The 144,179-nt window shown below is 44.5% G+C and overlaps 1 protein-coding gene across 1 annotated transcript; it reads left to right on the forward strand.

Annotated features, from left to right (window-relative positions):
- Positions 1-9,162: 9,162 nt before the first annotated feature.
- TMEM170B (transmembrane protein 170B) lies at positions 9,163-72,107 on the forward strand. The gene is made up of 3 exons (XM_077269891.1): positions 9,163-9,722; positions 17,136-17,306; positions 71,085-72,107. The coding sequence occupies exons 1-3, from the start codon at positions 9,626-9,628 to the stop codon at positions 71,213-71,215; spliced, it is 399 nt and encodes a 132-aa protein (XP_077126006.1). The 5' UTR covers positions 9,163-9,625; the 3' UTR covers positions 71,216-72,107.
- Positions 72,108-144,179: the final 72,072 nt, after the last annotated feature.

A 144,179-nucleotide genomic window follows, 5' to 3' on the forward strand; every position in this document is an offset into this window, starting at 1 on the left:
ATAATTTAAATTTTTGATGATATTCTAATTTTGTAGAAGCAACTGTATTCTTCACTAAAACCACAAATTTTATGTAAAAATAAAAAAAATCTATACATAATTGATATTGCCGCTTCTAGGACAACTCAAGCTATAAACAATATCACACATATATAAACATAGAAAACACCATAAACAAGACAAAAAAAAGAAAAACGCTAAATCGTACCTTCTTCATGATACTGAGAGACACAAAAATGGAATAAAAAGCAATGAAAACGTCATGTGTAAAAAGCAATCATACAGCTCTGTTGGAGTAAAAAATGTTCATCTCCCAGAATATGGCGATGTAAAAACATGTTAAATATTGTTTTTTAGTGTACAAAAGTAGCAAAGTACGAAAACCTATATACATCTGGTATTGCTATAAATGTATTGACCGAAAGAATAAAGCTGTCATATTACTTTTACCGCATTGTAAATGGCCCAAAAAATAAATAAATTACTTTCTGCTTTTTTCATTCTGCGGACAAAACATTTTAATCCAAAGCTATCAAAAAATATTTACCTTAAAATACTACCATTAAAACATCAACTCCTCCTGCAAAAAATAAGCCCTTATAAAGCTCTGATTGACATAAAATAAAAGTTTTACCTCTCAGAATAAGGGGACAAAAATATTTTAATTAAAAAAAATTGTTTAGTGTGTAAAAGTTGCTAAATATAAATCTATAAAAAACAAGAAAATAAAAACAATTCTTGAGCTGCTGTTGATTTATGGATTATGCATTTCAAAAATCACTCTAAGAGTATGTGCACACAATGTCTTTTTCAGGTAGGCACACTCCATATCCCACCGGAGAAAGCACTCAGTAAATATATTAAAAAAAATTAACTTTGTAATGTAATTTAAAACGACTCGTTGTCTATATGTTCAGTTGTTTCACTTACATTGGGGTTTTCATACAAATCCCCCAAAAATGTGATTCAGATGAAACCTCTGACAGAAACAATCTTTTAAATGAGACACATGGAGTCACTACAGACCCTGTCTGGCCTCTATTATGAGGGTGACCAATGTGTTAGGTATACTTTAGCACACAAAAGGCTGACCAGAGTTTTGAGCAAGCTAAAAAGACAGACACTGCCGAAACAGAGGCCAGAGTCCACAATGACTTCATAATAATCAGTGGTTCCATTTTCGGTTTCGTCTGAGTCACATTTTATGGAGATTTACATGGAAACCCCGATGTAAGTTCTCAGCATATAGACTCAGATAAATGACAGCTTAGCCTTATACTAAAAGCGATCAAGTAATCTTATGTACCCCAAAATGTTACCTATAAAAACTTCAATTTATCCAGCAAAAAAACAAATATCCAAACAGGTCCATCATCCATCAATGGAGAGATAATGGTTTTAACATTATTGGTAGAACAAAGGCTCTCCGCAAAGAAAAATTCAGTGAAATACGTAGCCGGGGTAGAACCAAGAGTAACATCGAAAGTACAGAATCAGCAGATGAATATCAAATGGGAAACAGACCGGGTCATACACAGAGCAATCGTACAGAAGCAGGCAATATGCACAGGTATACAAGGGTCAGCTACTCAGCCAGGAACGGCCATATCACTGACAACAAGCATAGCACCAGTGCGGTTACTTATAGCCCTCCCCAAACCAAAGAGAGGCCACATAGGATTAACCCTAGAAGGACCGTAACGGAAACTCCAGGCAGATCATGACACCAATGGTATAAAATTCTGTGACACTCCCGTGGTGTTAATATGATCACTTCACCCCTAGATTCATTGAGAGGTGTCATTTATAAAATGGTGTCACTTGTGGGGGTTTCTGCTGTTCTGGCAACTCAGGTGCTCTCCCAGTGGGTTATATCACCCCCAAAGGACAAAAGTAAAATTTGCACTACAGCATGGCGCTCCTTCCCTTCTGAGCTTTGTACTGTGCCTGAAGAATATTTCGCGATTACATGTAGGGTATTGGCACACTCAGGCAAAAATGGACCTCAGTTTGATGGAAAAAATGTTCCTATTAGTCCTTAGAAAAATGAAAAACTTGGGGCTAAAACATAATTTTAGTGGTAAAAATGTAATTTATTCTTTCTTCACCGCTCAATGGTATAAAATTCTGTGGGGAACAAGTGGTGTCAATATGATTACTGCACCCTTATATGAATTCATTGAGGAGTGTAGTTTGTAAAATGAGTTCAAGCATGGGGGATTTCTGTTGTTCTGGCAAATTAAGGGCTCTTCCAATGTGACATGGCACCCTAAAACCATTACAGCAAAATCTGAACTCCAATATGGCGCTTCTATCCTTCTGAGGTTTGCATCGTGCCTCAAAAAAAGGATTCCCCCACGTATGGGGGATTGACGTACTCAGGAGAAATTGCACAACAAATTGTATGGTGCAAATTCTCCTGGTACTCTTATGAAAATGCAAAATTCGGGGCTAAAGAACATATTTGTGGGGAATATGTGATTTTTTTATTTTCACAGCTTGTTATAAATTGTGAAGCAGCTGGGGGTTCAATGTGCTCACCATAAATCTAGATAAGTTCCCTGAGGGGTCTAGTTTCCAAAATGGTGTTACTTGTGGGGGATTTTTACTGTTTAGGCACATCAGGGGCTCTCCAAATGCAATATGGCATTTGATAATAAAGCTGCTGTCACACTAGCAGTATTTGGTCAGTATTTTACATCAGTATTTGTAAGCCAAAACCAGGAGTGGGTGATAAATGCAGAAGTGGTGCATATGTTTCTATTATACTTTTCCTCTAATTGTTCCACTTCTGGTTTTGGCTTACAAATACTGATGTAAAATACTGACCAAATACTGCTAGTGTGACGGCAGCCTAATTGTTCCAGGAAATTTTGCATTCAAAAAGTCAAGTAGCGCTCCTTCCCTTCCGGGCTCTGCCATGTGCCCACACAGTGTTTTTTCCCGACATATGGGGTATAGGCATGCTCAGGAGAAATTGCACAATAAATTATGGGGTACATTTTTTCCTATTACCCTTGTGAAAATAAAAAAAAAATTGGGTCTAAATTAAATTTTTTATGAAAAAAAGATAAATATTCATTTTTTTTCCACATTCCAAAAATTGCTGTGAAGCACCTGAACTGTTGATAAACTTCCTAAATGTGGTTTTCAGTACCTTGAAGGGGTGCAGTTTTTAGAATGGCATCGCGTTTGGGTATTTTCTATCATATAGACCCCTCAAAGTAATTTAAAATGTGAGGTGGTCCCTAAAAAAATAATTTGTAAAGTTTGTTGTAAAAATGAGAAATCGTAGATCAACTTTTTACCCTTATAACTTCCTAATAAAAAAAAATGTTTAAAAAATTGTGCTGATGTAAAGTAGACATGTGGGAAATGTTATTTATTAAATATTTTGTGTAACATATCTCTCTAATTGGAAACCGGCTGTGTTTAGGGGATACTGGCTATACGGGGAGTAGGAGCTGTTGGTATGGGCATACTGGCTGATATAGGGTATACCGGCTGTGCGGGGAGTTGGAGCTGCTGTTATAGGGGACACTGGCTATATGGGGACTAGGAGCTCCTGCGGGCTGTGCACGGGAGATACCCCTGTTATAGGGGATACCGGCTGTGCGGGTAGTATGAGTAGTAGCTGCTGTTATAGGGGATACCGGCTGTGCGGAGAGTAAGAGCTGCTGGCATAGGGGATACCGGCTGTGCAGGGAGTAGGAGTGAGAGCTGCTGTTATAGGGGATACCGGCTGTGCGGGGAGTAGGAGTAGGAGCTGCTGTTATAGGAGATACCGGCTGTGTGGGGAGTAGGAGCTGCTGTTATTGTAGATACCGGCTGTACAGGGAGCAGGAGCTGTTGTTATAGGGGATACCGGCTGTGTTTAGGGGATACTGACTGTACCGAGAGCAGGAGTTGCTGTTACAGAGGATACCGGCTGTGTTTAGGGGATACTGGCTATGCGGGGAGGAGGAGCTGTTGGTATGGGCATACTGGCTCTTATAGGGTATACTGGCTGTGCGGGGAGCTGGAGCTGCTGTTATAGGGGATACCGGCTGTTTAGGGGATACCGGCTGTGCAGGGTGTAGGAGCTGCTGTTATAGGGGACACTGGCTATATGGGGACTAGGAGCTCCTGCGGGCTGTGCACGGAGGATACCCGTTATATGGGACACCGGCTGTGCGGGAAGTATGAGTAGTAGCTGCTGTTAAAGGGGATACCGGCTGTGCGGGGAGTAGGAGCAGCTGTTATAGGGGATACCGGCTGTGCGGGGAGTAGGAGTAGGAGCCGCTGTTATAGGGGATACCAGCTGTGCGGGGAGTAGGAGCTGCTGTTATAGGGGATACCGGCTGTGTGGGTAGTAGGAGTAGGAGCTGCTGTTATAGGGGATACCAGCTGTGCGGGGAGTAGGAGCTGCTGTTACAGGGGATACCGGCTGTGCGGGGAGTAGGAGCTGCTGTTATAGGGGATACCGGCTGTGTGGGTAGTAGGAGTAGGAGCTGCTGTTATAGGGGATACCGGCTGTGCGGAGAGTAGGAGCAGCTGTTATAGGGGATACCGGCTGTGTGGGTAGTAGGAGTAGGAGCTGCTGTTATAGGGGATACCAACTGTGCGGGGAGTAGGAGCTGCTGTTATAGGGGATACCGGCTGTGGGGGGAGTAGGAGCTGCTGTTATAGGGGATACCGGCTGTGGGGGGAGTAGGAGCTGCTGTTATAGGGGATACCGGCTGTGTGGGGAGTAGGAGCTGCTGTTATAGGGGATACCGGCTGTGCGGGGAGTAGGAGCTGCTGTTATAGGGGATACCGGCTGTGTGGGGAGTAGGAGTAGGAGCTGCTGTTATAGGGGATACCGGCTGTGTGGGGAGTAGGAGTAGGAGCTGCTGTTATAGGGGATACCGGCTGTGCGGGAATAGGAGTAGGACCTGCTGTTATAGGGGATACCGGCTGTGCGGGGAGTAGGAGCTGCTGTTATAGGGGTTACCGGCTGTGTGGGGAGTAGGAGCTGCTGTTATAGGGGATACCGGCTGTGTGGGGAGTAGGAGCTGCTGTTATAGGGGATACCGGCTGTGCGGGAGTAGGAGCTGCTGTTATAGGGGATACCGGCTGTGCGGGGAGTAGGACCTGCTGTTATAGGGGTTACCGGCTGTGCGGGGAGTAGGACCTGCTGTTATAGGGGATACCAGCTGTGCGGGGAGTAGGAGCTGCTGTTATAGGGGATACCGGCTGTGCGGGGAGTAGGAGCTGCTGTTATAGGGGATACCGGTTGTGCGGGGAGTAGGACCTGCTGTTATAGGGGATACCGGCTGTGCGGGAGTAGGAGCTGCTGTTATAGGGGATACCGGCTGTGTGGGGAGTAGGAGCTGCTGTTATAGGGGATACCGGCTGTGCGGGGAGTAGGACCTGCTGTTATAGGGGATACCGGCTGTGCGGGGAGTAGGACCTGCTGTTATAGGGGATACCGGCTGTGCGGGGAGTAGGACCTGCTGTTATAGGGGATACCGGCTGTGCGGGGAGTAGGAGCTGCTGTTATAGTGGATACCGGCTGTGCGGGGAGTAGGAGCTGCTGTTATAGGGGATACCAGCTGTGCGGGGAGTAGGAGCTGCTGTTATAGGGGATACCGGCTGTGCGGGGAGTAGGAGCTGCTGTTATAGGGGATACCGGTTGTGCGGGGAGTAGGACCTGCTGTTATAGGGGATACCGGCTGTGCGGGGAGTAGGAGCTGCTGTTATAGGGGATACCGGCTGTGCGGGGAGTAGGAGCTGCTGTTATAGGGGATACCGGCTGTGCGGGGAGTAGGACCTGCTGTTATAGGGGATACCGGCTGTGCAGGGAGTAGGACCTGCTGTTATAGGGGATACCGGCTGTGCGGGGAGTAGGAGCTGCTGTTATAGGGGATACCGGCTGTGCGGGGAGTAGGAGCTGCTGTTATAGGGGATACCGGCTGTGTGGGGAGTAGGAGCTGCTGTTATAGGGGATACCGGCTGTGCGGGGAGTAGGACCTGCTGTTATAGGGGATACCGGCTGTGCGGGGAGTAGGAGCTGCTGTTATAGGGGATACCGGCTGTGGGGGGAGTAGGAGCTGCTGTTATAGGGGATACCAGCTGTGTGGGGAGTAGGAGCTGCTGTTATAGTGGATACCGGCTGTGCGGGGAGTAGGAGCTGCTGTTATAGGGGATACCGGCTGTGCGGGGAGTAGGACCTGCTGTTATAGGGGATACCGGCTGTGCGGGGAGTAGGAGCTGCTGTTATAGTGGATACCGGCTGTGCGGGGAGTAGGAGCTGCTGTTATAGTGGATACCGGCTGTGCGGGGAGTAGGAGCTGCTGTTATAGGGGATACCAGCTGTGCGGGGAGTAGGAGCTGCTGTTATAGGGGATACCAGCTGTGCGGGGAGTAGGAGCTGCTGTTATAGGGGATACCGGCTGTGTGGGGAGTAGGAGCTGCTGTTATAGGGGATACCGGCTGTGCGGGGAGTAGGACCTGCTGTTATAGGGGATACCGGCTGTGCGGGGAGTAGGAGCTGCTGTTACAGGGGATACCGGCTGTGCGGGGAGTAGGAGCTGCTGTTATAGGGGATACCGGCTGTGTGGGTAGTAGGAGTAGGAGCTGCTGTTATAGGGGATACCGGCTGTGCGGAGAGTAGGAGCAGCTGTTATAGGGGATACCGGCTGTGTGGGTAGTAGGAGTAGGAGCTGCTGTTATAGGGGATACCAACTGTGCGGGGAGTAGGAGCTGCTGTTATAGGGGATACCGGCTGTGGGGGGAGTAGGAGCTGCTGTTATAGGGGATACCGGCTGTGGGGGGAGTAGGAGCTGCTGTTACAGGGGATACCGGCTGTGCGGGGAGTAGGAGCTGCTGTTATAGGGGATACCGGCTGTGTGGGTAGTAGGAGTAGGAGCTGCTGTTATAGGGGATACCGGCTGTGCGGAGAGTAGGAGCAGCTGTTATAGGGGATACCGGCTGTGTGGGTAGTAGGAGTAGGAGCTGCTGTTATAGGGGATACCAACTGTGCGGGGAGTAGGAGCTGCTGTTATAGGGGATACCGGCTGTGGGGGGAGTAGGAGCTGCTGTTATAGGGGATACCGGCTGTGGGGGGAGTAGGAGCTGCTGTTATAGGGGATACCGGCTGTGTGGGGAGTAGGAGCTGCTGTTATAGGGGATACCGGCTGTGCGGGGAGTAGGAGCTGCTGTTATAGGGGATACCGGCTGTGTGGGGAGTAGGAGTAGGAGCTGCTGTTATAGGGGATACCGACTGTGTGGGGAGTAGGAGTAGGAGCTGCTGTTATAGGGGATACCGGCTGTGCGGGAATAGGAGTAGGACCTGCTGTTATAGGGGATACCGGCTGTGCGGGGAGTAGGAGCTGCTATTATAGGGGTTACCGGCTGTGTGGGGAGTAGGAGCTGCTGTTATAGGGGATACCGGCTGTGTGGGGAGTAGGAGCTGCTGTTATAGGGGATACCGGCTGTGCGGGAGTAGGAGCTGCTGTTATAGGGGATACCGGCTGTGCGGGGAGTAGGACCTGCTGTTATAGGGGATACCGGCTGTGCGGGGAGTAGGACCTGCTGTTATAGGGGATACCGGCTGTGCGGGGAGTAGGACCTGCTGTTATAGGGGATACCGGCTGTGCGGGGAGTAGGACCTGCTGTTATAGGGGATACCGGCTGTGCGGGGAGTAGGACCTGCTGTTATAGGGGATACCGGCTGTGCGGGGAGTAGGACCTGCTGTTATAGGGGATACCGGCTGTGCGGGGAGTAGGACCTGCTGTTATAGGGGATACCGGCTGTGCGGGGAGTAGGAGCTGCTGTTATAGTGGATACCGGCTGTGCGGGGAGTAGGAGCTGCTGTTATAGGGGATACCAGCTGTGCGGGGAGTAGGAGCTGCTGTTATAGGGGATACCGGCTGTGCGGGGAGTAGGAGCTGCTGTTATAGGGGATACCGGTTGTGCGGGGAGTAGGACCTGCTGCTATAGGGGATACCGGCTGTGCGGGGAGTAGGAGCTGCTGTTATAGGGGATACCGGCTGTGCGGGGAGTAGGAGCTGCTGTTATAGGGGATACCGGCTGTGCGGGGAGTAGGAGCTGCTGTTATAGGGGATACCGGCTGTGCGGGGAGTAGGACCTGCTGTTATAGGGGATACCGGCTGTGCGGGGAGTAGGACCTGCTGTTATAGGGGATACCGGCTGTGCGGGGAGTAGGAGCTGCTGTTATAGGGGATACCGGCTGTGCGGGGAGTAGGAGCTGCTGTTATAGGGGATATCGGCTGTGTGGGGAGTAGGAGCTGCTGTTATAGGGGATACCGGCTGTGCGGGGAGTAGGACCTGCTGTTATAGGGGATACCGGCTGTGCGGGGAGTAGGAGCTGCTGTTATAGGGGATACCGGCTGTGGGGGGAGTAGGAGCTGCTGTTATAGGGGATACCAGCTGTGTGGGGAGTAGGAGCTGCTGTTATAGTGGATACCGGCTGTGCGGGGAGTAGGAGCTGCTGTTATAGGGGATACCGGCTGTGCGGGGAGTAGGACCTGCTGTTATAGGGGATACCGGCTGTGCGGGGAGTAGGAGCTGCTGTTATAGTGGATACCGGCTGTGCGGGGAGTAGGAGCTGCTGTTATAGTGGATACCGGCTGTGCGGGGAGTAGGAGCTGCTGTTATAGGGGATACCAGCTGTGCGGGGAGTAGGAGCTGCTGTTATAGGGGATACCAGCTGTGCGGGGAGTAGGAGCTGCTGTTATAGGGGATACCGGCTGTGTGGGGAGTAGGAGCTGCTGTTATAGGGGATACCGGCTGTGCGGGGAGTAGGACCTGCTGTTATAGGGGATACCGGCTGTGCGGGGAGTTGGACCTGCTGTTATAGGGGATACCGGCTGTGCGGGGAGTAGGAGCTGCTGTTATAGGGGATACCGGCTGTGCGGGGAGTAGGACCTGCTGTTATAGGGGATACCGGCTGTGCGAGGAGTAGGACCTGCTGTTATAGGGGATACCGGCTGTGTGAGGAGTAGGACCTGCTGTTATAGGGGATACCGGCTGTGTGGGGAGTAGGAGCTGCTCTTATAGGGGATACCGGCTGTGCGGGTAGTAGGAGCTGCTGACAGGGTACCCCTTTACCCGATGCCCACTGGACAGAAGTGGCCCATACATACTACATGCCCACAGCTGTAGCAGAAAGCATGGCACATGATGCCTCCCCCAGTGTAGTGCCACCTCCCCGCCGCACAGCCTCCTCCTCCAGGATGATGATGGTGACTGGGGTGATGATGACGGGAAGGAGGAGACATCTGCTGGGGATGATGGTTCCGGAGGATGCAGGTTGGCTGCTGGGCTCCGTGCAGCACACACACAGCAGTGCAGGGCTGGTGGCAGCTCGTTGCCCACAGCGGTAGCACCTCACTGGCTGCCAGGCAGAGCTAGTCGGGCCGGCCAGGCAGCAGCAGCCCTCTTCCTCAATGTCTCCCCTGCGAGGCTGCTTCTCCTCCCCGCTCCAGCTGCGCCCTCCGCTCATCCCCCGGCCGTCGTTGCTTGGCCTCTTGCTGCTTGAGCTCCTTGTGCTGCTCCTGGAGGAGGAGGAGCAGCTGTCCGGGAGCCCCACGACTCGCTCGTCCCCATCTTCCCCGAGCACCGTGCCGGCGGAGGAGCACAATGAAGGCGGAGAAGGAGGACCTGTCAATGATCAACCTGTCTGTGCAGCAAGTGCTGAGCCTGTGGGCACACGGCACGGTGCTGAGGACTCTGACCGGTGAGTGGCACATGTCAGGGCACATCAGGGAACCCACTTATGGGGGCACCAGCGTACTGAGGAGAGGGGAACCGACGTCATCCATTGCCACATACAAAGCTACTAGTCCAGAATGAAGGCTGGTAGCCAGAGCTGTCCCATGTGACTCACACACGTCATCGGCTGTCAGAAATGGCCTTAGGCTGCCGTCACGCTATCAGTATTCGGTCAGTATTTTACATCAGTATTTGTAAGCCAAAACCAGGAGTGGAACAATTAGGCTGTGTGCACACGTTCAGGAATTTTCACGTTTTTTTTGCGTTTTTTGCTTTAAAAACACAATAAAACCGCGAAAAAAACGTATACATTAAGCATCCTATTATTAGAATGCAATCCACATTTTTGTACACATGTTGCGTTTTTTCCGCGGCGGAATTGCATTCTGGAAAAAAACGCAGCATGTTCATTCATTCATTCCCGCGATTCCGCACACATAGGAGTGCATTGATCCGCTTACTTTCCGCATGGGGCTATGCCCACCATGAGGGAAGTAAGCGGATCATGTGCGGATGGTACCCAGGGTGGAGGAGAGGAGACTCTCCTCCAGGCCCTGGTAGACATATAATTGTTAAAAAAAAAAAAAAATTAAAATAAAAAATCGTGATATTCTCACCTTCCGGCGTCCCCCGCAGTCTTCCCGCTCCTCGCGATGCTCCGGTCCCAGGGATGCTTTGCGGCAATGACTTGCGATGACGTGCGTCATCTGGGGTCATTGCCGCTGGGCATTACTGGGAACGCGAGCATCGCGAGGAGCGGGAAGACTGCGGGGGACGCCGGAAGGTGAGAATATCACGATTTTTTATTTTTTTTATTATTTTAACGTTAGATCTTTTTACTATTGATGCTGCATAGGCAGCATCAATAGTAAAAAGTTGGTAACACTTGTCAAACACTATGTTTGACAAGTGTGACCAACCTGTCAATCATGTGGGAAAACGCATGCCAATTCCGCATGTGTTTTTCCCGCGGCAGGGAGTTCCGGAATTGCCGCGGAAATTTCCACGGCAATTCCGGACGTGTGCACATAGCCTTAGAGGTGAAGTATAACAGAAACATATGCACCACTTCTGCGTTTATCACCCACTCCTGGTTTTGGCTTACAAATACTGATGTAAAATACTCACCAAATCCTGAGCGTGTGACGGCAGCCTTACACTGTATTCCTGGGATCGCTTCAGTAGCCAGTCAGACTACTTTAGTGGCCATACATTGATCTGTTAGTGGATAACTGCCTGCGTGCTGTGCTGCCCGGTATGAGGGGGCTTCTGTGTCAGAGCCGGGCACCCAGGCTAAGGACATGTAGATGGAGAGCAGGCAGCCCACATACTCATGGGCTGCCCTCATCCTATACAGAGGTGGTCCTTAACCGTTCATAACTTTAACCTCTTCATGACGGAGCCCTTTTTCGCTCCCCTTCTTCCCAGAGCCATAACTTTTTTGTTTTTCTATCAATATAGCCATGTGAGGGCTTGTTTTTTGCGGGACGAGTTGTACTTTCCAACTACACCATTGGTTTTACCATATCGTGTACTCGAAAACAGGAAAAAAAATTCCAAGTGCAGTGAAACTGCAAAAAAAGTGCAATTCCATAACTGTTTTTTGGATTTTTTTTACCATGTTCACCAAATGATAAAACTGGCCTTCCATTTTGATTCTCCAGGTCATTACGAGTTCATAGACACAAAACGTGTAGTTTCTTTTTTATTTAAGCAGTGAAAAAAAAATCCAATCAAATCAAATCAAATCAAAGTTTGTTAAAAAAAATGTTTTTAAATTTGCGTCATTTTCCGAGACCCGTAGTGGCTCCATTTTTCAGGATTTGATGCCGGGCGAAGGCTTGTTTTTTGCGTGCCGAGCTGACGTTTTTAATTATGCCATTTTTGGTGTATACGATCTTTTGATCGCCCGTTATTGCATTTTAATGCAATGTTGCGGCAACCAAAAAACGTAATTTTGGGGTTTTGACTTTTTTCTTTCGCTACGCCGTTTACTGATCTGATTAATTCTTTTTATAGCTTGTTAGATTGGGTGATTCTGAATGCAACGATATCAAATATGTGTATGTTTGATTTTTTTAAATTTAATTTTAAATGAGGCAGAGACTAGGATAGTCTAGACTAGGAAGCTGCTGTTGTCCGATCGTCTCTGCTACACACAGGCGTGATCAGATCGCCTGTGTGTATCAGAAATTGTCACTGGCTATGAGCGCCCACTATCGGGCGGCGCTCATAGCAATCCGGCAATGACAACCATAGAGGTCTGCTAGAGACCTTTGATTGTCATTCCAATCCATCGGTGACCCGCGATCACGTGATGGGGGTCACCGATGGGCGGGATTTCCAGCGTGCTGTCAGATTGACAGCGGCATTTAACAGGCTAACAGCCGCAGGTGGATCATGATTCCACCCATGGCTGTTAGGGGTACATGTGATCTGTTCAAAACAGCTGACATGTGCCAGAAGAGATGTGGGCTTAGCGCCACATCATGGTTTTTGGATGTGTGGTCCATGTCTTCTTCTATAGCATTGGCATATCAGTGATAGTGCTGTCTCCATCCAAAAACTAAAGACCCCATGGCATTTTGATGTCCCAACCACTGGCTCTAGAACTGCCACTTTGCTCTTGGTATTTGGGGCTGACAAGGTCAAATTGTCTTTACTAGCAATGTCTGTGTATACAATGATATTCGGTTCATGTATGTTTGGATTGTAGCATATAAACACAGCAGCCCTCATAAATACATTGAACCCATAACTACAAATCTGCTGTACTCCATGTTGTTCACTGTTCTCCATGTTGTCCTTTGTTCTCCATGTTGTCCTTTGTACTCCATGTTGCCCGCTGTTCTCCATGTTGTCCGCTGTTCTCATGTTGTCCGCTGTTTTTCATGTTGGATGCTATTAGTCAAACAACTTTATATTTTTATTTGTTTGTGTGGTAAATGATGAACGTGTTAAAAATCCCTATAGCATACTGCCCTGAAATAGAGCAATAGGCAAATACTGAACAAACCATGTAATCACCAAGTGTAGAAATGGAGATTGCATTGTGGTGGTCACATAGATATGCAGTGTAGCTCACCAGTAATAGGCAGAATGACTTTTATGCTTTCATGTTAGTTTTGCATCTTTTGTGCAGTTAAAAACTTTAGGCTAAGTTTCCACTGAGTTTTTGGTGAGTTTTTGACCCTGTTTCCCGTGAGTGCTTCTCATGCACCAATGGTTGCCCCGTGGTGGCTCGGTATGATGCCCCCACAAGGTCTAAAAGCAACATAAATTCCAAAGGTTCCGAGGCACCAGAGAGTTTGCATGGGGATAAAATTTAGTCATGGCTGAATTTTTCTTATTTGTATTTCTGTCTTGATAAAGGACTATTATGGCCGAAACGTCGCATCATCTACATCATTTTTGTATCTTAGTTATGTGATTTTAAGGATGGAATAAAAAATACGTTTTATCTCTATACAAACTCTCTGGTGCATCAGAATTTGGGGAATTTACAGTTTTTGACACTTTTCACTGAGCATAAAACACAGCATCTTACAGTTTAAGCAAAGTGGATGGGATTTATAGAGATCTCATGCCCACTGTGCTTCTTTTTAGCCCTGCGTAAACTGACCTGCGATGCGTTTTTCAAATCCGCAGCATGTAAATTTCTCTTGCAGGTACGCTGAGTTTTCTGTGCAGATTTTCCCCATAGACTTGCATTAAATGCGGAAAATCTGCAATTTAAAAATGCATGTAGTCCACAAATGCCTGAATAAATAAAGATTTCTCAAAGCCAGATACCAGGAAGTATCAAAAACAAAGCAGCTTTATTTAAGGCGTGACACACCAAAAAGAGAGACAAAATGTTGCTATAAAAATGAGATGGAAATGCATCTAAAAAACGCAAAGAAAAAAGAGCACGTAACTAATTTACTGAGTAGGTGCAGAAAATCTGCAACTTCAAAAATTCATCAGATACTCATTGTTGGAACTTAGCCTTAAAACACCACTCCAGTGTTTCTTTTAATTGTAAGTTCCCTGCTCCGTCTGATACTTTCCAGCATTTCCATCAGTTTTCGCTGCCGTTCTCGTCAGTCTCCTACGAAAAGTGACCTGTCGACAGCTCCAGAACCGCGCGGAGCTCACTTTACAATGTACCGTATATACTCGAGTATAAGCCGACCCGAGTATAAGCCGACCCCCCTAATTTTGCCACAAAAAACTGGGAAAACTTATTGACTCGAGTATAAGCCTAGGGTGGGAAATGCAGCAGCTACCGGTTAACGTCAAAATTAAAAATAGATACCAATAAAAGTAAAATTAATTGAGACATCAGTAGGTTAAGTGTTTTTGAATATCCATATTGAATCAGGAGCCCCATATAATGCTCCATACAGTTCATGATGGGCCCCATAAGATGCTCCATATTAAAATATACCCCATATAATGCTGCACAAAGGTTAATAATGGCCCCATAAGATGCTCCATAGAAACATTTGCCCCATACAATGCTGCATAAAGGTTGATGGCCCCATAAGATGCTCCGCACATTATGGCCCCATGAGATGCTCCATACATTATGGCCCCATGAGATGCTCCACACATTATGGCCCCATACGATAGTCCATACATTGTGGCCCCATGAGATGCTCCACACATTATGGCCCCATAAGATGCTCCACACATTATGGCCCCATGAGATGCTCCACACATTATGGCCCCATACGATGCTCCATACATTGTGGCCCCATGAGATGCTCCACACATTATGGCCCCATAAGATGCTCCACACATTATGCCCCATAAGATGCTCCTCATATATGCCCCATAAGATGCTCCTCATATATGCCCCATAAGATGCTCCTCATATATGCCCCATAAGATGCTCCATACATTTGCCCCATTTACTGTTGCTGCCATTAAAATAAAAAAAAATCACATACTCGCCTCTCTTCGCTCAGGCACCCGGCACTTGCGATAGTCACCTTCCACGTTCCATCGCTGAGCGCTGCCCTGTCTTCCATCCTCCGCACTGACTGTTCAGGCAGAGGGCGGCGCGCACACTAATCGCGTCATCGCGCCCTCTGACCTGTACAGTCACAGCCAGAGGACGGAAGACAAAGCGGCCCGCAGCGATGGAACGAGGAAGGCGACTATGCTCCCCCTCCCCTGGGAGCATAGTCACTCCCCCTCCCCTGATATACTCACCTGCTCCCGGCGCGGTCCCTGGCAGCGTCTCACTGTCAGATGGTCTCCGGGAGCCGGCGGCATCTTCCTGTGTTCAGCGGTCACATACCGCTCATTAGAGTAATATGCGTGCATATTCATTACTTTAATGAGCGGTACCACGTGACCGCTGAACACAGGAAGCGCTGCCCGGAGACCATGGGACATGCAGGGACAGCGCCAGGAGCAGGTAAGTATATCACAGCCGCCGCTCCCCCTCACCCGCCGACCCCACACCGACACTGACTCGAGTATAAGCCGAGAGGGTCACTTTCAGCCCAAAAAAGTGGGCTGAAAATCTCGGCTTATACTCGAGTATAGACGGTAAGTCTATGAGAGCCTCGTTCTCGCATCGTTCTTGCTCTCACAAACTTGCATTGCGCTCTTGTGATGCAGCTTCCGAGTTCCGGCCAGTCAGGAGCTGCGCTCACAAGATGGCGCAGGGGGACCCGGCTGGCACCGAAAAAACTGAAGACACCGTAGGGTGAGTATATGACCGGGGGCAGGGGACTTAGACTTAAAGCTCTACTACAGCTGTGGAAAAAAAACAATGGAGTGGTACTTTATACGGAACCTGTCAGGTCAGATAACACTATTAATCTGCAGATATGCAAAATCTACAGTGGAATGGTTCACAAATAAACGTATCCAGACTGTTAGAATGGCCAAGTCAAAGTCCAGACCTCAATCCAATCGAGAATCTGTGGAAAGAGCTGAAAACTGCTGTTCACAAACGATCTCCATCAAACCTCACTGAGCTCGAGCTGTTTGCCAGGGAAGAATGGGCAAGAATTTCAGTCTCTCGATGTACAAAACTGATAGAGACATACCCCAAGCGACAGGCAGCTGTAATCGCAGCTAAAGGTGGCGCAACAAAGTATTAAGTTAAAGGGCCCGAATAATATTGCACGCCCCACTTTTCAGTTTTTGAATTTCCACAAAAATTTAAAATAACCAATACATTTCGTTCAACTTCACAATTGTGTTCCACTTGTTGTTGATTCTTTGCCAAAAATTTGCATTTGGTATCTTTATGTTTGAAGCATGATATGTGGGAAAAGGTTGAAAAGTTCCAGGGAGCCGGATACTTTCGCAAGGCACTGTAGGTTTAATTTGCAGGTTAATAGCATTAGAAAGGTATCCAGCCGCTGTACTGAAAGTGCGGCACCCGGGAGAAAATGATTTTTATATTTCCCTGGAAATACCAGCTTTCAGTAATTCAGACATGTTGGCACGGCTATGAACATCGCTTACTGTACTGTGAGCAGCGGCTGAAAACAATCCCGATACACTGACTGACAGCCAGCTCATCAATGAATAATGCCGTGCTGGCTTGCCTGTATGACTGAAAGCCGGCGTCTTCTGAGAGGACTAAAGTTCATTTTCTGCAGGATGACGCTCTTCCAGTATGGCGGTTGAGCTCCTTCATAATGCTATTAACGTACAGTTTAACCCCATATTTCAGGTATTAGTGTTATCCCACCTGACAGGTTTCCTTTTTATTATGCTAGGCACTCAACAGATGTAGTTCAAACACATGTTAACCAAAGACGGACAAGGGGAAAGTACAAGTTGTTTTCTTTCTCCTCTCAAGTTCTTGAGATATTTTGGGTCTGAATTCTGCTAACTCAAGTAGAAGACTTTTTGACCTTTCTTACAGACGTTCTTTCCTTTTTGTTTCTTCCTTTTCTTTCTTACTTTCTACAAACTGGGGCAACAATTGTCTTTTTCCTGTTTATATCCAACAGATCCCCAGATACTGTTGTGGTGCATTTTTATTAGCTTCTGTAGGACACAAAATAAACCACAGCTCCAAGAATTCCAAAGTTTTTTTTCATCCATTTTCTTTTCTTTTGTTCATTTTTGCTTCACCTGGTGATAGCTGATTTCTCACCTACGTACAGTAGCAGAAACCATGGCAAATATGTGTAGAGTAGGCAGAATTTCATGACTCAAGATGAGTCACTTGCATGAAATAATACTTCTCTGCTACTGTATATTCTCTATGTGATTTTAATAACAGCTATTTTTTGGTGGTAGATTGTAGTTTATAGGTATTTAAATTCTGTCCTCATTTTCTTACTCCTGCTGAAAACAGAGAATGTCTTCAAAAAAAGACTTTCTTTGTCTCTTGCTGAATGACTTCTTGCTTTTCTTTCAGAGATGTGGTATTGGGTATTCCTATGGGCCCTCTTCTCTTCTCTCTTTGTCCATGGAGCAGCGGGCGTGCTGATGTTTGTCATGCTACAGAGGCACAAACAGGGGAGGCTGATATGTGTGGTCCTGGTCAGCATTGGGTTCCTAGCTTCTGTCATCGGAGCAATGATAACTAGTAAGTGCTATATTGTGGACACTGACCTGTATAGGATACATATTGGGAATTTTTTTACGTATTGTATTTTCTTACGGTCTTGTAGGTTTAAAAAGAAACATATCCATCAAGTTCCGGCTTTCTCACCTGGGTAAAGGCTTAGCAAGATTGTCTAGCCTATTTCTTTTGAAGGGATTTTGAACAGTCCATTTCACTTAGATCTTTAGGAGATAAACTGATCATGGAACCTCCTATTGCTGGAACCCTATATGATCAGTTACAATCTGTAGGGAAACCTTCAATAATTGTTCAAATCAAAATCAGTCAGGATAAGGCTGCTTTCACCCATCAGTTTTTTGCCGTCAGTCACAATCCGGCAAATTCTGAAAAAAACGGATCCGGCAAAAGTTGCCGCTGGATCCGTTTTTTTCTCATAGACTTGTATTGGTGACAGATTGCGACGGATGGTCTTGTGTTTCATCCGTTTTTTGCCGTATTCGTCGAAAATTGGTTTTCCAGTGACCGAAAAAAAACCAACATAGTAAAGTTTTTTGTGTCCATCGAAAAAACGGACAGCGACGATCCGTCGCCGTCCGTCGTTTGCTGCAATGGAACCCTATGGCGCCGGATCTGTCAAATGACGGAATCCGGCGACGGATTCCATTTTTTATTAACTGAGCATGCTCCTTTTTTTAGGATCCAATTAGCTGGATCAGCTAGTCGGATCCGTCGAAAAAGCAGATTAGTCGTATCAGTTTTTCACAGTCTGCAACGGATCCGTTTTTTTCAACATTCGACGGATTGTGACTGATGGCAAAAAACTGATGTGTGAAAGCAGCCTAAGACGGCTTGATATTCATGCAGTTTGTGGACTCAGTACTTATTATTAAAGGAGTTGTCCAGGTCTTTAATATTGATGGCCTATCGTTTGGATAGGCCATCAATGTCCGATCGGCAGACGTTCAACAGTTGGCACCCCACCTGTTTCTGGTGTCGTCAGTGGCTGGAACAGATCAGTTGTAAACTTTCACAGCTTAGTCAACTGTATAGTGGCTGCGGACGGGTAATGCACATCCGCCACCTATTCAAACTAATAGTAATTCAGGCCGACATCGGAAATGACTAATCGACAGGGGTGCCGAGTGTTGCACGCCCATCGATCGGACATTGATGACCTATTCTAAGTTGAGGCCATCAGTGTTAAAGTCCCAGAAAACCTCTTTAGTGGAGAAGTAGCTCTTCTTACTGACTTCTTTCAATATCAGCTAGAATTATGCAAACCGTCCACTGAAAGCACTTGTGCCACTTCAGCAATGAAACCTACTGTTTTCCAAAATTGGGGTGATTTCTGCTGCTAGAGCAGTTTGAAAACGATCTGTCTGTTTTGTAAAATATCTTATTGGAATTTCATAAATGGTGAAAGATAAAGATAGGTTGAGTGATTATAAGTTACAGTTGTGTGAAAAAGTGTTTGCCTCCTTCCTGATTTCCTATTTTTTTGCATGTTTATTACACCTAAATGTTTCAGATCACCAAACAAATGTAAATATTAGACAAAGATAAGGCTGGTTTCACATTTGCGGTTGAGTCCGCAGCGTTTTTGACGCATGCATCCGCATGCGTCTTGATTTCCTATCTTTAACATTGTAGACTCAGGTGCATGCGTTCTCCTGCGTTTGCTTACGCATGCGTCTTTTCACGTTGTGAGGCGAGGAGCGGCTAAAGCATCATGTTGCAATTTTTAAGCTGGCAAATTTCCGTCAAATATGCGCAGGCGTGCCCATGCGGATGAGTGCATTAAAAAAGGCATTACTGTCTATGGGAACGCATGCGTACGCATGTCTTTGCGTACACATGGGTTTGATGCGCTTGCGTACTTCGGACTGCGCATGTCCAGGAACTGATTGTGACACTCCTTCCTGGAAATATCGAACGCATGCCCATAAAAAGCACAAACGCATGCAAAAATGCATGCAAACGCAGCTTTTTTTGCCATCATGCCTAAGCTGATGTGGATAAAAATGCTGAGTTATCATGCGGTTGCGGACCATACGCTGCGGACTCAACTGCAAATGTGAACCTAGCCTAACACAAGTAAACACAGAATGCAGTTTTTTAAATGAAGGTTTTTATTATTGAGAGAAAAAGAAATCAAAACCTACAGGGCAGGGCCGGTTTTAGGCAAAGTGGGGCCCTAGGCAAAAGTTTAAAATGGGGCCCCAAATGCTAACATATTGCACCAACAGAAACATTTTGGTTGTAGCTACATGCGCTGATTTCAGGCCACTAAACGAGCGTGATCAACAATATTGAAGTCATTCGCCACTTGTTTCCAGCCTCTTTACACTGGCTGGGGACAGAATGATCACTAGTAAATCAATCTGTCCCCATACAGTATCATCTTAGCAGAATATCTGCAGTTTTAACTGGGCGATGTGCTGATGAGAACAATGATTTTTGTTCCGGCATATACTGTACATACATACACCGTACATACACACAGATATACATACCGTACATACACAGACAGACATACACATTACATGCATACACACAGAGTTATATACACATATAGTATACACATACCGTACATACATATACCATACATACACACAAATACACATACATACACCGTACGTACACACAGATACACATACAAATACAGTATATGCAAACACATACATATACCATACATACACACAGATACACATACATATACCATCATACATACACATACCGTACATACACACATGCATATACCGTACATTCACACAAATGCCGTACACACATATACCGAACATACACACAGATACACACACATATACCGTACATACACAGATACAGTTATATACATATAGTACACACATACCGTACATACATATAAAATACACCCAAATGCACATACCGTACATACATACATATACCCTACATGCATACACACACATATACCGAACATATACACATACACGTACTGTACATACACACATACAGTATATACACATACCGTACACACATATACATACACATATACTGTATGTACATGCACATAAACATACATATATACCATATATCCATACAAATTTATTGCACATACACAGATACACACATACTGTACATGCATACACACACAGCCATACAACTATACCATACATACACACATATACTGTACATACACAGATACACACACACACACACACACACAGATAGAAACATACACATAGATACACACAGATGCACACATACATATACAAGCATATACATACATACATACATACTAATCTTGTATAGGTGATCAGATGAGCCCTGCAGGTCAGTTCAGCTGGAGAGGGCTGCAGACCCCACTGTGGGGGATGGGGCACAGAGCAGGCAGTACTGATATCGGCCCCCTGCTGCTGCCGTGCAGTGAGCTCCTCCCCCATCTCTGCTCTGTGAGGAGACGCTGCAGCCTGCTCTGAACAGAACAGTGGAGGGAGCAGAAGACCCCCTGTAAGTCCTGCTCTTCCTCCACTGCTGTCCCTATGTGCTGTGCTGCCCTGGGGCCCCTGACTGTAGGCGAGTACTCACCATTGGGACGCTCCATGCAGGGGGACAGACGGCAGCCAGTGAGCGCTCTCCTCAGTCTAGTCACTGTGAGGTAAGGAAAGCGTTCATTGGCCAGCATCTCTCCCTGCATGACACGCCCCCTTTTTGATCTCCTGCACTTCGCGCCCCGCTCTCTTCCCCGGCACCCGATGTTAGGCTACGTTCACATTAGCGGCGCCCGCCGCAGCGGCGGGCGCCGCAGCGGCGCCGCATGCATCATGCGCCCCTATATTTAACATGGGGGCGCATGGACATGCGGTGCACTTGCTTTTTGCGCCGCATGCGTCCCTGCGGCGCCCGCGTCGGGTCGCGGAGGACGCAGCAAGTTGCATTTTTGCTGCGTCCAAAATCAATGAAAAAAAGGACGCATGCGGCGCAAAAAGCTGCGTTGTGCATGTGTTCACATTTGCGCTGTGCGTTGCGGCGGCGACGCTGCGGCGCACACCGCAAATGTGAACGTAGCCTAACATGATTACAGGAGGGAGTGAGAGGGGCCCGATCCTGCATGATACCGGGCCTACCTGCAGGGGCCCCCTCCACCTCTGGGCCCTGGAGCAGTGCCATCAACAGTATGTCTGCCCCTGGCTGGGGGCCCCTAGGGCAGTGGGGGCCCCAGGCAGCTGCCTAGTCTGCCTGCCCCTAACGCCGGCCCTGCTACAGGGCCCTGTGTGAAAAAGTGATTGATCCCCCTTAAAACAAATTAGCTGTGGTTTATCACATGCTTGGGAAACTGAGTTCAAATTTTGTAGCCACACCCAGGCCTGATTACTGCCACACCTGTTCTCAATCAAGAAATCACTTAAATGAAACCTGCCTGACAAAGTGGAGTAGACCAAAAGATCCTCAAAAGCTAGACATCATGCAGAAATCCAGAGAAATTCTGGCACGAATGAGAAACAAAGTACTGTATATACTCGCGTATAAGTCAACCCAAGTATAAGCCAAGGCACCTAATTTTGCCTCAGAAAACTGGGAAAACGTATTGACTCGAGTATAAGCCGGGTATGCATTGTCCCCTAATCCCTATTCTGGTATGTATGGTTCCTCATCCCCATCCTTTTATGCATGGCTCCTTATTCCCATCCTTTTGTGCATGGCTCCTTATTCCCATCCTTGTATGTATGGCTTCTTATCCCCATCCTTGTATGCATGGCTCCTTATTCCCATCCTTGTATGCATGGCTCCTTAGTCCCATCCTTGTATGCATGGCTCCTTATTCCCATCCTTGTCTGCATGGCTCCTTATCCCAATCCTTGTATGTATGGCCCCCATGAGAAAAGCATAAAAAACTCCAAAACATCCTACTTACCTTCTCTGCGCGCCCTCGCAGCACCTCCTTCAGGCTTCCAGCAGCTCCTGCGGCCGGGCGATGAGCGGTGGCTCATTAAGATAATGAATATTCACCTCTCGACTCCCATAGGCGTGGAGTGGAATGAAAATTCATTCCCTTAATGAGCAGTGACACGTGATCGCCCAGCCGCCGGAGCTGCATGGAGCCGGAACGAGATGTTGCGAGGGCGTGCAGGGAAGGTAAGTAGGATTTTTTTTTAATACTGGAAGCCTGCGGCTGCGGATGTAACTGCGTGCTATAAGAGAAATGAATATTCATTGCCAGTGCAATGAATATTCATTTCTCTTTAGCAGCAGGCATAGGCTTTAGCCGCAGCCGCCGGGTCCTGCCGCTCCTCCTCCCCTACCGTAAACTGGGACAGTGACTCGTGTATAAACCGAGGGGGGCATTTTCAGCGCAAAAAATGTGCTGAAAAACTCAGTTTATACATGAGTATATAAGGTAATAGAGATATATCAGTCTGGAAAAAGTTATTAAGTCATTTTTTAAGCTTTGGGACTCCATTGAGAGCCATTATCCACAAATGGCGAAAACATGGAACAATGGTGAACCTTCGCAGGAGTGACCGGCCAACCAAAATTACCCCACTAGCGCAGTGATGGCTCATCAAAAAGGTCACAAAAGACCCCACAATGATATCCAAAGAACTGTAGGCCTCACTTGCCTCAGCTAAGGTCAGTGATCATGACTCCACCATAAGAAAGAGACTGGGTAAAAATGGCCTGCATGGCAGAGTTCCAAGATGACAATAACTGCTGAGCAATAAGAACATACCGTATATACTCGAGTATAAGCCGACCCGAGTATAAGCCGACCCCCCTAATTTTGCCACAAAAAACTGGGAAAACTTATTGACTCGAGTATAAGCCTAGGGTGGAAAATGCAGCAGGTACCGGTGAATTTCAAAACTAAAAATAGATACTCCATACCGTTCATTATGGCCCCATAGATGCTCCACATAAAGCTGTGCCACATATAATGCTCTGCACCGTTCATTATGGCCCCATAGATGCTCCACATAAAGCTGTGCCATATATACAATGCTCTGCACCGTTGCCCCATAGCTGTGCCATATATATATAATGCTCTGCACCGTTGCCCCATAGCTGTGCCATATATATAGTGCTCTGCACCGTTGCCCCATAGCTGTGCCATATATATAGTGCTCTGCACCGTTGCACCATAGATAGCTGTGCCATATAGTGCTCTGCACCGTTGCCCCATAGATGTGCCATATAGTGCTCTGCACCGTTGCCCCATAGCTGTGCCATATAGTACTCTGCACCGTTGCCCCATAGCTGTGCCATATAATGCTCTGCACCGTTGCCCCATAGCTGTGCCATATAGTGCTCTGCACCGTTGCCCCATAGCTGTGCCATATAGTGCTCTGCACCGTTGCCCCATAGCTGTGCCATATAGTGCTCTGCACCGTTGCCCCATAGCTGTGCCATATAGTGCTCTGCGCCGTCCATTATTGCCCCATAGCTGTGCTGCTGCTGCAATAAAATAATAAAACACATACTCACCTCTCTTGCTTGCAGCTCCTCGGCGCCATCTTCCCGGCGTCTCTCCGCACTGACTGATCAGGCAGAGGGCGGCGCGGACACTATATGCGTCATCGTGCCCTCTGACCTGCACAGTCAGTGCGGAGAGACGCCAGGAAGATGGCGCGACGCCCGGCGTGTGGAACGAGGACAGGTGAATATGCGATACTTACCTGCTCCCGGCGTCCCGCTCCTTCCCCCGGACAGCTGGTCTTCGGTGCCGCAGCCTCTTTCTCTGTCAGCGGTCACCGGCACCACTGATTAGAGAAATGAATTATGCGGCTCCGCCCCTATGGGAGGTGGAGCAGCCTATTCATTTCTCTAATGAGCGGTCCCACGTGACCGCTGAACAGGGGAAGAGGCTGCTGCACCGAAGACAGTGGGACGGGCAGGGGGAGCGTCAGGATCACCGGGACTAGGTAAGTATGCCTCAGCGCCCTCTCCCCCTCACCCGCCGACCGTGACTCGAGTATAAGCCGAGGGGGCACTTTCAGCCCAAAAATCTGGGCTGAAAATCTCGGCTTATACTCGAGTATATACGGTAAATAATCTTCTCAGTTTTGCCAGAAAGCATCTTGATGATCCCCAAGACTTTTGGGAGAATACTCTGCGGACTGAAGAGTCAAAAGTTTAATTGTTTGGAAGGTGTATGTCCATCACATCTGGCACATAAGTAACACAGCATTTCAGAAAAGGAACATCATGCCAACAGTAAAATATGGTGGTGGTAATGTGATGGTAGGGATGACCCAACTAGTTATTATGTTTAGGGGACAATCACTTTTTCACACAGGGCCCTGTAGGTTTGGATTTATTTTTTCCTTTATTAATAAAGACGTTCATTTAAAAACTGCATTTTGTGTTTACTTGTGTTATCTTTGTCTAATATTTAAATGTGTTTGGTGATCTGAAGCATTTACAGTAAGTGTGACAAACAAAAAAGAACAGGAAATCAGGAAGGGGAAACCACTTTTTCACTCTACTGTATATTGGTTTGGTTACTGTGTAAGATTTAACCCTTAATGACCGCCAATACGTCTTTTAACTGACCTGAGATATAAGAGCCTAGCATCCCCATGCAGGTGACAATCCAGCAGCTGTCTGATGCACACTATAGCTGACAACTTGCTGTATCAGCCACGATCAGTGTTGTCACCGTTCATATCTGTTTAACCCTTTAGATGCTGCTGTTAATAGTGAGAGTACATCATATAAATGGTTAACTGAGTGTTGGGGCTTCCTCTTTGTCCCAATTGGTGCCCTCAGATCATCATTTTGTGGTCCTGATGTTTGCCATGGCAATTCATGACCAAATAGCAGCCTCAGCGTCTGATGGCTGTTGTAACCTGTTCAGAAGTTAGCGGCATTTAGGTGGTAAAAATACACATTTTCATTTCTGTCATGCCACTTTGTATTAATTCCTGAAAATCACCTGAAGGGTTAATAAACTACAGACAGCAGTTTTCAATATGTCAGGGGTTGCTGTTTTTAAAATGGTATAAGTTTTGGGGGTTTTCCAATATATGGGACCCCTAAAGGCACTTCAAACATGGATAGGTCCCTAAAAAAATAAATTTTGTAAATTTCCTTGAAAAAATGAAAAATCACTACTACATTTTTAAACCTCCTAAAATGCTAGCAAAATAAAATAACTTTTTACAAAAGGTGCTGATGTAAAGCAGACATGAGAGAAATGTTATTTATTAATGTTTTGCTGTAGTATGATTATCTGGATTAAAGGGATAATCATTAAAAATTTGAAAATTGCTAATTTTTTTACATTTTTCGCAAATTTCTGATACTTTTTAGAAAAAAACACAAAACATATCAACCTAAATGTATAATTATCATAAAGTATAATGTGCCACGAAAAAACGTTCTCAAAATCACTGGGATTTGTTGAAGCGTTCCAGAGTTATTACCACATAAAGTGAAACTGGTCAGATTTAAAAAATTTGGCTCTGTCACTAAGGGGTTAAGACAAGGTACATATTATTTCATCTTTTTCTGTGAAATTACCCTTTAGCTAAAGAGATTGTAAGTCTCACAAAGACAATTGTCTGCTGTGACCAGTCACTGAGCAGTCTCATGTCAGTGTTTGAACATCAAGATTGGAGCAGTTATTCTGGATGGGCACCTGGGAAACCTTTTAAGCTGTCATGATCGTGGTTTGTGGAACCACTGTGCCACGGACCGCGGAGAGCCTGGAAGGGCTTGACTAAGCGATCACCTGACAATTCACTAGAGCCTCTGATGGTGAAACTAGACTTAGCTCCTGATGAACACCAGGTTACAATCCAGGACAGACCCAACGATCGTGCAGCAGCAGGACCTGAAGGACTGACTGGATAAAGCAGCAGGCAGAACTTGTATCAGAGTGCAGCTGACCAAGTTCATATCAGAGTGCAGCCAACAGAGTTTGTGTCAGAGACAGAGTTTGTGTCAGAGTGCAGCAGGCAGGATTTGCTTCAGAGTGCAGCAGGCAGGATTTGCTTCAGAGTGCTGCAGGCAGGATTTGCTTCAGAGTGCGGCAAGCAGGATTTCTACTTAGAGTACAGCAGATGAACAACTAGAGAACATGGAGTATAAAAAACACCAATCAATTGAAAAGATAAAAAACAATTCTTTATTGATACATTTAAAATCTATAACACAAGCCCAATCATGGGGCAAAAATACAAAAGAGGAAAAAATCCAAGGAACCTGCTAGTACAGCAGGTAAACAGGACCAGTAATGTGTCATTAATACGAATGAGTATGGCGAGACCTAGACCAAAGAGAGGGGGGGAGGGAAACAAGGATAACCCTAAATGCTCCAACATCCGGGTTCTATACAAAGGACTCCTACAGACGCTGCCAAAAACAATGGGATCCCAAAACCCCCCCTAAAACGATCCCAGTGGAAGGCCATCACTCACCCATGATAACCGGTAATCAAGGTCCTCCTGCTGACCCCTTGACGCGCGTTTCGCGTGAGTGCTTCTTCAAGAAGGGGAGTAGCGTATGTTGTGTCCCCTGAGTTTAAATAGCGATGACCCCAGATGCCAACAATTGCGGCGCACGCGCCTCGATCACTGCAGACTGGAAGTACGTATCTCATCCAGGAGCCGTCAGTACGGTCTGCGCATGCGGCAAAAACTTTCCAGATGACGTCACAAGGCATGCGCAGATCGTCACAGGAGATAGCCGCTGGAATAGATGTGCGGTGCGCAGGTAAAGCAGCGCGTGCGCACTGTGGCGTCCATACAGAGGGGAACCCGGACAGCGGCCATGTTGGTGAAGAGCAGTGAGTGAAGGACAATGTAGGTGTGGAAAACAAAAAACATAAAACATCACTAAGTGATGACACAATCATACCTACCAGTGGGGACATGTAACGCCGACCAATAAGACAGGAAAACCTCCCCATGTGTCGGCCATCCAAATTAGTTCATGCCAAAAATTAATTGTGACTTTAATTAAATAAGTGAATGGGTATAACTATCCCAATAAAAAAGAGGCAAATTACTAATATATCAGGGCCTACAGAATTCACCAAAACATCCATATGTAACCTAAGTGAAGATAAAGTGACATAGTGCATAACACAATACTGTATTAATATAATATAACAGAGAAACAACACAACACACAACGGCCATATATCTAACAAAAACGGAATGTCCACTCAGCATGAAAAAATCCTGGGCTGTTATGCAGAATCGATACATCTTCAGTAAATCCATATAGATATATAGGATGTCACCGTTTTGATGCGTTTTGGATGAGTAGAATAATGGTGAATGGTACAAGCATATCGAAGGGCAAACGCCAGGCATCTGGGGTAGGAGGTAAAGTAAACACCAAAGGCTAAAAACAAAACACACAACACAATTAATTAATAAAACGCTAAAAAATAGGGTGAAAAAAATGAATGAAAGGAAACTATAATACAACAAGAACTCTGCTACACAGTGACCATGGACAAAGGTGGATACTGAGATATCAAGAGAATACAAAGGATCAAAATGACGACATTACAGGAAGGGGGCAAATGACAACTTCTCATTTAGACCCTTCGGGGCCATGGTGTCCAAGGTGGCAATCCACCGACATTCATGTTGTGCTAAGATCTGACACACATTGCCACCCCTGATTCCACTATGAATTTTATCAATGCCCCGCACCTTCAAACCGCTAGGATCAGATCCGTGAAAAGATCTAAAATGTTTGGGGAGTGTCTTAAGGGATGCCAAGGCCTCGGCATCTACAATATCTTTGGCTGCCCTAATGTCCCGTACGTGTTCACGTGTCCTGACTTTAAGTTCCCTCGAAGTCAGGCCAATATAAATGAGGGAGCAGGGGCAGGTAGCGTAGTAGATTACATGTGTGGTGTTACATGATATGTAATCCCGGATCTTATACTCCCTGCTCCCATCCGATGACTGAAACGTGCCACATCGCAGGACATTAGGGCAGGCAACGCAAGACCCACAAGGGAAACAACCAACTCGCCTAGTAGCCGAGCCAAACAATGTTGGCTGCTTGGTGACATAATGGCTTTTAACAAGGTAGTCCCTCAGGTTTTTCCCCCTGCGTTGAGTCATCAAAGGACCAGATGATACATGTGTTAAAAGAGCACTGTCGGTACACAGAACCGACCAGTGTTTGGACAAGATCCCACGGATCCAATCCCAGCGGCAGTTAGAAGTAGAGATAAACCTGATCTTATTAGATGTTTCTCGGGGCGCCACTTTTGGCATCAAGAGCTCCTCCCTATTCATGCGTCTCGCTCGCCTATACCCTCTCTTGATACAACGGCTACTATATCCCCTAGCTTTAAAGCGGTCACTGAGTATGGCTGATTGTTTTTCAAAGCGTGCCTCCGTGGAGCACACCCGCCTGTTCCTCAGGAATTGACCAACCGGGATGGCCTTAATGGTGGAATAATTGTGTGCGGAGGAAGCATGTAACAGGGAATTAACCGCAGTGTCCTTGCGGTACAGATCAGTCTCAATATTCCCATCATCCCCCACACACAAAGTAATATCAAGAAAATCAATATAACGTGCATGGAATTTATATGTAAATTTTAAATTGAAAGAGTTGTTATTAAGGGATTGCATAAAGTTGGAAAGGCTGGCTCCGTCACCCCTCCAAATCATGAGGACATCATCGATGTAACGAAACCAGCCCACCACTGGGTCTGCGGCGTGCGATCCGTCGCCCTGAAAAAGCTGTCGCTCCCAAAAACCGAGGAACAGGTTTGCATATGACGGAGCGCACGCCGCACCCATGGCCGTACCTTGAATTTGTAAATAAAACCGGTCTTTAAAAACAAAAAAATTATGTGTCAAAATAAACTCTAATAAATCCAAAATAAATTCCGAAAAATGGCCATCCCAGTTGGTCGTCCCGAGGAAGAAGCGGGCCGCCCGGAGACCGTCGCTATGCCTGATGGAAGTATAAAGTGACTCTATGTCAATAGTGACTAGGAGCATATCTTCCTCAAGGGAGAGCCCATTCACCCGGGTCAGTACGTCCATTGTGTCTCTGACGTAGGAAGGCAACGTCTCCACTAAAGGTTTTAGATAATGGTCAATATATTTACACACATTGTCACATAGCCCTCCCATGCCAGAGACTATGGGCCGACCCGGGGGATTGCAAAGATCTTTGTGCACTTTAGGCAATAAATAAAAAGTTGGTACTTTGGGGTATTTAGGGAGTAAACCATTCAGGACCTTTCTAGGGGCCAGGCCTAGTTCATCAGCATTGGGGATGATATTACCAAGTTGGCCAGAGAAGATTTCCAGAGGGTTACTTGATAATGGACGATAGGTATTTTTGTCTCTTAATTGGCGAAAGGCCTCCCTTTCGTACTGTTCAACTGGCCATACGACCACATTCCCCCCCTTGTCTGCTGGTTTAAAAACCACAGTGTCAAGTGTTTGCAATTCCCTCAGAGCCTGTCTCTGTGCCTTCGACAAATTGTCATTGCACACATAACCCGGGATGCTTTTTAGATCTTGGGTAACTAGTTTGCAAAAAATCTCGACCTGTGGACAGACAGACAGGGGGGGGAAGGTCGAAGACTTGGGCATAATTGAGTGCGGCACAATACCTACATCTCCAATGTCCTGTTCACCCAAAAGGTCCTCCAAGTCGGTAAGTGTCCGTTGTTCCACCAAATCGGTGGTATCCATGCCGGAATCGGCCTGTTGATGTAGCCTCTTAAGGACAAGCTTACGGCAGAAGAGGTGCAGGTCTTTTAGTACTGTGAAATAATCAAATCCATTACTAGGTACAAAGTTGAGGCCTAGACCCAACAATTCCAACTGTGTGTCAGATAATGAAATGGAAGAGAGATTAATTACCTGCAACCCTGTATTTCTAGACTTGCGGTCATATGTGGGTGAAGGGGTTAGCCTCCTTTTGTGATTGCGTCGACTTCTCGTATTTTTAGATGGGGGCATATTCCTACCACCATCACTTCCTAAAATCCTAGTTTGATCGGATTTTACACTGGTTCCATCAATAGACGTAAGGGAGGAGACTGAGCCAGATAATGAAGGAGGTGCAGGGCGAGACCTATTCTGCTTGTTTCTCCATTTGTAAATCCGATTCTCTAGAGCATCAGAGTGATCCCTTTGGAGTTTTTTGGTTTTAATGGCACCAATCTCCTGCTCCCACTTAGTGAGATCCCTTTCTAAGTCCCCATTCAATTTCTCCAACGCCTCACTCGTAAGAGTCTCTTTAAGGTTACCCTGTACTTCATCAATTTCCTTCTCCAGATCCCCTAATTTTGTTTCGTCTAATTTCAGGAGAAGTTGCATGAAGCCCCGTGAGCACCCAGTAGCAAGATCCTCCCATTCCTTTTTAAAAGAATCATCTTCCACAGTGAAAGCAGGGAAGATTTGTACACGTAGGCCCCTGGGAATAAGGCCCCGGACCAAATACTGTCCCAATGATGCTCTGTTCCACCAGAGCCTGGTTCGCCTGTGCAGCAGAGTTCTAAGTTTCGCAATTTTTTCTCTAGTGTCACCACCACTATTGCTTAAAATACCAGCAGGATCCTCTTTAAAGGGAACCTGTCACCACGTTTTTGGAAGATGGGATAAAAATAGCGTTAAATAGGGGCAGAGGTGGGCGTTACATTAGTGTGTGTGTTATGCGTTTATTACCCACCTAAGTTGCCGAAATAACTTTGCAAAGTCTCCGTTTTCGCCTGTCAATCAGGCTGGTCAGGTCGCATGGGCGTTGTCTTCCCCCAGATTTGGCGTAGTTTTCCGTTGGTGGCGTAGTGGTGTGCGCATGCCCAAAGTCCGGAATCCTCTTCCAGGGGATTTAAAATAGCGCGGTGTTCGTTATTGCATTGGTGATCGGTGGGCGCGGCCATCTTCCTTTGGCCGCGCGTGCGCAGAAGCGGCGCTCTGCTGGCCGCGGCTTCAGGAAAATGGCCGCCGCGATATCCATCTGCGCACGCGCGGCATCCCGCGGCCATTTTCCTGAAGCCGCGGCCAGCAGAGCGCCGCTTCTGCGCACGCGCGGCCAAAGGAAGATGGCCGCGCCCACCGATCACCAATGCAATAACGAACACCGCGCTATTTTAAATCCCCTGGCAGAGGATTCCGGACTTTGGGCATGCGCACACCACTACGCCACCAACGGAAAACTACGCCAAATCTGGGTGAAGACACCACGCCCATGTGACCTGACCAGCCTGATTGACAGGCGAAAACGGAGACTTTGCAAAGTTATTTCGGCAACTTAGGTGGGTAATAAACGCATAACACACACACTAATGTAACGCCCACCTCTGCCCCTATTTAACGCTATTTTTATCCCATCTTCCAAAAACGTGGTGACAGGTTTCCTTTAAACACCTCCTGTAGTTGGGACAACCAAGTTTTGTCTCTGGCACGGTAGTCCATTTGTTTATGACTAGTGGCTGTGAAAAACACAGAAAACAAACTTAGAACAAAAATCAAAACAAATATAACAAAATATCCAGGCCGAGAGGGACTAAATCCCTGCTCCCTACGTAAATACATGTATACGGCCAAAAAAGACCGTGGGTGTTAAACTCCCAGAATAAATGAACAACTAGAGAACATGGAGTATAAAAAACACCAATCAATTGAAAAGATAAAAAACAATTCTTTATTGATACATTTAAAATCTATAACACAAGCCCAATCATGGGGCAAAAATACAAAAGAGGAAAAAATCAAAGGACTCCTACAGACGCTGCCAAAAACAATGGGAGTCCTTTGTATAGAACCCGGATGTTGGAGCATTTAGGGTTATCCTTGTTTCCCTCCCCCCCTCTCTTTGGTCTAGGTCTCGCCATACTCATTCGTATTAATGACACATTACTGGTCCTGTTTACCTGCTGTACTAGCAGGTTCCTTGGATTTTTTCCTCTTTTGTATTTTTGCCCCATGATTGGGCTTGTGTTATAGATTTTAAATGTATCAATAAAGAATTGTTTTTTATCTTTTCAATTGATTGGTGTTTTTTATACTCCATGTTCTCTAGTTGTTCATTTATTCTGGGAGTTTAACACCCACGGTCTTTTTTGGCCGTATACATGTATTTACGTAGGGAGCAGGGATTTAGTCCCTCTCGGCCTGGATATTTTGTTATATTTGTTTTGATTTTTGTTCTAAGTTTGTATTCTGTGTTTTTCACAGCCACTAGTCATAAACAAATGGACTACCGTGCCAGAGACAAAACTTGGTTGTCCCAACTACAGGAGGTGTTTAAAGAGGATCCTGCTGGTATTTTAAGCAATAGTGGTGGTGACACTAGAGAAAAAATTGCGAAACTTAGAACTCTGCTGCACAGGCGAACCAGGCTCTGGTGGAACAGAGCATCATTGGGACAGTATTTGGTCCGGGGCCTTATCCCCAGGGGCCTACGTGTACAAATCTTCCCTGCTTTCACTGTGGAAGATGATTCTTTTAAAAAGGAATTGGAGGATCTTGCTACTGGGTGCTCACGGGGCTTCATGCAACTTCTCCTGAAATTAGACGAAACAAAATTAGGGGATCTGGAGAAGGAAATTGATGAAGTACAGGGTAACCTTAAAGAGACTCTTACGAGTGAGGCGTTGGAGAAATTGAATGGGGACTTAGAAAGGGATCTCACTAAGTGGGAGCAGGAGATTGGTGCCATTAAAACCAAAAAACTCCAAAGGGATCACTCTGATGCTCTAGAGAATCGGATTTACAAATGGAGAAACAAGCAGAATAGGTCTCGCCCTGCACCTCCTTCATTATCTGGCTCAGTCTCCTCCCTTACGTCTATTGATGGAACCAGTGTAAAATCCGATCAAACTAGGATTTTAGGAAGTGATGGTGGTAGGAATATGCCCCCATCTAAAAATACGAGAAGTCGACGCAATCACAAAAGGAGGCTAACCCCTTCACCCACATATGACCGCAAGTCTAGAAATACGGGGTTGCAGGTAATTAATCTCTCTTCCATTTCATTATCTGACACACAGTTGGAATTGTTGGGTCTAGCCCTCAACTTTGTACCTAGTAATGGATTTGATTATTTCACAGTACTAAAAGACCTGCACCTCTTCTGCCGTAAGCTTGTCCTTAAGAGGCTACATCAACAGGCCGATTCCGGCATGGATACCACCGATTTGGTGGAACAACGGACACTTACCGACTTGGAGGACCTTTTGGGTGAACAGGACATTGGAGATGTAGGTATTGTGCCGCACTCAATTATGCCCAAGTCTTCGACCTTCCCCCCCCTGTCTGTCTGTCCACAGGTCGAGATTTTTTGCAAACTAGTTACCCAAGATCTAAAAAGCATCCCGGGTTATGTGTGCAATGACAATTTGTCGAAGGCACAGAGACAGGCTCTGAGGGAATTGCAAACACTTGACACTGTGGTTTTTAAACCAGCAGACAAGGGGGGGAATGTGGTCGTATGGCCAGTTGAACAGTACGAAAGGGAGGCCTTTCGCCAATTAAGAGACAAAAATACCTATCGTCCATTATCAAGTAACCCTCTGGAAATCTTCTCTGGCCAACTTGGTAATATCATCTCCAATGCTGATGAACTAGGCCTGGCCCCTAGAAAGGTCCTGAATGGTTTACTCCCTAAATACCCCAAAGTACCAACTTTTTATTTATTGCCTAAAGTGCACAAAGATCTTTGCAATCCCCCGGGTCGGCCCATAGTCTCTGGCATGGGAGGGCTATGTGACAATGTGTGTAAATATATTGACCATTATCTAAAACCTTTAGTGGAGACTTTGCCTTCCTACGTCAGAGACACAATGGACGTACTGACCCGGGTGAATGGGCTCTCCCTTGAGGAAGATATGCTCCTAGTCACTATTGACATAGAGTCACTTTATACTTCCATCAGGCATAGCGACGGTCTCCGGGCGGCCCGCTTCTTCCTCGGGACGACCAACTGGGATGGCCATTTTTCGGAATTTATTTTGGATTTATTAGAGTTTATTTTGACACATAATTTTTTTGTTTTTAAAGACCGGTTTTATTTACAAATTCAAGGTACGGCCATGGGTGCGGCGTGCGCTCCGTCATATGCAAACCTGTTCCTCGGTTTTTGGGAGCGACAGCTTTTTCAGGGCGACGGATCGCACGCCGCAGACCCAGTGGTGGGCTGGTTTCGTTACATCGATGATGTCCTCATGATTTGGAGGGGTGACGGAGCCAGCCTTTCCAACTTTATGCAATCCCTTAATAACAACTCTTTCAATTTAAAATTTACATATAAATTCCATGCACGTTATATTGATTTTCTTGATATTACTTTGTGTGTGGGGGATGATGGGAATATTGAGACTGATCTGTACCGCAAGGACACTGCGGTTAATTCCCTGTTACATGCTTCCTCCGCACACAATTATTCCACCATTAAGGCCATCCCGGTTGGTCAATTCCTGAGGAACAGGCGGGTGTGCTCCACGGAGGCACGCTTTGAAAAACAATCAGCCATACTCAGTGACCGCTTTAAAGCTAGGGGATATAGTAGCCGTTGTATCAAGAGAGGGTATAGGCGAGCGAGACGCATGAATAGGGAGGAGCTCTTGATGCCAAAAGTGGCGCCCCGAGAAACATCTAATAAGATCAGGTTTATCTCTACTTCTAACTGCCGCTGGGATTGGATCCGTGGGATCTTGTCCAAACACTGGTCGGTTCTGTGTACCGACAGTGCTCTTTTAACACATGTATCATCTGGTCCTTTGATGACTCAACGCAGGGGGAAAAACCTGAGGGACTACCTTGTTAAAAGCCATTATGTCACCAAGCAGCCAACATTGTTTGGCTCGGCTACTAGGCGAGTTGGTTGTTTCCCTTGTGGGTCTTGCGTTGCCTGCCCTAATGTCCTGCGATGTGGCACGTTTCAGTCATCGGATGGGAGCAGGGAGTATAAGATCCGGGATTACATATCATGTAACACCACACATGTAATCTACTACGCTACCTGCCCCTGCTCCCTCATTTATATTGGCCTGACTTCGAGGGAACTTAAAGTCAGGACACGTGAACACGTACGGGACATTAGGGCAGCCAAAGATATTGTAGATGCCGAGGCCTTGGCATCCCTTAAGACACTCCCCAAACATTTTAGATCTTTTCACGGATCTGATCCTAGCGGTTTGAAGGTGCGGGGCATTGATAAAATTCATAGTGGAATCAGGGGTGGCAATGTGTGTCAGATCTTAGCACAACATGAATGTCGGTGGATTGCCACCTTGGACACCATGGCCCCGAAGGGTCTAAATGAGAAGTTGTCATTTGCCCCCTTCCTGTAATGTCGTCATTTTGATCCTTTGTATTCTCTTGATATCTCAGTATCCACCTTTGTCCATGGACACTGTGTAGCAGAGTTCTTGTTGTATTATAGTTTTCTTTCATTCATTTTTTTCACCCTATTTTTTAGCGTTTTATTAATTAATTGTGTTGTGTGTTTTGTTTTTAGCCTTTGGTGTTTACTTTACCTCCTACCCCAGATGCCTGGCGTTTGCCCTTCGATATGCTTGTACCATTCACAATTATTCTACTCATCCAAAACGCATCAAAACGGTGACATCCTATATATCTATATGGATTTACTGAAGATGTATCGATTCTGCATAACAGCCCAGGATTTTTTCATGCTGAGTGGACATTCCGTTTTTGTTAGATATATGGCCGTTGTGTGTTGTGTTGTTTCTCTGTTATATTATATTAATACAGTATTGTGTTATGCACTATGTCACTTTATCTTCACTTAGGTTACATATGGATGTTTTGGTGAATTCTGTAGGCCCTGATATATTAGTAATTTGCCTCTTTTTTATTGGGATAGTTATACCCATTCACTTATTTAATTAAAGTCACAATTAATTTTTGGCATGAACTAATTTGGATGGCCGACACATGGGGAGGTTTTCCTGTCTTATTGGTCGGCGTTACATGTCCCCACTGGTAGGTATGATTGTGTCATCACTTAGTGATGTTTTATGTTTTTTGTTTTCCACACCTACATTGTCCTTCACTCACTGCTCTTAACCAACATGGCCGCTGTCCGGGTTCCCCTCTGTATGGACGCCACAGTGCGCACGCGCTGCTTTACCTGCGCACCGCACATCTATTCCAGCGGCTATCTCCTGTGACGATCTGCGCATGCCTTGTGACGTCATCTGGCAAGTTTTTGCCGCATGCGCAGACCGTACTGACGGCTCCTGGATGAGATACGTACTTCCGGTCTGCAGTGATCGAGGCGCGTGCGCCGCAATTGTTGGCATCTGGGGTCATCGCTATTTAAACTCAGGGGACACAACATACGCTACTCCCCTTCTTGAAGAAGCACTCACGCGAAACGCGCGTCAAGGGGTCAGCAGGAGGACCTTGATTACCGGTTATCATGGGTGAGTGATGGCCTTCCACTGGGATCGTTTTAGGGGGGGTTTTGGGATCCCATTGTTTTTGGCAGCGTCTGTAGGAGTCCTTTGTATAGAACCCGGATGTTGGAGCATTTAGGGTTATCCTTGTTTCCCTCCCCCCCCTCTCTTTGGTCTAGGTCTCGCCATACTCATTCGTATTAATGACACATTACTGGTCCTGTTTACCTGCTGTACTAGCAGGTTCCTTGGATTTTTTCCTCTTTTGTATTTTTGCCCCATGATTGGGCTTGTGTTATAGATTTTAAATGTATCAATAAAGAATTGTTTTTTATCTTTTCAATTGATTGGTGTTTTTTATACTCCATGTTCTCTAGTTGTTCATTTATTCTGGGAGTTTAACACCCACGGTCTTTTTTGGTCGTATACATGTATTTACGTAGGGAGCAGGGATTTAGTCCCTCTCGGCCTGGATATTTTGTTATATTTGTTTTGATTTTTGTTCTTAGAGTACAGCAGGCAGGATTTGTACTTGGAGTACAGCAGGCAGGATTTGTACTTGGAGTACAACAGGCAGGATTTGTACTTGGAGTACAGCAGGCAGGATTTGTACTTGGAGTACAACAGGCAGGATTTGTACTTGGAGTACAACAGGCAGGATTTGTACTTGGAGTACAACAGGCAGGATTTGCACTTAGTGTACAGCAGGCAGGACTTGCACCGGTATGTGACCTTACAAAACATAGACTGAAACAGGAAAGATGCTCAGGCACCTCCCCAGTGGGGAGGAAGCAATATATATATAGTGTTTCATAGCCATTGGCTGGGGAGAAAATAGCAAGTGCATGCGCTGGCCCTTTAAGAGGGCAGGAGCGCACACATGTGAGACCTAAGGACATGGCTAGAGGGTCGGCTGGAAGCATGCTGAGCATTACATGGGGAAGAAAAGAACCGTCTGCAGCATGGGTGAGTGAAGAGACACACCGCCAGCCCTGCCTGTCAGAGCAGGGATCCAGCTTGGTGCTAGCAGAAGCAGAGTGGCATGGTTTCAGTGAGGAGAGTATAGCTTCTTTTGTTATTTTAGAACATTGCAAGCTGTTTTCAAAATGTTTTTTTCTTGGCACTAAAACCCCTTTATCCCTTAAAATAGTGTATTTTCAGAATAAATTAAACCTCTTGCTGAAAGAACTAATATAAGAAGTGCTCAAAGCTTGTATTGTCACTACAGTGAGTGATTAAGAATGTAGGCCAAACGTAATTGTAGGCTTGCTTGGTGGTGACAAGCGACAAGCTAAGCATACTTTTTCAGTGATTATCACTTTCTGTATCTATATTCAGTGTACATAACAAAAATATCTAAAAAAAGGTTTATTGGGTATATTTATGTTAATAGTTACTATAACAATTAATATTAATATTGTAATAATGTAATATTAAATATCAAATGCTCTCAAAGTGTATTAACAGTTTTAGTAGGACATCAATAAAATGTGATTGCAATGTTGGAAGAAATAGAAGTAAAAAGAAACCTCATGAACATAGAGAAAACATGGAAACTTCTACTAAATGTTGCCCCATTTACATCCTCTTGGCTACAGCACCACTAGGCAGCATATCTTGGCATTCATGGTGCCTTGATTGTATCAACTTTAGACAACCTCTTCTGAAGTATTGGGTCTTACTGTAGACAGCTCCCACATACATGTCCTGATACTAAAAAAACTATCTCCCCATCCCTTCATATAATAAAAGTAAAAAACATCTAAAAATAAACACTATGTTGGTATATGAATTTATCAGACAAAAGACTTCATCCACTATAAGTTTATTCTTAAAACTGACTTTACTACCATCATCACCTCACTATCCAATAATCTAAAATAACTCTGACATTTTGAATTCCCTCTTCATTCCTAAAGTGCAGGTCTCTATCACTAGTCTCAGAGTGGACGAGCTGTTCACTTATTTCAAAGAAAAAGTGATGGGCATGGGAATTGTCTCCCATACCCATCATAGCAAGGATTCCCTTCCATCCTGCACTTCACCTTGTTCACTGTCTGACTTTGAACCAGTCACAGAACAAGAAATTACCAAATGCCTCTCTTCTCATCCTACTATCTGGAACAGTCATCCTATTCCCTCACAATTCCTACAGCTCCAGTAACTTAAAGCACCATTCCAGCGTATTTTTGTTATTTCACTGCTAGAGTGGTGCTTAACCCCTTCATGCCACAGCCAATTTCTGTTTTTGCATTTCCATTTTTTACACCGCTTCTTCCCAGAGCTATAAGTTTTATTTTCATGTACACATTGACATGTGAGGGCTTGTTTTCTGAATCTCACTAATCATTTTATCACATAGTGTACTGGAAATCAGGAGAATAATTCATTCCAAGTGCAGTGAAATTTTGAAAAAACACAATTCTGACATTTTTTGGGGGGAATTGTTTTTGCGGTGTGCACTTTGTGGTAAAAATGACCATGCAATATGATTCTCCTCATGAATACGATTATGGCGATACCAAACATGTCCAGTTGATTTATTATTTTGGTGGCAAAAAGAGAAGTTTCCAAAAGAACATTTGGGGGGTTCTGTCGCCATTTTCCATGACCAGTAAGATTTTTATTTTTCAGCTGTGAAGGCTTATTTTTTGCGGGGTGAGATGATGTTTTTATTAGTACAATTTTGGGATAGATATGACATGCTAACACTACAAACAAAATACACGGCATTTGAAATGTAGACATCCCATAACGTTCTCGCTACACAGGATCTACAGAATATTGTACAAGATCTAAGCAATACGATTGCATAGCAGTCTGAGCAGATCCCTCAATTACAAGATCAACCTATAGCTCCAGCTCCTTCACCCACCCTTCCACTCTCATCTTTCAGGTTCGGACAAATTTTGTAGATTCATCAACCAGTGCAGATTGTACTTTGGTGCACACCCTGCACTCTATTGCAGAGCACGTCACAGAATGCAGGCGGTGGGTGATTGATACTGAGTGGAATAATGCTGTACAATTATCTTTTTTAAGAACAGACTGTCCAGCGCACTCAAAGATGAGCTAGCCCTGGCCGATGCTCCCACAAATTTTGATGACTTTATTCACCACTGTATTAGAATAGACACACAGTTATCAGAGAAGTTGGAAAAGTGGAATTCAAACTGGTCCCGCAACAGTAACAGTTATCCACCTGCTTCAACCACCACCACCAGTCACAGAGACTTTGAGATAAAGACTCCTCACTTATCTGAAGTTGAATCCATGCAGGTTGACAGCCAAATAAAACATGAAAGTGCTGAGAAAAAAGAACAGAGTGTTTTCATTTTGGCAAGTCTAACCACTTTCTCATCAGTTGTCCTTCTCGACTACAGTGGAAGTGGTAGAGGATCCCAACTTTTCTGATGAATAATTAGTCTTGTCTGAACCAGAGCCTCCAATAAATGCCGTCATGCATTTAGTTTCCACGATTGCACCCAACATTTAAAAAAAAGACAAGAATGCTCATTGCTTAATTTCTATCAAGTTTTCAGTAAATTATCAGTGGATTTCCACATCTACAATGGTTGATTCAGAGTCAATTGAACTTTTATGGACATCTCTTTTGAAAAAGAACACAGGGTAAAAATTCAAAATATACTTTCATCTATTATTATGGAAACTGTTGATGGCTCTCCACTAAATTTATGACCAGTGAATCAAGAGACTGAACCATTAGAGATAGTTATAGAACCTGATCACCATAAGGTTTTATCCTTCTTACTAATCTCATCTCCACTGTTTCCAATAATTCTGGGGTTACCATGACTACAGACTAAAAATCCCACAATCAACTGGAAAACTAAAGAAGTGTTTTTTTTCATCTGCTGTCTACTCCCCACATGCCTCTCCAAATGAAGAGGTTCCAAAGGATCCTGAACAATCTTCTAAACTACCATCTATACATAAGAAATTTGCTGATGTATGCGACAAAAAAAATGCGGACAAACTCCCTCCTCATCGGTCGTATGATTGTCCAAGTGATCTATTGCTTGGAGCAGCAATACCCTTTGGAAGCATTTATCCCCTGGCAGAGCAGGAATTAAAAACACTCAAGGAATACATTGATGAAAATTTAGCTAAAGAGTTTATTCGTCCATCTTCATCAACAGCAGATTCACCTATATTTTATGTAAAAAAGAAAGATGGTTCCTTAAAACCTTGCACTGATTACAGAGAATTTTACAAAATTACTGTAAAGATTCGTTACCCTCTGTCTTTGATCCCGGAGTTGCTCGACAGAGTTCGTCATGCAAAGTTGTTCACAAAACTATATCTTCGAGGGGCGTATAACTTGGTTCATGTTAGACTTGGTGATGAATGGAAAACGGCATTTAGATCACGTTATGGACACTATGAGAACTTGGTCATGTTGTTTGAATTTGCAATTCTCCTGCAACATTTCAGCATTTCATTAATGACATTTTCAGAGACTTGCTTGATCAATTTGTAGTAATTTATCTGGATTGCTAATCTTTTCTGACTCTGCAGAAGAACACCAGAATTGTAAAAACTGTTCTAGAGTGTCTACCAACCAACCAACTGTATCTATATTAAGCTGGAGAAAAATGAATTCCATCAAACAGATATCCAGTTCTTGGGCTATATAATCTCTACTCAATGATTGCAAATGGACTCTAGCAAGATTCACGCTATCATTAAGTGGCCAACTCCAAAAAAGCATTAAAGAAGTACAATGATTTGTAGGCTTTTCCAATTTTTACATTGCATTTCATTACGAATTTTTCAGGTATAATTACACCAATCACCAAATTAACAAAGAAAGGCAAATCTTTTGTTTGGTTTCCTCAAGCACAAGATACTTTTTCTTGCCTGAAGATAAAGTTCTCCACAGCTCCTCTACGGATTCATCCCAATCCTGAGCCCGCCATTTTTGTAGAAGTGGATGCTCCAGACTGTGCAGTTGGGGCCATTCATATCACAAAAGAATAGGAACAAACGTTTTGCTACATCCTTGTGCCTTTCTGTTATTGATAATAACAATGGAAGCTGGAGCGGCAGATGGGAGTATTCATTAGCCGGCACCTGCGCTGTAGATAAATTATTTTAAAAAACAGCGTGGGTTCCCCTGTATTTTGTATAACCAGCCAGGCAAAACTGGGAGCTGCAACCCTCTGCTGTCAGCTTCAGCAAGGCTGGTTGTCAAGAATAGAGGAGTCCGCATGCCGAATTTTTAAATTATTTAAATAAATAATTTTAAAAAATCTGCGTGGTTCCTGTTATGATCCGGTGGTAGGACCTCAAAACTGACCTGACACATATGACCAGAATATAGGACAAGTTCTGGGGATGTGGCAGCTATACTGACCGCAATCCTGATCCTATCCACACACACTAAAGGCAGCTGTGGAGCGTTCCTAAAATCCTAGACGCCACGTTCACAGCCTGAGAAACTGACTACCCCTAGAGAGAAAGCAAAGACCTCACTAGCCTCAGAGAAATAACCCCAAAGTTATAGATAGCCCCCACAAATAATAACGGTAAGTTAAGGGGAAAAGACAAACGTAGAAATGAAACAGGTTAAGCAAATGAGGCCCGCTAATACTAGATAGACAGAAAATAGATAGGAGTCTGTGCGGTCAGTACAAAAACTATCAAAAATAAACCACGCAGAGAATGCAAGAACCCCCACACCGACTCACGATGTGAGGGGCGCACTCTGCACCCCAGAACTAACCAGCAAGCAAAAATCACATAAAAGCAAGCTGGACTGAACTCATAATATACTGAGAAACGTTTTCAAGGAAATAATGAGCAAACAAACTTAGCTTCTCCAGCAGGAGACTGGTCACAAGGAATATTCAGGAGAACTCAGAAACAGGACTGAATACACCGACAGCAGGCAACAAATGAAGGGCCAGGTGAATTAAATAGGCCCAGCATAGCAGGAAATGAATCAGCAGAGCCCAGCCAAGACCAGCCATATCGCTAAAGGCCACCAGAGGGAGCCCTAGAACAAACTCACACAGTACCGCTCACGACCACAGGAGGGAGCCCGAGAACGGAATTCACAACAGTACCCCCCCCCCTTGAGAAGGGGTCACCGAACCCTCACCAGAGCTCCCAGGCCGATCAGGACGAGCCGAATGAAAGGCACGAACCAAATCCCAAGTACTGAAGCTTCCGTCTCGAAACACGAGAATCCATGATCTTCTCCACCACGTACTCCAACTCCCCCTCAACCAAGACCGGCGCAGGAGGATCAACAGAAGGGACCACAGGCACCACGTATCTCCGCCACAATCACCTATGGAACACAATATGAATGGCAAACGATGTTGGGAGGTCCAAACGAAATGACACAGGGTTGAGGATTTCCAAAATCTTATAAGGACCGATAAAACGAGGCTTGAACTTAGGAGAGGAAACCTTCATCGGAACAAAACAAGAAGACAACCATACCAAATCCCCCACGCGAAGTCGGGGACCCACACAGCGACGGCGGTTAGCAAAGCGCTGAGCCTTCTCCTGTGACAACGTCAAATTGTCCACCACGTGGTTCCAAATCTGCTGCAACCTATCCACCACAGAATCCACCCCAGGACAGTCAGAGGGCTCAACCTGACCCGAGGAAAAACGAGGATGAAAACCAGAATTGCAAAAGAACGGAGAAACCAAAGTAGCAGAACTAGCCCGATTATTGAGGGCGAACTCAGCCAATGGCAAAAAAGTCACCCAATCATCCTGATCAGCAGAAACAAAACATCTCAAATAAGTTTCCAAGGTCTGATTAGTTCGTTCGGTTTGGCCATTCGTCTGAGGATGGAAGGCCGACGAAAAAGACAATTCAATGCCCATCTTAGCACAAAAGGACCGCCAAAATCTGGACACAAACTGGGATCCTCTGTCAGACACAATGTTCTCCGGAATACCATGTAAACTAACCACATTCTGAAAAAACAGTGGCACCAAATCGGAAGAGGAAGGCAGCTTAGGCAAGGGTACCAAATGGACCATTTTAGAAAAACGATCACAAACCACCCAGATGACAGACATCCTCTGAGAGACAGGGAGATCCGAAATAAAATCCATGGAAATATGCATCCAAGGCCTCTTCGGGACAGGCAAGGGCAAAAGCAATCCACTGGCACGAGAACAGCAAGGCTTGGCCCGAGCACAAATCCCACAGGATTGCACAAAGGAACGCACATCCCGCGACAAGGAAGGCCACCAAAAGGACCTCGCCACCAAATCCCTGGTACCAAAAATCCCAGGATGACCTGCCAACACCGAAGAATGAACCTCGGAAATAACTCTACTGGTCCATCTGTCCGGGACAAACAATCTTTCCGGTGGACAACGGTCAGGTCTATTGGCCTGAAACTCCTGCAACACCCGTCGCAGATCAGGAGAGATGGCAGACAAAATCACCCCCTCTTTGAGAACACCAGTAGGTTCAGAAACTTCCGGGGAGTCAGGCACAAAACTCCTAGAAAGGGCATCAGCCTTCACATTTTTCGAACCCGGAAGATAAGAAACCACGAAATCTAAACGAGAGAAAAACAGCGACCATCGAGCCTGTCTCGGATTCAACCGTTTGGCAGACTCGAGATAAGTCAAATTCTTGTGATCCGTCAAGACCACCACACGATGCTTGGCTCCTTCAAGCCAATGTCGCCACTCCTCAAATGCCCACTTCATTGCCAACAACTCACGATTACCAACATCATAATTCCGCTCGGCAGGCGAAAACTTTCTTGAAAAGAAAGCACATGGTCTCATCACAGAGCCATCAGAACTTCTCTGCGACAAGACAGCCCCTGCTCCAATCTCAGAAGCATCAACCTCGACCTGAAAGGGAAGAGAGACATCGGGCTGGCGCAAGACAGGAGCCGAAGAAAACCGACGTTTCAGCTCCTGAAAGGCCTCCACGGCCGCAGGAGACCAATTCGTCACATCAGAACCCTTCTTGGTCAAATCCGTCAAAGGCTTAACCACGCTAGAAAAATTAGTGATGAAGCGACGGTAAAAATTAGCAAAACCCAAGAACTTCTGAAGACTCTTCACAGATGTAGGTTGAGTCCAGTCATGAATAGCCTGGACCTTGACTGGATCCATCTCAATAGTAGAAGGAGAAAAAATAAAGCCCAAAAAGGAAATCTTCTGGACTCCGAAGAGACATTTAGAGCCCTTCACAAACAAGGCATTGGCGCGCAGGACCTGAAATACCATCCTGACCTGCTTCACATGAGACTCCCAATCATCAGAAAAGACCAAAATATCATCCAGGTACACAATCATAAATCTATCCAGATACTTTCGGAAGATGACGTGCATGAAGGACTGAAACACAGAGGGGGCATTAGAAAGCCCAAAAGGCATCACCAGGTACTCAAAATGGCCTTCGGGCGTATTAAATGCGGTTTTCCATTCATCGCCCTGCTTTATGCGCACAAGATTATACGCTCCACGAAGATCTATCTTGGTGAACCAACTGGCCCCCCTAATCCGGGCAAACAGATCGGACAACAGTGGCAAGGGGTACTGAAATTTGACCGTGATGTTATTTAGAAGGCGATAATCTATACAGGGTCTCAGAGAACCATCCTTCTTGGCCACAAAAAAGAACCCCGCACGCAAAGGGGACAAGGACGGGCGAATGTGCCCCTTCTCCAAGGACTCCTTTATATAACTCCGCATAGCGGCATGTTCAGGTACAGATAAATTAAAAAGTCGTCCCTTAGGGAACTTACTACCAGGAATCAGATTTATGGCACAATCACAATCCCTATGAGGAGGTAGGGCACTGGATTTGGGCTCATCAAATACATCCTGGTAGTCCGACAAAAATTCAGGGACTTCAGAAGGAGTAGAAGAAGCAATTGACACCAAAGGGGCATCGCCATGAATTCCCTGGCAACCCCAACTTGACACAGACATTGCTTTCCAATCCAGGACTGGATTATGAGCCTGCAGCCATGGCAGACCCAACACGACAACATCATGCAAATTATGTAGCACAAGAAAGCGAATCACCTCCTGATGTGCAGGAGCCATGCACATGGTCACTTGAGTCCAGTACTGAGGTTTATTCTTGGCCAATGGCGTAGCATCAATTCCCTTTAGTGGAATAGGAAATTGTAAAGGCTCCAAGATAAAACCACAGCGCCTGGCAAATGACAAATCCATCAAATTCAGGGCGGCACCTGAATCCACAAAAGCCATAACTGAGTAGGATGACACTGAGCAAATCAAAGTAACAGACAAAATGAATTTAGGTTGTACAGTACCAATGGTGACAGACTTGGTGAACCTTTTTGTGCGCTTAGAACACTCTGAGATAACATGAGCAGAATCACCACAGTAAAAGCACAACCCATTCTGACGTCTGTGGTTTTGCCGTTCAACTCTGGTCAGAATCCTGTCGCATTGCATAGGCTCAGGTTTCTGCTCAGAAAATTCCGCCAGATGGTGCACAGGTTTGCGTTCCTGCAAACGCCGATCAATCTGAATGGCCAAAGACATTGACTCATTCAGACCCGCAGGCGTGGGGAACCCCACCATAACATCTTTAAGGGCTTCAGACAGACCCTTTCTGAAAATCGCCGTCAGGGCGCACTCATTCCATTGAGTGAGCACAGACCACTTCCTAAACTTCTGACAGTAAACCTCTGCTTCATCTTGACCCTCAGAGAGAGCCAGCAAAACCTTCTCTGCTTGGTCTACCAGATTTGGTTCCTCATAAAGCACTCCAAGCGCCAGAAAAAACGCATCCACATTTAGCAATGCAGGATCTCCTGGCGCCAGAGAGAATGCCCAATCTTGAGGGTCGCCACGTAACAAAGAGATAATAATTTTAACTTGCTGAACAGAATCACCAGAGGAGCGAGGTCTCAGAGAAAGGAATAACTTACAATTATTCTTAAAGTTCAAAAACCTAGATCTGTCTCCGGAGAACAGTTCAGGAATTGGTATTTTAGGCTCTGACATAGGACTGCGGACTACATAATCCTGAATGCCCTGCACACTTGCAGTGAGATGATCCACACTAGAAGACAGACTCTGAATGTCCATATCTGCAGCTGAATTCAGAACCACCCAGAGATTAAGGGGAGGAGAGAGACTAAACACAGTGCAGAGAGAAAAAAAAAAAAAATGACTTCAGGATTTCTCTTCTCCCTCTTCTGCTGCATTAACACTTTGTGGCCTGCTGTACTGTTATGATCCGGTGGTAGGACCTCAAAACTGACCGGACACATATGACCAGAATATAGGACAAGTTCTGGGGATGTGGCAGCTATACTGACCGCAATCCTGATCCTATCCACACACACTAAAGGCAGCCGTGGAGCGTTCCTAAAATCCTAGACGCCACGTTCACAGCCTGAGAAACTGACTACCCCTAGAGAGAAAGCAAAGACCTCACTAGCCTCAGAGAAATAACCCCAAAGTTATAGATAGCCCCCACAAATAATAACGGTGAGTTAAGGGGAAAAGACAAATGTAGAAATGAAACAGGTTAAGCAAATGAGGCCCGCTAATACTAGATAGACAGAAAATAGATAGGAGTCTGTGCGGTCAGTACAAAAACTATCAAAAATAAACCACGCAGAGAATGCAAGAACCCCCACACCGACTCACGATGTGAGGGGCGCACTCTGCACCCCAGAACTAACCAGCAAGCAAAAATCACATAAAAGCAAGCTGGACTGAACTCATAATATACTGAGAAACGTTTTCAAGGAAATAATGAGCAAACAAACTTAGCTTCTCCAGCAGGAGACTGGTAACAAGGAATATTCAGGAGAACTCAGAAACAGGACTGAATACACCGACAGCAGGCAACAAATGAAGGGCCAGGTGAATTAAATAGGCCCAGCATAGCAGGAAATGAATCAGCAGAGCCCAGCCAAGACCAGCCATATCGCTAAAGGCCACCAGAGGGAGCCCTAGAACAAACTCACACAGTACCGCTCACGACCACAGGAGGGAGCCCGAGAACGGAATTCACAACAGGTTCCCCCCTATTTTTGACAACCAATATGCGACCGTCCAGGCTGAGAACCACTGGGGAATGAGCTGCTGCGAGCGCTGCGATCCCAGATGGGCAAATGAACTGGAGTGACCTCCCTCCGGTGAGATCACCACCAGCACAGTGAGAAAGTCTCATGGTGCAGAGGCGAGCTCACTGCAGTTCACCGGGAGAATTTCACTGCCGTGAATTTGAACTGCGGTGAACTTGCCTCTGCTCCGTGAGACTTTTTCTCACTGTGCTAGCGGGGATCTCACTGAGGTCATCGTAGTTCAGCCCGGCTGGTAACACAGTCTCAGTGACTGGCAGTTACCTCGATGACGTCACTGCTAGTCACTGATGCTGCGCATGCAGTAGCTAATTCACCAGTGGTTCTCAGCCTGGACGGTTGTATCTTGGCACCGTCCTGATTGAAAACGGTTTATTCTCCAGACATGGGACATAACGACGGACAGGTGAAGGATATTGTTGTTTTTTTTATTTTTGTTTTATTACAGGAGAATGAGGGCTTTGGTGGAATAGGCGTTAGGTGAGTGTAACTGTGTTTGTTATTTAAAAAAAAAAACGTAAAAGTGTTTTGTTTCATTTCAAATGAAAGACTTTATTCTGGCTGTGTCTTTATTTACAATACAACTGTAGGATTAGTAATGGATAGATGTCTTGTAGAGCTCCCTCTATTAGTAATCTGTGTGAACCCCACTTGCCACCGCTACTGGACAAGTGGCTAGAGCCAGGCAAAATGCCAGAATTGGTGCATCTAATAGATGTGCCTTCTCTCGGTAGCTGCAGGCTGCTATTTTCAGGCTGGGGGGGGCGATATCCATGGCCCCTTACCAGCCTGAGAATACCAGCCCCCAACTCTCTGCTTTAGCTTGGCTAGTTGTCAAAAAAGGGGGGGACCTCACACGTTTTTTTTATTATCTGAGGTCCCTTGTAGAAGGAAGGGTACGGTCATGGGTTTACGGTGACAAAGAGGAGCCAGAAGACGGCAATGTCTGATTTCTGTTACTCCTGCACTTCGCCTTCATATGAAATGGTCCAGGTTTCTTTTAGCAGTGGAGGGATTAATCTGTTCAGTTGAGAGCTCTTGGAAGCTTTCTTGCTTTAAGGTTCTCAGCTGTTCACTGTCAGCCACTCCCATCTCCTATATAATCTATGCCCTGGCAAGCACTCATTGCCAGAGCTAACTTCTTGGTTGGAGATGGTTTGTGGTTGTGTTTTTTTTAACCTTTTTGTACTTTTGTTTTCAGTGTTTTAACTAACTGGATAATTAATTTGTGTACTGGTAAAGTGTTTATTTTTCCATGTAAGGGTACTGTCACACTCTGCAACTTTCCAACGATCACGACCAGCGATACAACCTGGCCGTGAGTCGTTGTGTGGTCGCTGGGGACCTGTCACACAGACAGCTCTCCAGCGACCAACGATGCCGAAGGCCCCGGGTAACCAGGGTAAACATCGGGTTACTAAGCGCAGGTCCGTGCTTAGTAACCCGATGTTTACCGTGGTTACCAGCGTAAAAGTAAAAAAAAAAAACAGTACATACTCACATTCCGGTGTCCTTCAGGTCCCTTGCCGTCTGCTTCCCGCACTGACAGCCGGCCGTAAAGTGAAAGCAGAGCACAGCGGTGCCACTGCCTTACGGCCGGCAGTCAGTCAGTGCGGGAAGCAGTGCGCTTAGTAACCCGATGTTTACCCTGGTTACAAGCGAACGCATCGCTGGATCGCTGTCACACACAACGATCCAGCGATGACAGCGGGAGAGCCAGCGACGAAATAAAGTTCAAAACGATCTGCTACGACGTACGATTCTCAGCAGGGTCCCTGATCGCTGCTGCGTGTCAGACAGAGCGATATCGTATGGATATTGCTGGAACGTCACGGATCGTACCGTCGTAGCGATCAAAGTGCCACTGTGAGACAGTACCCTAACTGTTGATTTTTATCATGAAAACAATTTTTAGGGATTAGAACGATTTTATACATTGGTCACTGAATTTGTGTTCTTTATTCATTTTCTCTGGAGGAAATCAAATAATAGTTATGTAATTCTCTATTTTCTTTTGTATATTTAATATTACAATTATAGTTGGAGAACTGTACCCACAAAGCTCTTTTTACCATCTGTACAGTTGAAATCTTCAATTTGAGATCAGTGACTCACAGCTAAAAAAAATTCCCCTTTCCCCAGTACAATTCTAAAAATAAGTTTTCAGCATTAATGATTTCCTGATTGTTTTCTGACCTTTTAAAAAGTTTGAAATGTCACAATTCACACACTGAAATTATTCATAAAATTAATGACTTTAAATAATAAATGACTACACAATATATGTATAGATGTGGTTAGCCTAATTGTAATAAATGTAAGGATTCAAAAGTCAGTCTAACAAGCTAAGAAACCCTCCTTATTAAAAGACAATACAATACTTTAAAAGTTGTGAAGTGAGAGGAATACGGTATATATACTAGATGGTGGCCCGATTCTAACGCATCGGGTATTCTAGAATATGTACCAGTATGTTTGTATGTACGTCGCGCTGTGAGTGGGGGTTAAATTCCGCTCCAATATCGCTGATTGGTCGTGCCCGGCTGGCCGATCAGCGAAGCGTGGTTTAAATCTGGCACTGCGCCAGTCGCTGATTGGTTGCGGGCGGCCGGGCACGACCAATGACCGAAGCAGTGTTTAAATACCACCCCAATATCGCTGATTGGTCATGGCCGGCCGTGAGCTACCAATCACGGAAGCGGTGTTTAAATCCCGCTCCAATATCGCTGATTGGTCGCGGCCGGCCGGGCACGACCAATGACCGAAGTGGTGTTTAAATCCCGTGCCAATATCGCTGATTGGTCGCGGCCGGCCGAGCGTGACCAATCAGCGAAGCATGGTTTAAATCCCGCGTCAATTCGTGGCTAGATTGCGTCTTTCGCTGATTGGTCGCAGGATGATGGAGGTTCGGGGCGCTGGATGTCGGGGGTTCGGGGTGCAGGATATAGTACAGCCACGTAGTATATAACACAGCCACGCAGTATATAGCACAGCCACGTAGTATGTAGTATATAGCACAGCCACGTAGTATATAGCACAGCCACGTAGTATATAGCACATCCACGTAGTATGTAGCAGCCACGTAGTATATAGCACAGCCCGAAGTATATAGCACAGCCACGTAGTATATAGCACAGCCATGTAGCATATAGCACAGCCATGTAGTATATAGCAGTCACGTAGTATATAGCAGCCATGTAGTATATAGCACAGCCACATAGTATATAGCACAGCCACATAGTACATAGCACAGCCATGTGGTATATAGCACAGCCACATAGTATATAGCACAGCCATGTAGTATATAACACAGCCCAAGTACTATATAACACAGACAGCCACGTAGTATATAGCAGAGCCACGTAGTATATAGCACATCCACGTAGTATATAACACAGCCACGTAGTATATAGCACAGCCATGTAGTATATAGCACAGCCATGTGGTATATAGCACTGCCACGTAGTATATAGCACAACCACGTAGTAAATAACACAGCCCACGTACTATATAACACAGACAGCCACGTAGTATATAGCAGAGCCATGTAGTATATAGCCCAGCAACATAGTATATAGCACAACCACGTAGTATATAGCAGCCACATAGTATGTAGCAGCCACATAGTATATAGCAGCCACATAGTATATGGCACAGCCACATAGTATATAGCAGACACATAGTATATAGCACAGGCACGTGGTATATAGCAGCCACGTAGTATATAGCAGCCACATAGTATATAGCAGCCGCGTAGTATATAACACAGCCCATGCAGTAAATAACACAGCCCACACAGTATATAACACTGCCCATGTAGTATATATCAGTCACGCAGTATATAACACAGCCCACTTAGTATACAGCAGTGTGGGCACCATATCTGTTTAAAAAAAGAATTACCGGTAATATAAAAAATAGTTATATACTCACCCTCCGGCGTCCACCGAAGTTGTCCTGATGCGTGCGAGGCTGCCGCCAGCTTCCGTTCCCAGTGATGCATTGCGAAATTACCCAGATGACTTAGCGGTCTCGCGATACCGCTAAGTCATCTGGGTAATTTCACAATGCATCTCTGGGAATGGAAGCTGGCGGCAACCTCGCCGCTCACGCGCATTGGTGGACGGCGGAAGGTGAGAATAGCACCATTTTTTATTTATTTTTATTTTTAACATTATATCGTTTTACTATTGATGCTGCATAGGCAGCATCAATAATAAAAAGTTCGTCACACAGTGTTAATAGCAGCGTTAACAGACTGCGTTGCACCGCGTTATGCCCTGTCCCTGCCCCTGAAGACAGCATCGTATTGTAAGAGTAGTGTTGTGCGGTTTTACTGCATTTGTTTGTGCCATGTAAAATGTGAACTGTGTCATTTGGTTTTTAGTAATGTAAGGTAACGAATGTACAGTGTTGTAAGGTACCAATGCTGCTGTGTAAATACTGTACAGGTTATGCCTATTGTGAGTAACACGCACTCATCTCAGATGCAGAGAAAGTATAGGATAAAGTTTAGAGTTTAGGGCAAAGAGCAGATTAGACAGTTATAGGCATTGGAGGTGTAACATGCTTACTGCAGACTGTTAGAGGATAGTGACTACAGTTAAGTAGGTGACCGTTTAAGTTTGGCCAGCAACAAGACGGCTGGGGCAGAAGACGGAGTAAGCGTAAGTTCCACAGGGCGTTTTTGCTGCATTTTTTTGCTGTGATTTTTTATGCTAATTTTGACCTGCTTTTTACAGTACCAGCAAAGCCTATGAGATTTCAGAAATCTCATGCACACACATAAGTTTTTCGTGTCATCAATATTTTGTGCTTTGCTTCATTTTTTGGACATAGAGCATGTCACTTCTTTCAGCGTTTTTCCAGCGTTTTTGCAGCATTTTCCACCCACTGACTTGAATGGATGGTGAAAAAGCGCTGCAAATACGCAGGTTGACTTTTCTTGCAGCTTATTTGTGCAGAAAAGTGAAGGACAGCCGGATGTGACGTCACACTCGGCTCTGCTACCTCTAGATGGCAGGCTGCATGATGCGTCCATGCAGCCTGTCATCCAGCAGAGCAGAACCGAACCCCATTCACTTGAATGGGGGGCTTAACATTACAGTGTTTGACACGCTGTCATGTGCATGACAGCGCGGCAAACACTGTTATGATTTTCCCAATGGCAGGGAAATCAAAATAACCACGGACTAGCTCTCGGGTGATGGGAACTAAAGTGACCGTGACCTGAACCTGACACGACACTGGAAGTAGCCGGGGAGTGTTTCCTACGATGCCCTAGACACCACGCGCCAGCCGGAGATCTAACTACCCCTATCAGAGGAATATACAGGCCTGCTTTACCTCCAGAGATGAACCCCAAAAGGAGATAGCAGCCCCCCACAGATATTGACGGTGAGTCAAGAGGAAAAGACATACGTAGGATGAACAGCAGATTTAGCACAGTGAGGTCCGCTTACTAGATAGCAGAAGTACAGGAAAGAGTCACTTCACGGTCAACTTCAAAACACTACTCAAAAACACCATCCTGAAATTACTTTAAAACTCCAGTGACAACTCATGCCACTGGAGTGGCAATTTCAGTCCTCGAGAGCTTCCAGCTACAGAGAATCACATTGCAAATAGCTGGACAAAAATAGCATAAACTAGAAACAAAATTCAACTTAGCTGAACAGGATCTTGAGGCAGGAGAATGCAACAGAATGCTACTGATACATTGTTGGCCGGCATCAGACCAGCAGCCAAGCAGCCTTAAATAGGAAACTCCCCTAATGGGTGTCAACAGGTGATCAAGGATAGAAGAAGGCAAGTAAGTGACACTACCATAAAACACCACCGGGGGAGCCCACAAACAGAATTCACAACAGTACCCCCCCCTTAAGGAGGGGGCACCGAACCCTCACCAGAACCACCAGGGCGATCTGGATGAGCACTATGAAATGCACGAACCAAATCAGGAGCATGAACATCAGATGCTGTCACCCAAGAATTATCCTCCTGACCATAGCCTTTCCACTTAACCAGATACTGAAGTTTCCGTCTGGAAACACGGGAGTCCAAGATCTTTTCCACCACATACTCCAACTCACCCTCAACCAGCACAGGAGCAGGAGGATCAGCAGACGGAACAACCGGCACCTCATACCTCCGCAACAATGACCGATGAAAAACATTATGAATAGTAAAAGATGCTGGGAGGTCCAAACGAAAGGACACAGGATTGAGAACCTCCAGAATCCTATAAGGGCCGATAAACCGAGGCTTAAACTTAGGAGACGAGACCTTCATAGGAACAAATCGAGAAGACAACCAAACCAGGTCCCCAACACAAAGACGAGGACCGACACGCCGATGACGATTAGTGAACTGTTGAGTCTTCTCCTGGGACAACTTCAGATTGTCCACAACCTGTCCCCAAATCTGATGCATTCTATCAACCACAGCATCTACTCCAGGACAATCCGAAGACTCCAATTGACCGGACGAAAAGCGAGGGTGAAACCCTGAATTACAAAAAAATGGAGAAACCAAAGTGGCAGAACTGGCCCGATTGTTAAGGGCAAACTCTGCCAATGGCAAAAAATCAAGCCAATCGTCCTGATCAGCGGACACAAAACACCTCAAGTAAGTCTCCAAGGTCTGATTAGTACGCTCAGTCTGGCCATTAGTCTGAGGATGGAATGCAGACGAAAAAGACAAGTCGATGCCCATCCTGGCACAGAACGCCCGCCAAAATCTAGACACAAACTGAGTACCCCTGTCAGACACTATATTCTCAGGAATACCATGCAAACGCACAACATTCTGAAAAAATAGAGGGACCAGCTCAGAGGAGGAGGGCAATTTGGGCAAAGGTACCAAGTGAACCATCTTGGAAAAACGGTCACACACCACCCAGATGACGGACATCCTACGAGAAACAGGAAGGTCAGAAATAAAGTCCATAGAGATGTGCGTCCAAGGCCTCTTAGGAATAGGCAAGGGCAACAACAACCCGCTGGCCCGGGAACAGCAGGGCTTAGCCCGAGCACAAACATCACAAGACTGCACAAAAATACGTACATCTCGAGACAAGGAAGGCCAGCCAAACTGTTATGATTTTCCCAATGGCAGGGAAATCAAAATAACCACGGACTAGCTCTCGGGTGATGGGAACTAAAGTGACCGTGACCTGAACCTGACACGACACTGGAAGTAGCCGGGGAGTGTTTCCTACGATGCCCTAGACACCACGCGCCAGCCGGAGATCTAACTACCCCTATCAGAGGAATATACAGGCCTGCCTTACCTCCAGAGATGAACCCCAAAAGGAGATAGCAGCCCCCCACAGATATTAACGGTGAGTCAAGAGGAAAAGACATACGTAGGATGAACAGCAGATTTAGCACAGTGAGGTCCGCTTACTAGATAGCAGAAGTACAGGAAAGAGTCACTTCACGGTCAACTTCAAAACACTACTCAAAAACACCATCCTGAAATTACTTTAAAACTCCAGTGACAACTCATGCCACTGGAGTGGCAATTTCAGTCCTCGAGAGCTTCCAGCTACAGAGAATCACATTGCAAATAGCTGGACAAAAATAGCATAAACTAGAAACAAAATTCAACTTAGCTGAACAGGATCTTGAGGCAGGAGAATGCAACAGAATGCTACTGATACATTGTTGGCCGGCATCAGACCAGCAGCCAAGCAGCCTTAAATAGGAAACTCCCCTAATGGGTGTCAACAGGTGATCAAGGATAGAAGAAGGCAAATAAGTGACACTACCATAAAACACCACCGGGGGAGCCCACAAACAGAATTCACAACAAAACACCACTTCTGATCGGCGAGGAAATCATCCCCGCCGGTCAGAGAGCCGCAGTTCCCACGCTGTCAGAAGACAGCGGGAGCACTCAGCTGTGATCGGAGGTATAAAGTTATCCTCTGGTCACTGGTGTCAGCTGATGGGACTACTGATACATCATCTGACACCTGCTAATTACAGTGAGAACATGATCGGCGGATGGGAGTTTACATTTTCCGCTCCTGCGCTATGAATAAATAATTTAGAAAAAAACAGCGTGGGTTCCCCCTTATTTTTGATAGCCAGGCAGACAAAACTCACAGCTGGGGGCTGCAACCCCCAACTGTCAGCTTCAGCAAGGCTAGTTATCAAGAATAGAGGGGTCCTCTCGCTTTTTTTTACAATTATTTAACTAAATTCACGAATAAAATACCAGTAGTATAATGCCATATACCCATATACAAGGCCACTCGCTATACTATAAACAATCACTGAGAAAATCGAGTTTACATAGCCAATAAAATTAGATCAAAGTTTATTTATACAAAAATCAACGCCAATACATAACAGATTAACCATACATATGCAATGGTACAATATATGGGTTTAAAGAATCAGTAGATGATTAGATCCACAGGTGTGAAAAACTGAGGCCGAAGAAAGGTCAGGACATATACAGTATATGTAAGGGGTGCAGCTGCCAAATATATAATATGTCACCATGGACTGCAGCACATCATATCCATATACCTAAATGTACTAAAGCTGACCGCCATGACACATGATACAATGATCACCACTGCTACCCACAGAGTCAATATACAAACATATTTAAGTAAAGCAATAATTACCCATAGTGGTAGTTTGTCCTGGCTTGCCCTCGGCCACGTACCCCATACGGGCAAGGCAGGACAAACTACCACTCTGGGTAATTATTGCTTTACTTAACCCCTTTCTGACATCTGACGTACTATCCCGTCGAGGTGGGGTGGGCCCGTATGACCACCGACGGGATAGTACGTCATACGCGATCGGCCGCGCTCACGGGGGGAGCGCGGCCGATCGCGGCCGGGTGTCAGCTGCATATCGCAGCTGACATCCGGCACTATGTGCCAGGAGCGGTCACGGACCGCCCCCGGCACATTAACCCCCGGCACACCGCGATCAAACATGATCGCGGTGTATCGGCGGTATAGGGAAGCATCGTGCAGGGAGGGGGCTCCCTGCAGGCTTCCCTGAGACCCCCGCAGCAACGCGATGTGATCGCGTTGCTCCGAGGGTCTCCTACCTCCCTCTTCGCCGCAGGTCCCGGATCCAAGATGGCCGCGGCATCCGGGTCCTGCAGGGAGGGAGGTGGCTTACCGAGTGCCTGCTCAGAGCAGGCGCTGGTAAGCCTGCAGCCCTGCACAGCAGATCGCAGATCTGACAGAGTGCTGTGCACACTGTCAGATCACCAATCTGTGATGTCCCCCCCTGGGACAAAGTAAAAATGTAAAAAAAAAAAATTTCCACATGTGTAAAAAAATAAATAAAAAATAAATTCCTAAATAAAGAAAAAAAAAATATTATTCCCATAAATACATTTCTTTATCTAAATAAAAAAAACAAAATAAAACTACACATATTTAGTATCGCCGCGTCCGTAACGACCCAACCTATAAAACTATATCACTAGTTAACCCCTTCAGTAAACACCGTGAGAAAAAAAAAAAAAAGAGGCAAAAAACGACGCTTTATTACCATACCGCCGAACAAAAAGTGGAATAACACGCGATCAAAAAGACAGATATAAATAACCATGGTACCACTGAAAACGTCATCTTGTCCCGCAAAAAACGAGCCACCATACAGCATCATCAGAAAAAAAATAAAAAAGTTATAGTCCTGAGAATAAAGCGATACCAAAATAATTATTTTTTCTATAAAATAGCTTTTATCTTATAAAAGTGCCAAAACATAAAAAAATGATATAAATGAGATATCGCTGTAATCGTACTGACCCAAAGAATAAAACTGCTTTATCAATTTTACCAAACGCGGAACGGTATAAACGCCTCCCCCAAAAGAAATTCATGAATAGCTGGTTTTTGGTCATTCTGCCTCACAAAAATCGGAATAAAAAGTGATCAAAAAATGTCATGTGCCCGAAAATGTTACCAATAAAAACGACAACTCGTCCCGCAAAAAAAAAGACCTCACATGACTCTGTGGACTCAAATATGGAAAAATTATAGCTCTCAAAATGTGGTAACGCAAAAAATATTTTTTGCAATAAAAAGCGTCTTTCAGTGTGTGACGGCTGCCAATCATAAAAATCTGCTAAATAACCCGCTATAAAAGTAAATCAAACCCCCCTTCATCACCCCCTTAGTTAGGGAAAAATAAAAAAATAAAAAAATGTATTTATTTCCATTTTCCCATTAGGGCTAGGGTTAGGGCTAGGGTTAAGGCTACAGTTAGGGTTGGGGCTAAAGTTAGGGTTAGAATTACATTTACGGTTGGGAATAGGGTTGGGATTAGGGTTAGGGGTGTGTCAGGGTTAGGGGTGTGGTTAGGGTTACCATTGGGATTAGGGTAAGGGGTGTGTTTGGATTAGGGTTTCAGTTATAATTGGGGGGTTTCCACTGTTTAGGCACATCAGGGGCTCTCCAAACGGGACATGGCATCCGATCTCAATTCCAGACAATTCTGCGTTGAAAAAGTAAAACAGTGCTCCTTCCCTTCAGAGCTCTCCCGTGTACCCAAACAGGGGTTTACACCAACATATGGGGTATCAGCGTACTCAGGACAAATTGGACAACATCTTTTGGGGTCCAATTTCTCCTGTTACCCTTGTGAAAATTCAAAACGGGGGGCTAAAAAATCATTTTTGTGAAAAAAAAAATAATTTTTATTTTCACGGCTCTGCGTTATAAACTGTAGTGAAACACTTGGGGGTTCAAAGTTCTCACAACACATCTAGATAAGTTCCTTGGGAGGTCTAGTTTCCAATTTGGGGTCACTTGTGGGGGGTTTCTACTGTTTGGGTACATCAGGGGCTCTGCAAATGCAACGTGACGCCTGCAGACCAATCCATTTAAGTCTGCATTCCAAACGGCGCTCCTTCCCTTCCGAGCTCTGCCATGTGCCCAAACAGTGGTTTACCCCCACATATGGGGTATCAGCGTACACAGGACAAATTGGACAACAACTTTTGGGGTCCAATTTATCCTGTTACCCTTGTGAAAATACAAAACAGGGGGCTAAAAAATCATTTTTGTGAAAAAAAAAAAAATGTATTTTCACGGCTCTGCGTTATAAACTGTAGTGAAACACTTGGAGGTTCAAAGTTCTCACAACACATCTAGATAAGTTCCTTGGGAGGTCTAGTTTCCAATTTGGGGTCACTTGTGGGGGGTTTCTACTGTTTGGGTACATCAGGGGCTCTGCAACTGCAACGTGACGCCTGCAGACCAATCCATTTAAGTCTGCATTCCAAATGGCGCTTCTTCCCTTCCGAGCTCTGCCATGCGCCCAAACAGTGGTTCCCCCCCACATATAGGGTATCAGCGTACTCAGGACAAATTGGACAACAACTTTTGGGGTCCAATTTATTATGTTACCCTTATAAAAATACAAAGCTGGGGGCTAAAAAATCATCTCTGTGAAAAAAAAGAGGAATTTTTATTTTCACGGCTCTGCGTTATAAACTGTAGTGAAACACTTGGGGGTTCAAAGTTCTCACAACACATCTAGATAAGTTCCTTAGGGGGTCTACTTTCCAAAATGGTGTCACTTGTGGGGGGTTTTAATGTTTAGGCACATCAGGGGCTCTCCAAACGCAATATGGCGTCCCATCTTAATTCCAGTCAATTTTGCATTGAAAAGTAAAATAGCGCTCCTTCCCTTCCGAGCTCTGCTATGCGCCCAAACAGTGGTTTACCCCCACATATGGGGTATCGTCGTACTCAGGACAAATTGCACAACAACTTTTGTGGTCTAATTTCTTTTCTTACCCTTGGGAAAATAAAAAAATGGGGGCGAAAAGATCATTTTTGTGAAAAAATATGATTTTTTATTTTTACGGCTCTGCATTATAAACTTCTGTGAAGCACTTGTTGGGTCAAAGTGCTCACCACACATCTAGATAAGTTCCTTAGGGGGTCTACTTTCCAAAATGGTGTCACTTGTGGGGGGTTTCAATGTTTAGGCACATCAGGGGCTCTCCAAACGCAACATGGCGTCCCATGTCAATTCCAGTCAATTTTGCATTGAAAAGTCAAATGGCGCTCCTTTCCTTCTGAGCTCTGCCATGCGCCCAAACAGTGGTTTACCCCCACATATGGGGTATCAGCGTACTCAGGACAAATTGTACAACAACTTTTGGGGTCCATTTTCTCCTGTTACCCTTGGTAAAATAAAACAAATTGGAGCTGAAATAAATTTTGTGTGAAAAAAAGTTAAATGTTCATTTTTATTTAAACATTCCAAAAATTCCTGTGAAACACCTGAAGGGTTAATAAATTTCTTGAATGTGGTTTTGAGCACCTTGAGGGGTGCAGTTTTTAGAATGGTGTCACATTTGGGTATTTTCTGTCATATAGACCCCTCAAAATGACTTCAAATGAGATGTGGTCCCTAAAAAAAAATGGTGTTGTAAAAATGAGAAATTTCTGGTCAACTTTTAACCCTTATAACTCCCTAACAAAAAAAAATTTGGTTCCAAAAGTGTGCTAATGTAAAGTAGACGTGTGGGAAATGTTACTTATTAAGTATTTTGCGTGACATATGTCTGTGATTTAAGGGCATAAAAATTCAAAGTTGGAAAATTGTGAAATTTTCAAAATTTTCGCCAAATATCCATTTTTTTCACAAATAAACGCAAGTTATATCGAAGAAATTTTACCACTATCATGAAGTACAATATGTCACGAGAAAACAATGTCAGAATTGCCAAGATCCGTTGAAGAGTTCCAGAGTTATAACCTCATAAAGGGACAGTGGTCTGAATTGTAAAAATTGGCCTGGTCATTAATTTGCAAACCACCCTTGGGGGTGAAGGGGTTAAATATGTTTGAATATTGACTCTGTGGGTAGCAGTGGTGATCATTGTATCCAGTGTCATGGCGGTCAGCTTTAGTACATTTAGGTATATGGATATGATGTGCTGCAGTCCATGGTGACATATTTTATATTTGGCAGCTGTACCCCTTACATATGTCCTGACCTTTCTTCGGCCTCAGTTTTTCACACCTGGGGATCTAATCACCTATTGATTCTTTAAACCCATATTTTGTACCATTGCATATGTATGGTTAATCTGTTATGTATTGGCATTGATTTTTGTATAAATAAACTTTGATCTAATTTCATTGGATATGTAAACTCGATTTTCTCCGTGATTAATTATTTAACTAAGTACTAAAAACAACGGCGTGGAGTCCCCCCAATTTTTGACAACTGGCTGGTATTCTCAGGCTGGTACAATATCATTAAATTACCATTAAAATATCCCCCAGCTTAAAACTAACAGCCCACAGCTGCCCAGAAAAGGCGCATCTATTAGATGTGTTAATTCTGGTGCTTTGCCAGACTCTTCCCACTTGCCCTGTAGCGGTGGCAAGCGGGGTAATGAGGGGTTAATGTCACCTTCCTATTGTAAGGTGACATTAAGCCGGCTTAGTAATGGAGAGGTGTCAATAAGACACCTCTCCATTACTAATCCTATAGTAGTTAAAGGGTTAAATAAACACACACACACAGTAAAAAAAAGTCTTATAATGAAATAAAACACCACACAGTTTTGCCATCTTTATTAGTCTGCCATTCCAAGCAAAGCCCCCGATCTCCTGAAATAATAATAATAAACCAACACAAATACTCCCTGTTCCGACGCAGTCCAATATAATGAGTGTCCCACGCAGTAATCCATATGTGGGGGAGATAAAGTTTACAAGCGGGAGCACTGCTAATGCGACTGCTCCCGGCTGTAAACTACTGGGGAATGAGGAGATGCTTCCGGCGCTTGCTTCAGTGACCGGGGGGTGATGTCACTGAGCATGTGCTCCCTCACAGCCTGACCTGAGGTAATCTCTGGACCGTGGGAAAATGCCAGTGAAGAGGTTACCACAGTCAATCTATTCATTCTATCTATTCATTCTATCTGCAGGAAGTTTTTTTTTCTCTGTGTGCACTCAAACTTTATTGGCATGCACAAAGAGAAAAAAAATGCAACGAAAAATGCACCGAAAAACGCACCTAAACCTGCGTTTTTGGTGCAGCTTCTTTCCTGCCAAGAAGATCAGGTTTTACAGCAGAAAAAAAGCATCAAAAACGCCCTGTGTGAACTTACCCTAAAGAGACAGTAAATGATTGTTTCAACCCAAAGTGAGAGGGCTTAGGCTAGTAAAAGGCAACCACGTCATAGTTTTAGTCAGTTGGTGAGGGAGCTCGTTGGTGACAGTTGCTAGAGTTATTTCAAGGTGCAGTGGGCCACTAGGAGAAGCAAGTACATGTGGTGCTGAGCAGTGTGAGGCATTACCAAACTCCCTGCAGGTATTCCTGACACATTCTGAGCTTGAGGCTCGAGTCGGTGGCTATGAAAAGCACTGACACCCCTTCCATATGGAACGTGGGACGTGGAACCACCAGAGGGAAAGGTAATGGATTTCGGCAATACTGCAGAGCTGGACAGAAAATCTCTGGGGCTGAAAGGAAATGTTACAGCAGTGATAGTCCAGGCGGAAAGAAAAGTAAGGTGGGACATGTGCTGTGCTACTGAAACGAGAAACGGAGGATGCTGTGCCAGAGACTGTGTGATACAATCTGATGTACTTTAACTGTCAAGTAAACTGTTAAATGTTGAAATGAACCTGGTGTCCCCTGAGTTGTGTGCGGCTGTTCCAGAGTATGCAGACCTGAAGACAGCGGAGGCCTACAGCCGGCAAGTGAGTGTAAAGCACCCTACACGAGATGGCATCCTGGAACTGGGACACTGCTTATTTGTGGGGTGCCAAAGCTTGGAAACGCATCCCCTCAGTCATGACTACCACCCTGCTCACCTCACATGTGTGTATGAATGCATCCTGTTCAGATGCTATGGTTTTAGATGCATATGCAAAATTTGCAGGTGGCTATCACTAAATGGAGTTGACTTAACTGCATTGTAAGATAATTGGAGAAATATATGTACTTTCCTTCAAGGTGAGGATTTTCAACCCAAAGGTACTACACAGAATGTGACAACATTAGGTTGTCATATTGAATATGTCGTCATTAGTGTTGAGTGTAAGTGCTCGCTACCTGAGTTTACATCGGGTGCTCTGGTATGCACCGAGTATCACGGATGCTCAAGCGTCATGCTCGAATCCCCATCCTGCATGTTTAGCGGCTGTTAGACACAAAAAAAACATGCTGGAATTGCCCGTGTATGGCAGGCAATCCCCGCATGTTTTTTGGCTAACAGTTGCGAAACATGCAGGACGGAGACTCGAGCATGTCACTCGAGCATCCATAATACTTGTTGCAAACCCGAGCACCCCGATGCAAACTCAGGTAGCGAGCACTTTCACTCAACACTAGTCGTCATATTGTCATCAGTATTTTTTTAAACTTTTGAAAAAAAAAAACCAATTCTAACCTTCATTCCTAACCCCAAGCCTCACCCTAATGGCAAAGAATGAAAAAAAGAAAAATTCTAAAATAAAAAAAAAAATAATCTGACTAAGGCTAGTTTCACACTAGCGTTTACCTGATCTGCGGCGGGCTGCGGACTTCCTCCGTGAAGCCCCGCCGCACCTCCGCCGCTAGCTCCGCCTACTTCTGCATGCGGCCTGTGTACCTATATTTAACATTAGGTACGCAGGTCGTGCCGCAGTATGCGGATGGTGCCGCATGCGTCGTTTTGACGATGCGGAAAAGAAAAATGCTACATGGCTGCGTCTACGATGGTCGCCGCATCGTCAAAACGACGCATGCGGCACCATCCGCATACTGCGGCACGACCTGCGTACCTAATGGTAAATATAGGTACACAGGCCGCATGCAGAAGTAGGCGGAGCTAGCGGCGGAGGTGCGGCGGGGGGCGGGGCTTCACGGAGGAAGTCCGCAGCCCGCCGCAGATCAGGTAAACGCTAGTGTGAAACTAGCCTAAGGGGATGACACTTGATTACTAATCATTGGCTTTTGATCACTGTGATAGGGTCCATCACAGTGATCAAAATGAACCACTCGGAAAAATCCCATCGGTTGCTGGGCCCCAGCTGATAGATCTTGGCGGGCACACTGCGCATGCGCCTGCCATTTTTTTTTCAGGAAGCAGAGTAAGGGCGGGGGAATGGAGCAGGGGAAACCGAGGGATGGCAGAGGTAAATAATTTTAGTAGCAGGCACACTTTTTTTAACGTGATCAGGGAACTGAAAGTCCGGCCTTGATTGTGTTCTTCAGGGTCTCAGCTACCCTCGGTATCAGAGACCCCCAAAATTTTCAGATTCTGAGGGGTGCTATACCCTTATACACGATCGCCATTTTAAAACCCTGATGAGGGAATAAAGATCCTTAGCGGCCGATGTTTTAATGCATATCAGCTGTCTTTAAGGGGTTAATGAGGTTTTCTTCACTTGTTAGACTGACATAAGGTAACATATAGATGTAACTGTATTGGAGATCATATTAATCTTATTTTGTAAACTGATACATCAATTATATCCAAAATATTAAAAAGGTACCTAAAAAAATGGTGGTTATATTATAAGCCCAGCCAGTTTTAGCTTTTACGGCAGACCATTTTTTGCACTTATCATGTTAGAGCAGCCATAACTTTTTCATATTTTATTGACATAGTCATAGGATGTTATATTTGTCACTGGCATAATTTTGGGGTAATGTAGTAAGAAACTATTAACTATTAGAAAGAACATAAAGAAAACAACTGATCTGTCACTGGTTTTTGTACATTTTAAAATTTATACTGAATAAATAAAGTGTTGCCTCTGTAGGTTAGTATAAAATGTATGTACGGTAGTTTTATTTATGTTTTGTTAACTAAAAAAAAAAAAATTGTTTTTGGGGTTGCCATATTTTGAGTGCCAGAAGTTTCACAAATTTCTGTCATTGGAGCTGTATGAGGACTTATTTATTGTGTGACATTCTATAGTTTTAATTTGTGCCAGTTTGTTGTACATGTGACTTTCTGAACATTCTGTATTCTGTTTTTGTGGGGTTTTTTAAACACATCATTCAACATTAGGTACAATTGTCATGTTATCTTTATTCTATGGTTTGATATGATCACAATAGCAAATTTACAGAATATAGGGTTTTTTAAAGCTTTGCTATTTGTGCCCCCAAAAAATAATTTTTAAAGAATATTTTCTTGGTCACCATATTTTGATACTCATATCTTTTTTTTTATCATGTGTAAATGGAGCTATATGAGGGCTATTTTACAGAACAAGCTGTAGTTTTTACTGGAAACCATTTTTGGGTACATACAAATTTTTTTTAAACTTTTTTACGTGTTAAACTTATTCTGTGAGTTGATATGATTAGGTTGATATCCATTAAAAACCTTTTTAATGTTGTACTACTTTTTCACGAGAAAGATCACTTTAAAAAAAAAAAAATACTGCTTTTTTAAGGTCATAATATTTTATGAGCCCTAACTTTTCCAGTTTTCTGTTTACTGAATTGTATGAAATCAATGATACCAATTTGTAATACATCATTTTTTATTTTATTTTATTTTTAAATTCTGTTTATTAAATTTAATATAACAGTACATATAAACAGTACATTTAAGCAAATTATATAGCAATACGAATCCCCAAGTACCCTAACCCTCCCCAATCCCACCCTACCCTTCTCTGCGTGCAAATATTATTTGAGTTGTACTATGGAATTGGCATGACCATCTATTCACTGCATTAGGTACCACTGGGTATTCTCAAATTGAGCTCGTAGTTTTTCTTTGATCCCTGAAGGGATCAGCCAATCCATTTTGAAAAGGAACATAATCTTAGTGTGTATAACTCCACAAATGATGGTATATATCGGTGTTTCGTGTTTTGCATTTAGAGCATGAATAAAGAGTTGAAGAAGACATTTTAAATTGGATATATGGGGTTATGTAGGCTCTGTGTAATACCAATAGAGCCATATCCATATAGCTACTATACGCCAAGATCTTTCTCTGTGCTGCAGTGGCATCAAGGAAGTCACCCGTCTCAAAGCCTGGAATGTCCCTTGACCATTTCGTTAATTCCGTATCTCTCCCTTCCCATGACCACTTTTTTCATAGTAAAGAGTAAATGCTACTTGTGGATGCCGATTGTAATCTCGCATTCCTGAGAAAACCATCCATACTATACCTCCCAACCCCCACACCTTCACTTGACAAGCATTTTTGTAGCAAACTATGTACCTGAAGGAAGAGAAAAGCATTGTTATTAAACAGCATGAAGCGTTGTGATGCTATATCAAAAGAGATCATGGAAAATCTAAGGTCCATCAAATCTATTGCTTGTGTGCATCCCTAATCTGCGAGAAGTTTATAAGACGATGGTGGAATGCCTTTTAAGAAGCCAGGATTACCTATAAATGGTTGGAATGGGGATAGCCTGATATGTAGTTTGCAAAGCCTTCTACACAGCCTCCAAGTCAATATTGTTTGCCACATTGTTAGGTGCTCCTGGACCGCAGCCGGAAGTTCCTCACCTCCCAAATGCAATATAGCCGACAGTGAAATACGTGAACATAGTTGTTGTTCTATGCTTACATTAGGGAAATGAGAGACTCCCCGTATCCAATCTATGGTGTACCTAAAATTAGCTGCCAAGTTATACCTGCCTATATCTGGGAAGTTAATTCCTCCCTCTGCCCTTGGTGCCTGCAATTTTAATAGTCCTATGCGTGTCCTACCCATATCACTCCAGATAAATTTCCGTAAAGCTGTGTTTAACAGTTTGAGATCTGCTCGGGATAGTAGTAGCGGAAGAGTCTGAAAAGCGTACATCAATTTAGGAAATGCTATCATTTTAATAAGATGTATTTTCACAGAAATTAGAATATAAGTGGCAAAAAAATGCAAATTTTTTACCGACGTTAAGCACTATATACACGGATTAGACTAAATATACCAATAAAACTTAACATTTAATAGACTTCTTATTTAAAATGACAACCACATAACACATACGACCTTTAGACCATGCCTGTTGTTTGGCTGAAAGATACAGGGTGCACAGTATCCCTAGTAAACAATCTATCTGTGCCCTACCTTGTCGCAGAGGTTGGCACCCTAGGTCCTGCGCAGTGTCGCCCCCGCTCAACGTAGGCTTTCCCTAATTCACCCTAATGGGCCCTGTTGTGTAGGAAAAGACAGCAACTCAAACAGCAGACCATACAATTCAGACAGACACAAAAAAAGAGATTATCATCAATATTAAATTTTGCGCTCAGATATATTGCACACTGCCCAGCCCCGCACTATGTGTTATGCATTATGCACAGTGCGGGGCGGGGATTCCAAAGGTGGCTGGCCGCAATGCCCGCGCAGGCGCAGTGTGCAAGCCTGGCTGGAACGTCAGACGGCCAGAGCTTACTGCGTCTGCGCAGCACAGCAGTACACTGCGCAGGCGCCGGTTTTGAACCGATAACAGCGCTGAGGGGGCGGCGCCGAAAGCGCAGGAAGATTGGAGTGACGGCAGAGGAGCTGGTCAAGCTGGGGAGTGAGGACCCGCCTACGTGGCTAGAGACAGGAATTGTGGCTAAGTATAAAAACGCTTTATTTGGGGTAAACTTGAACCTAAAACTAAAAGAGCCACCTTGTTAGAATGCAGCATTACTGCTGTACAAGGTGGCTCTTTTAGTTTATAACGGCTGGAGGGGGGTGACAGTGGCCCTTTAATAATTGAGATGAATATGCCTACCAATTATGCTAATTAAGATATATTATATTACAAGGGAGAATTGTCATTAATATGATTAACTGAATATTTTGCACTGTGAACCTGGGGGCATCTACCCCTACCACTATAAGAAACGGCATACCGTTCCTATATCTTTAATGTCCCCCCTAGATAAATATTGGTAGGGAATACAAGGGGCAGACGACGATGAGCAGGGGCGCCAAATGCGCAGGAATATAGGGTGCCAACCTCCGCAGGTAGGTAGGATGAATCTAGGTACAATGTATTTTTACTCCCCAGCATTTATTAGCATACCGGCCTATGGAAGTAGGTGCAATAATGTTAAGTGTGCATTGCAACTTGACACACAATATTGCACTGGGCAGTGTACAATATATCTGAGCGCACAATTTAATATTGATGATAATCTCTTTTTTTGTGTCTGTCTGAATTGTATGGTCTGCTGTTTGATTTGCTGTCTTTTCCTACACGACAGGGCCCATTAGGGCGAATTAGGGAAAGCCTACGTTAAGCGGGGGCACCATTGCGCAGGACCTAGGGTGCCAACCTCTGCGACAAGGTAGGGCACAGATAGTTTGTTTACTAGGGATACTGTGCACCCTGTATCTTTCACCCAAACAACAGGCATTGTCTAAAGGTCGTATGTGTTATGTGGTTGTCATTTTAAATAAGTCTATTAAATGTTAAGTTTTATTGCTATATTTAGTCTAATCCGTGTACATAGCATTTTAATAAGGTGTCAGCAACCTGAAAAGGATAATGTGAAATGCTTCCACGAGTTTAGGAGACTGATTATTGATAATATTAGTGGTCTATAATTGATTCTATATAAAATGGACGGGTCTGCTGGGATGTGTATACATGTGTATACAGTATTTAATAGACTCTTGTCTCCAATGAAATGGTTATAAGGGATCACACAACCTCCCCGATCTAAAGAGTGCTAAGGCCTCAGATTTGTTGTAATTCATTTTGAAGCCTGAGCACTTGCCAAAATCTTTCAGGACCTCCATTATATCTGGAATTGCCTGGGCTGGGTTAGCGATGAATAAAAATATGTCATCAGCAAAAGCTGAAATTTTTATTGAGGTAGTTCCAAACTTTATGCCTTCGAATGCCGACACATTCTGGAGACTTGTCAGGAGTGGGTCCAACACTGAATCAAACAATAGAGGAGACAATGGCAGCCCTGACGTGTACTTCGTTGAATTTCAAAAGGCCTCGACATGGTATTATTTACGGACAGCCTGGAAACCGGGTCCTTATAAATTGCTTTAACAGCATTACAAAACCATGGGCCAAAATTTCTGAAAGTTAGTAAATCATGCAGATAGTCCCAGGCCACCCTATCGAATGCCTTATCGGCATCCGGGCTGACCGCAATAGTCTTCATATATCTATGCAATCTACTGTAAGATATGGCTCCCAATGCTGTTCTAATGTTATATGTAATAGATTTACCATGTACAAATCCAGTTTGTTGGGGTGTAATCAGATTTGGAATTATTTTTTGGATTATAGCAGCCAAAATTTTTGTGAAAATCTTGAAATCAGAATTAAGAAGTGAAATTGGTCTGTATCCCTCAACTTGCATATGGTCTTTGCCTGGTTTTGGAAGAACAATGATAACAGCTTCGTTAAACCGATCCGGGAGACACCCACTCTTGACTATATTATTACACAACTCACTTAGATGGGATGCTATAGGGGTTTCCAAAATTTTATAATGTTCATTACTGAACCCATCCGGGCCAAGGGCTTTCGATAATTTCAGTGTGTTAATAACCTGAATGATTTTATGTGGGAGTAATAGGGGAGTTATTAGCCTTCCTTTTGTCCTCGGTGAGTGTCAGCGCTAAATTATTTTTTAGAAATTTCTTGTTTTCACCACCATCCTTTGGCTCTGATTTATATAACTCACCAAAGAATGACTTAAATTCATTCACTATCTCCTCATTTTTTATTAAGATGGGACCGTTTCGTTGCTGCATTTTATATATTCTCGTGGCCATCCTATATGGTCTCGTGAGAGATGCGAGTACCCTCCCTGGTTTGTTATCCCACTTGAAGTGTTTATGTTTCTGGTAGTCCAAATTGTACATGGCCAATTCATGTGCCAATGCATCTGCTTTCTCTTTGGCCTCTAAAAATTTCTGTTTTGTTAGTGGTGTATTGTTTAATTTAAATTCTTTATATGCTTAGGTTAGTGACTTTTGTGTTTCTAATGTTCGTTCCATTAATCTTTTCTTTTTATGACTGACGTAGGAAATAATCTGCCCCTCATCACAGCTTTAGAGGCCATCCAAAATAAATGTGCCTCTTCGCAATGATTACGATTGTCATTCTTGTATACCTCCCATGAGAATTGTAGGTACTTTTTGAAGTCGTCCGACTAGTAGAAATATGAGGGGAACCGCCACCTTCTTTCTCGATGTATTGGGTTTGTTAAACTAGATTTAAATGTTACTGGAGCGTGATGTGATATGTGAATGTTTAGAATATCCGCCTGCAATACTAATGGTAATAGTGATGAATGCAATAGCCAACAGTCTATCCTAGCGTGCGAGTCATGTACATGAGAGTAATCTCTCTCTATCCGGTGCTGTATTCTCCAAATGTCCACCAAATCCTAGTGGTCTGACAGTGATTGTATACAACTCCCCTGTACTGTTTGTTGCGATGTCCGAGGAATACATCTTTTTTTATTTTTCTTACAGCCGAGATTAATAAAATAACAGTTATTAGCTAGTTTTTCATATTTTTTGTTTGCCTGCGTTCACCGTATGCCATGAAAGATAATATACTTTTATAGTATGGGTCATTATGATAACATGTCGTTTTTGCAGTTTTTTTATTTTAACAAACCTTTTTTTTTTAGATTCTGTGAGTTTGTTTTTTATTTTTATATTATTCTAATAGCACTTAACTTTTTTTCTTCTTAAATAACATTAGTCTCACAAGGGGACTTTTGAGACTAGTAAGACTTTTTGTTAGTGATACCAATTTGAGATGCATATGAGGTTTTGATAATTTTTATTGCACTTATAGAATATACTGAAACATCACAGAATTGCAGTATACAGTAAAAATCACTGTCTGCTATGAAGCTCGGCCTATGGCAGGAGTACCAAGGAGGTGCACCACAAGAGCACCAAGATGGCAGTGACTTGGGCCTTCGGTAGGCCTCTGACTGTCATGGTAATCTATTAGTAACCCTCAATCATGTTATAGGGCTGAGGTATGTGTGCACACTAGGTACCACTCCATTTAAATGCCGCTGTCAGAGCTTGACGTTTGTCATGTACCATACTTCATTTTGTGCTAAGGTTTTAAACTAGTGCAACAGTTAGACCTTGTATTAAAGTTAGTGGAGGAAAACCCTTATGTAAAGTGGTCTACTTTCATAAGTCCTCCTAGGCCATGTGCACACGTTAAGTATTTGGTGAGTTTTTTTACCTCAGTATCTGTAAGCCAAAGCCAGTAGTGGAACAATCAGGAAAAGTATAATAGAAACACATCACCACTTCTGTATTTATCACACACTCTTGGTTTTGGCTTACAAGTAATGAGGTAAAACCTCACCACGTGGCCTTAGTTGGCCCTTCTGACAAGTGAGGGAGATACTGTTTCGCTGTCTGATTTGTTGTTAACATGTAATCTTCATCTTTTTACAGGTGCAGCAGTTGCGGGAATTTATCAAGTTGCAGGAAAGAACATGGCACCTCTACAAGCTTTGGTGTTTGGAGCTGGGCAGACAGTGTTGACTATAATAATTTCTTTTTCACGTGTCCTTGCCACGCTATGAGACATTCTGAGTGAAAATACATGAAGGAATTGTTCAAAATGGATCTGTTCAGAAGGAAAGTAAATGCACATATTTTATTACATACATAACGTTGTAGTGTGGACCACTATCCATTGTGTAGTAATGAAGAACGATATCTTGAAGAGTGACCCTCAGCGAAACTTCACATTTCAAAGGAAGATGATCTCTTCAGAAGAAGTGGCTTCCGATTGCTAAGCTGTTGCACTAATAAATTGTCTAGCACCTCATGTGCCTCAGTCACAGGCAAGGAGCAGTACATTTCCTACAGCGCGGTAGGAAGGAGCGCCTGGTCTGGCCATCTAGTCCTCTAGTGATGTCAGCATGGCAGTGGTGTACAGTGTTGTTCTAACGATTTCATTATATCACACCAGATGAGATTTTTGATCAGGATACCAAAAAGTAACAGAATTTTTATGGGGAATAATTTGATAATCAAATACTCAGTACATGAGGGTCTTCCAAGGTGGTGGACACTGATATTGCTGACCCCAGAACACTGTACCACTGCTGTGGATAAAAGGCAATGGTGGAAAGTTTATATGTGCCAAATAGTTTTTGTGTAATTTTTTATGATTTTAGTCTTAGCTGATGACATGCTGAATATTGGTGATGTATATATTTAGGAGTGTTTCACATTTCGCTACGAACCTTGAAACTTGTATACCGGCAAGTAAGTACAAATGTTTCACAGCTTGGGCTATAACGGTCTAATAAGGTATTTATTTTAGCCGATGAGTACTGCCATCTAAGGCTCTGTTCACTGTCCACCCAAGATGTGTGTCTGGAAAATTTCCCAATGTATATCATGATGCGATGCTGAACGTAAGCCAATGTATAGTCCTATTTTTAATAAAATGTATACCTTGCAGTATACATGCGTATGTCACTCCACTGTAAGTGAAGTCTACTACAAAAAAAGAAAAAAGTACAGTCCCAACAGTGTGAGAATAGCCTCTTGGCAAGTGTATAGGCCATAATATGTACTGTGTATTGTAAGCTGAGCAGTCCTGGCACAGTTATAAGCAGACATGATAGGAGCCGTCACTGCTGGATTTTGGTGCATTCTTCGGTGTAATGCACAATATAGAACCTGTACAGAAGCACTGCAGAGAGTCAGTCATGTTATCATCATACAAAGGCATTCTTATCTAGAAGATACGCTCCTAAGGAGAATTTCTCCATAACATAATCTGGTGAACCAAGGCACAACTATTTTTCTACTGGATTTTGTACGAGCTACAGAGAAAGAACTCTTCTTGAGATTGAAAGCATATGGTGGTACAGTATTAGCCCATACACTTCTGAGGGTGCCATATTATATGCAGTGTACTACAACTGTAGAAGAAAAGACGTGAACCCCACATCTAGAACTTAACATTTTGAGCAAACAGTATGAAGCTCACTGCCAGGCTACGGTGAACCTCTTCCATAACGAAGGTGTGGCGAACAGAAGGAGGAACGTCCCAGGTGCCCTACAGCACCAATGCTGCAGGGAAAGACCCTACAGCCACAGGTCATAACACCCCACAGAGACAACAAAGGATCCCTCTCAGCTCAGCTTTCACTAGGTGTTGGTGCTGTGTGGTGGCTATTACTGTGGTGCTGTATCTGTGTTATGGTGTCACCTGAAGCCGTTGAAGGTTTTGCTTTGCGGTATGGGTGTTGTGAGGCTTTTGGGTCACTCCCTCTATTGATGCGGTATCAATTTAACCCTGGTCGCTGCACCATTAAATTTAAGGACCCCACTAAGAGGTGATGTGGCAGTGGGCTTCATACAGTCTGAGCAGTATGCTAAGAACTTTGATTTTGTTCATTTTTGCTTAGCTGCAGTAGATTAATGAATGAGTTTTGGATGTGCGGTCTAAGACCACGTTCACTCTATCAGTATTTGGTCAGTATTTTACCTCAGTATTTGTAAGCCAAAATGAGGAGCAGAAACACGTCACCACGTCTGTATTAATCACCCACTCCTTGTCTTGGCTTACAAATACTAATGTAGAATACTGACCAAATACTGAACATGTGAACGTGGCCCAAGTCATTTTCTACATTTGTAGCTTGTTACAGTATATACACTGATTACAGTAAGGGAACATATACACTGTGTTCCAAATTATTATGCAAATAATATTTCCTCATATTTTCTCTAAATTACCTATCTGAATTGCAGTCATTGTTATTTTCCAGTCATCTACTATTCTAGTATGATTGCAATGTTTTGGACCAAACTGCCTATGAAAACAGTATCTTTTTTTAAAAAATAAACACACAAAATGCATGTTCCAAATTATTATGCACAGCAGAGTTTTCAACCTTTTTTTTTATTTTGAATAATAAAATGGTCAATTGTGAAGTTATAAGCATTATCAGCTTATTACAAAATGAAATCAAACAGTTTTCAAGTGAGAACTTTATTCTAGGTGATGTTACATTTGCACATAGGACCCCTTGTTCGAAAGAAGCTTCTGAACTCTCTCGTCCATTGAATTTGTCAGTTTTTGGATGGTTTCTGCTTCAATTGTTTTGCATGTGGACAGAATACCCTCCCAGAGCTGTTACTTAGATGTGAACTGCCTCCCGCCATCATAGACACTCCTTTTGATGATGCTCCAGAGGTTCTCAATGGGGTTGAGGTCATGGGAAGATGGTGGCCACACCATAACTTTGTCCTCTTTTATGCCCATAGCAGCCAGAGATGCAGATATGTTTTTTGCAGCATGAGATGGTGCATTATCATGCATGAAAATGATCTTGCTGCGGAAAGCACGGTTCTTCCTCTTGAACCATGGCTGGAAGTGTTGTTTTAGAAACTCCACATAGATTATGGAGGTCATCTTTACCCCTTCAGGGATCATAAAGGGGCCGACAATCTCTCTCCCCATGATTCCAGCCCAAAACATTACTCCACCTCCTCCTTGTTGGCGCCTTAGCCGTGTTTTGATGGGGTGTCCATCAACCAGCCATCCTCCACTTCATCCATCTGGACCATCGAGTGTTGCACGGCACTCATCGGTGAACAAAACAGTTTGGAAGTCAGTCTTCATGTATCGTTTGGCCCACTGGAGCCATTTCTGCTTGTGTGCAGTGGATAGAGGTGGTCGACAGGATGGCTTACGCACAGCTGCAAACCTCTGAAGGACCCTGCATCTTGTTCTGGGGACGTTGGAGGCACCAGCAGCTTCAAAAACTTGTCTGCTGCTATGACAAGGCATTTTTGCAGCTGCTCTTTTAACCTTACGCATTTGCCTGTTGGAAAGAGTCCTCAATTTTTCCTTATCAGCACGCACACGTGTGTGCTGGGAATCAGCTACATACTTCTTGATTGTGCGATGGTCACGATGAAGTGTCTTGGCAATGTTGATTGTAGTCATGCCTTGACCTAAATACTCCACAATTTGTTGCTTCTCAGCAGCCGACACATCCTTTTTCTTTCCCATTTTGGCAAAAAATGTAGGCTGCTTAATAATGTGGAACAGCCTTCATAAGTAGTCTTGCCTTTATTTGGACACACCTGCCAAACTAATTTGCACAGGTATCTGCAATTGCTTTCAGTGATATAAAGAGCCCTGACACACATCACCATCAATGAGTTTAAATGACAAACAAAAAAATTCTAACCTTATCACTACTAAACTCTTTGTGCATGATAATTTGGAACACAGTGTACAGAGCCATAATAGCGCAGTTACTTTGACCCCTTATCCTGCGTTATCTGGTATGGTATATCATAAATAATATAGATGCAGCAGAGCTGAGTCTCATCAAAAATGAACTTTACATGAAAAATATGGCTCTTTGACGTCTATATATCAACATAAAACTTTCAGTTTGCTCTGTTCTTAGCAAGCAACAATATATGATGATTATAAATAAGAACAGTAGAATCAAGGCTTTGGCTCATAAAAGCATGACTATGGTTTAGACTTTCTTTACGTTCTTTATTGGTATAAAAGGCTGAAAACAATCATTGGTTGGACATTTGTTTTCTTTTGGTGAGATGATATCTCCAGCTATGCCTCTACCAGGAGCAATAATATAGATGCAGCTAATGAATTAGGAACATAAGGAAAAATTGCTGGTGAGCATTGTGCACTATTAATATATCACAATGATATTTGCCGTTCTTACTACCGTATATATCCTCTCTGAGGTTCTCTAAATGCTTGTTAAAATATTGTTAAAAAAATATCTGTTGTCTATGCCAATACTTCTAGTATTTAATTATTCAATCCAAAATAATATGACCTGAATATAAAAGGGGTACATTACATATTGTTGTAAAGTGTATGTTCACATATAAACGTGGATTCACTATTGACATATAATGCCATTTAAAGCATGTAACGTTTTCTGAATTGCATGGCATCTACTGATCCTGACTTATAAGCTCTTCTTATTATAGACCAGAGTAATTCCCCAGGCCTTAGGCCGAAAATGTTTCACTATTCTTTCCTTGGTATGGCTTGGTTTGCTATCTGATGAAGTTAATAATTTAACCCCATATAGAAAACAAATGCAGGAGCTCGCTGTCCCGCTGCAGTGTAGAGAATCAGCTTAACTCTTTGTTGGCAGTTTCTAAAAGCAAAGTGTAGGTTAGAACAGATAGGCAATAAATCTATTGTTAGTGTATCTCTGCAGTGTGTATTATACACACACAGCTCTGCAACATATGCACATATACATACACACAGTTCTGCTACATGTGCGTACTGCTCTGGCAAAAACTATGAGACCACCACATCAAAACCCTGTCATGGGCAGCCCATTCTCCAGACCTGAACCCCATTGGAAACCTCTGGAATGTAATCAAGAGGATGATGGATAGTCACAAGCCATCAAACAAAGAAGGACTGCTTACATTTTTGTGCCAGAATCAGTGTGAAAGATGGGTGGAAATCATGCCAAGATGCATGAAAGCTGTGATTAAAAATCATGGTTATTCCACACAATAGTGATTTCTGAACTCTTCCAGAGTTAAACCATTAGTATTGTTGTTTCTAAATGATTATGAACGTGTTTTCTCTGCATTATTTGAGGTCTGAAAGCACTGTTTGTTTTTTTTAATTTGGACCATTTCTCCTTTTTAGAAAAAAACAACAAAATGTATTGCTTGGAAATTCGGAGACATGTTCTCAGTTTATAGACTAAAAGAACAATTTACATTTTACTTAAAAATATACCTAAAAAGAGAAAAATCAGACACACTGAACATTTTGCAGTGGTCTCTTAATTTTTACCAGAGCTGTTACATATACACATAGAAACACACAGCTCTGCTACATATGCATATATGCACACAGCTCTGCTACATGCACATATAGACACAGCTCTGATACATGTGCACATATACATACACACAGCTCTGCTACATATGCATACTGTATATACATAGACAGCTTTACTAAATATGCACTTACAGACACACAGCTCTGCTATATATGCATATATAAACATACTCAGCTCTGTTACATGCACATGTAGACACACAGCACAGCTACGTATGCATGTATAAACACACAATTCTGCTACAGGCACTTCCACACGAACATATTATACATTACAAAAATAATAAATCAGGCTTCAAGGTGACCAGGTCTGCACTACGGCTCCCTCCTGTTTAGTTCCCACAGAACTGTCTTATTTCACAGTCCAACCGACTCAGACCCAGATATAGCTTTGCCAGGATTTGATCTCAGCACCATTCACCCCTCCCTGGTTTTCTTCAGGCTAACATTACTTTTACAGTGACCACTGATTCTCCAAAAGCCAACCTAGCCCAGTAATCACAGTAATACAGCCTGTACTGCTTAAGTGGAGACCCGCACTGTAGTATAAGTGGTACTCTATTAGCTCATCATCTGCATCTATAAGCTCTCCTTATTTTACTTAGGGAAGCAAAGTACTACCCTTTCAGAGACTCGACCAAAAATGCCAAATGTCTGTCCATTCTATACCTTAGAACAAAAGTCAAAATAAGCACAGAGTAATGCCAAGGCCGAATGAGGCAGGAGCCTCGCCCCCTAAATATATGCATAAATGCACAAAGGTACATCAATTAGTGTACTACTCCTAACATAGTATGAACAAAGACCACCACGGAGTAGAGCAAACACCAGACGGTAAAATAAAAACTAAAAAATCATTTATTAAGTCAGAAATACGTACAGATACTATTTAGCCAAAACATTTGGGAAAATAAGTACAAGGATGTGCTGGTATAGCGGGCTGACCAAATAGTGAAGATAGTAGTAGCGCCAAAGATGAGTAAACAAAAAGACCTAAATACATTGAGTATATACACCAATATCTCAGTAATAATAGGTACATGCAAGAGGGGGGCTGCTAATCAGTATCATAGGGCACATCCCACGTAACAGACCGCCCAAAGTAAATCACAAGTACCCAGGAAATGTTTATAACTCACCCATAATAGCTGGTATAAAATATAGGTCAGCCTGCTGAAACCCCTTGACGCGCAATTCGCGTATATGCTTCTTCTTGAAAAAGCATATTTGTGAAACGCGCGTCAAGGGGTTTCAGCAGGCTGACCTATATTTTATACCAGCTATTATGGGTGAGTTATAAACACAGATTTAAAAAATAAATAAAAAAACCTCATGAAATAGGCCTGGACAGAAATGATGCTACCCCTGAAAATAATGTGACAAATGGGACATGTTAAACCCAGGTGTGTCCACTAACTAGCATCACAGGTGTCTACAATCTTGGAACCAGTGAGTGGGCCTGTATATAGGGCTACAGATACTCACTGTGCTGTTTGGTGACGGTGTGTATCACACTCAACATGGACCAGAGGACGCGAAGGAAAGAGTTGTCTCAGGAGATTAGCAAGAAAATTATAGACAAACATGTTAAAGATGAAATAAGACCATCTCCAAGCAGCTTGATGTTCATGTGACTACAGTTGCAAAAATTATTCAGAAATTTAAGATCCATGGGACTGTAGCCAACCTCCCTGGACATGGCCGCAGGAGGAAAATTGATGACAAATCAAAGAGACGGATAATGCAAATGGTAAAAAAAGAGCCCAGAAAAACTTCTAAACAGATTAAAGGTGAATTTCAAGCTCAAGGAACAGCAGTGTCAGATTGCACCATTCTTCATTGTCTTAGCCAAAGGGACTTCATGGGAGACGACCAAGGAGGACACCATTGTTGAAAAAAGCCATAAAACAGCCAGACTGGAATTTGCCAAATTACATGTTGACAAGCCACAAAGCTTCTGGGAGAATGTCCTATGGACAGATGAGACAAAAATGTAACTTTTTGGCAAGACACATCAGCTCTATGTTCACAGATGGAAAAATGAAGCATATCAAGAAAAGAACACTGAGACCTGGCCTAAATCCTGCTGAGCATCTTTGGAAAGAGCTGAAACATGCTGTCTGGAAAAGGCAACCTTCAAACACGAGACGACTGGTCAGTTTGCTCTTGTGGAGTTGGCCAAAATACCTATGGACAGGTGCAGAAGTCTCATTGTCAGTTACAGGAATCGTTTGATTGCAGTGATTGCCTCAAAAGGTTGTGCAACAAAATATTAAGTTAACCCTGCTGTTCTGTTTAGATTTCACATACACTTGTACTGTAAAATTGTACCAAATAAAGTAAACAAAAATTAAAAAAAAAAAAAAATCCCACAGAGAGTACCCCCCTAATGACGAAAAGTCAGGGAGCCTCAAGTCTCAGAATCACACGCTGAATTTTTATAACATTATAGAATTTCAAAAACGGTCATTTTTGACCTAACAGAACAGCAGGGGTACCATTATTTCTGTCCAGGCCTATTTCATGAGTTTTATTTTTTTTAAATTCTGTGGAAGCATGGTTGAAAAGCAATGTCTGACTTTCATTTGTTCATTTTCATAGATTTCTAATTTATTATTACTTTTGTCAGATTCAAGTTATTTCTGTGGCCATTGTGGGTTTTTCTGTCATTAAACGAGGGGTACCAACAATTTTGACCACGTGTGTATAGTACATAGTTTATTATTCTCCTGTGAACTATTAATTTACAAGAAAAATAAATTAAAACAATGGTTATGCTTTAAGGTACTTTTTATACAGTTGATAGGTGGTTGTGAAGTCACTAACCATGCCTGATGGTATCTGACAAACCTCTGAAACATTTCAGAAGGTTAAAATTGAAGGATAGCTATTTTTCTTATTTTTTTTTATATAGTTCACTTTTCCTATTGTCAACCAACGTCCTTTTGACTTACTATAATTACTTGAGGTAGTTCTAGCACCTTGTACTATTATACTAAAGCGATCCTTGCTAATGTGATGCTGTTTGTATTTATCAATTTCCCATAACCTGATAAGGAGTATAGAGAATGAAACTTGCTATATTTACTTGATATATTTGCTTGATATATTTTTTTCTGTTTTATGAATATTAAAAACCATCAAAGGCTGATTTATATGTTACAATTAATATGAAAGGTACAACTTGTGAAGCAATAATGAAAAAATGAATAATGCTAAAATGGCGTGATATTTAAAAAAAAAAGGTAATTAATTGCAGAACATCCATTTTCTAAAACGAAATTGCAAAATAAAGCGGCTGTATGCGATCATGCAGCTAGCGGAGCAGGAAACCCGTTGCTAGACACAGCCGAGCCGAGTTTAGCACCGTCTGTGCTTTCTCTATCGCTATATATACAGTGCTGAAAAAGCATGATGTATTCGGTAATAGGAAGTGCTTCCTCCTCCGTACACAACCGGCATGAGATCACCGGGTGGAGAGGAGAGAATCGGCTCCACTATATGGCCAGCATTTCTGCTGTAACTAGGCTCATATACCAGCTCCAGTTACAGGGGAAATCAGACTAAAAACGTAATTAAATGTTGAAGTGCTAAATAAAAAGCGTGTAAAAAAATTGTTGTTACTAATAGTATAGGAAAAAAAAAGATGTCCGATGTATAAAAATAGTTGTTAAAGGGGAATGAGCAAGAAAGAAGGAAACTTAAAACTATTTAAGCTGCAAGTACAAAAACTCTCTCGAAAATGTGCCTGGTTAGGATAGGGCAAATGGCCCGGTCCTGAACTGGTTAACACTATAATAACTAGTAATTGTCACCAGAGGTGCCCAAGCTTTTTCATGCCACTGTATGCCATTTTGTGTTGTGGGATATAAGAAAACATAACCAGAGGGAGATTGTTAGCTAACAGCACACTGTTATACATTGATATAAATGATAAGGCAGTGAGCACTAAGCTCCCATGATTACTGTACTGATGGCAGCAGGTACTAACATCTTACAGTTAAATGTCTATGCTGGAGATTTGAAACTCTATGTATCTGAAAAACAAAAATCTAGATATGTTAAATATATATGAAGATTATTGACACATCATTTTGGCCCTAAAAGCATCACGATGGTTATAGACATCACTTTAAGGGTAGATTCATATGAACGTATAAAACATCGTGGGCTAAAAAAAAAGTGGGATAATCCTTTTTTAACAGGAGCAGCTATTAATCATTTCCAGTTCCCTATGCTTTTCTTAGTTTTAATTGTAATATGAGACAATAAATAGAATTATAAAAAGAGCACGATTGAGGGAACAATTGCTGGGATATTTTTTTGTGTGTGCACTTTCTGTATTTCTTTAAATGTCACTTGAAGGAAATCTGACAGCAAGATTTATCCCTATTTAGAGATCCCTTTATTATCACTAAGCACTGCTTTAGTATGCTTAAAAATTATGTTAAATGCCAGTGCTTAGGTACCAAGACTAGTCTAGAACTGCTGTCAATGATACTTTATGGAGGAGGATGGAAGAGAGAGGAGCATGGTTAGGAAACAGGCAGAGAGAGACACAGAAAGATAGTGCTGAGCTTTCTGACAAGTCTTTTACCTTACCCCAAAGCTTGATTCACATCCAGACAATTCTAGACTGTTGTATAATTTCCTCTATGCTGTTGTTGCTTGTCTCTGTTTGCTAAATGTGGAAAGAAGAGCAGAAATCCCTCTCTGCTGTTTATGGAAGAAATCACAGCAGATAATCTTTTTGCCACGTGCTGAGCTTTCTAACAAGTCTTTTACCTTACCCCAAAGCTTGATTCACATCGGACAATTCTAGACTGTTGTATAATTTCATCTATGCTGTTGTTGCTCGTCTCTGTTTGCTAAATATGGAAAGAATAGCAGAAATCCCACTTTGTGTGCTGTTTATGGAAGAAATCACAGCAGATAGTCTTTTTCCCACCGGCTGAGAGGTGATTGCATATTAGAGATAGAGCTTGCAGTGCTGAAAATTGGTAAACATGCAGGCTGTATTGGCCAGAAATTGTGTTATTCCTTATGTAAGCATACAGGGCAGCATATTTTGGAAAATTACTTGAAAGTATAGATACTCTTTCAGTTGGAGATAGGCAAAACAGATACCCCGATGTCTGCTATCTGCATGGCACGCTTGAATTTGCTTCAAAGCTGCATCAAGCAGCAGGAATCAGTATAGTCAGATGATTTGGTTTGCTTGGATGTATTCAGCTATCCTTATCATAAGCATGCTGTTACTTGATTCTCTATGACCTTACGAACATTATAAAAGGACATAGATCGAAAGGGATTGTCCATAGACAGGAGTTTGTTTTTGCAAATATTTTCTGTGAATTTCTTGAATGTGCAATGTGTTGTGTGAATAAGAATGCAGAGGTTCCGGTATTGTACAAACCATATTCCTCATGGTGTCCAGTGAGTTGTTATGACTAAATGAGGATATTATCAGTGGCGCTAGCTGCTGTGTAGTGTTAATATGACTTCCTAACTGATGACTGTGGCTTGTTTGTGTCGTAGTGATGGTCATATGAACAATAATTGAGTAACACGGTCACCTTTTTATTTATCCTAGTAATATTGAATGTTCACTTGATAGCTTTTGTCTTTCTATAAGGGAGTTGTTTGCGGCTTTGTGTACACTTATACTTCTCTATATTCTTTGTGCCATTTCTGGAGAGTTCCTCCACTTAGTAAGTTAGAAAGCGGAGCTTCTTACTCTGGCAGACTCATGGACAGGATTTTTTGACTATCCGACAAGTAGTATTGCATTATCGTCTTAGAATCCATTGACAAGGAATACCTAGGAAGTGAAATGACTAAAAGTAGCACAAGCTATATACGTCCTCTACCTGTGTAAATGGCTACTGTATGATATGCCACTGACAATCTAGAGGGGGTTGACTACTTTTTAGTGATGTTTGCTTTAAATGTTATTTTAACTCTCTTTTACATTTATAGCTAGTAGTACTACTACTTTTTTGTAGGTATCATTTACTATGGCACTTATACCCAATATGTAACCATTATGGCTGCATGTATTTAAAAAACAACTTTTTCACTGCATTACCAGTCAATATTAATCTGTGTTACAAGAAAACTGATTTAAAGAAGAGCGATTAAATTGATACAGGTGCCAAACCTCCATTGCTAATAAAAATGTTGTGATGGAGTCTATATATTAAAGGGAACTTGTCACGTTGCACAGCAGTGTCCCAGCAACAGCATGGGGTAGGGAAGGAGAAGCTGAGCAGAATGATACATATATAGGTTTATTGGAAAAGATTCAGTATAACTTGTCTCTCTAGTGTTTATATGCACATGAGTCCAGTGGGCGGTCCTACTCTATGATTGACAGCTATCTCTGCATGTAGTCATAAAGGGAAGACTGGCAGTCACTGAATAGGACCGCCCACTGGACCAGGGATTTCACAAAGTTTTACTGAAACTTATCCCACAAAAATGTATATCAATCTGAGCATCTCTTCTTGACCTATAACTTCCTGCCTGCAGATCAGGTACCATTTTTAACGTGGCAGGTTCCCTTTGAAATTTCTCCATTGGTATATTCTCATTTCGTAGATGGAATACAATATTAATAAAAATAAAATGGCTTATGATTTTTCCTTTTTGTGGGAAAGGCTTAATAGGAATGTAAATATTACCAGAAGCTTCAACTAGTAGATCCTCCTGCATATACAGACTTGTTGAGTTTAACAAGATAGCAAATCTGAATTTGTAATTTAGCACACTCATGGTAATATGACAATGTAATTGTTCTATAAGACCTCAAGAAAATACTGTGAATTATCATATTTGCAACGCTTTGAATGGAAAACGATTATGTGACAAATTAAAATCTCTTCCTTCCTGATTCATTACTTTAAAGGACTCTGTAACTAGGTTTTTGATACCCCATTTGTGAGCAGCATAATGTAGGGACAGAGGCTCTGATTCCAGTGTTGTATCACTTAGTTTACTGGGTGTGATACATTGTTTTCTGCATATCTACTAGTTCTCTGAATGCTGAGCTTAGTATACCCCCACCCACACCACTGATTGGCCGCTATCAGTGGTGAGGGCGTGGTTATACCATGTAGTTGACTAGGAGGAATGTGACACCTAGTCCTGGAGTCATAATCTGCTGATAAAACGCTAATTGTATAGAAACAGCACACAGCCAAGTAAGTGACATATCACTGGAATCTAGGTCCCTACCTCTACATCATGCTGCTCTCAGACAACATAGCAAAGACATGCTGACAGATTCCCTTTAAAGCCCATGTCTGCTATTGCATCTGATTTTCTTATTTATCCTAATGTAGATGAAAAGAGCTAAGCAATTTTGCTAATGTTCTCAAATAAAAATGTCCTTCCATCATGTGTCTGCAGTTCTAAAGCAGATTTATGTATCTCCATGGTAACAGAATACAAATGGAACCTGTGGAGCGTTAAACACAAAGCGATAGCAATTGTGTTGTTTGCCATTTTTTTTCATTGAAACAAAAAAAGTAACCTTTTTTACAACGGTGGACATAGTCTTCAAAGAAACTCTAAGGCTGCCGTCACACTATCAGTATTTGGTCAGTATTTTACATCAGTATTTGTAAGCCAAAACCAGGAGTGGAACAATCAGAGGAAAAGTATAATAGAAACATATGCACCACTTCTGGATTTATCACCCACTCCTGGTTTTGGCTTACTGATGTAAAATACTGACCAAACACTGCTAGTGTGACGGCAGCCTTAAACTTTCCATTTCTGATAGTTGTTTTGAGTTGTCCCTCGTGGTGATGGCAAATGTTGCTGTTACATATATCTCTAGTTATATTTTGAATAAATAAGTTCACTTTGACTAATATTGCATGCAATCTGCAGAATTTGATCACTATAATCACTGTAAATAATCTAAATTATTGAGAACTAAATATACATTTGTAAATATTGTACATTATTAATTTTTAATTTTATAAGATTTTTTATTTTTCGCATTAGTGTACAAAAATCATCACCGAAATGGAAATAAATAAAATGTTTTGTTTCAAGTATTAGCTTGTGAATTGTGTAAGTTCTGTTCCTCATAATAAGATATGTATTTACCGTTATTCTGGTAACAATACATTCACTTGCCTGTTGGCAAATTAAGGGTGGGTAACAAAGCTGACCTCATTCACCTTTGTATCTGGCAAATATTTAACTCTTCCTTTATAAACTTGCTGTAGTCTCAAGAAACAGTGCTCATAGTAATTATACACAATGTAAGGCCTCATTCAGACGTGCCTGTTCCACGTACATATTCTGTCCATGTTTTTCATCAATACAATACGTTTATTGGGCTGTCTACATGTCCATATTTTTCCACGGACCATGTGACTGTGTAAGAGCCTTTTTTTGCTTGGTATCATGGATGAAATGGGCCAATACAAGTCCATGAAAAAAATGTAGAGCACACGAATGGCATGCGTATGTCATCCATGTTCTGTCCGTATTCAATATTGCAAAGGATAGGAGAAGCTTTCTAATTGATTTCTTAATTTATCCATCTGTGAAAAACACTGATGGTAAAAACATACACTGATCCAAAACACAGATGACACATGTACCATTTTTTCACGTACGGGTTTAAACAATGACCTGTGAATGAGGCCTAAGTATATATTTCATTACTCTACTTAACATGACTCTGTCGGACAAAATAATGGAAACATTTATAGCTCTCAAAATGGTGATGGAAAAACTATTTTTCGCATTAAAAAGCGTCTTTTAGTTTGTGATAGCAGCCAAACATAAAAAAGTACTGCAGTGCGCAGGCGCCTGGAAAGGTTAGAGAGGCCCGGCGCCTGCGCACTGCAGTACTTTGCTCTGCCGTCAACATGGCAGACAAAGTACGCCTGCGCCGGAGCCGCAGTGTGAATACAAGAAGAGGACATCATCGTAAGAAGATGGGAGGCCCCGGACCGGACCACGACAGCCATCGGACCAGAACCTGACCGGGATCGTCACTGGGTGAGTATAATCTAACCTCTTTTACTCATCTTTCAGGATACATCGGGGGCTTATCTACAGCATTCCAGAATGCTGTAGATAAGCCTCTGATGCTGGTGGCTTAGCTCACCTTCGATTTTGGGGGTGACAGGTTCCCTTTAAACACACGTCAAAATCCACAATACCTGAAAAGTCCAAAGCTGAAGGTCTTACCATGGCCCTCATAGTCTCCTGATCTGAACATAATTGAAAATCTGTGGCTAGACCTCAAAATAGCAGCGCATGCAAGACGACTCAGGAATCTCATAGAACTGGAAGAGTTTTACAGGAAAAAAATGGATGAAAATCCCTAAAACAAGAATTGAAACCTCTTGTAACCATGCTAGTAAGTAAATGTGCTAGTTTTTCTACATATAGCAATAGACTTAGTTTCCCAATAAAAAGTTTCATTAATTGTAACACACATAATGTCATATATTTAATAGAATGTACTGTTTGTAAAATGCAATATGTGGGTTGTACCACTGGCCCTCTTAAAAAACGCATTAGAACACATGTCATATGTCACATATGCGGCCAATTTGACAGCGGTTAACATTTCAACAGTATCTACAGGTGCTTCTCAGAAAATTGGAATATCATCAAAAAGATTATTTTATTTAAGTTTTTCAATACAAAAAGTGAAACTCATATGCAATTGTGCTCAAAAGTTTGCATACCCCTGCAGAATTTTTGCTTTCTTGACCTTTTTTCATAGAATATGAATAATAACACTAATTTTTTTCTCAAGTCATGGTTAGTGGTTGGGTGAAGCCATTTATTGTCAAACTACTGTGTTTTCCCCATTTCTTAATACTGTGTATTGCCACCTTTAACATCAAAGACAGCTTGAAGTCTTTTGTGGTAGTTGTGGATGAGGTTCTTTATTTTCTCAGATGGTAAAGCTGCCCACTCTTCTTGGCAAAAAGCCTCAATTTCCTGTAAATTAGGGACTGTCTAGCATGAACTGCGCACTTGAGATCTCCCCAGAGTGGCTCAATGATGTTGAGGTCAGGAGACTGAGTTGGCCACTTCAGAACCTTCACTTTGTTCTGCTGTAGCCAATGACAGATCAACCGATGAGTGGACATTACTGGGGTGCAAATCAGGCAGACTAATCATGGATGGAGATGATGATTCTGTGTTGGATAAAACCTGGGACCCAGACATGGGTGGCGAGAAATTAATGCTATCAGGGGAAAAGGTTATTGGCATCGGTGATACCTAGAACTTGTTATGTGCATCAATAACACCCACTGCAGCCAAATTCAGCTTTTTTTCAGTCAGCTCTGAGGCAAGTAATGCTGCACTTGTTGTTGGTGGAGATGGTTCTTCAGCAATTTGAAAGGTCCCGTAGCAATGATGGCAAGTCATACAGTTAGGTCCATATATATTTGGACAGAGACAACATTTTTCTCATTTTGGTTATAGACATTACCACAATGAATTTTAAACAAAACAATTCAGATGCAGTTGAAGTTCAGACTTTCAGCTTTCATTTGAGGGTATCCACATTAAAATTGGATGAAGGGTTTAGGAGTTTCAGCTCCTTAACATGTGCCACCCTGTTTTTAAAGGGACCAAAAGTAATTGAACAGATTCAATAATTTTAAATAAAATGTTCATTTCTAGTACTTGGTTGAAAACCCTTTGTTGGCAATGACTGCCTGAAGTCTTGAACTCATGGACATCACCAGACGCTGTGTTTCCTCCTTTTTGATGCTCTGCCAGGCCTTCACTGCGGTGGTTTTCAGTTGCTGTTTGTGGGCCTTTCTGTCTGAAGTTTAGTCTTTAACAAGTGAAATGCATGCTCAATTGGGTTGAGATCAGGTGACTGACTTGGCCATTCAAGAATATTCCACTTCTTTGCTTTAATAGACTCCTGGGTTGCTTTGGCTTCATGTTTTGGGTCATTGTCCATCTGTAGTATGAAACGACGACCAATCAGTTTTGCTGCATTTGGCTGGATCTGAGCACACAGTATGGCTCTGAATACCTCAGAATTTATTTGGCTGCTTCTGTCCTGTGTCACATCATCAATAAACACTAGTGACCCAGTGCCACTGGCAGCCATGCATGCCCAAGCCATCACACTGCCTCCGCCGTGTTTTACAGATGATGTGGTATGCTTTGGATCATGAGCTGTACCACGCCTTCGCCATACTTTTCTCTTTCCATCATTCTGGTAGAGGTTGATCTTGGTTTCATCTGTCCAAAGAATGTTCTTCCAGAACTGTGCTGGCTTTTTTAGATATTTTTTAGCAAAGTCCAGTCTAGCCTTTTTATTCTTGATTCTTATGAGTGGCTTGCACCGTGCAGTGAACCCTCTGTATTTACTTTCATGCAGTCTTCTCTTTATGATAGATTTGGATATTGATACGCCGACCTCCGGGAGAGTGTTGGTCACTTGGTTGGCTGTTGTGAAGGGGTTTCTCTTCACCATGGAGATTATTCTGCGATCACCCACCACTGTTGTCTTCCGTGGACGCCCAGGTCTTTTTGCATTGATGAGATCACCAGTGCTTTCTTTCCTTCTCAGGATGTACCAAACTGTACATTTTGCCACTCCTAATATTGCAGCAATTTCTCGGATGGGATTTTTCTCTGTTTTCACAGCTTAAGAATGGCTTGTTTCACCTTCATGGAGAGCACTTTTGACCGCATGTTTACTTCATAGGAAAACCTTCCAAATGCAAGCACCACACCTCAAATCAACTCCAGGCCTTTTATCTGTTTAGTTGAGAATGACATAATGAAGGGATTGCCCACACCTGTCCATGAAATAGCCTTGGAGTCAATTGTCCAATTACTTTTGGTCGCTTTAAAAAACAGGGTGGCACAGGTTAAGGAGCTGAAACTCCTAAACTCTTCATCCAATTTTAATATGGATACCCCCAAATGAAAGCTAAAAGTCTGAACTTCAACTGCATCTGAATTGTTTTGTTTAAAATTAAATTGTGGTAATGTCTATAACCAAAATGAGAAAAATGTTGTCTCTGTCCAAATATATATGGACCTAACTGTATATGTGAGCATTTATTACTGGAGGAGCAATCTATTTAATTGCGCAGGCTGTTCTGTTAGAAAATAAGCCAGGTACATCCTGGCACACTTCAAATAGGAACTACATCACTCTATCAGCACATGGAATGGCAACACCTGCTCATGTGGAGAAATCAAACTACTACAAACTAACTAGCAAGATGAGCAAGGTTCAAGCTGTCCTCCTTCATCTCATGATCATATTTCTGGTAACCAATCTGCACCTGCAAGTGGTGCCTTCAGGGTCCTACATAGAAATTCTGGGGCCCCATAGCAGAAGTTCTAATACCCTCCACAAAAAAAAATTGGGGTTACAGAAGAGCATATCTCACAAGTAAGCATCCTTTACAAAGTTATTTTCCTCCTACTGAAGCCCTAGATTCCCCTATTATTGCACCCATAAAGTATGATGCCAAAAGTGCCCAACAAACACTGTATTGTACCCCCACAGTGAATTCCTCTACTGTACCTTTCACACACACAGTATGATGACCCTACTGTACTCCACCTCAACTCCCTCTGCAAAGTATGGTTACTCCAATGCAGTATAATCCCCAACTGAGACCCCCACACAGCCCTCCATGCATACATGCATTACAGTATAATGGCTTCACACCTCTCCACACTGTATAATGGTCCCCACTAGCCCTACAACAGTGTAATAGCCCCCACACAGCATGACAGACCCCACACAAACATTCACACTGTATAACTGCTTTCATACAGTATGACTTCCTTGTTATGGGGGACTTTAACTACCCGGACATTAACTGGGAAACAGAGACCTGCAAAACCCATAAAGGCAACAACTTTTCTGCTAATCAAGAAAAATTATCTTTCACAATTGGGTCAGAATCCAACCAGAGGAGCAGCACTTTTAGACCTAATACTATCTAATAGACCTGACAGAATAACAAATCTGCAGGTCGTCGGGCATCTAGGAAATAGCGATCACAATATTGTGCAGTTTCACTTGTCTTTCGCTAGGGGGACTTGTCAGGGAGTCACAAAAACAATGAACTTTAGGAAGGCAAAGTTTGACCAGCTTAGAGATGCCCTTAATTTGGTTGGCTGGGACAATGTCCTCAGAAATAAGTATACAGATAATAAATGGGAAATGTTTAAGAACATCCTAAATAGGCACTGTAAGCGGTTTATACCTTGTGGGAATAAAAGGACAAGAAATAGGAAAAACCCAATGTGGCTACACAAAGAAGTAAGAGGGGCAATTAACAGTAAAATGAAAGCATTTAAACTACTAAAGCAGGATGGCACCGTTGAAGCTCTAAAAAACTATAGGGAGAAAAATACTTTATCTAAAAAACTAATTAAAGCTGCCAAAAAGGAAGCAGAGAAGCACATTTCTAAGGAGAGTAAACTTACCCCAAACTGTTCTTCAACTTTATCAATAGTAAAAGAATCGTAAGTGAAAGTGTAGGCCCCTTAAAAAATTGGGAGGAAATAATGGTTGTAGATGAAGTGGAAAAAGCGAATATATTAAACACCTTCTCCACAGTATTCACGGTGGAAAATAAAATGCTAGATGAAATGCCGAGAGACAAAGAAAACCCTATATTAAGGGTCACCAATAGTGTTGAGCGATACCGTCCGATACTTGAAAGTATCGGTATCGGATAGTATCGGCCGATACCCGAAAAGTATCGGATATTGCCGATACCGATACCCGATACCAATACAAGTCAATGGGACACCAAGTATCGGAAGGTATTCTGTATGGTTCCCAGGGTCTGAAGGAGAGGAAACTCTCCTTCAGGCCCTGGGATACATATTAATGTGTAAAATAAAGAATAAAAATAAAAAATATTGATATACTCACCTCTCCGACGCAGCCTGGACCTTACCGATGTAACCGTGACCACATGACCGCCACGCGACCAATCACAAGCCGCGACGTCATCTAAGGTCTTTCAAGCACTCATTCTTAGGAACGGAAGATGCCGGTTACATCGGTAAGGTCCAGGCTGCGTCGGAGAGGTGAGTATATCAATATTTTTTATTTTTATTCTTTATTTTACACATTAATATTGATCCCGATACCGATTCCCGATATCACAAAAGTATCGGATCTCGGTATCAGAATTCCAATACAGCAAATATCGGCAGATACCCGATACTTGCGGTTTCGGAATGCTCAACACTAGTCACCAATCTAACCCAAGAAGAGGTGCGAAACCGGCTAAATAAGATTAAAACAGATTAACCTCAGAGTCCGCATGGCATACACTCACGCCATGAGTACTAAAAGAACTAAGTAATGTAATAATAGACAAACCACTATTTCCTATATTTTGGGACTCCATAGCGATGGGGTCTGCTCCACAGGACTGGCGCATAGCAAATGTGGTACCAATATTCAAAAAGGGCTCTTCTGTGAACCTGTGCTTTACAGAAACCTGGTTACTTGGGGAGGCCCTGGATTCAAGTGTCTCGATTCCAGGGTTTTCACATGGTTCGGGCTGATAGAGACAAAGCTAAGTGTGGTAAGAAGAAGGGTGGTGGGGTGATACTATACATTAATAACAGATGGTGCAATCAGCGGCACTTAACTGTGAAGGAAAGTTATTGCTGTCAAAATATTGAACTCTTAGCAGTTGGCCTCAGGCCCTACAATCTACCTAGGGAATTCTCCATTTGCATTACAGTAGTCATGTATGTACCTCCATCCGCAAATCAAGAGGCAGTTGGGGAAGTGTTGTCAGGGGTGTTGGCTCGCCTTCAGACATAGCACCCAAACTCATTAACTGTAATCTCTGGGGACTTTAACAGAGCCATTGTTAGGGCTAGCGGAACGCACCAAATGAATATATAGATTTTATTATGATAGATGCATTCGCAGCCCGGGGTCCACTGTGCAGGAGAACCTGCTGCTAGCAAATAGCGGATTACATGGTGATGTTAGCTAACTCTGTTACTTCACGGAGCAGCCGTGAACTCAAAGCACTGCGCCCTGTTAGACTCCACAGAGGCACAGGCTAACTGCCTAAACAAGAGCAGTCAGTGGTCATGCATGCACACGAAACTCCTCGCCGGAGGTGCCAGCATTCTAGGGGCTTATTTCGGCCAGGTCCCTGAATACCCAAGCATACAAACTCCTCGCCAGAGGTGCCAGCATTCTAGGGGCTTATTTCAGCCGAGTCCCTGAACACACTCATACAAGACCACACTGGCGCAAAGTACATAAATAAAGAGCAATACTAGCGCATGGCCGTGCGGCCATGCGAGCCTTAAATAGTTGCAGCACGTACAGGACCTTCCAGAAAGGACCAATGAGAGGCTGCCACAGAGCGTGAGCACCTACAGGACCTTAGCTGCAGTGTCTGATCATGTGACCCTCGATCTCCACTGAGAGATCTTACTCTGGGCATGCTCAGAACGAGAAAAGCAGGACTTAGTCCCAGAAGCACATGTAACAAAGCAACAACCGACAGCACTCAAATGACCAGGATGCACGCTCCAAAGTTCATGGATCCAACTGGACCAATACTCACAAATGTAGAAAAGGAAGCAGCATCCATTCCAGGTGAAGGATATATATAAAAAAAAGTATTTATTCTGCCATCACATCACACAACGTTTCGGCCATACATGGCCTTTGTGAAGTGCTCGCCGCTGCCCAGCACTGACTTCAATGGCAGAAGCAGGAAAAGCAGCAGTAACTCTGTGTACAGAGTCAGACTGAGCGAGACGCTGGGACCGACGTCTCCGCTGAGCAGACTCCACTGCGGCAGGAGAAGAATAGGAGACTGCAGTGGAGATGGCCTGAGATTCCCCCTGTGCAGAGACGGGAACTCGAACCCTAACATTACCCCCCCTCCTAGGGCCCCCCCCCCTCCTTGGGCCTCGCTACGCTCGAAGGCAGCAATGAGCTGCGGAGCCCGAATGCGCTCAGCAGGCTCCCAGGACCTATCCTCAGGACCGTAACCCAGTCCACCAGATAAAATTTTTTGCCACGAACCACCTTGCACCCCAAAATAGCGTTCACCTCGTAAGCGTCCATAGACGAACCTGATGTCCCGGCAGATGACTCGGAAAACCGGGACATGTATACAGGTTTCAAGAGGGACACATGAAAGGTGTCGGTGATACCCAGGCGTGGCGGAAGGGCTAAACTATAGACCACATGATTAACCTGTTCGAGGACCTTGAAAGGACCCAAGAAGCGAGGTGCAAACTTAGTGGACTCAACACGCAGCCTGATGTTACGGGCGGAGAGCCACACCAAGTCACCAGGAGCAAAGGTCGGAGCGGGGCGCCGATGTGCATCAGTGGAGGACCTCATTCTCTCCTTGGAGGCCTGAATGGCATCCTGAGTGCGGTCCCAAATATCCCGTGCTTCCACAGCCCAGTCTGCCACCCTGGAGTCGGCAGAAGACACGGGCATAGGCACAGGTACCCGCGGATGCTGACCATAGTTGAGGAGGAATGGGGTTTGTCCAGTGGAGTCAGCTACCGCATTGTTCAGCGCAAACTCTGCCCACGGTAGCACAGACGCCCAGTCATCCTGCCTGGCTGAGACAAAATGTCGCAGATATGTGACCAAGGTCTGATTGGCCCTCTCTACCAATCCATTCGTCTCGGGATGATATGCGAAAGAGAGATTTAACTCAATGCTGAGAAGACGACAAAGCTCTCTCCCGAACCGAGACGCAAACTGGGGACCCCGGTCACTGACAATTTTGTCTGGCATACCATGTAGGCGGAAGATGTGCTTTATGAACAACGCTGCCAAGGCCCGTGCCAAAGGTAACTGTGGAAGTGGCACCAAATGCACCATTTTGGAAAAATGATCAGTGATAACCCAAATGATGGTACAGCCCCGAGACTTGGGCAAACCCACCACAAAGTCCACCCCAACCATCTCCCAGGGCCTGTCTGCCACCGGCAATGGATAGAGTAACCCAGCTGGCCGTTGTCGAGGAGACTTATTTTTGGTGCAGGAGACACACACCTGAATATAATCCCTGACATCGTGGATCATATGTGGCCACCAGTACGTCCTCGCCAACAGCTCAGATGTCCTTTTTGTCCCAAAATGTCCACCCACCCTGGACGAATGAGCCCACAAGAGAACCTCCGGTCGCAAACTGGATGGTACGAAAGTCTTGCCCGGAGGCACAGACTCTAGCAAAACCGGAGCTACGGTTCTAAGACTCTCCGTGGGAACAATAAGCCGAGGCTCCTCTTCCTCCTCCACAGATGACACAACGGAGCGAGAGAGAGCGTCGGCACGAATGTTCTTCTCCCCCAAAAGAAAATGGAGGGTGAAATGGAAGCGGGAGAAGAACAAGGACCATCTAGCCTGGCGAGAATTTAACCGCTGGGCTGTCTGCAGGTACACCAAATTTTTATGGTCTGTGAAGACTTGGAAAGGAAAACGAGCTCCCTCCAAGAGATGTCCCACTCCAAGAAAGCCAACTTCATGGCCAGCAACTCCCTGTCCCCGATGGAATAATTCCTCTCTGCTGGTGAGAAGGTCTTAGAAAAGAAGAAGCAAGGATGCTTCCGACCCTGAGCATCTTTTTGGAAGAGGACTGCTCCAGCACCAACAGATGAGGCATCCACCTCCATGATAAAAGGTTTGTCTACATCGGGGCGATGTAGGATGGGAGCGCTAGCGAAGTGTGACTTTATGGAATTAAAGGCCTTGGAGACCTCCTCAGACCACAATTTGGGATTTGCTCCCTTCTTGGTAAGGGCAACCAAGGGAGCTACCAAAGTTGAGAAGTGTGGAATGAACTGTCGATAGTAGTTAATGAACCCCATAAAGCGCTGCACCGCTTTAAGAGAATGGGGTTCCTGCCAGTCCATCACAGCCTGTAGATTGGCAGGATCCATAGCCAAACCCTGGGCAGAGATGATATAACCAAGAAATGGCAAGGACTCCTGCTCAAACACACACTTCTCCAACTTAGCGTAGAGGGAGTTTGCCCGTAAGAGGTCAAAGACTTTGCGAACATCTCTCCGATGCGAGTCAATATCTGGAGAGTAGATGAGAATATCATCCAGATAGACTACGACCGAGGTGGTGAGCATATCCCAGAAGATGTCGTTCACAAAGTCTTGGAAAATGGCTGGGGCATTACAGAGCCTGAAGGGCATCACCAGATACTCATAGTGCCCATCTCTGGTGTTAAAAGCCGTCTTCTATTCGTGCCCCTCATGGATGCGAATCAGGTTGTAAGCACCCCGCAGATCTAATTTTGTAAATACCTTTGCTCCCTGTAGCCTATCAAAAAGCTCAGATATCAGGGGTAATGGGTACTTGTTCTTAACGGTGATGGCGTTAAGACCCCTGTAATCTATACATGGATGCAGTTCTCCATTCTTCTTCTGAACAAAGAAGACCCCAGCCCCAGCAGGCGACACTGACTTCCTGATGAACCCTCTTGCCAGATTCTCTTGGATGTACTGAGACATAGCCTCCGTCTCCGGGAGAGATAACGGATAAACTCGACCCTGGGGAGGCTCAGCACCAAGCAAGAGGTCAATAGGACAGTCATAGGGGCGGTGGGGCGGAAGGGTCTCCGCCGCCTTTTTGGAGAACACGTCCGCATGAGACCAGTATTGTTTGGGGAGAGAGGATAGATCTGCAGGTACCTCTGTAGTAGCAACCTGAACGCACTCCCTTTGACACCTACCCTCACAAGACTCACCCCATCCCAAAATTCTGCCTGAGGACCACTCGATATGTGGAGATTGGTACCGTAACCAAGGTATTCCCAACAGGACCTCATCAATTCCCTCAGGTATGACGAGCAGAGAGATTGTCTCCTGATGGGATGGTGACATGGACAGAGTAAAAGGAATGGTCTGGTGAGTTATCTGTGAGGGCAGTGTCGACCCATTCACCACTCGTAGCGTAACTGGTTGCGCTAGCATAACCAGGGGTATTGGGTGACGTTGGGCGAAGGCGGAAGACATAAAATTGCCCTCCGCCCCAGAGTCCACGCAGAGCTCTACTGAGTGGGAAGATGAGCCAATAATAATTGTCCCCTTAAAGGACAATTTTGAGGCAAACGTCGCCGTATCTAGTGTACCTCCACCGACTACCACTAGAGGCTGATGTCTCCTCGACCGCTGGGAACATCTGGTGGCAAGATGTCCAGACTGCTGGCAAACATGACAGACCTTGGGTGCCCAAGCGGTCTGGGACTTAGAACCCGCTCGAGACACCTCCCTGGACTCATGTGACTCAGGAAACTGGACCGGAGATTCCAGAGGTTTGGCGAAGGTGGGAGCCAGCCGAAACCTCTGCCTACACTGGACTCGCTCTAACCTCCGCTTGTTAAAACGGAGGTCAATACGGGTAGAGACAGTTATTAACTCCTCCAGTGTGGCTGGAATCTCCCTAGTGGCCAGAGCGTCCTTAACGTGATCAGCCAGCCCCCTCCAAAATATGGGGATAAGGGCTTTATCCGACCACTCCAGCTCTGAAGCTAAAGTTCGGAAACGGATGGCAAATTGGCTGACCAAGGACTCACCCTGAGTTAATGCCAGCAGTTGGAGTGCCATATCATGGGTGACTTGAGGTCCTAGGAAGACCTGTTTCAAAGTGCTCAGAAACAACGGAGCACTCTGCACCACACGATCGTCACACTCCCACAGCGGCATAGCCCATTCCAACGCCCTGTCCGACAAGAGGGACACAATAAATCCCACCTTAGCCCGCTCTGTGGGAAAACGTGCAGCCAGTAGCTCGAGGTGAATAGAGCACTGACTCACGAATCCCCTACAAGATCTGCTTTCTGCAGAAAATTTTTCTGGCAGTGGGAGGCGCGAAAATGTCAGAACAGGGCTGGCAATGGACAAGGTTGCTGCAGCCATGCTAGCAGCCTGTACAGCAACTGCGGAAATATCCACAGCTGAGGTTGAGCTCTCGACAGCCGCCAACCTACCCTCCAGCTGCTGGATATACCGCAAAGATTGCTGTATGTCCGCCATTTACTAGCCAGACCCTGGCGCTAGTATTATGTTAGGGCTAGTGGAACGCACCAAATGAATATATATATTTTATTATGATAGATGCGTTCGCAGCCCGGGGTCCACCGTGCAGGAGAACCTGCTGCTAGCAAATAGCAGAATTAAATGGCGATGTTAGCTAACTCTGGTACTTCACAGAGCAGCCGTGAACTCAAAGCACTGCGCCCTGTTAGACTCCACAGAGGCACAGGCTAACTGCCTAAACAAGAGCAGTCAGTGGTCATGCATGCACACGAAACTCCTTGCCGGAGGTGCCAGCATTCTAGGGGCTTATTTCGGCCAGGTCCCTGAATACCCAAGCATACAAACTCCTCGCCGGAGGTGCCATCATTCTAGGGGCTTATTTCAGCCGGGTCCCTGAACACACTCATACAAGACCACACTGGCGCAAAGTACATAAATAAAGAGCAATACTAGCGCATGGCCGTGTGGCCATGCGAGCCTTAAATAGTTGCAGCACGTACAGGACCTTCCAGAAAGAACCAATGAGAGGCTGCCACAGAGCGTGAGCACCTACAGGACCTTAGCTGCAGTGTCTGATCATGTGACCCTCGATCTCCACTGAGAGATCTTACTCTGGGCATGCTCAGAACGAGAAAAGCAGGACTTAGTCCCAGAAGCATCTGCTCGCCGCTGCCCAGCACTGACTTCAATGGCAGAAGCAGGAAATGCAGTAGTAACTCTCTGTACAGAGACAGACTGAGCGAGACACTGGGACCGACGTCTCCGCTGAGCAGACTCCACTGCGGCAGGAGAAGAATGGGAGACCGCAGCGGAGATGGCCCGAGATTCCCCCTGTGCAGAGACAGGAACTCGAACCCTAACAGCCATGATCTCAACTCTTCCAAAGTTCCATCAATATGTAAAATGTGCCACAAGGGACAACAGTATATTGGATCTCCTCTATGCGAATGTTAAAGATGCCTATTCATCGTCTGCACTGCCCCCCTGGGGAAATCAGACCACAACCTCATACTATTGTCTTCATCATATGAACCTGTTGTTAGCAAACAACCAGCGACAATAAAACTAATCAGAAAGTGGACTCCAGCGGCAGAGGAGGCTCTACAAGACTGCTTTGACCTCACAGACTGGGAGGTGATATGCGACAGGGAGAGCATGATGATGTAAATGACATTGTCAGGTGAGTAACTGATTATAAAATTTTTGTACTGACACTGTTGTACCAGCTAAAAAGATCCGATGTTATGCAAATAACAAGCCTTGGATTAGGCAGCATTGACATTGGGGGATAAACTGCCTGCTTTCACTGTCTCCCAAAGCAATGTGAGAAAACAGTTTAGTAGACGAGTTATTGACAAAGCAGCTGGGCCTGATGGCCTCATCCCATGTGTCCTCAGAGCGTGTGCAAACCAACTGTGTACTGTCTTCCAGGACCTGTTTAACTGGAGCCTTCAAGTACAGAGAGTACCAATGCTGTGGAAGACCACCTGCCTGGTGCCAGTTCCTAAGACCACTTTTCCAACTTTCCTACAAGACTATCGTCCAGTGGCCTTAACATCACATGCTATGAAGTCCTTGGAGAGAATACCATATATACTCGAGTATAAGGTGAGATTTTCAGCCCCAAAAAATGGGCTGAAAGTGCCCCTCTCGGCTTATACTCGAGTCATGGTCGACGGGGGGGTAAGCAAGTGAGAGGGAGTGACGAAGGTCACATACTCACCTCCTGGCGCTCCTGACGCGGTTCCTGCATGTCCCATGGTCTCAGGTGCCAGCACCTTCTTCCTCTGTTCTGCGGTCACGTGGTACCGCTCATTAAAGTAATGAATATGGACTCCACTCCCATAGGTGTGGAGCCGCATATTCATTCCTGTAATGAGCGGTACCAGTGACCGCTGACAGAGGAAGAAGCTACCCTGCCCAGAAACCATCTGTCCCGGAGAAGCAGGGACCGCGCCAGGAGCAGGAGAAAATTTCATATTCACCTGTCCCTTGTTCCAGCGTCGGCGCCGCTAAGTCGTCCGCGCGTCCTCTGCAGTGACTGTTCAGGTCAGAGGGCGCGATGATGTATTAGTGTGCGCGCCGCCCTCTGCCTGAACAGTCAGTTCGGAGAGACGGGACGCTGAGTAGCAGCGACGAGAGGTGAGTATGTCATTTTTTTATTATTGCAGCAGCATTATATGTGGCACATTGTTATATGGAGCATCTATGGGGCCATAATGAACTGCATGGAGCATTATATGGGGCACATTGTTATATGGAGCATCTATGGGGCCATAATGAACTGTATAGAGCATTATATGTGGCACGTTGTTATATGGAGCATCTATGGGGCCATAATGAACTGCATGGAGCATTACATGTGGCACATTTGTATATGGAGCAGCCTATGGGGCCACAATTGAACTGCATGGAGCATTAAATGGGGCATATTTGTATATGGAGCATCTATGGGGCCGTAATGAACTGTATGGAGCATTATATGTGGCACATTGTTATATGGAGCATCTATGGGGCCATAATGAACTGCATGGAGCATTACATGTGGCACATTTGTATATGGAGCATCTTATGGGGCCATCATGAACTGTATGGAGCATCTTATGGGGCCATCATGAACTGTATGGAGCATTATATGGGGCTCCTGATTCAATATGGATATTCAGAAACACGTAACCTACTGATGTCTCAGTATCTATTTTTATTTTTGAAATTTACCAGTAGCTGCTGCATTTCCCACCCTAGGCTTATACTCGAGTCATTAAGTTTTCCCAGTTTTTTGTGGCAAAATTAGTGGGGTCGGCTTATATTCGGGTTGGCTTATACTCGAGTATATACGGTAATACTCGCCTACTTGTGTCCGAGGGTGAGGGCTTTTACTGACCCCATACAGTTTGCGTAGCAGCAGAGATTAGGACTGGATGATGCTGTAGTGTCTCTACTACATACAGTACATTCATTCTTGGACAATTATGGCACTGTAGTGCATGCCATGTTCTTTGACTTCTCAAGTGCTTTCAATACCTTACAGCCGCCCCTACTACGAAATAAGTTGACTGGTATGGCGGTAGATGAGGGGATGGTGAACTGGATAAGTGACCACCTGACAGACAGGCCGCAGTTTGTAAGGATGGGGGAGGTGGTATCTGGCAGTGTATGGAGCAGCGTTGGAGCCCCTCAGGGTACAGTGCTGTCACCCTTCCTCTTCACATTGTATACAGCTGACTTTCAGTATAAATCAGATTTTTGTCACCTCCAACAATTCTCAGATGACTCAGTGATTGTAGGGGGCATTGTGGGGGGCCGGGGGGAGGAGGAATAGAGAAGGGTGGTTTCTGACTTTGTGGACTGGTTCCTGACTGTCTAGTAATAAATGTAAAGAAAACCAAGGAGTTGATGGTGAGTTGTAGAAGGAAAAAGAAGGATTACTTACCGATCAATATTGCTGGCCAGAAGGTTGAGATTGTTGAGAGCTACAAATATTTTGGGGTTCACTTTGACAGTAAACTCGATTGGAGGTGTCATATAGAAAAGGCTTACAAGAAGGAAATGAGCAGACTGTACTGCTTCTTCGGAAGCTCAGGACGTTCAATGTGTATAGTAAATTGCTGGAAATGTTCTACCAGTCCGTTTGTGGCAACCGCCATTTTTTTGCTATCATATGCTGGGGCAGTAGTGTGCGAGTATCTGACGCTAATTAGCCCCATTAGGCTACTTTCACACTAGCATTTTTTTGCATACGTCGCAATGCGTCGTTTTGGCGAAAAAACGCATCCTGCAAAGTTGTCTGCAGGATGCGTTTTTTCCCCATAGATTTACAATGGCGACACATTGCGACGTATGCACACACGTGTTTTGGCGGACCGCCGGCAGCAAAAAATGTTACATGTAACTTTTTTTGTGCCGACGGTCCGCCATTTCCGACCGCGCATGCGCGGCCGGAACTCCACCCCCACCTCCCCGCACCTCACAATGGGGCAGCGGATGCGTCGAAAAACAGCATCCGCTGCCCCCGTTGTGCGGCGCATTCACTGCTAGCGTCGGTACATCGGCCCGACGCACTGCGACGGGCCGAGTACGACGCTAATGTGAAAGTAGCCTAAGAAGGCAAGTGCGATTGTTGGCCTCCATCTGGACTCTTTTGAGGAGGTATTGGAGGATAGGATTCAGAAGAAGTGTAGGGCTATAATGATCAACAATACATACCCACTATACGAGCTGTTCTTGAAGCAGAAGAGCACATTCAGCAGCCATCTAATCTAAGGTGTAAGAAGGAGAAATTCAGGAAATCGTTTGTACCTACTGCTATGGGGATGTATAATAATTTCCCAAGGGTGGTAGACAACAATGACTGATTGCAGGTGTACTAATGTCAATTAACAGTGACTTATATACCTGAACTACCCACATTTATTTGTTATGTAATGTTGGTATACTTGTGCAAGATTTGTGTCCTAATTAGTGTTGAGTGATACCGTCCGATACTTGAAAGTATCGGTATCGGAAAGTATCGGCCGATACCGGCAAAGTATCGGATCTAATCCGATACCGATACCCGATACCAATACAAGTCAATGGGACTCAAGTATCGGACGGTATTCCTGATGGTTCCCAGGGTCTGAAGGAGAGGAAACTCTCCTTCAGGCCCTGGGAACCATATTAATGTGTAACATAAAGAATTAAAATAAAAAATATTGCTATACTCACCTCTCCGACGCAGCCTGGACCTCACCGAGGGAACCGGCAGCGTTGTTTGCTTAAAATGCGCGCGTTTCCTTCCTTCCGTGACGTCACGGCTTCTGATTGGTCGCGTGCCGCCCATGTGGCCGCGACGCGACCAATCACAGCAAGCCGTGACGTAATTTTGAGGTCCTGGATGCCTAATTCTAGGCATTCAGGATTTTAAAATTACGTTCCGGCTTGTGATTGGTCGCGTCGCGGTCACATGGGCGACGTGACCAATCACAAGCCGTGACGTCACGGGAGGCAGGAGACACGCGCATTTTTAAAATTACGTCACGGCTTGTGATTGGTAGCGTGCCGCCCATGTGGCCGCGACGCGACCAATCACAGCAAGCCGTGACGTAATTTCAGGTCCTGAATGCCTATTTCTGCATTCAGGACCTGAAATTACGTCACGGCTTGCTGTGATTGGTCGCGTTGCGGCCACATGGGCGGCACGCAACCAATCACAAGCCGTGACGTAATTTTAAAAATGCGCGCGTCTCCTGCCTCCCGTGACGTCACGGCTTGTGATTGGTCGCGTCGCCCATGTGACCGCGACGCGACCAATCACAAGCCGGAACGTAATTTTAAAATCCTGAATGCCTAGAATTAGGCATCCAGGACCTCAAAATTACGTCACGGCTTGCTGTGATTGGTCGCATCGCGGCCACATGGGCGGCACGCGACCAATCAGAAGCCGTGACGTCACGGAAGGAAGGAAACGCGCGCATTTTAAGCAAACAACGCTGCTGGTTCCTTCGGTGAGGTCCAGGCTGCGTCGGAGAGGTGAGTATAGCAATATTTTTTATTTTAATTCTTTATTTTACACATTAATGTTGTATTTTACACATTAATGTTGTTTCGATACCGATACCCGATACCACAAAAGTATCGGATCTCGGTATCGGAATTCCGATACCCGCAAGTATCGGCTGATACCCGATACTTGCGGTATCGGAATGCTCAACACTAGTCCTAATATTTTATGTACTGCTGTTTGTATTGCTGCTGTAATACCATAATTTCCCCCGGGATCAATAAAGTGTGTCGTTCCGTAAGTTTAAGCTCTATTGTTGGTAAAATATTTGAAGGGTTTCTGAGATATGTTATTCTGGTTTATCTCATTGAGATTAACTGTTCAACTCCATATCAGGATGGGTTTTTGAGGAATCGCTACTGTCAAACCAATCTAATCAGTTTTTATGAAGAGGTAAGCTATAGACTGGACCAAGGTGGGTTATTGGATATGGTATATCTTGATTTTTCCCAAAGTGTTTGATACCATGCCTCACAAGAGGTTGGTACACAAAATGAGAATGCTGGGTCTGGGGGAAAATGTGTGTAAATGGGTAAGTAACAGGCTTACTGATAGAAAGCAGAGGGTGGTTATAAATGGTATATTCTCTAACTGGATTGCTGTGACCAGTGAGGTACCGCAGGGGTCAGTATTGGGACCTGTTCTTTTCAACACATTTATTAACAAACTGGTAGAAGGTTTCTACAGTAAAATATCGATATTTGCAGATGATACAAAACTATGTAAAGCAGTCAATACAAGAAAAGATAGTATTTTGCTACAGATGCATCTGGATAAGTTGGAAACTTGGGCCAAAGGAGGCAGATGGGGTTTAACAATGATAAATGTAAGGTTATACACATAGCAAGAAGGAATCAATATGACCATTACACACTGAACGGGAAACCACCGGGTAAATCTGACATTGAGAAGGACTTGGGGATCCTAGTTAATGATAAACTTACCTGGAGCAGCCAGTGCCAGGCAGCGGCTGCCAAAGCAAACAGGATCATGGGGTGCATTACAAGAGGTCTGGATACACATGATGAGAGCATTATACTGCCTCTATATAAATCCCTGGTTAGACCGCACATGGAGTACTGTGTACAGTTTTGAGCATCGGTGCTCAGGAAGGATAGAATGGAACTAGAGCGAGAACAAAGGAGGGCAACAAAATTAATAAAGGGGATGGGGAACTACAATACCCAGAGAAATTAGCAAAATTAGGATTATTTAGTCTAGAAAAAAGATGACTGAGGGACGATCTAATAACCATCTATAAGTAATATATAAGGGGACAATACAAATATCTCTCCAAGGATCTGTTTATACCAAGAAATGTGACAGTCACAAGGGGCATTCTCTGCGTCTGGAGGAGAAAAGGTTTTTCCACCAACATAGAAGAGGATTCTTTACTGTTAGAGCAGTGAGAATCTGGAATTCCTTGCCTGAGGAGGTGGTGATGGCGAACACAGTCAAGGGGTTCAAGAGAGGCCTGGATGTCTTCCTGGAGCGTAACAATATTGAATCTTACAGTTATTAGGTTCTTTAGAAGGACTGTGTTGTTACCATTGCCCTCCTACCTTGCACGGTTAATAAAGCAATTTTACTAAAAAGACATAAAGTTATCTCTCTGGATTCATTTCCTCCCCCTTGTCTTTAGAAGGACGTAGATCTTGGGATTTATTCTGAAGGAATATAGGCTGAAATGGATGGACAAATGTCTTTTTCCGGCCTTGCTAACTATGTTATTATGTTACAGTATAATGGCCTTCACATAGCCTTCAATAAAGTATAAAGGCTTCCACATAGCCCTCCAAATATTATAATTGCATGCCATTGTCTTCCATATAGTATAATGCACCACATGGACCCCTGTATAGTTTAATGCACACCATAATCCTACATATTGCATAATGCACCCTGTAGTCATCCATATAGTATAATGCACCCCATAGTCCTCTATATAGTATGCACTCCACATAGTCCTTCATATAGTATTATGCATTCCCCATAGTCCTCCATACAATATAATTACCTCCCCATAGTCCTCCATAAAGTATTATGCACTCGACATAGTCCTCCATATTGTATAATTCATCTCCCATGGTCCTCCATATAGTATAATACCCACCATAATCCTGAATGTATAATGCAGTCCTAATGGTCCTCCATATAATATAATGCACTCCCCATTGTCCTATATATAGTATAATGCACCTCCCATAGTCCTACATATTATAAAATGCACTCCTTAGTACTCCATTTAGTATAATGCTTTCCTCATAGTCCTCCATATAGTATAATGCACCTCCCATAGTCCTCCATATAGTATAATGCACCTCCCATAGTCTACCATATAGTATAATATACGCCTCATAGTCATTCATGTAGTATAATGCACCCCCATATTCCTCCATGTAGCATAATGAACTCCCCACAGTCCTCCATGTATTATAATGCACTTCCCATAGTCTTCCTTATAGTATGATGCACTCTATAGTCCTCCGTATAGTATAATGCACCCCCACAGTCTTCCATAAGGTATAATGCACTCCCCATAGTCCTCCATATAGCACTACTGATGGCATTCATACCTGACAATGGGGGCTCAGTGGTTCACCAAAGGAACCCCTTAATGACCATCGATACGAATAAAAATGGCAGCTACAAAGGGGCCTTATTCCCTCTTCGCCATTTTAAAACAGTGATCGGGAATAAGAGAATAGCAAACCCCAGAGTTGGAAAATCTTCGGGGTTTCAGCTACTAGGGGTAGCTGAGACCCTGGAGAACACAATCAGGTGTTTTTCAGTCACCAATTATGTGACTGCCATTATTGAACGAATAATAGATCACGTAAAAAAAGTGAGATCTGGCGTAAAAATCTTTTCTCTCTCCTCTGACATGATCTAACATGTCAGAGGAGAGAGAAATGGTGTCTCCCAACAATACCATTGCACCGTAACCACCATCCCCAGCCCTCCTTCTCTTATTCCCAAAGCAAAATGGAGGGCCCATGCACGGTGCACCTTCCTTAATCTGCGGCCCACCCCTGGCAACCGTAGGACCTGACTTTTGATCACTGTGATAGACCCTATCTCAGTGATCTAAAGCTCAATAATTAGTAAATATGGCAGCACTTGGACTGTGCCTCTCTGTGCAACCCATTGGGCATCTTCCCCTTTGTCATCCCCCTAGTCAGATTAAAATATTTTATTTTATAATTTTTATTTATTTTTTATAGTTAGGCTTAAGGTTAGGCTTATAGCTAGACTTAGAGTTAGGATTTGGGTTAGGCTTAAGGTTTGGTTTAGGAATAGGCTTGGGGTTAGGGTTAGGATTAGGATTATACTTAGGGTAAAGATTAGGCTTAGGGTTAGGGTTGTTTTTTTTCAAAACTTACAGAAAAAATTATTACAATATGACGACATACTCTATATGTAGACCTAATGTTATTAACTTCTGTGAAGTACATGTGGTTTCAAAATGCTCACAATACACCTGGATAAAATCCTTGAAGTGTAATTTCCAAAATGGGGTCACTTGTGGGGAGTTTATACTACAGTATTTAGGCACATTAGAGGCTTTGCAAAAGCGGCATGGTGATCACAATCTTTTTCAGCCAAATTTGTGTTCCAAAATTCATATATTGCTCCTTCTGTTCTGAGCCCAGCCATTTGTCCCAACAGGTTTTGACTACATGTGGAGTATCGTCATTCTCCAGGTGACAAACTGTGGAGTCCACTTTTTGGTGTTACCTCTTGCAAAAGTGAAAAAATTGGGCATAAAGCAACATTTTAGAGGTAAAACTTTAATTTATTTTTTAATCCACTTTTCATTAATTCCTGAGCAGCACCTGAAGGGTTAAAAAGCAACAGTTTTGAAGTATTTGAGGGGTGCCATTTTTAAAATGGTATCATTTCTGTACAGTTTTCAAAAAATAGGCCCCTCAAAGTCCACTGAAATCTGAATAGGTCCTTAAAGAAACAAATTTTGAAAACTTGATGAAAAAATGAGAAATTGGTGCAAAACTTTTAACCTCTCTAACATTCTAATAAAATGAAATTACATTTGAAAAATGATGCAGATGTAAATTAGAATGGGAAATGCTATTTATTAATTATTTTGTACGACATCAACTGGTTTAAGAATATAATTATTAAATCTTTTTAAAAATTGCTATTTCTTTTTCAAGGATTTTGCCCAAATTTTCACAAATAAACGAAGTCATATTGATCATATTTTGCCACTATCATGAAGTACAATATGTCACGAAAAAATATTCTCAGAATCACTGGGATCCGTAGAAGTGTTCCAGTTATTACCACACAAAGTGACACTGGTCAGATTTCTAACATTAGGCATGCTCATTAAGGTCGAAATTAGCTCAGTCACTAAGGTGTTAATGCTAGACTGCCTGGATTGTATTGTATTGCCTTTTGTAAAAGAATTGTTCTCGCTCAGGCTCCATGGAAGACATATAGCCGCCATTATTTATTGTACCAAAAAGTCACGTCTGCTAGATTTGGACAAAAAATCTATAATATTATGTGCATTAATTTTTCTATGCAACAAACTCACCTTTCTAAATGTTTGTGAAATTGAATGCTATTGTGACTGTACCTAGGTTGAATTTTCCCTGTAGCACCTTGATCCGGATTGTGAGAAAGAGCAAAAGATCGAAATTTTCTGACCAAAATTCTTTGATCTTCATAAGTGAATTAAAAAAGCATGAATACATTTTTTTTCAAAAATAGTTTAGAAATTTTGGGGCTGTGGAAATAGCATATTCGCAGGAAAATCTGTGTTAAGTAATTGATTAAGCTTTTGCACAGCGAAAAGTTGTCAAACATATCTCTGATGAGGAGAACATTTTCTACTCTCTGCAAAGTCAACACTTCCATGTGTCTGTGGCCCCTGCAAAGGGTAGGTCAAAAAGGTAAAAATTGTCACTTCACACTTCTCATTGTTTATGGCCCCTGGTTAGAATGGGCTAACATATTTTTAAAATTATTAAACTAACATTTGTTCACTGTGAATATATATAACCAGTTTCTCCAAATAAATAAACTTAATTCACTGACTATTAAAATTGGAGTGAAAAATCTTAAAATATAACTTTTAATAGTTTTAATAAAAATAAGTGAATGGCTAAAAATCTTACTGTGTTTATACTAATGGGGAAATCGAACCATGCAACCATGCTGATACTTTCCATCATTAACCCCTTTCCAACACTGGGCGTATATTTAAGTAGATGTCAGACTCCCTCCCTTTGATGTAGGCTCCGGCGGTGAGCCTACATCTTTCCCGACACATGTCAGCTGTGAACAGCTGACATATGCCTGGAGCAGCCGAGGGTGGAATTGCAATCTACCTGTGGATATTAACCCATTAAATGCCGCTGTCAAACGCTGACAATGGCATTTAACAAGTACTTCCGATCATTGGGCTGGAAATCTGCCCACCGGTGACCCCTGTCACATTATTGTGGGTCACCGGTTCATTGGCATGACAACCAGAGGTCTCCTGGAGACCTCTATGGTTGTCACTGCTGGCTTGCTGTGAGTGCTGCCCAGTGGTTGGCGCTCATAGAAAGTGAGTAATTCAGCTACATATAGGCGATCTGATCATCGCCTCTATGTAGCAGAGCCGATTGGGTTATGGCAGCTTCTAGTCTCCCATGGAGACTATTGAAACATACCAAAAGTTAAAAAAAGTTTTAAAAAATATAAAAAAAATAAAAAAATAAAAGTTCAAAACACCCCCTTTTGCCCCATTAAAAAAAAAACAATAAAAAAAAAAAAACATACACATATTTGGTATCGCCGCGCTCAGAATCACCCGATTATGTTTAGCAAACCAGTTGTAAACCCCCAAAAAGTAGAGAAGACATTACTTTTTCACATTCAAAACAGTACAGTGCACCTGATTTGTCTCTCTAATTAACCCCTTCCCGACCTGTGACGCCATGTAGGTGTCATGAAAGTTGGTGCCAATCCGACCTGTGATGCCTATGTGGCGTCATGGAGGGATCGCGTCCCTGCAGGTCGAGTGAAAGGGTTAACTCCAATTTCACCCGATCTGCAGGGACAGGGGGAGTGGTACTTCAGCCCAGGGGGGGTGGCTTCACCCCCCCGTGGCTACGATCGCTCTGATTGGCTGTTGAAAGTGAAACAGCCAATCAGAGCGATTTGTAATATTTCACCTATGAAAATGGTGAAATATTACAATCCAGCCATGGCCGATGCTGCAATATCATCGGCCATGGCTGGAAACCCTGATCTGCCCCCCCTCACAGCCACCGATCGCCTCCCCAGTCCTCCGTCCTGTGCTCCGCTCCCCTCCGTCCGCCTGTCCGCTCCCCCGTCCTCCTGTCCGCTCCCCTGTACTCCGATCCCACTCCCCATGCTCCGATCTCCCCCGTGCTCCGATCCCCCCCTCATACTTACCGAGCCTCCCGGTGTCCGTCCGTCTGCTCCATGGGCGCCGCCACCTTCCAAAATGGCGGGCGCATGCGCAGTGCGCCCACCAAATCTGCCGTCCGGCAGATTCGTTCCAGGTACATTTTGATCACTGTGATCAAAATAAAAAAAATAGTAAATGAATCCCCCCTTTATCACCCCCATAGGTAGGGACAATAATAAAAATAAAGAAAATATGTTTACTTTTATTTTTCCACTAGGGTTAGGGTTAGAACTAGGGTTAGAACTAGGGTTAGGGTTAGGGTTACGGCTAGGGTTAGGGTTAGAACTAGGATTAGAACTAGGGTTAGAGTTAGAATTAGGGTTAGGGTTAGAATTAGGCTATGTGCACACGGTGCGGATTTGGCTGCGGATCCACGGTGGATTGGCCGCTGCGAATTCATAGCAGTTTTCCATCAGGTTTACAGTACCATGTAAACCTATATAAAAACCAAATCCTCTGTGCCCATGGTGCAGAAAATACCGCGCGGCAACACTGCATTGTATTTTCCGCAGCATGTTAATTCTTTGTGCGAATTCCGCAGCGTTTTACACCTGCTCCTCAATAGGAATCCGCAGGTGAAATCCGCACAAAAAAACACTGGAAATCCGTGGTAAATCCGCAGGTAAAACGCAGTGCATTTTACCTGCGGATTTTTCAAAAATGGTGCGGAAAAATCTCACACGAATCCGCAACGTGGGCACATAGCCTTAGGGTTAGGGTTGGAATTAGAGTTAGGGTTGGAATTAGGGCTAGGGTTGGAAATAGGGTTAAGATTAGGCTTGTGGTTAGGGTTAGGGTTAGGGGTGTGTTGGGGATAGGGTTGTGGTTAGGGTTGGGATTAGGGTTAGGGTTGGGATTAGGGTTAGGGGTGTGTCGGGGTTAGGGTTGTGGCTAGGGGTGTGTCGGGGTTAGGATTGTGATTAGGGTTATGGCTAGAGTTGGGATTAGGGTTAGGGGTGTGTTGGGGTTAGAGTTGGAGTTAGAATTGAGGGGTTTCCACTGTTTAGGCATATCAGGGGTCTCCAAACGCAACATGGCGCCACCATTGATACCAGCCAATCTTGCGTTCAAAAAGTAAAATGGTGCTCCCTCCCTTCTGAGCCCTGACGTGCGCCCAAACAGTGGTTTACCCCCACATATGGGGTACCAGCATACTCAGGACAAAAAAGGCAAGAACTATTGGGGTCCACTTCTCCTGTTACCCTTGTGAAAATAAAAAATTACTTACTAAAACATAATTTTTGAGGTAAGAAAAATGATTTTTTTATTTTCACGGTTCTGCATTGTAAACTTCTGTGAAGCACTTGGGGGTTCAAAGTGCTCACCACATGTCTAGATAAGTTCCTTGGGGGGTTATAGATTCCAAAATGGGGATACTTGTGGGGGGTTTCTACTGTTTAGGCACATCAGGGGCTCTGCAAACGCAACGTGACGCCCGCAGACCATTCCATCAAAATCTGCATTTCAAAACATCACTACTTCCATTCTGAGCCCCGTCGTGTGCCCAAATAGTGGTTTACCCCCACATATGGGGTACCAGCATACTCAGGACAAACTGGGCAGCAACTATTGGGGTCCAATTTCTCCTGTTACCCTTGTGAAAATAAAAAATTGCTTGCTAAAACATAATTTTTGAGGAAAGAAAAATTATTTTTTATTTTCACGGCTCTGTGTTATAAACTTCTGTGAAGCACTTGGGGGTTAAAAGTGCTCACCGCACATCTAGATAACTTCCTTGGGGGGTCTAATTTCCAAAATGGGGTCACTTGTTGGGGGTTTCTACTGTTTAGGCACATCAGGGGCTCTGCAAACGTAACATGATGCCGGCAGACCATTCCATCAAAGTCTGCATTCCAAATCGTCACTACTTCCCTTCTGAGCCCCGACGTGTACCCAAACAGTGGTTCGCCCCCACATATGGGGTATCATCATACTCAGGACAAACTGGACAACAACTTTTGCGGTCCAATTTCTCCTGTTACTCTTGTGAAAATAAAAAATTGAGGGATAAAACATAATTTTTGAGGAAAGAAAAATGATTTTTTATTTTCACGGCTCTGCGTTATAAACTTCTATGAAGCACTTGGGGGTTTAAAGTGGTCACCGCACATCTAGATTAGTTCCATGGGAGGTCTAGTTTCCAAAATGGGGTCAAATGTGGGGGAGCTCCAATGTTTAGGCACACAGGGGCTCTCCAAACACGACATGGTGTCCGCTATCGATTGGAGCTAATTTTTCATTCAAAAAGTCAAATGGCGCTCCTTCCCTTCCGAGCCCTGTCGTGTGCCCAAACAGTGGTTTACCCCCACAAGTGAGGTATCAGTGTACTCAGGAGAAATTGACAAATACATTTTAGGATCCATTTTATCATGTTGCCGATGTGGAAATAAACAAATTGAGGCTAAAACCAATTTTTTGTGAAAAAAAAGTACTTTTTCATTTTTACGGATCAATTTGTGAAGCACCTGGGGGTTCAAAGTGCTCACTATGCATCTAGATAAGTTCCTTGAGGGGTCTAGTTTCCAAAATGGGGTCACCTGTGGGGGAGCTCCAATGTTTAGGTACACAGGGGCTCTCCAAACACGACATGGTGTCCGCTAACGATTGGAGCTAATTTTTAATTCAAAAGTCAAATGGCGCTCCTTCCCTTCCGAGACTTGCCATGTGCACAAACAGTGGCTTGTGACCACATATGAGGTATCAGTGTACTCAGGAGAAATTGCCCAACACATTTTATGATCCATTTTATCCTGTTGTCCGTGTGAAAATGAAAAAATTGAGGCTAAAAGAAATTTGTGAAGCACCTGGGGGTTCAAAGTGCTCACTATGCATCTAGATAAGCTCCTTGGGGGGGTCTATGTTACAGAACCCCCAAGCACCCAGAATATGTTATGCAGTTATTTGTATGTATTATAGGTTCCATGTGAAATGCATCAGCCCACAGGCTGTGCCCCTGGGCAGAGGGGACAAGATATCTCCCTTCTGACCTCCCCCACCTTTGTAATTCCCACAGTAAATATCAGCAGGCTCTGGCCACCTGTGGCTATTGTAATGTATGTCTGGCCTGCCCTCTGTATCTGTGTTATATATTAGGTGTCCTGTGAATAAAGTGTTGTTAGACTGGAAATACGTGGAGAAGCAGTGAGATTTTATATGCACCCATGTAACCAAGGAATTCCAGCCAGCGTCCTTCATTCAGAATCCACTGACGAAGGCATGCCGCCGAGACGCGCGTAGGGGAAATGGCACCATTATTTGGGTATTGAATCCAGCCGAAGCAGAGTGGACCTCCTGAAACACGGGGTGGTACTGAAAGAGGTACTACAGCACAGTAGACCCCGTTACAGTCTAGTTTCCAAAATGGTGTAACTTGTGGAGGAGCTCCAATGTTTAGGCACACAGGGGCTCTCCAAACGCGACATGTTGTCCGCTAAAGATTGGAGCCAATTTTTTATTGAAAAATTCAAATGGCGCTCCTTCCCTTCTGAGCCCTGTCGTGCGCCCAAACAGTGGTTCCCCCCATATGGGGTATTGGCGTACTCAGGACAAATTGTGCAATAACTTTTATTGTCCAGTTTCTCTTTTTACCCTTGAGAAAATAAAAAAATTGTTGCTAAAAGATCATTTTTGTGACTAAAAAGTTAAATGTTCATTTTTTCCTTCCATGTTGCTTCTGTTGCTGTGAAGCACCTGAAGGGTTAATAAACTTTTTGAATGTGGTTTTGAGCACCTTGAGGGGTACAGTTTTTAGAATGGTGTCATTTTTGGGTATTTTCAGCCATATAGACCCCTCAAACTGACTTCAAATGTGAGGTGGTCCCTAAAAAAAATGGTTTTGTAAATTTCGTTGTAAAAATGAGAAATCGCTGGTCAAATTGTAACCCTTATAACATCCTAGCCAAAAAAAATTTTGTTTCCAAAATTGTGCTGATGTAAAGTAGATATGTGGGTAATGTTATTTCTTAACTATTTTGTGTCACATAACTCTCTCGTTTAACAGAGTAATAATTAAAAATTTTAAAATTGCTAAATTTTCAAAATTTTTGCCAAATTTCCATTTTTTTTTCACAAATAAACGCAAAAATTATCGACCTAAATTTACCATTAGCATGAAGTCCAATATGTCACGAAAAAACAATCTCAGAACCGCTAGGATTCGTTGAAGCATTCCTTAGTTATTACCTCATAAAGGGACACTGGTCAGAATTGCAAAAAACGGCCAGGTCATTAAGGTCAAAATAGGCTGGGTCATGAAGGGGTTAAAGGGATGTTTTGGATGGCTTATGAAAAAAACTATCCCTTCTGCATTCAGCAAAGTGCAAAGCTCTTTATACTCCCAAAGCAGGTGTAATTGCTGCACCCAGCTGTGTGAAAATGCCACAGCTTCCTCTATTTGCACCACCTGTCCATAAACAAATGCAGTGCATCCAACTGCCCCCCAAAAAGGCAAAATCTTTTGTCTGTTTATACAGTTTAGGTAGTCTAAAAAGTCTGATACTTCACTGTGCTGTTAAACACACTGTTGGTTACCTCTAGATACCATCAGTTTTCCCCTAGCCAGATAGGTGGAAGTCATTAGGACATTAAAATGATGTGTTTGTGTTACAGAACTCAAAACATGCACAATTGACTACATGGAGAACTCATTTATTTACATGCAATTAGAGGCTAATTGTTATGATCTGGTGGCCTAGGAGCAGCATGAGATGTACTCTGGAGAAGGTGGTACCTGTACTGACCGCAGACCCTGAACTTAACACCGCAACTAGAAGTAGCCGTGGAACGTACCTAACACTCCCTAGACATCTCGACACAGCTGGAGGACTAAATACCCCTAGAGATAGAAAAGGGAAAACTATCTTGCCTCAGAGAAAATCCCCAAAGGATAGACAGCCCCCCACAAATATTGACTGTGAGAGGAGAGGGAAATAACATACACAGACTGAAATCAGGATTTAGCAAAGGAGGCCGCTTCTAGCTAAATAGAAAGGATAGGACAGAGTACTATGCGGTCAGTATTAACACACTAAAAATATCCACCACAGAAAATACAAAATCTCCACATCTAACTAAAGATATGGAGGGTATATCTGCATCTCCAGAGATACCAGCTTGGCTGAACAAATCCTTATACAGACCAAGCTGGACAAGACAAAACATGAAAAAGAACTGAACAATAAGGCCCACAGCATGTGGACTGCAAAAAAAAGGCCAGAACTTATCTTTGTAGAAATGAACAGCAAGCAGGAGAGACCAGGTAGAGATGTGAATCCTCCAGGAACAATGGACAACTGGCACTGACTAAAGGGTCAAGCAAGACTAAATAGCCCAGTCAGAATTGCAATAAGTGGACACACCTGATGAATGCTGCGATCCAAAGACAGCAGCACTACCACTTATAACCACCGGAGGGAGCCCAAGAGCAGAATTCACAACAGTACCCCCCCCTTGAGGAGGGGTCACCGAACCCTCACCAGAGCCCCCAGGCCGATCAGGACGAGCCAAATGAAAGGCACGAACCAAATCGTCAGCATGAACATCGGAGGCAACAACCCAAGAATTATCCTCCTGGCCATAACCCTTCCATTTGACAAGATACTGAAGCTTCCGCCTCGAAAAACGAGAATCCAAAATCTTCTCAACCACATACTCCAACTCCTCATCAATCAACACCGGGGCAGGAGGATCAACAGAGGGAACAACGGGCACCACATATTTCCGCAACAAAAATCTATGAAAAACATTATGGATGGAAAAAGAGGCTGGAAGGGCCAAACGAAAAGACACTGGATTGATAATCTCAGAAATCCTATAAGGACCAATAAACCGAGGCTTGAACTTAAGGGAAGAAATCTTCATAGGGACATGATGGGAAGACAACCAGACCAAATCCCCAACCCGAAGCCGGGAACCCACACACCGACGACGGTTAGCAAAACGCTGAGCCTCCTCCTGAGACAACACCAAATTGTCCACAACATGAGCCCAAATTTGCTGCAACCTGTCAACCACAGAGTCCACCCCAGGACAATCAGAAGGCTCAACCTGCCCTGAAGACAAACGAGGATGAAAACCAGAATTACAAAAGAAAGGTGAAACCAAGGTAGCAGAACTAGCCCGATTATTAAGGGCAAACTCGGCCAAAGGCAAGAAAGCCACCCAATCATCCTGATCAGCAGACACAAAGCATCTCAAATAAGTTTCCAAAGTCTGGTTAGTTCGCTCGGTTTGGCCATTTGTCTGAGGATGAAATGCGGAAGAAAAAGACAAATCAATGCCCAGCCTAGCACAAAAGGCCCGCCAAAACCTAGAAACAAACTGGGAACCTCTATCGGACACAATATTCTCCGGAATGCCATGCAAACGAACCACATGCTGAAAAAACAACGGAACCAAATCAGAAGAGGAAGGCAATTTAGGCAAAGGTACCAAATGAACCATCTTAGAAAACCGGTCACAAACCACCCAGATAACCGACATCCCCTGGGAAACCGGAAGATCTGAAATAAAATCCATAGAAATATGCGTCCAAGGCCTCTCAGGGACCGGCAAAGGCAAAAGCAACCCACTAGCACGGGAGCAGCAAGGCTTGGCCCGCGCACAAGTCCCACAGGACTGCACAAAAGAACGCACATCCCGTGACAAAGAAGGCCACCAAAAGGACCTACCAACCAAATCTCTGGTACCAAAAATCCCAGGATGGCCAGCCAACACAGAACAATGAACCTCAGAAATCACTTTACTAGTCCATCTGTCAGGAACAAACAGTTTCCCCACTGGACAGCGGTCAGGTTTATCATCCTGAAACTCCTGAAGAACCCGTCGCAAATCAGGGGAGATGGCAGAAAGAATCACCCCTTCCTTCAGAATGCCGACCGGCTTAAGGACCCCAGGGGAATCAGGCAAAAAGCTCCTAGAGAGGGCATCAGCCTTAACATTCTTAGAACCCGGAAGATACGAGACCACAAAATTAAAACGGGAGAAAAACAGGGACCATCGGGCCTGTCTAGGATTCAGCCGTTTGGCAGACTCGAGGTAAATCAGATTCTTATGATCGGTCAAGATCACAATACAGTGCTTGGCCCCCTCAAGCCAATGTCGCCACTCCTCAAATGCCCACTTCATAGCCAACAACTCACGATTGCCGACATCATAATTGCGTTCCGCAGGCGAAAACTTTCGAGAAAAGAAGGCACACGGTTTCATCAAGGAACCATCAGAATTCCTCTGAGACAAAACGGCCCCTGCCCCAATCTCAGAAGCGTCAACCTCAACCTGAAAAGGAAAAGAAACATCCGGCTGACGCAACACAGGGGCAGAAGTAAATCGGCGTTTAAGCTCCTGAAGGGCAGCAACAGCCGCAGAGGACCAATTCGTCACATCAGCGCCTTTCTTCGGCAAATCGGTCAGGGGTTTAACCACACTGGAGAAGTTGGCAATGAAACGGCGATAAAAATTAGCAAAGCCCAAAAATTTCTGAAGGCTCTTCACGGATGTGGGCTGGATCCAATCATGAATGGACTGAACCTTAGCCGGATCCATTTCTATAGATGAGGGAGAAAAAATGAAGCCCAAAAAAGAAAGCTTCTGTACTCCAAAGAGGCACTTAGACCCCTTCACAAACAAGGCATTATCACGAAGGATCTGAAATACCATCCTGACTTGTTTAACATGAGACTCCCAATCATCTGAAAAAATCAAAATATCATCCAAATATACAATCATGAATTTATCAAGATAATTCCGAAATATATCATGCATGAAGGACTGAAACACAGATGGAGCATTAGAGAGTCCGAATGGCATCACCAGGTATTCAAAATGGCCTTCGGGCGTATTAAACGCAGTTTTCCATTCGTCACCCTGCTTAATACGAACAAGATTATATGCCCCTCGAAGGTCAATCTTAGTAAACCAACTAGCCCCCTTAATCCTAGCAAACAAATCAGAGAGCAAAGGCAAAGGGTATTTGGAATTTGACCGTGATCTTATTCAAGAGGCGATAATCAATACAGGGTCTCAAAGAGCCATCCTTCTTGGCAACAAAAAAAAACCTGCTCCCAATGGTGAAGAAGATGGCCGAATATGCCCCTTCTCCAAAGACTCCTTAACATAACTCCGCATGGCGGCATGTTCTGGCACAGACAGGTTGAAAAGTCGGCCCTTAGGGAACTTACAGCCTGGAATCAAGTCAATAGCACAATCACAGTCCCTATGCGGTGGAAGGGAACTGGATTTGGGCTCATCGAATACATCCTGGAAATCTGACAAAAACTCAGGAATTTCAGAGGAGGGGGAGGAGGAAATTGACATCAAAGGAACGTCACCATGAACCCCCTGACAACCCCAACTAGTCACAGACATAGATTTCCAATCCAACACCGGATTATGCACCTGTAACCATGGGAAACCCAGCACAATAGCATCATGCAAATTATGCAAAACCAGAAATCGACAATCTTCCTGGTGAGCTGGCGCCATGCACCTGGTCAGCTGTGTCCAAAACTGAGGTTTATTTTTAGCCAACAGTGTAGCATCAATGCCCCTCAAAGGAATAGGTCTCTGTAAAGGCTGCAAGGGGAAACCACAACGTCTGGCAAATTCTAAGTCCATTAAATTTAAGTCAAGCAAGACTAAATAGCCCAGTCAGAATTGCAATAAGTGGACACACCTGATGAATGCTGCGATCCAAAGACAGCAGCACTACCACTTATAACCACCGGAGGGAGCCCAAGAGCAGAATTCACAACAGTACCCCCCCCTTGAGGAGGGGTCACCGAACCCTCACCAGAGCCCCCAGGCCGATCAGGACGAGCCAAATGAAAGGCACGAACCAAATCGTCAGCATGAACATCGGAGGCAACAACCCAAGAATTATCCTCCTGGCCATAACCCTTCCATTTGACAAGATACTGAAGCTTCCGCCTCGAAAAACGAGAATCCAAAATCTTCTCAACCACATACTCCAACTCCCCATCAATCAACACCGGGGCAGGAGGATCAACAGAGGGAACAACGGGCACCACATATTTCCGCAACAAAGATCTATGAAAAACATTATGGATGGAAAAAGAGGCTGGAAGGGCCAAACGAAAAGACACTGGATTGATAATCTCAGAAATCCTATAAGGACCAATAAACCGAGGCTTGAACTTAGGGGAAGAAACCTTCATAGGAACATGACGGGAAGACAACCAGACCAAATCCCCAACCCGAAGCCGGGAACCCACACACCGACGACGGTTAGCAAAACGCTGAGCCTCCTCCTGAGACAACACCAAATTGTCCACAACATGAGCCCAAATTTGCTGCAACCTGTCAACCACAGAGTCCACCCCAGGACAATCAGAAGGCTCAACCTGCCCTGAAGAAAAACGAGGATGAAAACCAGAATTACAAAAGAAAGGTGAAACCAAGGTAGCAGAACTAGCCCGAGCAAGACTAAATAGCCCAGTCAGAATTGCAATAAGTGGACACACCTGATGAATGCTGCGATCCAAAGACAGCAGCACTACCACTTATAACCACCGGAGGGAGCCCAAGAGCAGAATTCACAACAGCTAATAATGCGATTCACTCAAATATATTCACCACAAATCAAACTACACATTCACAATGTATAGTGCAAAAAGCATTTTGTGGAGACTTTATTTTAGTCAAAATGCAGCATTTTAGTACACACAACTGGGACATTTTTCAAACCTTGAAAAACATTATATTGGTTGGGACTGAAACATCTAAATAGAGTCGACCCAACATATTTGTTTTAGTGCTGCCTTTTCCATGTTTTGGATTATTGATAGATTGATAGATAAAAACCTCCAGTGGAAACAGCTGAAACGAAACAAACTATGGTTGTCAGATTGTGTAACATTATACAGCAAAGCTTTCTTCTCTCCAGGTGACATGTCATGACCAGGTCAAATCAATTGACCTAATCATGACAATTAGAAAACAGCAGGTGAAAACTCAAATTCTCTTCCCAGCAAAGCTTCTTTTAGTTCTTTAGTTAACCCCCACTACACTCCACATGTTCAAATTCTAACCCTGGATATCATTTCAACAAGTCAGGACAAAAGCTACAATTTGGAGAGACAGGCGAATCTAAGCACCAATAATAATACATCTCCTCCCTTTTAACTACAGGATTAGTGGAATAATGGTCTATCCCATTGGATAATTGCAGACATTTCTAATGCCTGAGAAACATATTCTACATATATATTTGATTGCTGTACTTGTTAAATTTATTGGAGGTGTACATCAGCATGACTGTATAAATGAATATATAGCAGCCAGAGCTTAAACCAATGGAGGAGATTTACTATTCGAAATACAGCATACGTCTAACCAAATTTGACAGTCTAAGAATACGTCAGATTTATTCAACAGAATGATCCATTTTAATAAATTTGTCTAGTCTAAGTTTTTACTATCTGAAATCTAGACCATCTTTGTAAATCTACCCATATATATATATATATATATACATTTATTAAAACGTAAATTAATATATTACAAAGAAATCAAATATACTAATTGAGGAGTTTCTTCACACGTGAAAAACGGATTCAACAAAAATTGTAAAAATTGACACATGGACCAAAAAAGGTTTCAGCACAGTGAAAAAGCACAGCCACTTTTTCCTGTATGAGAGAAAAACATGTGAAACTTGGCCTATAAAGTAATAATGTCACTTCAGCATTTCCTTAAAAAGTAAAAATTGCCTGAGTGCCCCAATTATAAAGTAATAATGGCTTGAGTTCCCAATAATAGTGCCCCTTCAGTGCCCCCTTATCAAGTAATACTGTATTGAGTGTCATTTTTAAACTAATAATACCTTCCAGGTACCCGCTTAATAAAGGCACAAGTGCCCCCAAAATTAATAAAACCAAGTGAGTGCCCCCTTAACAATAATGTCCCTACTGCCCTTTTAAAATAATGCCCTTCCCCCCAAAGAGCCTCTTCAACTCCCTCACCCCGAACGATTTTTCCATTTTTCATTTTTTCCTTCCCTTATTCCAAGAGCCATACCTATACTGTTTTTCCATCTATATGTCCGTATGGGGGCATGTTTTTAACGAGACGAGTTGTACTTTTAAATGACATAATTGATTTTTACCATAAAGTGAACTGGAAAACAAAACGAAAATTACAAATGTGCTCAAATTGCAAAAAATGCAATTCCACAATTGTTTTTTTTTTATTACTATGTTCACCATATTGTAAAATTGATAAAGTAATAGGATTCTCCAAGTTAGTACAAGTTTGAAGATACCAAACATGTATGGTTTATTTTTTTAAGTTGTAAAAAAAATCTGAAATTTGCTTAAGAAAAGTTTTTGCAGTTTTTGCTCTTTTCCAAGACCCGTAATGTTCTTTTTCAGGATCTGGGGATGGGTGATGGCTCATTTTTTGTGCCCTGAGCAGACATTTTTATTCATATTATTATGGTGTAGATACAATGTTTTGATCACCTGTTATTTCGCTTTATTGCAATGTTGCGGCAACCAAAAAAAGTAGTTCTGTTGTTTTGATTTTTTTTCTCGGTACTCCGTTTACCGATCAAATTAATTTACTGTATATTTTGGTAGATCAGACATTTCTGAACAGAGCGATACCAAATGCGTGTATTTTGTTCAATTGTTTTATTTTTAATGAGGCAAAGAGTTGATTTTGAACTTGTATTTTTTTATGTTTTTCAAAACTTAGTTTTTTTGACTTTTTACTTTATTCAATAGGAGACTTGAAGCAGAGATCATTCTCAGATGTACAGTACCTCAGAAGAAGTGTTTTATACTTATCCAGTACTGTATGTCCCGCCTCTTCTAACTGAATGTATATGGATGATATTTCTCAGTCATCCATGTAGTCCCTAAAGTCTTGCGCCTGTGCAGTGGAATTAGAGAGCTGCGCAGTCGTGCCTCACTGTGCCGTATAGCGCCTGCAAGACTTCGGGCACTTCGTGGATGATGGAGAGATGTTATCCACTTACAATTAGAGGATGTGGGGCATATAGCGCTGGACAAATATAATACTTTTTCGGAGGTATGCAGGGGAACGCCTGATGATTTAAAGGGGCTGCAGGAAACACATTCATGATGTTAAAGGGCATTGGCATGGTTTATGAGCAAAAAAACTGGTGACAGGTTGCCTTTAAATGGAACACCCACCCCCATTTTTTTTCTCATTTAACCTCAAGTCCGTGACAAGCCTACCAGCTGAGCTTTCTTCTATTGCAGTAGTGTTGAACCGCAGAAAGAGCAATGCTTCCCATAATTCACTGCCGAAACACAGGTTTTACATGTCTCACAGTGTCCTGTGCCCTCCGAGAGTGGCTCTAGCTGTGAGCCACATATTAAGGGCATAATGAGTCGGTGACCCCTGGTTTATGCTAATTAACGTGTAATAAACCTCCTTCCACAACTATTAGTATGGTCTGAGTGCCACCTGTAAAAGTTGTAATGACTTTAGGGTCCCCTTGTGTTAGGGCTAGCAGAAGGCACCAAATTATAAGAGAGATGGTATAAGGTGCGTTCACAGCCCGGGGTCCACCGTGCAGAGATGGAACCTGCTGCTGAGTAATGACGGACTATATGACGGTACAAGGTGGATACACACACGGGTTAACTTTACCCTGTGTGAAGGAAGCGAACCCTGTTGCATCACAGGGCCGCGGTACCGCACCAAGAGCGCAAGCAAGGAGTCTCAGGACTCTATCCCAAGACACAGGATTAGAGTACGTTCAGACCACTTGTGCTCGACACCACAACTGGGGTGTCAGAGTAACTGAAAATATAACTTAAATGCACAAGAGTGCGAGCTGTGCCGCTTTGGCGGACACCACTAACCACCCAGACTTGGGTAAGGAAAGCGCTCTAATAGCGCACGGTGCCGCACTGGCGGTCACAGCAATTAGACGTTGTTTCGTGTGTTTATTGCTGATAGCTCAGCCGGGCACTAGATAGCAGACATCCACCTTACGCGAGCAGTCATACACAAGGGAGGGGATGATTAAAGAACGACTTGCACTCATCAACACACACACACACGTTTTCAAATGTACACACCGTACGGCAATGCAAACCTTTTTTAGCGGCAGTGGTACAAGACCTTCCAGATGGACCAATAGGAGCGGCAACAGGACCTGAGCATGTGACCCCGACCTCCAATGGGAGGTCGTCCCATGGGCATGCTCAGTATGGGAAAAGCAGGACTTAGTCCCAGAAAGACCTGCTCGCTGCTGATCATTGCTGGCTACAAGGACACAGCCTGGAAGGGCAGTAGTAACCAGTCACCCAGTATCAGCCTGAGCTAGACTCTGAGACCGATGTCTCCACTGAGCAGACTCCACCGTGGCTGGAGAAGAATGGGAGACCGCAGCGGAGATGGTTTGAGATTCCCCCTGTGCAGAGGTGGGAACTTAACACCTTGTACGTAATAAGTGCCATCTTGCAAAGTAATAATTGTTTAGCTCATTAATATATCCAACTATAGATGATAGGATCTTGTACATTCAAATTCATTGAATTTTCCCCCATAGTTTGATTTGCGGGAATAAATTTGCACAAATCCCAATACTAGAAAGCTTGTAATTGCTCATTGCTCAGAACCCCACTGACAAGAAAGAGAAAAAGAAAGAGAGGGGACCTCACTGACCATAAGAGCTTACTGTCTACAGGAGAGAGAGACTTACCCAGGGATTCTGGAGATGGAAAACGACTCTGCTGCACAAACTGTGCTCCGCTGGCAACCGCTGATCAGTGATGGTCCACCATTGATACAAAGTATGATAATCCATAAGACATCATAGCTGCAGGGCATGATGGGAATGCTAGCGCAATCATGCAAAATGAAATTTGGTTAGTCTCTGATGCTTCAGCACTGTAGGAAATGGTGCCAGGCAAATTTTTTTTTTCCGAGCCACAAATCAAATCTCAAAATATTCGAATTAGCGTGAAACACAAAACTGCAGCACATTTGACTCAAACTCGATCCTCTGTGGATTGATCCACTCATGAAAAATGTAGCTTCTGATATCTGCTTTTAAGCAAATCAACTACCGTTGTGAGTATCGTCACCTGATAAACATGATAATAAATTCTGCAATATATTACCATTACGACAATCACTTGTGCTAATAGTGTGAATTAGGCGATGGCATTCTTTTAGATATTAATAAAATCTGGCGCAATTTGTATTGATAAATACTTCCTAGTGCTGCTTAATCACGTATGTGCTACAGCAAGGTAAGAATTTCCAATTGATTTACTGATAATTGTACAGAGTTATGTTACTAGTGTATATTCCCCATGTCTTGCTAATCTTGGCACACAAGTGGAACACTAGATGGCAGCATGACACTTTGAAACCAACATTTCTTCTTTCATTGGAGATTTGAAGCTTCTTATGTGGGACTATGTCTATACTATTTGTTACTGGTTATATAGTATTTAAAATTACAAAGAGGGTGTAAATAAAATGGTACATGGTAACATACTAAAGTATCAGTCATACTCAACCACACAAGGTTTATAAATTATAAAGCGCAACAAGAAATGACCTGTGAGGTGACACTTTAAAACAATAACATGGAGGTGCCAGTATGGAGTCTGAAATCGGGACTTTGGTTCAGTATTCAGATTTTAGGTATCTTAAAGGGGTTGCTCACAGTAGCATAACTGGAGTCAGATGGGTCATGGTGCAAATTTTGGTCCTTGGCCACTACCTGCATGTCAGTCAGATGTATGGGCCCTTCTAGAATCCTGGCTTCTTCTTGTAGCAATGTCTCCATCCTGTAATAATGTCCTCATCATTGCCTTTTCTTGTAATAATGTCCCCATCCTGCGCCCTTTCCTGCTATAAAGTCCCCCATCCTGGCCCCCTCCTGGTATAATGTTCTACATCATCAGCCCCTTCCAGTAATAATGTCCCCCATCCTGGGCTCTTTCCTGGTATAATGCCCCATGACGGGCTTCTTCCTTGTATAATGTCTCCCATTCTGAGCCCCTTCCTGGTATAACGTCCCCCATCCTTGGTCCCTTCCAAATTATAATGTCCCCCATCCTCAGGTATGGACTGGATTGGAAATCACACTGACCCATGCTGTCCCCATCTCCAAGCACCAAATGGGATATATTACTAATATAACCTTCTGTGGAGGAAAGCAAGATTTACTACTAGACCAATCTTTCTACTGATACCTCCGTCACAACTCCTAACAGTATGGGTGCCTGAGAACACCGATTCTGTTAACAATGTAGCAGACAAAGTGGTACACGACCAGACAAGCCCTTCTGGCATTTGCCAGGATTGCTAGATGGGCAGTCCGGCCATGCCCATCCTGATTCACTTCGTGGTATAATGTACCCCATTCTGGGCAACTTCCAGTGATAATGTCCATAATCATGGTTTAATGTCCCCCATCTTGAGCCCTTCCTGGTAAAATATCTTCCATCCTAGACCTCTTCCAGTAACAATGTCTCCTGCTCTTCTCCAACACATATAAAAAAATAAACAATTCTGCTTATCTTCTTCTGCTCCCAAGACACGCAGCATTCTCTTCCATAGCTGGCATCTGACTTCAACGTGCCCACCATTGGGCAGTGCATGACATCACTGCCATGTGCCACATGTGATGGGCAACTCAACATCGGCTGCCAGTCTCTGATTGGTTGGAGGCATGTATTGCAGTGCAGGGAGCTGAGGGGTCTTTGTGCAGCATTACATATATGCTGAATGTGCATAATTGGACAGACTTCCAACTGAAGCTGGTGCCGGCAGGCCACACTCCTACACAGGCATCCTTTGCGACCATGACCTAGTTGTCCACGTTTGATAGCAAAGTCTGCAATCACTGTATGTGACTGCAGACTTCTGAATCAAGACAGCGTGTAGTGAATGCCCTTTCATTATTCCCGAGTTTTGGTGTTGCAAGCAACTTGTATACATGCAGTTATGTGACTAGATGCATTCGTCTTCTCTCAATTCACTTATATTGAGAAGATGGGACTATTCAGCAGGTGACCGCATGTATGCAAATCGCGGTCATGTTACCGCTCGCTCACAATGGCAATACTAGGAAATCCTGACACTATGCGCACTGCACACTATTATGATTCAGAAGTCTGCAGTCAAACCTGGCAACCCTATTTAATAAGTTTGTGGCATTTTATTTGGGCAATAACCAAATTACTTTTTTTTCCGTGTTAAACCCTTTAAGCTCTAAGATACATTAGCCCATTTCATCAGAGGATTTAGACGAAAAAATTGTGCATTTAGGCATTTGAAGATGGAATTTCAGTTTCTAGTTATAATTCAGTTTCTATAATAAGTGTGTGAATTGATTCTGAGATCATAGTCGCCTTAGCTTAAAATTTAAAATCTCAACTTCAACCTTCTACAGTTAACAGAAAATTGCAATATACTGAAATGAAATTTCATCATGTGTATTAAATTTCACCTCCTAGAAAGACGACAAAGTTCATTGTAAACTGGTAATTAAAATAAAAAAGCTTCCGGAGATATAACCTTTGTGAGCAGTGGGGTGTGTATTCTACATTCTCATTGGCAGTAGAATCTCATTATCTGCATTTGTACTAAATGACACATTATTACAACTAGAGATTAAAATCAGCTTGGATGTGGGAAGTAGAAGTTTGAGATAAAGGTTTCACCAATAGCAAGTCGTTAGGCTGGCAGTGCAGCAGTGTGCCAGCCAGGAAGCCATTTGTTAGACAAATAAACAAATGCTCAGAAGTCTTCTGTAGATACCGCTGCTGAGTGATGGATGACTAGGCGAGGAAGAAAATGTTTTTACTGTGATTTGTACAAAGGAATGTTATGGGTCAGCTTCAACATTCACCAATTAGTTGTTCAAAAAACTAATTACCTCATGAAAACATGGCACTGTCCTTACAATATATGCAAATACAGTGACGACAGGTAATGTCTATTAACCAAAAACATCTAGACAACAAAATTAAGATTCTGTAAAATCACCTTGTACCTTGAAATTTTATAAAGGTTGATTGTCCATATAGTGAGATCAAAATCTTTAGCGACTAAATATGGTATACTAAAATCAAATTTCCATGTGTCCTATGTTAGTTGCATCCCGTTGGAAAAGTAATTCAAGCCTCTCTAATAGTCATTATGAAACCCAATAACAGGGATGCCTGACCCTGGTTTTGACTTGCAAAAGGCCCTGCACTGGCAAATAATGTGCCTGATGACCAGAGCAATCATGAATACAGAACTCATTCACTTAGAAAATCCACAAGTGACAACAAGAAAACCAGCTGACTTCAGAGTACAGTCATTGGGATAATTTTTGCCATATGAGTTAAAAATAAGTTCACCATGCCCACTATCAACAAAGACATGAAGACAGCTATCATATACAGTACATTCACAATTAGGGAACTGCAATGCATGTGGTAGTGGAACCACTGTGGACCAAAGAGAGTCTTGAGGGATGTAACTAGGTGAACACTTGACTCTTCGCTATAGCCCCTGATGGTGTGGCTAGACTTGGCTCCAGATGGACTCTAGGTGCTACTCTGAGACAGACCTCAGACACATGGCAGCTGATCCCCAAAGGGGTAGGGAGCTGGAGAGGCCAGGAATGGGGGGGCATGGCAGGTACAGGCAGGCATGGCTGATATTCAGGAAGGCACGGCAGGTACAGCTGATATACATGAGGGCACGGCAGGTGCTGGTGGGCACATCTGGTATGCAGGAAGGCACAGCAGGTGCAGGCAGTCACGGCTGGTATACAGGAAGGCATGGCAGGTGCTGACGGGCATGGGTGGTATAGAAGAAGGCATGGCAGGTACAGGCAGGAACAGGCAGGAATACAAGAACAAGGGATTTGACAACTACCAAATGTGGAGAAAACTGACAGAACACGTTGCTCAGACAGGTAGAGGTGCCTTAAATAATGAGTGTCTCCCAGCCATTGGCTTGGAACACTGTAGAGCATTGTGCACTGTCTCCTTAAGAGACCTAAGCGTAGTGCCTGGGGATCTGACAGATGTGTGCAGACCCCAGGAGACCACAGGAGCAGGAGGAAGCGTGGGACAAGGGCCATAGCGGTGAGTGAATTAGGGTCCCTACTGGGGGAGAGGAGGATAGGAATCATACAGGGACGCCAGCGCTACAACAACCATCAGGCCACAGGCTTCAAACAAATTAGATACAAAATCTTTAAGAAACACTTTTCAAGAATACCTCATAGAGTTTCCCATTGTAAAATCCAAATATGAGCCTGCGGTTATTTCAAAGTTTCAATATATATAAAACGATATTAGAAGCAGAGATGCTGCAAGAGTGGTTCAAGCTCCTGCTCACCTGTGAGACATTTTTGGAGACCAACAAGTTTTACCCATTAGAGACCAGGCCAAATTTTAAAATCTGACCAGTGTCACTTTATGTAGTAATAACCCTGGAATGCTTCAACAAATCCCAGTGATTTTGTGATTGTTTTTTTAGTGGCACATTATACTTTATGATAATGGTAAATTTAGGTTGATATGTTTTGTGTTTATTTACAAAAAATATCAGAAATTTGACAAAAATGTAAATAAATTAGCAATTTTCAAACTTTGAATGATTATGATTATATGATATGATTATACCACACAAAAAGATTAATAAATAACATTTCCCTCATGCCTGCTTTAAATAAGCACCATTTGTAAAATGTTATTTTATTTTATTAGCATTTTAGGAGGTTTAAAAATGTAGCAAATCTTTGTATTTGAACAAGATTATTTTGTGCTCTGAATTTACTTGCAATGATTTGTGCTTTTCTGAGCTTTACCTAGGGATCGTCGATTTAAATGTCATACCTTAACTATTAAGAACCATTAGGCAACAGATAGAACAGGGTGCTATAACCCAAATAAGGTTGATGAATATCCTGCTTACCAACAGTTATCGAAAAGTAACCAGACTCTGGGTGAAAAGGTTCAGGCTGTCAATAATCAATACACCACTTAGAGATCTTGAGGGTTGAGTGCTTTTTACCCAAAATTCTTCAGCAACACACTGTTTAGACTGACTTCAAACAGTCACATTATACACTCTGTACGTGAAGCGCAATGCTAAGACTAAACAATGGGCTCCTGGTTGAAACTTACAGCCTCGCTTATTAGGTTGTAAGTTCGGATCCATATAGGGGCCAAGAAGTACAGAAACTTCTGAACTCTAGTATCAATTTTATTTGGTGCCACATTTTTTCAGAAAACAGGTTTGTCACATACCACTTCAGCAGCACTTACACTGAAACATAATCATGAACAAGCTTCCTTAAAAATGCTCATTTAATGATTTTCTTGCAGTGTAATAGGCTGCAAATCACCCAATGTATGACCAAACTGAATGTCAAACTGCATCATATGTGTGCCATGACAGTTGGAAGAAAGTGAAATTAAGCTCAACCATGTATTCTAAAGCCATGAGGTGGACGTTCAGGCAAAATATCAGTGTCAATAAGTCGGCTCATCACAAGGTCTATCAGTTCTGGGGCGACAAACATGGCAGTGGAGGTGGCGTCATAATAGTGAGATCACGGATGCCCATGCAAGCACTGTGCGACACACGTTACATAAGCCAGGAATATTGGACTGAAAAAGGATGAAGAAGCCTCGATTTCATTATCATCATAAGAGACGTCGGCTTGAGTTTGCAAAAAAATATGTAAAGTGGACAATAGCAGATTGGAAACGGGTGATAAAGAGTGATGAGATGAAAGAAAATAGACTAGGCTCTGATGATTGCAAAAGGGTCTGGAAGAAACAAAGGAAAAAGGGGCTAATGGATCAAGAAATTGAAGGAACTGTCAAGTTTGGTGGAGGAATCCTCATAATAATGTAAAAGCAAATGGGTTCGCGCTACAGTGTACAATAACTAAGGATATGCACCTAATACTGTGCTTAGGTTGTGCATAATGTGCCAGTAGAATAAATGCCAGATAAATGGGTGCTGCAAAGCCCAGCACACCAAGGAGCCACTATAGACCAGCTACCGATGGTTAGAATTGCGACCTGGTGAGCCTGGGAAAGCCTGTGAGCGAATTGTGCACTCACCGTTCTGTTGCAGTGGTCCGGTGTACGATAATGGCTGTAGGTCCAGTCGGGAAGTGGTGTTCGTCAGGCAAGTGTGCGGGCAGGCGGGCGGTGAAGCAGGGAGAGGTGACCCGCAGAGTAGCGTGCCTAGCGGGAGCTCCGTAGAGCCAGGGATCGCTCCGGCCGGTAGCGTCCCTGGATACGAGCGGGAACCAGTGGTTCCCGCTCGTATCCAGGGACGCTACCGGCCGGAGCGATCCCTGGCTCTACGGAGCTCCCGCTAGGCACGCTACTCTGCGGGTCACCTCTCCCTGCTTCACCGCCCGCCTGCCCGCACACTTGCCTGACGAACACCACTTCCCGACTGGACCTACAGCCATTATCGTACACCGGACCACTGCAACAGAACGGTGAGTGCACAATTCGCTCACAGGCTTTCCCAGGCTCACCAGGTCGCAATTCTAACCATCGGTAGCTGGTCTATAGTGGCTCCTTGGTGTGCTGGGCTTTGCAGCACCCATTTATCTGGCATTTATTCTACTGGCACATTATGCACAACCTAAGCACAGTATTAGGTGCATATCCTTAGTTATTGTACACTGTAGCGCGAACCCATTTGCTTTTACATTGTTTTCCACTCACTAATTGACAGCTGAAACCCCTTTCTGTCTCGGTTCTTGCAGCTCAGTGTCCTTGTGGGGAGCGCTGGTGTATTACTTTATATGAATCCTCATAATAATTGTCATGTCGCTGCCATCACCGCCGCCGCCCCTGCTGCCCACTCATACTTTCCTTTCCACGGCATCCCGGCATGCTCCTGTTCTCCCTCCGGCGTTGGCTCCTCTGCTCGCACTCCCAGCTCCTGCTTCCTGTCGGACGCGTGCGCACTAGGTTTCACTGCGCATGCGCACACTGTTTTCCATCTTCAGCCGCTCCTTCCGCTGTTCTCTTTGCCCCTGGAGGACTTTGACCCGGAAGGTATGCTGCCGCTCTGCATATCAGGCCGCCTCTTCCTTTCGGCTGTGCCTGATTGTCATTTGTTTTCCTAGCAAGTGTCTCTGGCTCCCACGCTTCTCAGCGTGCTCTACATTCTCTCTGCGGCTTGTCTTCAGTTTCTTGGTTCCGTCTCTTGTTCCGTCCATTGTTTGTTTCCTTCTTTCCCTTCAGCTCCAGTCCTCCTGTGTCTCCGTTTTCCTCTGTGCTCCTGTTCCTCAGCCTAGTCCTCCTGCCGTCGTCAGTCTCCCGTGTCCACGTCTCGTCGTCTTTCATGTTTTTTCCCGTCGTCTTTGCCTAGCCCTTTTACCTTCCCTCCTTCTTTTGGTACCAGCTGCCGTGCAGTAGTCTCCCCTGGGCCTGCTCCTAACGCTCCCTGTATAGGGGGTGGTCTACCTGCTCCACTCGTCCTGGGGAGGTTCGCTGTCGCGGTCCAGTGGGTTCACCTCCTTTAGTTCTCCTAGCCCTAAATCATAGCAGTACAATCAGGCCATGGACCCCACTGGTACTTCTGTTTCCACCCAAAAGGAACTGACGTTTCTACGGGAGAACCAAACCAGGATCATGGGTTTTTTAAAATGTATGGAATCCCGTTTAACTGCTCTTCAGCCCTCTGACCCGGGGAGTGCAGCCCAGGTTGCCGGTCTCCAGCAGGAGCTCGACCAGCAACGCGATACTCAGGGCCACATACTTAATTATATGGCTTCGGTGAACAACCATCTGCTCTCCCTACAAACTGCTGCCTCTGCCCCTGCCCAGACTCCGGCTTCACATCCATCTCCTCGTCTGGCTAAACCTCCGTGGTATAGTGGAGACCCCAAATTATGTTGGGGTTTTCTAAATCAATGTCAGTTACACTTCGAATTACTGCCACAACAATACCCCACTGACCGAGCTAAGGTGGCTTTTATTGTGTCTCACTTGGAGGGTGAGGCTTTGGCCTGGGTTAATCCCCTCTGGGAACGAGACGATCCTCTCGTCTCCCAACTTTCTACTTTTTTGGAGACTTTTCGTAAGGTCTTCGATGAGCCAAGGCGACTAGCTTCTAATACTGAGTCTCTTTTTAGTCTCCACCAGGCACCCTTTCTGTCGGCCAGTACGCCATTCGTTTTCGTACTTTGGCCTCTGAGCTGGGTTGTGGGAGCTTTTTGGCGCGGTCTGTCTGGTCGAATTAAGGATGAGTTGGCGGGTAGAGACACTCCAACATCCTTGGAGGATCTTATTTCCCTGGCGACCCACATTGATTTGCATTTTCAGGAACGTCTCCGTGAATCTGCCAGGGAGAAGAGGTTGCCCCGACAAGCTCCGCCTTCTCGCAGTCCTCCTCGTTTTCTACAGGTCTCTCCTTCAACGGCACCGGCACCTGAGCCCATGCAAGTGGACCGTATCAAGCCGGCGGAACTGCGTCACAAAGAGAGACTCGCACAGGGCCTCTGCTTTTATTGTGGCAGCGCCTTTCATCTCCTACGTTCCTGTCCGGTGAGGCCAGGAAACGCTTCCAACTAGGACAGGAAAGAGAGGCCTACCTAGGTGATAATGATACCTCTCTACCCTTTACTCTCTCAGTTCTGTTGCATTTTGGTTCTAGTCGCTTCTCTGAGGTGGCTTATGTTGATTCTGGGGCTGCAGGGAATTTTATTCAACTTGAGGCGGTCAGAAGTAGAGATGAGCAGTGTTCGAGTCGAACTGTTCGCCAATTTCAAATTCGAGCTGTTTTGGGCAGTGATCGAGTCGTTCGACGAACCCGAACAATTTGCTTAAAATTTGGCTGTTTGAGTTTCTGTTTGATAACTGTTCGTTCACCAAAAGCCTAGCTTGATTTGCACATTAAAACTGTTTATCATTGTTAATGGACTGTTTCAGTGTATAGTGGGCGGGGGGGGGGGGATAGATCTGTGCTGAAATAACGCCGATCTCCTTTTTTTTTTTCTTTCCCGCATTTACAGAGGGGCGGTGCAGTCTCTCAGCCTATCAGCAGTGCGCACACACACAGCAATGTGCATGTGATGCAGACAAGCAAGGACATGTGTCATTGGCTGTGTATGTCACATGTCACTCCTTTCCCAATGAGAACCAGCCATTTGCCCCGTCGTCACCATTTCCTCACTGCTGCAGCTTAGTGTTAGATGGCACCGCTGCTGCTGTGGGCGCTATACAGTCAAAGAGTCTTTTTTTGCCAGCGAATTTTCTGACAGATAGGTTTAGGGAGTCGGGAGTTGGGACTAGTTGTAATATCAGCCCTTTTCAGGGTAGGTTAGAGCAGTTCATAGCACTGTTTGCCAGGCAGGTCTGAGCCAGTGCTGTGCAAGTGTTAGTCACAGCATTTGGTGTAATCTAGCTCAGCCAATCCTTTTGGGCTAGTAGCATTGTCTGATAGTCATCTGAGTAGCCCGCCTGTGAAGATAGCTACACTGCCTGTGTATCTCAATTTTTACGGCATCTAACCCAGTAAATCGTTTTGGGGTTTTGGGCTTAGTAGCAGTGTCTGCACGTCAGCCGAGTAGCCCGCCTGTGAAACAAACTATACAGCCTGTGTATCTCTATTTTCACTGCATCTAATCCAGTTGATAGTTTTGGGCCTAGTAGCATTGTCTGCATGTCAGCAGAGTAGCCCGCCTGTGAAGCTAGCTACACCGCCTGTGTATCTCAATTTTTACGGCATCTAACCCAGTAAATCGTTTTGGGGTTTTGGGCTTAGTAGCATTGTCTGCACGTCAGCAGAGTAGCCCGCCTGTGAAGCTAGCTACACCGCCTGTGTATCTCTATTTTCACTGCATCTAATCCAGTTGATAGTTTTGGGCCTAGTAGCATTGTCTGCACATCAGCAGAGTAGCCCGCCTGTGAAGCTAGCTACACCGCCTGTGTATCTCAATTTTTACGGCATCTAACCCAGTAAATCGTTTTGGGGTTTTGGGCTTAGTAGCAATGTCTGCACGTCAGCAGAGTAGCCCGCCTGTGAAACAAACTATACCGCCTGTGTATCTCTATTTTCACTGCAATTAATCCAGTTGATAGTTTTGGGCCTAGTAGCATTGTCTGCACGTCAGCAGAGTAGCCCGCCTGTGAAGCTAGCTACACCGCCTGTGTATCTCAATTTTTACGGCATCTAACCCAGTAAATCGTTTTGGGGTTTTGGGCTTAGTAGCAGTGTCTGCACGTCAGCAGAGTAGCCCGCCTGTGAAACAAACTATACCGCCTGTGTATCTCTATTTTCACTGCATCTAATCCAGTTGATAGTTTTGGGCCTAGTAGCATTGTCTGCACGTCAGCAGAGTAGCCCGCCTGTGAAGCTAGCTACACCGCCTGTGTATCTCAATTTTTACGGCATCTAACCCAGTAAATCGTTTTGGGGTTTTGGGCTTAGTAGCAGTGTCTGCACGTCAGCAGAGTAGCCCGCCTGTGAAGCTAGCTACACCGCCTGTGTATCTCTATTTTCACTGCATCTAATCCAGTTGATAGTTTTGGGCCTAGTACCACAGTTTGGCCACTCAGTTCTGCTCGGTTTTCATCCATCGGTTGTTGTGCCAACAACTTCAGATACAGAGTTGCCAATTAAGCACTAAAATGAGTGGCAAAAGGCCTGCTGCTGGTGGAAAGGGGAATAGGCTTGTTGGAAAAGGAAAAAAAGGTTGTGTCCGTGGGGTAGGTGGTAAAGCAACAGTAACATCTGCAGAAGTAAGACCATCTTCCAGCCAAAGTAAGATGTCTACTTCTTTTCGTGGACAATCTGATATGATCCCTTTCTTACGACCATCGCTACTAGCATCGCCAAAAATTCCAGATGAGGCACAAAAACAGCAGGTGCTTGAACGGATATCAAGTGCTCTCTCAAGTGGGCTCTCCTCCATGTCAACTTCAACATCACAACTACTCCAGTCCTCAGAGTTGCCACCCCAATCGCACTTGCTTCCTCACAACTCCCAAGTCTCCAGCTGCCCCCGTCTGAGCATGGGGTAACACACATGGTTGAGTCTGTAGAGCTGTTTAAGCATACTATAGCCTGGGTATCAGAGGTCTGCTCCAGAACTTCTGTGAATCTAGACGAGGAAATGATCTGCACTGATGCCCAGAATCTTTGTGAGTCGGATCCAGGCCCAGATGAAGAAGGTTCTGAGCATAACGTAGACCCTCGTTCCCAAACTGTAACTCCTGTTGGTGGAGACAATGAGGAAGATGATGATGAGACTGAGATACCTGATTGGAGCGAAAATTTGACTTTTCGGTCGGGGCAGGAAGAGGTTGGCTCTGAGGACGACGGGTGTGAGAACACACAGGATGATGATGACGAGGTTGTAGACCCCACTTACTGTCAACCCCCAGTCCGCCAGTCCATGAGGTCAGCAGAGGAGGTGGAGGAGGATGCTAGTGACAAGTCTGATGACAAGGTAATGGTGCGCCTTCCTGGACAGAGACGGAGTACTGGAAGCATGTCAACAACTGCATCCTCAACCCCAATTGTGCCTCAGACCAGAAGTCGTGGTGGCTCTTCAGGTCACACGGGCTCTAAGCCTTGCATAGCCTGGGCATTTTTTGACATCGCAAAGGATGACCCAACTCATGTTGTCTGTAAGATTTGTCAACAAAATCTCAGTAGAGGCCAAAAAATCACTAGCTTGAGTACTTCATGCATGAACCGTCACATGGATATGAGGCATAAGTTGCAGTGGGAAGCTCACTGTGCTACAATGCGGCCTAGTGGGCCGGGTCAACCACCGTCTGCCCCATCAAGTGCATCCGCATCCTCTTCATCTTCTGTGACTGTGGGGACAGCAGTCGCACATGGTTTTGGAAGCAGACCTTCCACCTCTTTACCCGCAACAGCCAGTGTGATAAGCAGGTCGTCAGGACATTTGCAAGTGGAAACACCTGCTGGTGTTGAGCGCTTTCTGACATCGACACCACATTTTGATCAAGTCAAGATAACATCTCCGCCTGCACCTTCCTCACAGACCAGCAGTTTGCCGGGGACACCCTACTCAACTCTGTCTAAGCACGGCAGCCAGCCCTCAGTCCCTCAGATGTGGACAAGTAAAAGACCATTTCCTCCTAGCCATGACAAAGCTAAGAGGTTGAATTTCTCCATCTGCAAGCTGTTGGCTACAGAAATGCTGCCTTTCCGCCTGGTCGACACAGACGATTTTTGAGACCTTATGTCTGTCGCAGTGCCCCAGTACCAGATGCCCAGTCACCACTACTTCTCAAAGAAAGCTGTGCCTGCGCTACACCAGCATGTCGCACACAACATCACCGCTTCCTTGAGAAACTCTGTGTGTGACAGGGTGCATTTCACCACAGACACTTGGACGAGTAGACATGGACAGGGGCGTTACATGTCGGTGACTGGGCACTGGGTAACTACGGCGACATGAGGAGAAGGGGCTGCTGTCCAAGTCTTGCCGTCACCACGAGTTGCTCGTCGATCCTCTGCATCTAGAAGTTCCTCCACTGCTTCTGCCTCCTCAACCTCCTCTCGGTCCTCCACCTGCACCCAAAGTCTGTCTGGTAATGCCACCCGCGTTGTAACTGCGCAGAAGGAATCCTGCACACCTCCTCACTATGCTGTCATCAGGGCTCAATGGCATCAGGCAGTATTTACTTTGAAATGTCTGGGAAATGTGAGTCACACAGCTTAGAAGTTGTGGTCAGCTCTGGAGACCGAGTTCCATCAATGGTTGTCTCCACTCAACCTGCAGCCACGGAAGGCTGTGTGCGACAATGCTGCATTCCTGGGTGCGGCCCTTCACCGGGGCAATGTCACACACGTGCCTTGTATGGCTCACGTTTTGAACCTGGTTGTCCAGCAATTTTTATCCCACTATCCCGGACTAGATGGGCTTCTGCAGAGGGCACAGTCGCTGTGTGCTCACTTCCGCCATTCGCATCCCGCAGCTCGACGACTTGCATCTCTACAGAAGTCGTTGGGCCTGCCAGTTCACCGGCTGAAATGCGATGTGCCCACACGGTGGAATTCAACTCTGGACATGTTGCAGCGACTGTGGCAGCACCGAAAAGCCCTGGTGCAATACGTTATGACGTATAGCCTGGGCCAACGAGATCAAGAGGTGGGGCAAATCACGCTGCAGGAGTGGTCTCAGATCAGGGACCTATGCACCCTTCTGCACAGTTTTGAAATAGCAAAGAAGATGTTTAGTGCTGACGATGCCATTATCAGCATGACCATTCCGGTGATTTACATGCTGGAGCACACCTTACAGTGTTCGGAGTCAGGTGGTGGAACAAGAGGAGGAGGAGGAACAGGAGGAGTTGTATGCGGAAGGGATCATATCTCCAAGGTCAAGAAGGTTGGCAGCACCAAGGCGGCTGGCATTGGAGGCTGGGGGAGAGGGATTACCAAGGGCGCATGGTAGCAGCCAAACTGTGGAGGAAAGTGCAGGAGGCGAGGAAGAAGTGGAGGATGAACTGGCGCTGGGCATGGAAGACTCATCAGATGAGGGAGACCTTGATCAAATTTCTGTTGTGCAAGGTTGGGGGGAGAGGGCAGACGATGGAAGCATGATTCTCACCTCGCCACCACCAAGACAACAAGGACTTGGTCCTCCTGGATGCGCAAGACACATGCGTGCCTTCTTGTTGCACTACCTGCAACATGACCCTCGGATTGTCAGAATCCGAAGTAATGCCGACTACTGGGTTGCCACACTCTTAGATCCCCGGTACAAAAGCAAATTTGGCGAAATAATTCCTGCCATAGAAAGGGATTCACGCATGCAGGAGTATCAGCAGAGACTGTTACAGAATCTAACATCTGCTTTTCCACAAAACACCAGTGGTGCACGTAGTGAATCTCTGAGTTCTAACTTGCCAACCATGGGACTATCGAGTCATCACTCAAACCGTAACAGTAACATCGTATCTGGTGGTAACTAGTGTTGAGCGATACCTTCCGATATCGGAAAGTATCGGTATCGGAAAGTATCGGCCGATACCGTCAAAGTATCGGATCTAATCCGATACCAATACCCGATCCCAATGCAAGTCAATGGGGCGAAAATATCGGAATTAAAATAAACCCTTTCTTTCCTTGTAGGTTAATTCTACATGAAGGAAAACAACTAAGAATAATGTAGGATGTATTGGGGGAGGTGGCGGAGACATTAAAGGCACAGAGGTTTAGCCCAAACAAATAGAATAGCAGGTTTTTTTGTTTTTTTTTATGACGTTCGGCGTTAGAAAGATTTTGACTATTTTTATTTTTTTTTATTTTGTCAGATATTGATGTTTCACTACTTCCACGTCCTTCACCTTCTTTTTTACTTCTCCCACACTTTCTTCTTCATTATCCTCATCATCAGCTTCTTTGACATCAACTATCTTCACCTTATTCATCTTCTTCTTCTTCTACCTATAATTTTTTTTTTTTACATTGTTCATATTCTTTTTATTTAACTATTATCTTTTTCATATTCAACTTCTTCATCATATTCTTATTTGTGACAGGCATTCCCGTAGTTGTTATCTATAAAAGTTTGAAGATTACACCTTCCGTTCTGCCTGTCACAAAAGAGTTACATTTGTCCGCGATCAGTTTGGCCTGCAGCATCAGGCTTTATCCAGGGGCACCACGAGGAGGAACGGACTCACCCCCATACACTGCTTAGTCTTCTTCTGCTTATAATTTAGATAATATCTTTTGCTCTGATATTTAGTGTTATGCTTAATGTTCTTCTGCTCTTTGTTCTGCAGCCTCTTGTTCTTCTGCTTCTCGGTCTCCCATGTCGTCGTCGTCTCCAGGGTCGTCGTCTCCGGGGTCGTCGTCATCGGGGTCGTCGTCATCGGGGTCGTCTTCAGGGTCATCGTCTCCAGGGTCGTCATCATCTCGGTGGTTGTCGTCTCTGGTGTCGTCATCATCTTAGGGGTGGTCTTCAGGGTCATCGTCTTTAGGGTCTTGAACTTGGAAATGTAGCAGAAGGTACAAGAAGGCTGAGAAAATGCCGAGAAACAGCTGATGGAACTGGAACTCGGATGGCTACCCGAAGGTCCAAGAGCCAATGGAACTACCGTGGACCAGCTGACGTTACTGGAACCTGGTTACTAAGCAGGAGGTACCCGTGCCTGAAAGCACTACCAAGGACCACCTGACGTTGGTGGAACTCGGATACCCATAGGGAGGCACCTAAGCCAAAGGCTCTGCCCGGAACCAGCTGACGGTACTGGAACCAGGATGGGGAGCAGAAGGTACAATAGCAAAAGACACTGCCGAGAACCAGCTGACGGTACTGGAACCCGGATGGGTAGCCGAAGGTCCAAGAGCCAATGGAACTACCGAGGACCAGCTGACGTTACTGGAACCCGGTTACTAAGCAGGAGGTACCCGTGCCTGAAAGCACTACCAAGGACCACCTGACGTTGGTGGAACTCGGATACCCAGAGGGAGGCACCTAAGCCAAAGGCTCTGCCCGGAACCAGCTGACGGTACTGGAACCAGGATGGGGACCTATTCAAGCTTGTCTTCCTAGAGCCCCAACTGGCGGTGTTAGAGCCCAGGGTCAGCAGAAGGAGGAGCAGGGGGAGGGGAGTGTAGGCCGAAGCCTGCACTGGCGGCAGCTTTGGGTCTGTTGTGCCTGCGTGGCGGTCGCAGGACACGTTGCCGGCTACACAGCAGGGGAACAGCTGGCGGTGCTGAACCCCACTGACACATTGGCGAGGTGTTTGGCTCTGTGCAGCCAGCACTTCCGGACAGCAACTAGCGGTGTTGGAGCCCGGGCTCTGCCGGTGGAGCAGAGTGTAGGCCGAAGCCTAATTGAACCGATTTCAAAGGTAACCTTTAACCCCCCCCTCAGGGGTTACAAACTAGAAGAGCCACAGCTTATGCAGCAGTAGTGCCGCACAAGTCAAAGGTTGCTCTTTTAATTTTTCTCCTTTCACACGCCGAATGAAACACGTATAACATTTAGCCCTTTATACAGTCAAACTGTGTTGGAGGCGTGAGTTCCCTTCGTAATGAGACGCAGCACAGCTGACAAAAATGCCACCTTGGTGCTTTGCGCGGCCTCCTGAGCTTCGTTATTTGCTGCACAGGAGTCTGCGCTGTCGTGTTATCCCTTGGCCTTGCGCTGTTAGCGCTGCCCGTCCTCTGACAACATTTGATGTCGGCCGGTGCAGTTCGCGATGACCATGAATCCCAGCCCCGCAGTGTCTTAACATTGTTAAAACACTGCGGGGCTGGGATTCATGGCCTGGCGCAGTACATATGTTCGTCTCTCGCTTGGGTTCTTACACCCGCTTCAGACTATACGGCGTCAGCTGATCCCTTATCGCATGCCACGGCCATGAAGCCGCACAGTCCGAAGAAGGCGGAAGGAGATGAGGGATAGGCGAAGAAATGCACCGTTCATGCCCGTCAATCACACCCTCGCAGTCAAAATAAATAAGACACCGAGGGGCGTTGTGTGGGGCAAGGCGGTGGCAGAGGCGCAGCCAGCCAAACAATGAGGCCAGAAGACGGGCAGCGCTACCAAGGAGCTTGTTGCGTGTCAATACAAAGGAAAATCACACCTGAGGGACGTTTTAATGGTCTCAGAGGACTCATTTTAGACGTGTTCAGTTCCCCATGGGCAAGGAGAATAAGTTTCCTAGCCACCTTGCACACATGCAGCATTACTGCTGTACAAGGTGGCTGTAAACCATAGAAACACCTGGGGGAGGGGGACAGGTTCCCTTCAATTTCAGTTCTTGTGTCTGCGTGGCTGTCGCAGGACACGTTGCCGGCTACACAGCAGGGGAACAGCTGGCGGTGCTGGACCCCACTGACACATTGGCTGGTGTTTTTCTCTGTGCAGCTAGCAGTACCGGGCCCCAACTGGCGGTGTTAGAGCCCAGGGTCAGCAGGAGGAGGAGCAGGAGGAGGAGCAGGGGGAGGGGAGTGTAGGCCGAAGCCTGCACTGGCGGCAGCTTTGGGTCTGTTGTGCCTGCGTGGCGGTCGCAGGACACGTTGCCGGCTACACAGCAGGGGAACAGCTGGCGGTGCTGAACCCCACTGACACATTGGCGAGGTGTTTGGCTCTGTGCAGCCAGCTCTTCCGGACAGCAACTAGCGGTGTTGGAGCCCGGGCTCTGCCGGTGGAGCAGAGTGTAGGCCGAAGCCTAATTGAACCGATTTCAAAGGTAACCTTTAACCCCCCCTCAGGGGTTACAAACTAGAAGAGCCACAGCTTATGCAGCAGTAGTGCCGCACAAGTCAAAGGTTGCTCTTTTAATTTTTCTCCTTGCACACGCCGAATGAAACACGTATAACATTTAGCCCTTTATACAGTCAAACTGTGTTGGAGGCGTGAGTTCCCTTCGTAATGAGACGCAGCACAGCTGACAAAAATGCCACCTTGGTGCTTTGCGCGGCCTCCTGAGCTTCGTTATTTGCTGCACAGGAGTCTGCGCTGTCGTGTTATCCCTTGGCCTTGCGCTGTTAGCGCTGCCCGTCCTCTGACAACATTTGATGTCGGCCGGTGCGGTTCGCGATGACCATGAATCCCAGCCCCGCAATGTCTTAACATTGTTAAAACACTGCGGGGCTGGGATTCATGGCCTGGCGCAGTACATACAGGTCCTTCTCAAAAAATTAGCATATAGTGTTAAATTTCATTATTTACCATGATGTAATGATTACAATTAAACTTTCATATATTATAGATTCATTATCCACCAACTGAAATTTGTCAGGTCTTTTATTGTTTTAATACTGATGATTTTGGCATACAACTCCTGATAACCCAAAAAACCTGTCTCAATAAATTAGCATATCAAGAAAAGGTTCTCTAAACGACCTATTACCCTAATCTTCTGAATCAACTAATTAACTCTAAACACATGCAAAAGATACCTGAGGCTTTTAAACACTCCCTGCCTGGTTCATTACTCAAAACCCCCATCATGGGTAAGACTAGCGACCTGACAGATGTCAAGAAGGCCATCATTGACACCCTCAAGCAAGAGGGTAAGACCCAGAAAGAAATTTCTCAACAAATAGGCTGTTCCCAGAGTGCTGTATCAAGGCACCTCAATGGTAAGTCTGTTGGAAGGAAACAATGTGGCAGAAAACGCTGTACAACGAGAAGAGGTGACCGGACCCTGAGGAAGATTGTGGAGAAGGACCGATTCCAGACCTTGGGGAACCTGAGGAAGCAGTGGACTGAGTCTGGTGTGGAAACATCCAGAGCCACCGTGCACAGGCGTGTGCAGGAAATGGGCTACAGGTGCCGCATTCCCCAGGTAAAGCCACTTTTGAACCATAAACAGCGGCAGAAGCGCCTGACCTGGGCTACAGAGAAGCAGCACTGGACTGTTGCTAAGTGGTCCCAAGTACTTTTTTCTGATGAAAGCAAATTTTGCATGTCATTCGGAAATCAAGGTGCCAGAGTCTGGAGGAAGACTGGGGAGAAGGAAATGCCAAAATGCCTGAAGTCCAGTGTCAAGTACCCACAGTCAGTGATGGTGTGGGGTGCCATGTCAGCTGCTGGTGTTGGTCCACTGTGTTTCATCAAGGGCAGGGTCAATGCAGCTAGCTATCAGGAGATTTTGGAGCACTTCATGCTTCCATCGGCTGAAATGCTTTATGGAGATGAAGATTTCATTTTTCAGCACGACCTGGCACCTGCTCACAGTGCCAAAACCACTGGTAAATGGTTTACTGACCATGGTATTACTTTGCTCAATTGGCCTGCCAACTCTCCTGACCTGAACCCCATAGAGAATCTGTGGGATATTGTGAAGAGAAAGTTGAGAGACGCAAGACCCAACACTCTGGATGAGCTTAAGGCCGCTATTGAAGCATCCTGGGCCTCCATAACATCTCAGCAGTGTCACAGGCTGATTGCCTCCATGCCACGCCGCATTGAAGCAGTCATTTCTGCCAAAGGATTCCCGACCAAGTATTGAGTGCATAACTGAACATTATTATTTGATGGTTTTTTTGTTTGGTATTAAAAAACACTTTTATTTGATTGGACGGGTGAAATATGCTAATTTATTGAGACAGGTTTTTGGGGTTTTCAGGAGTTGTATGCCAAAATCATCAGTATTAAAACAATAAAAGACCTGACAAATTTCAGTTGGTGGATAATGAATCTATAATATATGAAAGTTTAATTGTAATCATTACATTATGGTAAATAATGAAATTTAACACGATATGCTAATTTTTTGAGAAGGACCTGTATGTTCGCCTCTCGCTTGGGTTCTTACACCCGCTTCAGACTATGCGGCGTCAGCTGATCCCTTATCGCATGCCACGGCCATGAAGCCGCACAGTCCGAAGAAGGCGGAAGGAGATGATGGGATAGGCGAAGAAATGCACCGTTCATGCCCGTCAATCACACCCTCGCAGTCAAAATAAATAAGACACCGAGGGGCGTTGTGTGGGGCAAGGCGGCGGCAGAGGCGCAGCCAGCCAAACAATGAGGCCAGAAGACGGGCAGCGCTACCAAGGAGCTTGTTGCGTGTCAATACAAAGGAAAATCACACCTGAGGGACGTTTTAATGGTCTCAGAGGACTCATTTTAGACGTGTTCAGTTCCTCATGGGCAAGGAGAATAAGTTTCCTAGCCACCTTGCACACATGCAGCATTACTGCTGTACAAGGTGGCTGTAAACCATAGAAACACCTGGGGGAGGGGGACAGGTTCCCTTCAATTTCAGTTCTTGTATCTGCGTGGCTGTCGCAGAACACGTTGCCGGCTACACAGCAGGGGAACAGCTGGCGGTGCTGGACCCCACTGACACATTGGCTGGTGTTTTTCTCTGTGCAGCTAGCAGTACCGGGCCCCAACTGGCGGTGTTAGAGCCCAGGATCAGCAGGAGGAGGAGCAGGAGGAGGAGCAGGGGGAGGGGAGTGTAGGCCGAAGCCTGCACTGGCGGCAGCTTTGGGTCTGTTGTGCCTGCGTGGCGGTCGCAGGACACGTTGCCGGCTACACAGCAGGGGAACAGCTGGCGGTGCTGAACCCCACTGACACATTGGCGGGTGTTTTTCTCTGTGCAGCCAGCACTTCCGGACAGCAACTAGCGGTGTTTGAGCCCGGGCTCTGCAGGTGGAGCAGAGTGTAGGCCGCAGCCTGCACTGGAGCAAGTTGAAAGGGAACCTTTAACCCCCAGGCGTTTGTAGCTGAAAGAGCCATCTTGTACAGCACTAATGCTGGAAAAGGTAAACTTTGCTCTTTTAATTATGGTCCTTGCACATGCTGAACCTAACACTTTTGAAATGTGTCCCCTCACACGGTTAAACCGTCCGGTCGGTGGAACTTTCCTTTGTCATGTGACACAGCACAGCTGTCATTCTTACCCCCTTGGCGCCGTGCGCCTCCTCCTCAGCGTTGTTTGAATCTGTCCCGGAGTCTGCGCTGTTATGTTATCCCTTGGCCAGGCACACTTAGTGCTGCCCGTCTTCTGACATCATTTGGTGTCAGGATGTCTGCGCCTGTGCGGCAGCGCTGGACGAGATCCCGCCTCGCCGTGTCATCTAATGTAATCACTCTGCGGACCTGTGATCCATGGGCATGAGCAGTGCATATCCTCGCCTCTCACTCCCCTCCCTACGGCTTCTTCAGACTGTGCGGCGTCACGGCCGTGGCATGCTATTAGGGATCAGCTAACAGCGCACAGTCTGAAGAAGGCGTAGGGAGATGAGTGAGAGGCGGAGGTTAAGATATGCACTGCTAATGTCCATGGATCACAGGTCCGCAGTGGGATTAAATCAGAAGACACTACGAGGCGGGATCTCGTCCAGCGCGGCCACACAGGCGCAGCCATCCTGACACCAAATGATGTCAGAAGACGGGCAGCGCTAAGTGTGCCTGGCCAAGGGATAACATAACAGCGCAGACTCCGGGACAGATTCAAACAACGCTGAGGAGGAGGCGCACGGCGCCAAGGGGGTAAGAATGACGGCTGTGCTGCGTCACATGACAAAGGAAAGTTCCACCGACCGGACGGTTTAACCGTGTGAGGGGACACATTTCATAAGTGTTAGGTTCAGCATGTGCAAGGAGCACCACGAAAAGAGGCACTTTTTCCCTTTGCATCATTACTGCTGCACAAGGTGTCTCCTTCAGTAACAAACGCCTGGGGGGGGGGACAGGTTCCCTTAAATTTAACTTGTTGTGCCTGCGTGGCGGTCGCAGGACACGTTGCCGTATACACAGCAGGGGAGCAGCAGGCTTTACTGAACCCCAATAACAGAGGAGCGACTGTTGGGACTGTGCGGACAGCACTTCTGGACAGCAACTAGCGGTGTTGGAGCCCAGGGACAGGAGGAGGAGGAGGTGGAGGAGATAGGAGGGATTGCCACACACACAGCTGGGGAGCAGCTGACGTTACTGAACCCCAATAACAGAGGAGGGACTGTTGGGACTGTGCGTACAGCACTACCAGGCAACAACTAGCGGTGTTGGAGCCCAGGGACAGGGGGAGGAGGAGGAGGTGGAGGAGATAGGAGGGATTGCCACACACACAGCAGGGGAGCAGCTGACATTACTGAACCCCAATAACAGAGGAGGGACTGTTGGGACTGTGCGTACAGCACTACCAGGCAACTAGCGGTGTTGGAGCC

This window comes from Ranitomeya variabilis, chromosome 6 (genome assembly GCF_051348905.1).
Source record: "Ranitomeya variabilis isolate aRanVar5 chromosome 6, aRanVar5.hap1, whole genome shotgun sequence".
Lineage (NCBI taxonomy): Eukaryota > Metazoa > Chordata > Amphibia > Anura > Dendrobatidae > Ranitomeya > Ranitomeya variabilis.

Excerpts from the sequence above, each read along its gene's own strand:
- TMEM170B (XM_077269891.1), top strand. The coding sequence starts at position 9,626 with ATGAAGGCGGAGAAGGAGGACCTGTCAATGATCAACCTGTCTGTGCAG. Across the intron at positions 9,723-17,135 it reads GGTGCTGAGGACTCTGACCG|AGATGTGGTATTGGGTATTC; the intron begins GTGAGTGGCACA and ends CTTTTCTTTCAG. Across the intron at positions 17,307-71,084 it reads CATCGGAGCAATGATAACTA|GTGCAGCAGTTGCGGGAATT; the intron begins GTAAGTGCTATA and ends ATCTTTTTACAG.